The 144,179-nt window shown below is 38.9% G+C and overlaps 1 protein-coding gene across 1 annotated transcript; it reads right to left on the reverse strand.

The window, feature by feature from the left end:
* Window positions 1-137,001: 137,001 nt before the first annotated feature.
* Window positions 137,002-137,693, reverse strand: LOC136015937 (uncharacterized). Its single transcript, XM_065682586.1, is given in 2 exon segments — window positions 137,002-137,564; window positions 137,567-137,693. Coding segments are annotated over 2 exon segments (690 nt in total).
* Between the last annotated feature and the right edge of the window lie 6,486 nt (window positions 137,694-144,179).

The raw sequence follows: 144,179 nt of genomic DNA on the forward strand, positions 1-144,179 counted from the left end.
CTGCAAGCATTCCTCCCTCCTGGGGGCCTCTGGAATCTCAGCATCACCTGGGGGCAGCCTCCTGAAAGGCCAGGGCTTGAAGCCAAAGAAGGTCAGATCATCTCAGTAACAAGTGGAGGAACATGAAAAAGGTCATCGCATCCAAACCACGAACAATTGTTTGGATGAAATTTGCTGGCCCTGTGATACCCTATTTTCTTGCAAGCCAGGTTGTGAAAAATTGAAACACTATTCTGTCCATCATATTTGAAAAATCATGGCATTCAGGTGAAGTTCCCAACGGCTGGAAAAAGGGAAATATAACCCCCATTTTCAAGAAGGGGAAAATGGATGACCCAGGGTATTACCGACCAGTCAGTCTCACCTCTGTGCCTGGCAAAATCGTGGAGCACATTCTCCTGGAAAGCATGCTAAGGCAAATGAAAAACAACAAGGTGCTTGGTGACAGCCAGCATGGCTTCACTAAGGGGAAATCCTGCCAGACCAATATGGTGGCCTTCTATGATGGGGTTACAGAACTGATGGACAGGGGTAGAACAGTTGATGTCATCTACCTGTACTTGTGCAAAACATTTGACACTGTCACACATGACATCCTTGTCTCTAAATTGGAGAGACATCAATTTGATAGGTGGACCATTTGGTGGATAAAGAACTGGCTGGATGGCAGCACACAAAAAGTTGTGGTCAATGGCTCAATATCTGGCTGGAGACCAGTAATGAGTGGTGTCCCTCAGGGATCGGTGTTGGGACCGGTCTTGTTCAACATCTTTGTTGGTGACATGGGCAGTGGGATTGAGTGCGCCCTCAGCAATTTTGCTGATGACACCAAGCTGTGTGGTTCGGTTGATACACTGGAGGGAAGGAATGCCATGCAGAGGGACCCTGACAAGCATGTAAGGTTGGCTGATACCAACCTTATGAAGTTCAACCATGACAAGTGCAAGGTCCTACACCTGGGTCGGAGCAATCCCAGGCACAGCTACAGGTTGGGCAGAGAAGATATTCAGAGAAGCCCTGTGGAGAAGGACTTGTGCGTGCTGGGCGATGAGAAAAAGAACATGAGCTGGCATTGTGGCTTGCAGCCCAGAAAGCCAACCATATCCTGGGCTGCATCAAAAGGAGTGTGACCAGCAGGTTGAAGGAGGTGATCCTGCCCCTCTACTCTGCTCTTGTGAGACCTCACCTGGAGTATTGTGTGCAGTTCTGGTGTCCTCAACATAAAAAGGACATGGAACTGTTGGAACAAGTCCAGAGGAGGGCCACAAGGATGATCAGGGGCCTGGAGCACCTCCTGTATGAAGACAGGCTGAGAAAGTTGGGGCTGTTCAGCCTGGAGAAGAGAAGGCTGCGTGGAGACCTCATTGCAGCCTTCCAGTATCTGAAGAGGGCCTATAGGGTTGCTGGGGAAGGACTCTTTATTAGGGGCTGTAGTGATAGGACAAGGGGTAACGGGTTCAAACTTAAACAGGGGAAGTTTAGATTGGATATAAGGAAGAAGTTCTTTACTTCAAGGGTGGTGAGGCACTGGAATCGGTTGCCCAGGGAGGTTGTGAGTGCTCTATCCCTGGCAGTGTTCAAGGCCAGGTTGTACAGAGCCTTGGGTGGGATAGTTTAGTGTGAGGTGTCCCTGCCCATGGCTGGGGTGTTGAAACTAAATGATCTTAAGATCCTTTCCAACCCTAACTATTCTATAATCCTATTATTGATGACTACTGTATCCTCAGGCTTCGTTTCCAGTTTTCTGTTTGTTTTGTGGACCATTTATCATTAGAAAATTCCTTGCAACCTTTTTATTTGCCCTTAAAAATAAAATACAGGGAGCTGTCCAGCTGAGTAAGTACAATAGCTTAGTATGAGCTTTGTACACGAATTGGTCACCCCACAAAACTTTGGAAATTTGTCTTTTCCTGTTGGATATCCTGTTCCAGTGGAAAGACTGTTCCAGTGATTGACCATGCTCCCAGTGAAGAAATTCCTCCTAATGTCCAGTCTAAATGCTAGTTCCTAATGTCCAGTTCTGGTGTCAAGAAGTATCCAAGGAAAAGACCCGTATTTCTCATTACATGTTTATTTCCCTTTTTAATTATATCACATATATCAGCTTAGTTTATGGTTTACCACATTCATTTAGCAAACTTTTACAGTCTGTTCTAATATGTATGTAAAGGAAAAGCTAAAAAAGTGCAACCTAAAACTTGTAGGTATTTTCCACAACTTTTGGTTCCAATTAATTAAAAATGCTACTTTTTTTAACCAAGAACACTGAGGCTAATTCATGATTTTGTTTGGTACCACTCTGAACTCCACTGTAAATTAAAATTTCCTTCCTAAAATGTTTTAGTCAGGGACTAAACAGGGACAATTTTCCATGTGAAATACTAGAAAATTTATGACATGCAAGAGCTATGAGATACTATAACTATAATAATGTATTAATCAGCATATTTTGGTATGTCTGTTAAGAACCCTGACTAAAGACTTAATAGGATCATGAGGAGAAAAAAAAAAAAAAAACAAACCAAAAAAGAAACAAACAGGAAAAGCTTAATAGAAATTTTCATATCCAAAAAAGGGGTTTACTTTAATTTTGAAGAAGCTCAGCTTACTAATTGTTTAAATTATTGTAATTTTCCAGCCTTTACCAAAGGAATAGAATGGTAAAATCAGAAGTGTTCTTTCTTCAGACTAAGGTTTTATTAGTGTGTTTTGTGTTTGCATTGATGATGTGTAAATGTCGTCTCTAACAGGTAAAACTACAGGAGATATTTAAAAGTACTCCACATTGGCCTAACTAGTGAATATGATAGAAGAACTTTCCAGTAATTTCAGTGCCTCTGGACCTTCATCAATGCCAAGTGCTTTAAAAATTCTTACTTTCATGATTTTCTCTTCTAATAATGCATATTATATGCAGTGCATATACCTCACCACGAAAACCAGCACTTCTGCTGCATATTTAAAACAATGGCTTATTTTAATACATTTGAAGTAATTTGAATACATGTTCAAGTTGCTACATCTCTGTAGCTTATTGAATTTATTTTTCACATAAACCATTTAATACCATGACATCCATAGATTTGAAAACAGGCTTCAGTCTCTTAAACCTGATGAAATGCTACCACCACTAGGCACGAATTTCTTTCCATGCTATCCAGAGCAGCTGACCATCTAAGTCAGTCAGCTCCTGAAGACTCTCCACATGCAAATTCTTTTTTGCAGCCACACCTGAGATTTAATGTTCTTGTTCATGCAACTTTCAGAGAAAAAAATCTTCTTGCAACTTCAAAGTTCATGCAAATGCTCAGAGTTTTTACTCTTCACCAAAAAAAATGCAAAACAAAATTTTCCAAATATAGTGGGAAGTGGGAAATTCCCATTCTGCACAGCAAGACCCCAGTGTTCCCAACTGAGATTTGGTTCCTCCACTCAGCTAGATAACACTTTTTCATCAATATTGCTATTTTTAAGAAAATGTAGTATTCAACAAAATGTTTTATATTTCATTTAAAAATTAACCAAAAATCAAAATGTCTGTGTTTTGCTGCTGCAAAAAATATATTTTTCAATTGAAAAGTGTTTTCAATGTTAACATTTTTTTCTCAGTCTTTCCCAGAAATGAAGTTTGCTTACTGGCCAGCTTTCTACTAAATTCCTCCCAGAGGCCTACACTTCAGAATCTGAAACAAGAGATGGGGTAGTAGACAGGAAGTGGGGTTCAGAGACATGAGGTTATCACCTGCAATCACAATGCATCTACACCCTTCTATGTCATATCTAGCCTTTGTCTTGGTCCTGGTCATTTGATCACCGGTGATCTCATTTCCCAGAACAACATGAAGCATGAGCAATTCCAAAAATGTAAGGCTAAATAAGGCTGGTTCTTCAAGACAAGCCATGGAAGTTCCCAAACATTTTTCACACACCTGTTTTTCACATCCTTTGATTTGCTGTGTTTCCAGCATGAAATACAAGCATTTCTAGATCACGTTGAACAACTAAAGCAAACACCAAAATGTCCTCTCTTCTTCAGGGGTTCCTACTATGTAGGTGTTTTACAGAAATGTTTTATTTTTGCACAGTCAGGCAGTAAGGAAAAAAACTTTGAGATTTCATGAAGATGAATGAAAATATCATGTAAAAACTCTCAATAAATTATTGTCTTCAGTTACCGTGTTGTTTCACAAAATTGCACCGAAGTGCTACCGACTCTGCTGAGCTACTTAAAAAACAGAATTACTATTTTTCATAAAGTGGTCATTTGTTTTTCAAATTAATATCAAGGACCTGAAGTCTATCTTTCTCTTTTTTTTCTTTTTTTTTTTTTTTTTTAATGATATAAAAATGATACTTGAGAAATTAGAAAACTTGAAAGGACTTCACGAATATAAGAGATGTTAAAAGAGGAGCATATTTTTTCCAGGCAAAGCCCAGATTTTCAAAAAACCCAACAATCCAAGGTAATGTGGTTGCTGTGTCTCCATTTCAAAACACAAGGGTTGTCAGACAGCATCAACTGTCACAGAGAGCACAATCCACCATGCTGTGCTTAGTGTTTCTTTTAGCAACCCTAGGTGAAAAGATTTCCTGCCTACCTGACACTTTGAGGGGGGCTGTGCTTTGGAACGCTGGTCTTCTCAGGAAGAAGTACATTTCATTTGAAGCACCTTTTTGCCTGTTCTTCAGTAAAGGAGAGAGCTGAAAGTATCTGAGTGTGCAAAGTTACAAACCAATGCAACTGTAACATCTGCAAAGTAAATTTACAGTGATTAAAATGTACTAAATGTCAGTCCCTTGAAGCTCCTTGTCTTTCCAATTATACTCTAGGGCAAGCATAGGACTGAAGTAGAGGAAATTATACACAAGATAAAAGGATGAGTGACAGTCCTTTGGCACCACTTATTTTATTCAGATGCTAAAATATTACAGTTACAGCAGGATGCTGGAAAACAAAATATTGTGGCTGTGGTTTGTAATATTGAAGGGAAATATGTTCTATGCTTCTTAAGTCTAAACATGCTCATCCTTCTGATCTTTTTTCTCTTTACATTTTGTGAGACAAATGAAGTCTGTAAAGGATCTGATCACATTGACCAGTCCTCAGATATAATCTGCCCAAGGCTGCTGAATATAAGCAGGGTAGCAGAGAAAAAGAAGCCAAATTGTTATTACAGGGCACAGCAGGTTTTCTTCAGTTAGTAGGAAGATACATCTTCAGCTAGTACTATGATCCAGACACAGCAGCAGCGGACAGAAATGAACATGGATTCAACATCACATTTTAAAATCATTCATACCTTCCATTAATTTTCTGTGGTCTCTCCAGACCTGGGCATCACCTTCCTTGCCTGAATTTTCATATATCACCACATGTGCTCTATTAAGACATGACAGTTGTCTATTTCCAGAGGACAGAAAAACATCCCACCCACCTATCCCATTCTCTTTTCCTCCCTCTCTATCACCAGGATCCAAAAAGTAGCTTTTTGTTTTCCATTTAAACCTTTCCACAACACATTGGAAGCTGCTCACTAATAAACCCAGCTTTGTATAAGACACAGGGTGGTGCTTGGCCAACATGTTGGCTGGGTTATGTGCTCAACTTAAACTGATTAGTTTAATGTCTGGGACCAGAAAGAAAATGTTCTTCCTTCTCAGACAGGTAGGAAATGTTAAGGAATTTTTGCAGTAATTAGAATAGAACAGCCTGATTTCTGAAGAGAACCCATGAGTTTTGAGAGCTGCTCTCCTTGTCATTGTGCCTTGTGGTTTACTGCTTTAAGGGACAATAACTGAATGTTTCGTTGCTGGCCTAGAAAGATAAAGCAAAAGGAATTCATGTAGATTTAAGATAGATAGAAAATTGACTCAAAGCAATACTCCTTAGCCTCCTTTTCCATGCTATGGAAGAGCAACTTCTCAGTGCTTCCTAAAAGTTTCTTCCTTACTTTTCCCCAGTAAGTCATACCAATATATGTTCTTTATGAATGAATTATCTTATTCTGTTGCTGGTGATCTTCCATTATTTTCTTTCTTTCTTCTAAAAGGTAGGAAAAATTCATGGCAGACAAACTTCACAAACCCTTGGAGTGCTATGTATGTACGTCTATGTTAATTTTAATCCTATAGGGACTGAGAGTACCTTCTTGAAGTTCTCTGTGGAACACCTCCCTTTTTTCTCCTGCTTAATTTCTGTTGTTGTTGATAACCCTGGACCTTTTTACCAGAGCAACTCAATAAGTAAAACTTTCTTATTGCAACTATATAGGGCACCTCTAGCATAGCATACACCTCATGTTTAGTAGATCAAATATCTTCTGTGTTAATGACAACAAACAGAAATAATTGTCTGCAAAAATCTCATGTATTGCTCAAGTAAGAACTACTACATTTAACACACTACAATAAATGAAATGCTGGGAAGAGTTTATGATCCAAGAAAAGGATTTTTTAAAGCCTCTAATCTGATACATCTATTTCCTTACGCAATTTTTTCTTGACTCCTATTAAAATGACATGCAAACTGAAAAAGGAGGTCACACCCTTAAAGGACTATTTTTTGTTATATGTACTCCAAAGTTTCATAAGCTTCATGACTTTTCTGATTAGAATTGTGAAAAGATAAGGCTTGTAAATTCCTCCCCTTTCTTTGGGGCTACTGTTCTTTGAGAAAATTCTTGCTTTCACTGGAAAAGAACACGTGACAATAGAATTCTGCTTAGAATTAGGGTAAGAAAGCTCCTGTGAATTTGTGAAATGCCATTTTTCTTAGAGGTAGAGAAGGATCTTGGACACAGAAACGTGGGGTGATTAGTTTAAAGTAAAAGAAGAAAATGAGAAAAGTATATATAGTATACGGAAGAATTAAAAGGATAGATGCAAAAGATTCCTAATAAGTGAAGAACACTGAAATGATTATTCATTTTTCCTTAGAAAAGTTAGAAAAACATGCAAATGGAAAAATTAATCAATGTCCCTTCCAACATTACAATTTATGATGCTTATACCACATAATAAATTTAGTTTATCTTTCAAGCTTCACTATGTCTTTCATTCTGTCTACAATATTTGTCACTTTTTGTCTTCTTCAACAAACATCTCAAACTTCTCAGCTATTCCAGTGACCTGTTACCTGTTTAGAGGTTTATAACTCACAAAATCTCCTCTTCCTTGTTCATCTGCAATATTTATGTATTTATGTTTCATTTATGTATTAACCAAACCCCTTATCTTTTAGGACCTACCACATGTATTTGTCTTGCCTGTGCCTGCATTCCATGCAAATAAGTCTTCCCTTCACTCATGTTGTTGAAAATTACTTGCATCAAAACTAAAATCCAGTGTAACTGAAACTGAGGTCACACAAATTCAGTTTTACACTAGAGAGGTTTTTTCAACCATCCTTCTGTGGGCCCTTGGGCAAGTATTTAAACTACTCCTAAGGGGTCTGTGAAAGATAATAAAAGTAAGCAAACCTGCCTATTATTGAGAGTAGGCTGAAACTCCCTATACAGGAATGTACAAGAAATGTTTCAGGGGACTTGCAAACAAAGTGTATACTGTAGAGTAATACACCTGCAACTTTAAGCTGCCTTTGTGAAAACTTTGGTGCAACTTCCATTAGATCTTTAACCATGACAGAAACTCATTATTCAGAAGGATGGGTACAGCCATGAGACAAAAGTAGGTTGGGGGGAACTGGATGAAACCAATCTGGTTTTGCAACATGGGTCATGACCAGAAGGCCTCTGTACTTAATACAAGAAATTCTGATTTATGTCAGATGACAGTAGAGAAAAATCCTTTTCAAATGGACCATTGGGCCATCTTTCAGTCTGAATCAAAACATAAATACAGCACTTAAACCAACATCTTAATGATGAATCAATTACTAATATTTTTGTTTTAAAGACAACGCTTGTGTAGCTGTTTATAGCAGATACATGTGAAGCAATACATCCGGATTAATGGGGTTAAATATATGTCATTTAACTTTCAGTGCTGATAGCAAGGCATCCTATCCCACCAAGATTTTCCAGCTCACTCTGGGTCAATGTGGGGACAGTGGTAGAAAGAAGGCAAGGATGGCTCACCACGGTGAAGTGCTCTGACACCCACCTGAGGGTGAAACAGATAGCTGGTCTTGGCTCTTTTAGACAAGATGCCTGACCTTCATACAGCTGAAGGTATCTGAGATGGAGGTCTCCCATGGCAATAAGAAAATCTGACTTCACAGATAAACAAATGCCTGAAATAGCACCATGAAACTCTCTGTGCATCACCACCATTTTGACAATAAGTATATGAGTGTGTATGGAGATACTAGGAGAGTCAGAAGACAGGTTTTTCAGTCTTATTCTCGAAACTAATATTCCTGGAGAAAAAGAACCTGAATCTTTTCCCAAAACCTGCCTATGAACTGAAACATTCAAGAACACAAAAGAACATTTTTACACCTGCTGTGTTAAATATTAGTAATTTATATCTTCCAGCGCAACAGAATTATTTAATCTCCAAAACCTCAAGTTTTAAGTTGAACTGTTAAAGTTTTCACGGAGTTTTCAGGAAGCTAATTAACCATCATGACAGTTCTTGAAAAAAAAAAAAATTCTTTCTTTGAGACCATATTCTTAAAATCCACTGTCATCTCCAAGTCACAATTAAGAATTTTTAAGTATGCCAATTAGACAGTGCCTTGTTCTTAAGAGATTTTTATTGCACTTCTGAGAAAAATGATGTGGGAATCAAGTCAATTCTCAGAAGGGACTCCAAAAGCTTTTGAAATAATTTTTCTGATGCATAAAAGCATAATCTAAATGGAGCTGCGTTTTCACATGAGTTTTTATTCCTTAATGTGTGATGTATTAAGCAATACTGCTCAAAGATTTAGCCCAAAGAGTTTCAAGAGGCACTAAGCTTGTTTAAGAGGTGATTGCAAAAAAAAAACCCAAATATTTAATTCTTTCTACAGTACAGACATCACTGTAATACTTTTTTATTTATTTTTTTTTCACCTTTCAGATAGCAGCTTGTAACTGCTGGCACGTTTGCTTTACATTGCTTAAAAGCGTAACTACCTGTGAATGCACTGTAAGGGTAAATCTTTTCAAAAGCTATTTGTGTTTAAACTTTTTGTTTAAGGAATGAGAGAGGATCAAGAAGGAGAGAAGGACTAAGGGCAGCAGGAGCTCAGCCTGCAGGGTTCAGCATCTGTGAAGACCAATCTTTTCAGTGAGGGCTCCTCAAAAACGCAATTCAGGATGCAGCAGGTCACAGGACTACCCATCTCCCAGGACCTCAGGGAACACTCTGACTTTATTCTTCCCACTCAAAACACAAACTGTTTCCTAGGATCATGCATTATGGGAGAAAATTGCATGCAGCTTATGTGAAAGGTATAAAAAATATCACATGGATAATATATTTATAATCTGCCTGCCCATATAATATTTAAAATATCTGGGAGCACATTACTTTTTCTTCTTTGGTCCTGTGAATAAAATTCACCAAAGTGAATGAAACACCTAAAAGTAGGTACAGATTTATAGTACAATACAAATGTCCCATAAAGATATAAGAAATTTTATGGTGACATTGTAATAAAAGGATGTCATAAAGTCCTTACACAGCTACTCCATTGTCCCACACATTTGCCTTTGATGCACAAAAAGTCTCAGTCAAACACACATGCAAACCTGCCAACTTTACAGGCATAGTCTAAAAACCCCATTGGTTTTGACTCTTACTAACAGTGGATAATGTCCTCTTCTTCTAGCAGTCTCACTGACACCTTGAGCCTACAGGACCACCTGATCTCACCTGCTTCCCTTTTGATATCTCCTCTCACCCCTTTATCTCCTCAGCCCTATGGCCCATAGTGCTGTAAGAAAGTGTCCTGGTTTCAGCTGTAACGGTTCTTTTTTCTCCTTCCTAGTAGCTGCTGCAGCTGTGTTGTGTTATGGCTGAAATATAAATATGGGAATCTAATGAAGCTATTTGTAGAGCTTTCTGATTAAATATGATGTATACAGATAATGAACTTGTTCAGACACTTACCCCAAAATTTTGTTTCAACCCCAAATTTATTTAAAACAGTGTCAGACAGTCTATTCTCATGAGATTTCCACTACTATCACTGAAGAGTTCCAGTTGTTCTTGATCCTGTCCAGGAAATCCTGCTCAAATTCCTTCTCATGAGACTGAAGTGTCTCATATGTGTACAGTTCTTACTTTCTTTATACCTGGAAAAATTCTGAACTACAGTTTTGTCACAGAAGTCTTCTGACACTTTGAAAGAAAAGAGCAAATCCGAACAATATTGTACATGAAAATGTAGTCTCTGGGACCTGATAATTTATCCATGACATAGAATACTGTGCATTATGTTTCTGTGTAATTAATAGCTAGATACATTTATAAACTAATTTCATCTTATGAAAGGAGTATTTCTTATTCATGAGTATGTCCTGAATAATTCAGATTAATAAAGTCACACCATAGAGTTAGAAGACAATATTTGACATCAGTTTTGGTCATATAAGTTGCATATTTCTGTTGGAGTTTGCTACACTTTGAAGCATTTGAAAACAGAATTATTAAAACACAGAAGTACCCATATGTAAACAATTTCTATGTAAAGATCTATTTATCGTTTTAGATAAAAGAGCATTTTCACCTTTTTTTATTAGCAAAAATAGCTATGTTATGAAGTGACCTTCCAGTACCTTGAACCAGTAAACATGGGGGGAAAAAAAAACCACAATAATTTAATCAGCTACAGTTATCTCTATTTTCTTGAATCAGACATATGTTGTTATCATGAATGTGAATAAAGATTAGGTGAATGCTCGCTTGATGTGCATTGTTTTAGCCTTTCTTAATGAGCAGACTTATTTTCAGTGCAATTAATGTTTCTTTTTCTTTTTAAGATTTCAACTGTAAATAGGAAAATACAACAAACAGCATCTCTGCAAAAAAGCTAAGGCACATTTTAATTCAACAGCTGTGTAGCGCACATGTTCAGGCAACAGCAACGTTAATAAATCCCATCAGTTCCCTTCTCCCTAAGAGAGTTCTGCTTTTATTAGTTATGACAGATCAGGCTTTGGTTTTCACCTCCCTGGGGAAAAGTCACACTGTTATTTTAAGGTGCACTGCTCTATTCAAGTAACAAAACTGCCTGAAGTTCTCAAGACAGGTAATGCAGGGCAGCTTTTTTAGTCAAACTGTTTCACACTTTCTCTGACTGTAGGAGTACATTGATTATGAAGAAAGCAGAAGAGAGGGGGTGGGATTCTGTCCAAAAGGCCCGGAAAAGGAGTAGTAACATGCTTCTGAATTACTTTGGTTTTCCCCTTCTCTTTTATCTTGTTTAACTGGTATTATAACATCATTCTTCTGCAAATGCTTAGTCATCCAGCTACTATAGTGGAGATCGACACAGCTGGGAAGTCTCAAAGCTTGTGATGTTTCTGCCCTGGCATCTATTCCCTCTCCTGTTATACATGTGAACTTATAGACTCCCCCGAAGACCTGAGTTGGAGAATATTGAGTTAGAGAATAAAACCCCCAACCTTATTGAATTGTGTCTTTCTGAAAACCCATCTCTGCAAATAAAGAAGTACAGATTGTGTTTGAAATCCAAAAACCAGGGATTACAAAAAGCTGCTTTGGGACAGCTAAGAAAAATGGGATTGCTATTTCACATAACAATGGACCGATGTCAACAGTGAATCAAAGTTGGAAATTTTGCTTTTTTAAGACCTGATGAGTTTCCTCAGTAGCACCGATTAGTTGAAATAATTTGTGTCCTAAGAAATACAGTATTTTTCTCCTCAACCTCACTCCTCCTTTTCTTCACTCTTCTAATACATAAAGTAATAGATTTATTGTGTTTTCTTACTAATACAATTAATAATTAAACAATTGATCCTATAGAACACCTTGCCACACACCCATGTTAGCTTTCTACAATTAAAAAAATAAATGGACTGTGTACATGTCTTTTCACAGCTAAACCATTTTTAAGGAATTGAAAATACCTTTATTACCATGGGATCACTTCATAGAGCCTTTTAAGGACTTTATCTTTGGCTGTTAAAGTCTTCCCAATTTACATAAACCTTTTTCCCACTAACTTTTACTATTTTCATATGCTCAAATATTTGTAATAGGTTAAAGGTGGATTTTTCTTTTTTTTTTTTCCAGTGAATAAATGCTGGCACTGGAACAGGTTGCCCAAGGAAGTTGTGAATGCTCCATCCCTGGCAGTATTCAGGGCCAGGTTGAACAGAGCTTTGGGTGACATGGTTTAGTGTGTGATGTCCCTGCCCATGGCAGGGGGGTTGGAACTAGATGATCCTTTCCAACCGTAACTATTCTACAATTCTATGATTCTATGATATCTGAAGTACTAAAAATATTTGAAAGTTTAATAATTTTAAAGATCAATTTTACTGCTGAGATAAATCTCAGTTTTCTGCAGTTCTCAGAAACAACAGCTCTACCTTTTCAAAATTTATAGATAATGCTTTCTAACTTCTTAATCTTCAGCAAGAGAGTCTATTTTAATATTATATTCACCCTAAAAAGTAGTGTTATAGTTTATTTACAGAGCAACAGAAGTGAGAATGACAACCAGTCTAAGAACAACCATTTGAAATACACTGTAGGATCACAGCACTGCTCTGTTTCACTGGTGAATAGTGATAGATTTCCTTCTACTGAATGGTTCATATATGCCTGAATTATTTCAGAAGTTCACTAAAATGTTAATTATGTTTTAAAAAAGCTCTAGCTGTCTCACAAATGTTAAAGGTCTTTCAAAATGATAGTTAACAGTCACACCTTCTTGGAGAAATACAACCAAACCAGATATAACAAACATGGCGCTCAGGCCCTGAGAATCCTTAAAAATAGTTGCTCATCTTCAAAAATATTTCTAAACATGAAAATCCACAATTAGAAAGCTCTTGGCAAAATCACAAAAAAAAAAAAATTATGCTAGAGCTAAACAAAACTGGTATCTGTCTTGTGCTGACATGTTCCCATCAGTCATCTTCGCCATTTTTTAGTACTCTAGGACATGCTGTCAGCAGTGTCACAAAGCTTGCACAAAAGTGTCTGTATTTTTCTGGTCTATGAAAGAAAAAAGTTTCCTGAAGAAATAAAGCAATCTCCAGTGAAGTGGGACAGATGTAGGTAGTCAGGGAGAGTTTTTAGGGTGAGCCTCTCCAACTCTGCATTCATGACTAGCTTCCCTCACTAATCAGGGCTGTTAGAGGACTGAACTTTCACTCTCTAAACAAGGGCTAAAACAAACAGGAGCTACAATCTCTGTGTTGTTTTCCTCAAGCAGTCCTGAGGCACAGCCACAGCACCTATTACATCCTGCATCTTCTCAGTGGCATTCTTAGAAACTGAATCATCTGGTCTTCTGAGCCATTCCACTCTGATTAGCCCCACATGATGGAAAAAGATTAACTGTCATCCCTATGCTCAGTGCTGTTATGAGTACCTAATCTTTGTCTGGAGAAGAGAAGGCTCAGAGCAGACCTTACTGCTCTTTATAACTACCTGAAAGGAGAGAGGAGGTGGCTGGTTTCTTTTCCCAGTTAAGAAGTGACAGGACAAGAGGAAACATCCTCAAGCTGTGCCAGGGGAAGTTTAGGCTGGAGAGAAAAATTTCTTCACTGAGAGGGCGGCCAGGCATTGGAACAAGTTGCTTAGGGAAGTAGTAGAATCACCATCTCTGGAAGTGTTCAGAAACCATGCAGAAGCAGCCTTTAGTGCATGGCTTAGTGGTGGACTTGGCAGTCCTGGGGTAATGGTTGGACTTAATCATCTTAAAGGTCTTTTCCAAACTAGTTGATTTTGCGATTCTTTTAGACTAATATTTCATATCAGATTTCACATGGGTTTGCTCCATGTAAAAGAAGGGGACACCCCAAAAAAATAACAGGGGCAAAGACTTAGAAATTGGGAGTGGAAAGTTAATATGCCACGTCAGGGCTTGTTGTGGAGCTTGGATTGTGATATGAGCAGAAAAATTCTATCTTGCATGACCTAGGAAAATGTAATCAGCAGCAGTACTGGAAAAAGTCTTGCCTGATTACATATTTACACAATAGAGAGAAATGGCATTGGAGTTGTTCCAGGTTTTTGGTTACATAATACATGTTTCACAAAACTGTATAATTAAAACTGCACATATTTACTCAAGAGATAGAAAAGGCTTCAAAGAAGATTTTCCAGCCTCCAGCAAAGATTTTTCTGTTTTCAAAACACATTTAATCATTTACTATTTTATTACCCAAAAAATTGGTAGCCTTGAAGTTAATAAATATATGAACCAAATATTATTTAATGTTTAGTATTACATAATATTATTCTTCAAGACTTAAGTATCTGGTTTCAACAAATAATATCTTGGAACTGAAGGTTGAGGGTGACATTCCTTCTAGAACAGACAAAAATAGACCATAAAAACAAACACAAGTGCCTCAAAAGTTTCCTTTCTCACAGAGTAACTGCAGAACACAGCCTTACCTTCTGAAGCATCAAAATACCTCCTTGTGTTACCACACAGATATGTGAAGGTTTCTTGGCCAATAGAGGCTGTTGTAATGGGGAGGTGGAGGGAGTGTCTCCAGAATAAAACCAAAAAACAAACATGAGCTGTTAATACTAGAGCAATAATAATTAGGGAAATTCTATCCTGATGAAAAGAGAAACAACCTGTGACTTTAAAGCTTCCTTCCTGAGTACGGACAAAAAGGCAAATTCCTGAAATGTACTGACTTCCCAACAGATTTTGTTTTGGAAATATGTAAATAACCTTAGAGGACATGCTGCTGGAATGTTTTGATTTTCTTGAAGCTAAATATAATCTTTCTTTTCATCCATCCAGTGGGATTTCTGCCCTCACCCCTGGTGTCCCATTGTGAGGTGCAAAGGGCCACCAGCTTCTCGCTGCAGCCCAGACTTCTGTTTTCTTTCTGCCCCTGTCACAGCATGAGTGAGCCACTGTCCTCCTGCCCCTTCCTCCTAGACAGGCTGCTGTGCTTTGGGACCTCATCCCTTGTTGCCTCTTCTCCACCTGCCCCTGCCCCCCGGTGACATCTTCTCGGCTCAGCCAGGAGGACTCGGAAGCCAGTGTGTCCTCCTCAGTGCTGGCATGCTGGGAAAACTGCACCCCAGCTTTGAGGACAGGAAACCTCCAGTCCAGAAGGAAAGTGGGGTGTCAGTATTGGGTAAGACAGAGGTCATCTCACCAGCTGGGGGGCAGGAGGCACTAAGGACCCAAAGGAAACAAGGCATCCTAACCTCTGACCAGCCTTACCTGCCTGATTCCCACTGTAAAATTCAAACGGACCACAAATCCCCACAGATTGTTTCACTTCCATGGAATCAGTATTTTCTGATGTGAGAGTTGCTTTATCAATGATTCCTCATTTTTTCAAACATCTCTAAGTCTGAGGTGAATTTGATGAGGTTTTGTAGCAACATCACATCCTCAGCACATCACACATGGAGAGAAAGCTGCACCACTGACTCATCAGACGCAGTGCAAAATATCTCAGCATAGCAGGGCTTTAGAAGCAATTCAGGGAACAAGTGACTCTACTGCTTGTACTTTCTGTCATGACAAACCCCCAGCCAACCAGCAACATCATTTTGTTAGTACGAAAATACTCTGTATTCACCATGACTTCCACAAAAGTGACAGGGCTAGACATTAAATCAAAATTCTTCTCCTCCCTGAATGTGTATAGTAAAGTAGCATCTTCAAAGACAGTAATAATGGCAGCATTACATAGGCCTGAGATACTGTGTCCTGCATGTCCTCCTCATAGAGCAGAGACAAATGAGATCCAAGACAGAAAGAAAACTCCCTTTTGCAGAAGTCATCAGCAAGTCCAGTTCTTGCTTTAATAAATACACCTCCCTCCCACTTATCTTTTTGCACTTTTCTTAAATATGTTAAATATCCAAACACATTATCAGGCAGAGAAGGGTATTACATGAATGCCAATTTTTAATCTGTGACAAATACATTATGTATAATAGCTTCCTTTTAAAGTTTCATAATCATCTTCATTTAATAATTGATCTGAGCCTAATTTGTAATGCTCATTACTCATGATTTGAAAATGTTTTTCATCTAACACTGTAGTTCCAGCACAGGCAAAGACCAGAGCTACAACTGTGGCTGACGCTGTGTTAATCAGGAGCTGGAGCCAGGAGAGCACTGCAGGTGCAGGGTGGGAAGCACATCTCTTCCCTGGGAATGCTCAAGGACAGAGTATCACTCCAACATATGCTGAGTGCATGTCAGCTAAGTGAAGGGCATGTCTCATGCTATCTGTTCAATTGTGTTGTCACTGCCAGCTCAAGCATGTCTTTCACTGTGTTGACATGCATGACAAATTGCAGAAAGAGCCCCGACTGCTAATTTTTTTTCCTGCATCCCAGCTTTTAGTGGTTGCAAAATACAGCTAAGCCTGATGAAAGGGTTACACTCATGTATGCTTGTTCGATTTGCAATGTTTTGCTCAGATGATCTGTCATGGAATAACCCTGCTCATATTTTAGAGTCCTGTAAGTGATGCTTTGCATATTCAATCTACTGTAATATTTACCACTTAAGAAGTTAAATGATTTTTTTTTTTTACATTGTAATATTATGACATGACAATAAACTATTAGCATCTGTGAGGGTTTGTGGGCTGAACTGTAGTTGACTGTAGTCAATTTTTCTTGCTGCAACATGTTTCTGTAGCGCAAAATATGCCATGGTGTTTGGACCATCATAACAAAGTTTTTGGAAACAGCAGCTGAATTATCTGGGAGTTAACAGACAGGCAAACCCAAGAAAACCAGCAATTACTCATATAACAAGTAAATGCTGGTAGAATTATTTTAATTTGTACTATGAAACAAAAAGTGTGGGAAACATTTTAACAGCTGTGAGCTTTCCAACCCTCAGGATATACTGTCAGAAGTCTTGCAACCTGCCTTCTCAAGCAGCAACAGGTCATGATAAGCATGAAAGAAAACCCAAGGCTGGCGACACTGTAAAATTTAAGATTAACACTAAGATTAAAGTTGCTGCTATATCAAACAGGCAGGTGGAGAGATACTGCCAGACACAGTTTGGCTGTACTTGTGTTAGGTACTGGGTGGGGCTGCCTCCATTCCCTACAACTCTGAAATGCCTCAAATCTCACCTAGAGCTACTTGAAGTGCAGCCTTCCCTGAAAATAATGGCTTTTGCTTTAACAAACTGTATGTGAAACTATACAAACTTTTTTTTTTTTTTTAATTATACTCATGTTAGTTTCTGTTGTAAGGATTATTTTTTTTCTTTTTTTTTTTTTTTAGTTTTTTACATTTACTTTTTTTTCAACTTCAAGTTCTTTGGAGCAGGAATTTCTGGTTCACATGTGAAGTTAAAACAAAAGCATTGAGTCCCAGAGTTTTGAAGGTGGCTTATTTCATTATCAATTCAACCATTTTCAAGCACAGAAACCCATGTGACAGGTAACATTTAGAAACAAATACCTCAGTACTCTCTATCCTTCTTTCTGGGGAAATATTCTGCTGGGAAATGAAGAGGAAAGCATCACGGAAGCAGCAAGACTCTGGTTTATCTTCTTCCTCCTCTTGTTCTATGCCAGGACCAAAGCCGTTCTGAGCAAACCTGTGGTATTACCCCCACATATACGGTATATTCATGAAAACAAAAGAATTTTCAGAATGGGCAAATATGCATGGATTCTTTTCAGCACCAAAAACTAGCAATGAGGACTAACAGTGATTGCTTTAAGCAGTACTGGCAGTATTTGCATCTTTTAGAAACCTGAGCCATGTTGCCCACCCAGGAATTTCCTTTTTCTGTGTTGATCAGCTGCTTTCATTTCATCTTAGTAACTCAGCATGGCAACTGTGTTTGTTACATATAAAACACCCAGAAAACTTTTGCTGTACTCTAGATTGTCTGACAGTATAATTGGCACTGGTCTGAGCTAGGAGTGTGACTAGCTCATGGCTCCTCTGTCATCAGCCCTGACCTGGGCACCTCCATTAGTTCCCCCAAAACAGCTGAGATATATCTGAAAATGGGGTTAGATATTCACTGGGATTTAAATGACAAAGATGGGATTTCCAAAATGCCCTGGCTTTAAAAGCCCCATACTGGTTTGCCTCTTTTGTTTAAGCACATTTTTGACCTGGGTTGTGTGTTTGGGTTGCTAATACAAAACTTAGAAAGTGAACAGCCTCCAATGTTGAATATGCACAGAGGAATCCCACTGTTTCTGTGTTCACTACATAGTACTTTCAGATGGCTTAGATGCATACTTAATGTTTATTACGTTTTCTAAAATAATTTGAGTGAGTTTAGCTAATTATTACTGAGTGTCTAAGAAGAGAGAGGAAACACAACAAAATGTTTCAAAAAACTAAGTAATTGATTGCAATTACTATTCAAGGATATTTGTTTTCACCTATGGTAAAATATTTTCATTGTGTGCTCTCCAATAAGTATTCTGGAAAGCAGTACTCAGAACAAGGTGTTCCTACTCAATGTTTGGACTATTAAAAAGGGAATAGGCAGTAGGAAGTCCTTAAAAATAGAGAAGGCAAACAAGGTTCATGAGCCTGGCATAAGCACACACTCAAATCAGTTTGCTAAAGCTGATAATTTCCTGGTAAGACTGTATTTACCTGGTTTTGAGATCTGCCTGTTGATATATAAGATCTCCAAAGCACTTAAGTGCTCTGTTATCTTATATATATAGTATAAAATTATTATATGTTATGTATTATATCTTACATATCATATTGCAAATAATATATATTGTATATTAATAATCTATATTGTATATTATATATTGTAGTTGCCCAGGGAGGTTCTGAATGCTCTGTCCCTGGCAGTGTTCAAGGCCAGGCTGGATGAAGCCTTGGGTGAGATGGTTTAGTGTGAGGTGTCTCTGCCCATGGCAGGAGGGTTGGAACTAGATGATCTTGAGGTCCTTTCCACCCCTAACTATTCTATGAGTCTATGATTCTATGTTATACTACCAGTCCATGCCTAGCTGCTATGGCATCTTCTTAACTTCAGAGAGAAGCAGTAGTTATCAGCCCTGAGTAGAAGTTCTCAGTTTTTTTCATGATTCCTGCATACAGTATCATGCTTTCATACAGCAGTTGCTCCATCAAAGGTAAACTTGCAGGAGATGTTGTAAATGTTGGATTAAATTGCTTGGAGCTTGAACTTCATTGCAACTTACTAGGAATTAAGTTCTTGCTGTTTATCAGCCAAGTCATCTGGGCATCTGTCTAAGTCCTGCGAATTTCTGTAAAAATTAGGCATGGAAGTCTTTTTAGTGGGGATGTACAAACCTGTGTTTAAGTGTTTAAGTCACCCAAGAAGAAACTATATTTGAAGACTTTTAGCCCTCTACAGCTATGTATCTCCAAATGTTGTGACAGCCTGTGAAATTACTGAAAGTCTGCTGAAAAAGAGTGGATGAAACAATTTGCTTTGAAATGTAACTTAAAGTAAAATATAGCTTGTTTCAGACTCACCAAAACAATCTTCAAAAAACCATTAAGATTTAATTCAAATTTCTTTTGCACCTCTCAGACTGTACTTGATGTTTGAGATGATTTTCTGCTTTTCACTTAGAGAAGGAAAAGTTCTTAATGAGGTTGACATTTGCAGATTTTCCAATTAGACTTCCAAGATCTTAGTGAATGGTAACCTTCACAAGGATCAAACCAATACACCTCATTTTTGTGACTGTACAGTTGGAAAAGATGATCTGCCCAGTGCCTTCGGCTCATAGTCTCGAGTATTTGCAGAAATCCAGTGTCAGATTTTCCTCAATGAAAAAATAGCTATCACCAGATTCAAGGCCCTAGAATGAAATCATTTGAAAGGATCACGGTAAGTATAGGTGAATATAGGCAGGGTAAAATTGCTGAAGCAACAAATAAAGGATGTAGTCTGGAACTGGTCTGTATCAGAATGCCCGTTTGGGAAGCTCACAGTCAGTGCAGGTTAGAGAAACCTTCAGAAACTTATCAAACAGCATTTCACATAGCCAGGAGGAAAAGCAAGGTATAGGATGTGATTTAAAGCTAGTTACTCTGAGCTGTGATAGCGACTCAAGACCTGTCAATCTCAGCTTCTGTGTTTAGCTGAGGCCATTAATTATTTGTTCTTAATTTCATCTCCACACATGAATATTTTCATAAGTTCCAACACTGAGAAAAGATTTTTTTTTATATATTTCTCCCTGTGGCAAATATTTTGTTGCTGCTAATTCTGTGTATAGGTGGAAAATATTACATTACTTTGATTCCACATGCTGCATTTTCCTTCCTGCTAGATAGTCCTCAGAATGTGCAAACACAGTAGCAAAAACTGAAACATTTTTGCTACCCAGTATGAGACTGGCAGGCTACACAGCAGCTCCCCGTAACTTCAGCGCAGAAGTTTTGCCCACTCCTCAGTCACCCTGGAGATATCCACTGCATTTTAAAAAAATTAGAAGGTGAAAGAAATGAGGATGAAAAAGGAAGGTGAAAGGCAGACATTTTTTTAATACAGCCAGAAGCAAAATTCTCAATTTGTCAAGAATTTTCAAGAGCCAAATGCAAGTAGGAAGATCAGTAGCAGAGCAGCTTTCCCTTTTGTTCAGCTCTCACCCAGGAAGTTAGACCCCTGCAACCCCAAGAAGCATTGCAATACATTGTAAAGTGTACTGAAAAAGGACTTCATTTTGAGTTATTTACACCAAAGCAAAATAAAACAAACAAGGTAGCAAGCAAAACAAACAAGCAAAATAAAACAAACATTTCCCATGTGTCAATTATTCCATATACCTCCCATTGCATGAGGATTGCTTTTATGTTCTCTTTCTCTGCGTCTTAATAAGTTGCAATTTAGCAATGTCTTTCAGTATGAAAATTGTCCCAGACGCTTAACTTCTGTATTTCCCCAGTATTTTGGAGAATGAGCCAATGCCTGAAGAAAAGATTTATGCTTAAGCACATGTTGAAACTTAAGCCTCTATTCTAGCATTTTACCAAATCAAGTTCTGCATTTGACCCATGTCTCTGTACTAAAGCTATTGGGAAGAAGACACTAACATCACTTGAGCTTTCTCCAATGTGGTTGTATCAGAAGTTTAACTTACTGTTTCTCAAAGCATTTTGCTTGTCATTTTTATCTTTTCTCAGTTTCTCCAATCTTTCCTATGTAATGGAACCACAAGCTCATGATTTATTCCATGTACTGACTCATAGAATCATAGAATACTTAGGGTTGGAAAGGACCTTAAGATCATTTAGTTCTAACCCCCGACTCACCAGTACTATGGAAGCTATGCTATTTCCTCCCATGTTCTATACGCAATCCAGAACATCTGTCTTGTATTCAGGGTGTGTGGGTTGTTTTTTGGTTTGTTTTTTTTTTTTTTTTTTACCATCTCCAGGTGTTCCCTGCTGGTTTCAGGGTATCTATCTAATTTTTGATGGCATTTGTTTCCTCCTCAGTATTTTACACAAATGTATGTCATGTTCTTGTATTGTACTATTCTGACCTCCTTAAGTCTCTTTGCAGCTTAACTTTCTTCTGTCTATTTGCTGATACTCTTATTTGGACATAAGTGACAGATTCAATCACTGTCAAATGTAACCATGCTTTTAAAATAATCACAAGAGCTTAAATTCTAAGGGTCATAATACTGTTCCCTGCAGTCACCTCAGCTTTCTGTCTGTCAGTTTCTAATCTGTTATGTGATACTGGATTCTTTTATTCCATCATAAACTGGTAACAGCACTATAATACATTCATTATGGAATTTCACTTGTAAGGAAACACCCTTCTGGTTTTTAACTATATGTATCAGAATAGACTATAATTATTTGTTATGCAGCAAAAACATATTTTTTCTAATTCAGAATCATATTCCTATTATTCATACAGGACCCATCTCAAACCTTACCAAAATAGTAAGCACTAGCTGACTAAACAGGATTGATATTAGTATCATGTTGATGTTTTTTGTATGCTCGGATCCTTATGAAGTAAACCTCTGATGCGTCCATGTGGGATACTATATGGAAACTTGGACAAGTCTATTGAGTTCAGCTCAACAACCAGAAGTAGGTACATTAGTGCAGTTCTTCGGTTTTGATAACTCAGCCAAAAAAACAGTAAATGTAAGAGCACAGTCATAGAATTATAGACTTATAAAACAGTTTGGGTTGGAAGGGACCAAAAGAGACCATCCAGTTCCAACCCCTCTGCCATGGGCAGGGACATCTTGCACTAGGTCAGGTTGCTCAAAGCCCCAGCCTGACATTTAACAAATCCAGGGATGCAGCATCCACAACTCTGGAAAACCTGTTCCAGTGTCTCACCACCACCCTCTCGGTAAAAAAAAAAAAAAAAAAAAAAAAATTCTTATGTATATTCAATCTTAATTTAGTCTCTTTCAGCTTAAAACCATTGCCCTTTATCCTGTTACTACAGGACTTGATGAAAAAATTCTTTTCATGCCCTCTTTATGTATCAAAAGGCAGTAAGAAAGTATCGGCAGAGCCTTCTTTTTTCCAGGCTGGACAATCACAGTTCTCTTTAACCTTTCTTCCCAGGAAAGGTGTTCCTGCCCTTTCACTATTTTCCTGGCCTTCCTCTGGTCATGCTTTAACAGGTGTCTTTCCTGTGCTGAGGAAACCAGAGTTGGATGCAGTACTCCAGGTGGGGTCTTACGAGGGCAGAGCGAAGTAGAGAGCAGAATCACCACCCTCAACCTGCTGGCCACACTTCTTTTGCTGCATCCCAGGATACACTTGGCTTTCTGGGTTGCAAGCACACATTGCCACCTCATGTTCAGTTTTACATCCACCAGTATCCTCAAGTCCTTCGCTAAAGGACTAAATTTGTCTCAATCAAATTGTCACACAGTTTGTATTGATATTGGGGAATGCCCAGACCTAGGTTCAGGATGATGCACTTCGCTTTCTTGTATGCTGTCATGCATTCATTTTTGCAAAGGCTCTGTTCATTACTTTTGCAAGTAGCGACTATGTTTTACTTTGTATTGAGATGGACTTGAAGCACTCCCACAATCATGTGCTTCATTTCATCTGAGGAGTGGTAATGCCACATCTGGGTCTAAGGTACATGTGCATTTAGCTCAAGCTGAGCATTAAGAAAACAGTTTCTCGTACATAAGTAGTTTGGAAAGAGCTAGTTCAGCTATCTCTGCATGACAATGCACAACGCTAAATGCCGGCACTTATTGCAATCAGTACTCCCATGGACTCCCATCTTTTGTAATTAACCGTGTGTGTATTGCAAATAGTTACCATACAAAAAATCGATGACTTTTGAGAGTGAAGGAGGAAGGGAAGCAAGAAAAGGGCAGATTCAAGAAGCTGCACAGATTTCAATATTTTTCTTAAAGAAAATTCAGAAATTCCCGTTGGACTAGAGGTGCTTACTCAGCCGGTGATACTCTTAACAAACTCTTCAGTTTGCTAAAACCAGAATGATCATGCAATGAAGACAACAGAAGTGCACTTTGTTTAGAATATGTTATCTACACTTCAAAAGCACAAGCTCAGACAAGGACTTTCAGTTCAGGTCAAGTGACTCTGGGTGCAAGCAGAAGCCAGGGCTCTCTTCTCTTTACATATCTAGATCAGATTCTGTACTCATCCATGACTCTCTTGGTCTTTCAGGCAACTGACAAGTGTATTAATCCTTCACAATTAACTTTCCATACCATTTCCACAAAAACACAAACATGATTGCTACTTGTGTGTGCGTCCCATTGTTCCTGTTGTCTTCTTACCCCTGGGACTCTTTCTGCCTTCAGTTCTGCCGTGAACATAAATCAGGTTGTTGGGGTTTTTTTGTTTGGTTGGTTGGGTATTTTGGGTTTTGTTTGTTTGTTTGTTTGTTTGTTTTGTGGTTTGTTTTTTGTTTGCTTGTTTGTTTTTATTTAAGCTACAATAATTTCCCTCTAACATTTATAAGGCTCTGCCATCTCATTCTACTCTTCCATCCCTCTCAAATACTTGACAAAATACTGAGGTAAGTAATGAGCTAATGCAATGTTACTATTGCAAATTATTTACTATCTTCATTAGTTTTACAGAAAATGCTGTCAGATCACCATGTGCTGTTAAATGTTTTGCATTTCCATTTCTCTCTTTGAACCATACAAACAAATCAGCTAATTTCAGTGTAATGACACTGGGAGGAAGGTTGGACTATGATGTTAATTTTTCTTGTTTCTTTGATCAATATTCCACCTTACCGACCATTTGAATATAAAATTATTTAATATTTGTGTTTTCCTAATTCTTCATTGGCTGAACATTTTCCTTAAGGGCACTTTTATTTTTCATGTATGTGAGCAGTTCCTTATTCAACATTTCTTAAGCAACAAGGAGAAATTGTATTTGCTATTGCACAGCTCATGATCTGGAGTGCAGCCCTGCCACAGAAAGGGTGCCAGAGATCTCTGCTCCAAGAGAAAGGAGTAAAAGGATTTACCTCCTCTTGCTGTCAAGGATATCAGAGGGCCTGATGCATTATCTTTAATGTCTCTCATATATATCACAGCCCCTTGGGATAGACCTGAAATGGTGATTTGGAGGTTAGAAGAACACTAATGAATTGAGTCTCTTAGCTCTGCCAGTCTTTTGTAATTGACATCTCTGCAGCCTTGCTCCTTATCATCATAGCAGCCCTACCTTACACAGTGTCAGCCATTCTTCATGTGAACTGATACTGTAATTGCTTAGAGAATAATTCTGAGAACTCAGCATTTTGACAGTGGAAGGTAAGTCAGACATAGCAAGTTCTGAAGAGTTTTTACAGTATCTACCTTGTTATCAATCCATAGAGTAACAGGAGATGGGAGGCACAAGAGGTAGGGGCAGAGTGCAATGTGCTCTCTGCTCAGTCTGTAGGTGAAAGCAAAATTTCCAGTGGAGAAGGAGGTGAAAGAAAGCCACGACCACTTCCACTGACAACAAGGAAAATAGTGGCAGAGGGAAATGTGGAAAAGGATGAACAATTTTCCTTATCTTCTCTAAAATGCATGCTGTGGCAAAGTCTATTTCAAGCTCCCCAACAAAAGCCTTTCAAATAGAGAGTTCTCTAAGAAATACTGCAGTTATCATCTCTCTCTGCACCACTCATGAGTCTAGTGGGAGGTGGCAATATGTAACTAGATCCCACTTAACACTTTGATTTTGGAGTAAGAGGTTGTAAAACAGTATGCACCAGAAAAAATCCAGAAAACTTCTTAGTCTGCTTCACATTGTTGAGCTAGCTCCCGTGTGAAAGGTAATACAGATTAGAGGCTACTGTAGGTGCATGATCTTACAATGCAAATTTCATTTCTCAAATGAAAAAGGGTACTTGGACAAGTGCTACGATGTTGCCAACCCTCATCATTTTTCTTTATACTCAGGTCAAACAGGTAGGCTTTCACCCATGTAGTTCACATCTAATCCCATGTAAGATTTTTCTGAGACATAGTTCTGTTCTCCCACTAGAGTACTACTGGGATATTTGACAAGATCCTTTTTTTTTCTTTCCTGAAGATGTTACAGAAATATCTGTAATATTTGTTGTCATTCAAATGAAGCCCTCTATTTATTAGGTTTATTAACCTTACCTAACCTAGTAAAGGTTAACTGAGCATATGGGGCTGAACAGGAAGAGTATGTGCACTTGACTGTTTTCCACAAAAAGAAAAATCAAAACCAAAAAAACCTCCCCAAAAACCAAGGGGAAAAAATGTAGTTCCTCCCCTTCTATTTTAATTACAGTGATTATTTGGGTTAGGGTGTTGCAATACATCAACTTGGAGTGACAGTCTTGTTAACTAACATTCCTTTCTGCAAATCACTCAGGGCTATGAGGTCTCAGGGCATTTGTCCTATCATTTCTGTCTTTGAACATATGTATTTTGCAGCTAAAACCTGTACCAATTACTGGTTGGTAGCCTTCATGATCAAAGAAAAGCGAAAGAGGTTCTTCTGTTTCTCTGGGGCTGTGATTCCTGCCTGGTTTTGGATGACAAATGATATGCATCTTTGACATTCATAGTGTCTGTTGGGTGATAGGGGGACTCACTCAATTTTGGGCTTGAGAGGGCCTGCAAAGTTACATATTCAGTTCTTCAACCACTTACATCAATTACATCAACTGTAGTAACTAATTTTTAGAGTCATCAGTTTTCTCTACTTGCCTATCAAATTTTCAGGATTTTATTTCAGAGTGTATTAGATAGACAAGGACCATCTGCTATCTCTGTGGAAGATAACAGTAATCCATTGCTGAAGAAACTCTTTGGAATTTGATGAAGCAGTTGTCTCATAATTTGTCGCTGCAGGTAAGAGACCAATCTGCATTTCCATTGCCATTTTGGGGTATGTGACTCATCAAAATATCTTTCCATTGAAAATGGGTCTTAGATATTTGTAATGAGCAAGCTGCTCTAGCCGCACTGGTAGACCATGGTGCATGAGAAGTGCCATATTCTACAGGCAGATCACTCCTGCTGTGCAGTTTAGCTGTATGTCCAGCCTCAAGGGAAGAGTTAAAAATTACCTAGGAATCTTTCCTGGGATAGGATGAAAGACTTCCTTGTGGAAGGTGCTTGAGATTATGTAAGGTGGCATTATCTCACGCTGTCCTATTTATATTTTGTACTTTATAAACCAATACTAAAGAAGAGATATGAGGAAGGAATCTTCTTAAGAAGCTGGAGAAAGGGCTTGGTTGATTCAGGGTCTAGTTCAGCCTTTCCAGTATGTGAATTAAGTTCTAATAGGAAGGTGATTCTGACAGGAGGAAAAGCTGAACTGGACTTCTTATTACCCTGAGAACAGTTCCCAGGTGGGCTAGACTTACAAGGCTACAGATCAGTAAAATCATACCCCTTGTAATTTTTTTTCTTGTGTGCCAAGGCAATGAGTTTTGTCTTGTCAAGCAGCTGTCTCTCAGACACATATGTTCCATTTTCATGCAATTACACAGAGCTTTGGATATGACCTGCTGTTATATGTATTTATTGGATAACTAAATTGAAAGGCTGTTTTTTTTTTTTTTGATGGACTGTAAAATTAAGGGTAAGCAAAAAAGAAACAGCTGGAATAAATGAGATACATATCTTGGGTATTGGAAATGAAAGTTAGGGCTAAACTGAGTAACAAAGAATGGAACTGTGCTAAAAGACAAAAATAATTAATTACTGGTCAGACTACATGTAAGTAGCCTGTCTTCTGAAGAAGGTACTTAAGCCCAGTAGCAGATAATGGAAAACAAGGAGGTGTGCAACCTGACCGATCATAAAACAAAATTTATATTCTCTTAGACATTTGCTAGTATGTTCTGTGAAAAAAAGAGGAATATTAAGGGAGAGTTTTAGGGAACACAGACTTTATGTGAGGAGAAGGAAATATGACATTTTGGTTTCACTGGTGAACAATGATGAAGGAAGAAAGAGGTAGTCTGAGTGAGTGATACAGTAACTAGAGCCACTGAGAAATATTTCCTAGCCAAAATATTTCCTAGCCAAAGTATTTCATGGTTTTGGCTAACACAGTTCACTAAAATGCCACAGTCTACAACATTGTATGATTTTGTCTGTGGCTCACTCTAAAAACACTATTTGCTAATGTAGTATGATACACTTATTTCTTGACAAGAGCTGTAAAGTAAGGGTTACTGGCCCAAATGTAGAACATAGTCTCCTGAAACAGTCTCACAGCAAGTATGAACTACCTCTTCCTATTTTCTGCTTTTCTGGGCAACGTTTCATACAATTTGGAGTGAAAAAACTCTGTCTCCAGCATTTATCCTGACATTGACTGAAATGGATCAAATCTTTGTGATCACTTGATATTTGACTCAGATCCTGTACTGTAAGGAGGTTGGTGGTGTTTGGAAATAAGCATCAAAACTTAGGTCAATTTTGGAAGCTTAAGTCTAATTTCCTGACCTTGGTTGCTTTGAAGATAATTAATAGCCTCTTGTAGCTATTATAAATATTTTCACATATATCTACATTTCCTGATTCCACCCTGAATGAAATCAGGAAATGTCAACAGTTAAGAGAACTGGCATTTACTAGTGGAGCAAATGGCTTACTTTTGTGTACAGTACAGATGAGCTGGATAAGTGAAGTTTTGCAAGCTGACATAAAGCAAAAGTAAAACTCTGAATTTTCTGTAATCCTGTTTTTATTGAAATTCCTTCTAATGTGTTCAGCTGTGAATTTTCTTCTTACAAATACAAAACAACCTGTTGAAATGGTAACCCAATGGTGAAATTTAGACTTGTGTTATGTTTAGTATCTTATGATCGTGGCATGCTGATGTGAGAGGGTAAAACAGAAAGGATGTGTATTGGATGAGAGCCACAAGAAGGAAAAATTGTAGTCTGGAAGTGTGCTCGTCAGAAACAAGAATTTCGTAACATATACACATGGTATGCATATATATTTAAAGAAAATCCCAAGTTTACAATGGAACTTCCTTCACTTAAAGAAAAGCCCTCAGTGTTTAACAATATGTCAGAACTAATATTATATATGTGACCTTAAAAATTAATTGAGTTTGTAGAGATTTCATCTTCTTCTGCTTTTATCAAGAATTATTAATAATATGGCAGTTTCTTTCATAATTCAGACACTTTAGCCAAAAAATTGTAGGAAAAAATAAAGTCCAAAAGATAAAATGACAGCTACAGTGGTGGAATGGGGATAAATGATAATTTTAAAGAAACTCATTGTACATCTATAATTTCCCCTTTTAACACCTTATCTTTAAGCTATACTTCATTTAAGACATCAACACAGCTTGATGTGAAGCGCATAGTTCACCAAATGCTGACATTTTTGTACGATTTATTTTGTTGTGTTACAAGTCAACTACAATCTCAGAAACCTACGCCTTACTTGCAAAATAGTAATAAAAAAAAGCTTTCTGTTTACTGGAGCGGTATTCAAAACACAAACATTATATGCCACATCTAGTTTAAAACATAAATACGAATGCCAGATTTACCTAAAATCAAAATTGCTCATCCAGAAGGCACAGCATCAAAGAGTTTTGATTAGATTGGACAAGCTAGCTCAAGGTACTTGATAAGACATTTAACAAAGCAATGAAAACTTGCTTTGACTGTTGCATCACTGTGCTTCCTGATCAGTAGTTCTTCCTTATTTTGTGAAGTGTTAGGGATAAAGGAGACTACAAAGACCTATATGGAAACTTGTACTTTGAAAGTTGTCTGTTTAATTAATATATGTCATCTGTATTACACCAAGATGGAGAAAGATACATACTGATTTTCAGAATGCACTCTCTATAAGTCTCTTCAAAACCAGCGATTAGAAATGTTTTAATATAAATAAATTGAAGAAGAAAACATTGTAAAGGATGGACCTTGTGACTCTTACAATAAAATAAATTAAATTATGAAAGAGAATTAATAGGCAACATTGTAAACAATAAGAAATAGGTTCAGAAATTTTCTGTAATGTTGGGCATACGATGCAAACCAAAGATCTAGGCACATAAATTTACTTTTCTAGGCTTGTTATTAGCAATTACAGGCTTTATATTTATGGACTGTAGTCCTTTAAAATGAGAACACTTTTTTTTAACCGCAAGTGCATCAAGAGTAAAATAAGTCTTATTAATCCCATTTTATGCAGAGGTAATATGAAGAACAGGCAAAATCCTTCGTATAGAAAACTATTACTGTTAGAGGACATTTTCTGTATTTAGAAATATATCCAAATATTTCTCTGTGTCCATGACTCTCTCCTCCAGATGCCCACAGATACCCATCCATAAAGATACCTACATACCACATTCATGTCAATTGAAGAACCTGTGAAACTTCTCCCTTCTAAACAATATGAAATGTCTGCTCTTCTTGAAGCTCTTATAAGCTATTGGGTGCTTTGTGGTTGTCTTTTTTGTGACAGTATCATGAGAAGTTTCTCTTTCAGGAAAGAAATTAGTGTGAAGAAAATATTAAATTAAATACATGCACCACAGTTGATTGTCTTTGCCTTCTTTTTTTTTAAGAGCTTTTCACAATTAATAACTCTGATTGCCACTAGATGGTAGCTTAATGATTTATGGCATAGTAAACTCATGCCCAGCTGAAAAAGAACTAATCAAAGCATCAATAACATTCTTTATTCAATGCATAAGAAAGAAAACAGGTATGAAAGAAGAAAAGCTATCTTAAGTTATTGTCTCACTGTGTCGCTTGAATGTTTTAGTCACTTGTTGGATTAATTAATAGTTTTTCTACACAGAGGTTGTACAAAACACTAAACAGTAAAAAACTGTAAGGCAGCCTTTTTAACACAGCATTTTCAAGGGACAGAATCCAATAATTATCACTAGGATTTTAAAACAGAAGTTGGATGATAATCAACTAATGATACTGGCTATCTTAATCATCTGTATCTAATTTCAGATATCTCACAATTTCCTGAATTTCCAAATACCCCTAAGTATCTGTTCTCAGAAAACTTTTCATTGTTAAGATACATTGAGTCAGTTGGCCAAACCACTGTGATTAGCTTTGACATTTCTGATTAAACAATATGCATTTTGTAATCATAGGTACACCAAGGATTGCCAATATTTTAAGTTAATGTAAAATTAGAAAAAAAAAAAAAAAAAAAAAGAGGGCAAAGACAATCAACTGTGGTTCATATAGACACGAAAAATTTATCAGGATGCCTCAGTTATTAGCTTTACTATTTATGCAAATGACTTAAAATAGGGTTTCTAGCACAATGTATTTGTCACATAATAAAACACAAGTCATACACTCTTCTGTGAAGCAGTTCAGATCCAAAAGGTTAAGTGAGGAGAGAATGGGGAAGCAATAAGATGAAAAAAGCCAAGTCAGTCAGTGAAGGGGTACTTTCATTAAAAAGAATTTTTTTACAAGTGATAATCATGATGGTTTTAGCGTATGCCAAAATGGAGATAAGACTAATGAATCTCTTGTGTTTCTAGTATTAATTTGTAGTTTATACGAGAGAAAGATATTTAAACTAAAGGGAAAAGAAATCAAACATTCAAATCAGAAGTTATAATTTCTTAAAGGTCTTTGAGGACTTAATTTTTCTTTTGAAAAGTATGTTTCTTATGTAAGTCATCAGAGAATATGACTCAACATTATGACATGGCATACAGATTTACACAGTTGTATATACTACATTGACATGCTTACTTTCAGTTGGTATAAACACTTAGAAGGTCCTAAATCTAAATATATAACCATTTGCTTTCAATGCTTATATATTTCTGTAGCTCCAATCTTAAAGTTGTTTCACATGGTTTAGTGGGAAGTGTCCCTGCCCATGGCAGGGGGGTTGGAACTAGATGATCTTAAGGTCCTTTTCAACCCTAACTATTCTACGAGTCTATCAGCACCTGCAAAAATCAGACTCAGGCTGTGTATTCAACAGTGGGTTTCCAAGGTCAGGGACTACTCTTTAGAACTTGTGCCTTCAGGGCACAGGCTTGTACTAAATACACTTTCAGAAGTGTTGCAAGCAAGGTGTTACGTTAAAAGAAATAGACATTACAGTTGGCAGGGGAGAACTCGCCTGGTGTTTTTTAAAGGTCTGAACTCTACATTTTCCTCAAGTTACCACAAAAGATACACCAACTTCAATCTCCCTGCAGCTGTTGAGCTCTCCAAAACACGGGGACCTCCTGTGTCTGAACTATTACTGGCTATTGCTACCTAAAAAAAATTCTTTCTCCGCACTAAGAATCTCTTTTCTTTAAATCTTCAGAGGCTCTCAATTACTTGCTTTGCCAATTTTCTACCTCTTTAGTGAACTAAAATGATTTCCCTTCTACAGCGTCATGTTCCACAGAACAATTCTGGAGAAAGGAAGACATCTGAGCATCAGCAGGAGCAAGTGAAATTCTACGTTTGCTCTACTAAAACACAGAAGACGCTGGTAGCTTAACTGAGATACTCAAGGGAATCTGTGCATGACTTTTGCTAAAGTATATCAAATAAAGATTTTAGCTTGAAGTGGAAGTACGGTAACATTCTGCCACAATGCTGCTCTGGTGCAGAGTAGTTGGGAAGTATATGGGCAGGTTCTGGCAGCTTTAGCTCTGTCACTTAGCACCAGGCTGTTTCATTTCTCATTGAAACGAAAGGGATTATAAAAGTTCTACTCAGTGGCAAAAAAAAAAAAAAAAAAAAAAAAGTTTTTCAAAAATCAAAAGTCTTGAAAAAGTGAAGTTTTAGCAAATAATCTAACAATTTTTAAATTATCTCATAAAGCTTTTGTGTTTTGACAGGTGCTTTAAAATGTGAAATTTGATATTTCACATTTTTGTAATGTCATCAGTGTAATGTTGTACAAAGTATATGTGAATCGTCTGATGGGTCTAATGTACTAAGCAGAAGGAGTAAATCCCACCATCTCTGGGGACATTGGTTTGTTTTAGCATAAGCCAATTTACAATGAACTTGAAACTAATGTTATTCCCCACTGTGTTGCTGCATCACTTATGGGCCTTTATAATGCTTCCGCAAGTGAAGGAAGACATCATTAGAATAAAATCTGTGAGCATTTTAAAGGACAATTCTAAGATGATGAAGGAGAATTTCCCTGTGGCAAAACAAGTAGTGACAGAGTAAGTATCTTCATGGGCCTTAAGTGGCTGAACAAGGCAATGAAACGAAAGATTGATGCTTCTCGCATTTGGTGATATTGTTCAGAAACTTGTGGGATTTTGCTAAAGTTAAATATCAGGTAATGTCTCATATTTAAGCACTCTCAACCTGTCAAATTCTTAAAAGCATTAAAGTATGGTCATCTTAAAAGCTCCTGGTTTGGATTTCAGTGAGAGCTTAAAGTCCTTAGAGCTTCTGAAAACACAACCACTTTGATCTGGCCATCCAACGTCTTGTCCAACAGCTTACATTCAGTTTGAACTTTTTTCATGGTCCCATTTGGGAGCTCATGTTTTCAACACATTTCCTGTGTTGAAAATAGGCAAGTTCCAGCAGGGACACAGAAAGAGCAGATGCAGTAATGGATGGCACCCCTGTACAGGAAGGCAGAGATGGAATGTGATGCATGCTTTCCAGCACACAGAATAATAGGAGGAAATCAGACCTGCCAAAGAAAAGGCTCAAACACAGAAAAAGAGCTTGACTGTTTTGGCTATTTTAGAAAGGATAAATAACTTTGAGCAGCCAGAAAATTATCAAAGGACAGCCTGAATGTCCAGAGCTTGTTCTAAGCTAGTGCTCTCCTACACTGCCAGAAGCTGCCACCATTGTGGTCCTGAGAGATAGGAACGCTGTTGCCTGCAAAATATTATTTAACCAGTACAGAGAGTCCTGACCGTAATCCTACAATATGCTTTGAATACCTTTCTACCACATTGTTAGGTCAGTTCTTTCAAATAGCTTATGAGTAGCAGGAGATATTTTCTAACTTTGAGAAACAGCCAAATTAGATGAGAGAAGGTGATCTGACAGAACCTGCTTCCTCAGAAATGGCAGCCACCAGCGGATGTACTTGCACCCTATTCCTCTGACTGTCTGTGCTTGTGTTTAGGCTTATATTCTCCAAGATGGTGGTTTGAGTCTATTTCCTCCACAATGCTTGGAAGAAACAGAAGACAAACATCAATACATTCTCCTGCATGGCTGTTTTCCTCCCTGTGATGTCAGCTGATCCACTCCAGTTTTAAGCTAGAAAGAATCAAAAGGTAAGCTAAGTAGATTAAAGGAGTCAAGATCCAAAAAACAGCTCATGTCCCAAGCTTACATAACATGATAAATTCAGATTTTGTTTTTGACAGAGTTTGTAGGGACAGTTTAGGTGGATGTAAAAAGCTGCAGCAGCAATTTCAGGAAGAACTCATTGGAGCTGCATTTTGCTGGTAAATCCATAACTGAAGTACAGAAGAAATATGCTCAGACTGAAAAAGAGTATTTGGCAGGAAGTGTAAAGTGGTAAGCTCAGTACACAATTGCAGAGATCCAAAACACTCCATCTACTCCATAAACAGGCAGCAAATGTATGGTGTCATTGATCAAGAGCCAAGATACAAATCAGCACTCTGATGTATGTGCCTATCGTTTAAATTTATGAGATTCACTACTAAGGTGCAACCCATTCCAGGGATGAGGCTGTTTTTTAGCCAAGTATGCAATGTACTTAAAAAGCCTCCTGGATTGGAAATATCATTATTAGAAAATGTGCGTACACATAGAACTCATTATGTAAGAAGACATATAATATTTTGCCACACACCATATTTCAGAGAAAACTTTAGGCTCCTCACCTTCCACCTTACAGTTAAGAACTGTGTAGTAGATAAGACTTTTTCTATATTGAGATTACAGACTTTTTTTTGCTGAAATATATGGAATGTCTTTTGTGCTCTCATTAAACCTATATTTTTTCAACAACTTTTTTCACCTTCTAGCAAACATGCCACATTCATAAGGTCCTTCAGTTGTCCAAGTGACACTTGCCTGCCATCTGAAAAGTGGTATCATCTGGAAAAAGTTTACATCAATTCCAACATCAGCTGCATCAGCAGCAATTCCCGTACATAAGTCAGAGCTGTGACTGCCTTTTTTATCCATGCATACAAGGTAAGTCTCAGAGAAACTGTACAGTACTACTAAAAATGTCCCTGCCTTGCATCAGTTTAAGCAGCCAAGTCAATGTGGTTTGTGCATGTGCAAGATGATTATATCTTACATTTTCCATTTAAGTTATTGAAGTCGTGCTTACTAGAGGGAAAAAAATAGCACCGGTTATTCGGCTCCAGTATGTGAAAACCATGTGAAAACCGTGATTGATGACATGGCTCCAAGGAATAAGCCTCAATGACATCTGCAGCACAGCTATGAGGTTACTAATAACCACAACCTGTGAATTGAGAAAGAAGCCCTTAAAAATGACTGCTGACAAACACAATGAAAGAGATTTATGGATTGCCTACTCCAAGAGTGCCCATCCCCCATGAAATGAATAGCTTCTCTCATTCATTATGTTGCTGCAACATGAAAATGGTATTCTGCTTTGCTTTTTTTTTTTTTTTTTTTTTCATCTCCACTGAGTAGCTATGAGAAACTCCCTTCCAGGGAAAATAATAAACATGAATTATGCAGCCACTGAGCTTCCAGAGATTTTAGCCCTTCATTCCCTTAATGTTTCAGGAAAACAGGATGTCTTTAGCTTCCAACAAAAAAGATATCAGCTTATTAACAGTAGATGTTAGCAAATCTATTACATGGCTGTAAAGTAAATCCACTTTTAAATCTAGTTATCTGCATTCTTACAGTCTTTATTCATACCAAGTGTTTATACTAAATCAGTGAAGGTTGATATGTCCAATGTTAAATATACTCAATCTCTATTCAGTTCACAGTGACCAGGGTCCTCTCTCTAGTGTGTTGTTGTCAAATGTAGTCAGGAATAGAGTATAAGACCAACGATTACATACAGACAAGGACACAAAGGTTGTCATAAAATAAATATAGTAGAAATAAATATATTAATGGTAGAAAAGGCACAGTGTGTCAAATATTTAAAAAGGAAGAATCTCAGTTAACAGGCAAGAGTTAGTTTTAGAACTACACAGCCCATGTAACCAGGAGGCTTGTATTGGCAGAACATCTTGCAGTCAACCCTAGCACTGAAACTATGACCTCCTATTTAACCTGGTGGATAACCATACAGCTGTAAAAGCTAAGCTGGAAATAGGTATGTCTCTTACATAGAGCTTCTCTGGTAGGATCACGCTATCCAGCGAAGAAGATAGAAAGACAGTTGCTGCATCTGCATATCCTGCAATTCCTAAGAGACCTATAGTTGACACTAAATGAAGAGGATCTTGTCCACCTCTGAAGACTTCTTGTGTCTAGGATCTTGGGCAGAGACAGAAGCTGTATGGAGGGAATAACAGGAAATGCAAAACTGCTGTGTTGATAATTCATGTGGCCAGCAACCTTCAAAACTACAGAAATACTATGGATCTCAAGAGTAGTCAAGGGACTCTTGTTAGTTAATATGTGATTCTGTCAAGTCAGTCCAGATCTCTATTTGGGGATTTCACACTGCCATTCATCAGTGTAGCAGTGTGCACCTGCACTGCTCTGTAGCATACTGTGTGTTATACTGCTGAAGAGTTTGCTTGCTTCAGCAGAGCCCATACGGAGGGACAGAATATGAGGAGAAAACACGTTGATACACATACCTAATCTACTGAAATTTATGCGGATTAAATTTGCAACTGTTGGAATCTCTTTCATTTCTGATGTTTAAGCACCATCATTTTTCCGCTAAAGATTATTTTGATAGCATTTGGGAGTCTGACATGCCGTGTGCTTAATGGATTGTCATCATCAAAGAGGTATGAAAGGGTTACCGAAAAGTTGCAGATACTTATTTAACCTGGCCATAGGAAATCTGCAAATAAGTCATAACAGAATGAAATAATTGCATTTCCACACATCTCCCAACGAGAAAACTTGTGTATGGGAAGCATTACAAAGGGGTAAAAAATAAACTGGCAAGCAGATGGAAGATGATGGTCTGCCCTGTGGAAAGATGAGGAAATTAGTATATCTGGTGTATCACAGGCTTTGTTAACAGAGCCTTCTTGTGGATGTAGACTGATTTTGGTTTATGCTGGAGAGTTTTCTCTTAGCGCCAAAGCCAATTAAATATAACTATTTGTACTTAAAGTGATGAATGGGCAATCTTGATGTTATACATTACTCAGAAGTCCATGACTAGATTCATTGTGTGGGCAAGGATGGAGTTGATCCAGCTCCAAGTATTTTCATAGTGAATACATATTTTCTTTATCAGCACCTACACAGCAGCCAGTATACATCAGCACAAAAAAAAAACCAAAACCAATGATGTTGAATATTATAGAGAAAATATTGCCTAGTTCACTAACTAAATTTCCCTCTCCCAAAAATGGTTGCTCAGAATAAAACAGAATTAAATGTGTAACTGGCCAGCCTAAACAAGAGGTTCGCTGTGTTCTGCTTTGCATGTTATATCAACATAAGCATTCTGCAGAATTCAAAAGCTATTAGGCATTTGCCTTCCTGGATCAAAGCCTCACATACATTCTGTAGTGTGCTCTGAAAATATCACTGCTCCTGCACTGCTCACTGCCACCTGCTAGTGGGAGATTGCCAGGTCCATAGCTCTATGATCAGGAAGCTGAGCACATCTTAAAAGTCAGATGAGCTGCTGCAAACCCCCATCGCAGACTTTTGAAACTAATTCTGCAGATTTTTCTGGGAGCTGTGCAGGCTGTGATTGCTCCCTGTGCTCCCAGAGCAGTGCCCTCTAGCAGTTACAGAGGCAGCAAGCAGACAGAGACTGGAGAGGGGAGAAAAACGGATGCAAGAACTTCAGCAGATGCCCCACTTTGAATGGGGAACATTTGCCCACAGAGAGTGCCTATTCGAACACTGCCACTCATTGCTGCATCTCTGTATTTCTGTATTCTGCTAAAACATGGTTTATTGTTAAAACAATATAGGCTTGTTACTTACAAATGACAACTGATTGGCATACACAAGATTGGCATACACATAATTTTTCAAAGATAAAAGATAATGAGTCTATAATAAAGTTAGTATTTAGCTTACTAAGCACCTGATAGAGCTGTTATGATCTTCTAAATTTTTATTTACTTGTCGCAGCAAACTCCATTTTAAAAATCATCCTAATGTACTCATTACAGCCAGGGAACTAATAGTATTTGTAATCATAATAGCAATAGCAACAGCAGCAGCAATAACAGTAGTAGTAGAAATTGACATAGCTATCGTGATAGCTATAGTTAGTCATAGCTAAAAAAATAGTTACAAAGTATAAAGATATGTAAGACATATATAGTGTGTAAAGGCAGATATGGAACTGGGGGCTTTTTTTTTTTTGTCTGTTTCATTTCAGATTTTGCTTGTAAATATACTATTCTGATCTTGACAGAAAAAAAAATGCATCAGATGCTCGAAATACATTTTATTGTTGAATCACACAGATCTCTTAAAATAAAAGTTTTGAATTGCTTTTCTTATGCTGTTTTCCATATGAATTCCGAATAGTAAGGAAGTGACTTTCTGCTTTCCACTGGCCATCATTAGCCTATGTACAGAAAGAACCCACGGGCAGTTTTCACTTGAATAATTATATAAATCTCTTCATTTGTATACATTTTCAACAGGATAAAGAAGACCTCAATAAAAAATGTGTTATGAATTACTATTCAGTCTTCTGTATCATACTACTCCCCATCTAAAACCTAAGTTATTTTAGACAAGGCAATAAGGAAAGGGATAGAGAATGGTTTAAACTACCTAATTTTGATGGTTTTAATTTTTAATAATGTTAAAGAGAAGTTTGATGTTGTAGTTAGCTGGGTTTAGCTATAACTATCATTCACTAGCCACAGATTTACTCAAGGTGCTGACAAATCTGTAGACCTCTCTTCCTGTTAGTCAAGTCAAGTGCGGTCAATCCTTAGCTATCCTAGTCCATCATCTGTCTTAAAGCAAGTGCACCATCGGACTGTGCAGTCTGAAAAGAATGTCAGGAGGTCACTAGTAAAGCACCTTCCTCAAGGCAGGATCAGATCTGGGGTCAGAGCTGGGTTCTCAGTCAGGCCATGAAGCCCTCCAAGGATACAAATGGTACAATGCCCTTTGACAGCCTATTCCTGTTCTTGGCTGTCCACATGATATAAAAGCTTTTCCTTACGTCTTTCTGAACTTCTCCTGTTTCAATTTACAAGCAATATCCTTTGTCCTTCTGCCATGAACCGCCGTGAACAGCCTGGCACCATCTCCTTCATACCCTCCTGGTAGAGACTGAGAGGCTGCTGTTAGCCCCACACCGAAGACTTACCTTCTCCAGTGTAACTGAGCCCATATTCCCCAGCCTCTTGTCACAGCGCAAGCTCTTCTAATCCCACTATCTTGGTGGCCGTCTGCTGAGCCCCCTCCAGTTTGCCCATGTCTCCCTTGTACCAGGGAGACCAAGCCCAGATGTAACACCCCAGATGCGGTGTCACTTCCCTTGCTCTGCTGGGTGCAAGCCTGCTAACGCATCTCAGTGTATGGTTGGCCACCCCTGCTGCAGGGAGGTGCTCCTTTGGCACTCTATGTGGGCTCTGCTCACAGGCTTTTCTGCAGCACACACTGGAGGCAGATACCCACACTAACTTCAAACCAGTCTGCCCAGCTGAAGAGAAGAGCACCATGTGAGCTAATTTTCTTTGCCAAGAAAGTTGCTAAGAAGCAGGAGAAATCAACCAGAATGGATCCCCATACTGCTGGAGTCAGATGATTTCTGGTACCTGTAGTAGCTGGCTTAGAGTTAATTGGCCTATATAGCATGATATAACTGGCAGTGTGGTCATCTCTTTTCATGAGGAAAGAAAGAAAGTTGTGACTGTCATAGCTGTAGTTGTGGTAGTCTGAAGCCACTAAGCAGCAGGCTTCAGACTGCTATCTTTGCGTTAGAAATACAAAAGTCAAACTTGGCCATCTACCTGTCTTCTTGAATGTCTGATCTCAGCAACAGCCATCTTGAACTGATTCAGAGCATTATCTACCATAAGGCAAGGACACCCTTACACTCAATGTGTAGTACCCTGCACAACATGCGTCGTAGGCAGAGGCAGATGTAAGTGCTGGATTCTGCTTGAGCAGCTAGGCAGTAATATTTTAAGACTTCTAAAAGTATCACAATATTGAAAAATGGTTCTTCATAAAGTCAGCTTTACTGAGGGAAGGAAAGAGGACAAGGGAAAGAAAAGTGTATGCTCCAAAGCTATGAAACTCTTGGATAGAACAGAAAGATTATCTTGCCAATAAATTCTCAAAGCAGATTCTCAAATACCTTTCTGATATGCACTGAATTTTATTTGGAAGAATATGAGACCTGTCTGTCTCATTATCTAGCAACCATACAGGTTAGTATGGTACATTAATACTAAGTCATTTAGTGTATGTTTGCTTCAAAAAAAGGTAATTTTGAATTTAGCACTGTAAAGTCAATCAGGTCTTATGAAGCCCCTCTAAGCTGTTCACTCATCAGAACTGTCAGCCTGTGACAGACAGGTCAGTTTGGGCTGCTACCCTACTTCTTACCTTGTCTACTGGTAGATATTTAGGGGAAGGTTGTAAGATTCATTCCTGGAAACACCCTCTAACCTTCTAATTTACAAAGATTTAGAGCCATTCTGAGCTGGATACTGCCCCCAGACCATCATGTTTAATTATTATAGAGTTGTATACCAAAACCTAGGTAAGCCATTTAATCACAAGGCAGATTTTAGGGTTTCTTCTCTCTTTCTTGTGCTTCTCTGCCTTACCCAGTACTTTACAAGCATTCTAAACTGGTTTGGTGGTTTGGTTTTTTTACATAAATAATAAAAGAGTAAATAAAATTAAATTGGATTAATAAGATATGTTTAAATGTGCCTTTGTTTAGTAGGACATCTACAGAAGTAAAACGCTAAATCAGTGAATCACTTCCCAGTTTAGGAATTTTGGTGGAGGCCACACCCTGGCTAGAGTAGCCCCTGCCTATTCCTTTATATTCTGTCTTTGGCACCAGAATCTGATGCTAAATAATTAGTGTAGCAGATGTGAAGAATACTGTTTTTCTGAAAGATTCAAAGGAGCTTTTCTTTTCTTTGGAACCCTGTCAAAACTGGTTTGGCCAACTTCAGATGTTCTCCACCCAGCTCTGTTCAAAGTTGAGGCTGATAATTTTTGTCTCAGTAAATAAAGCAAAATAATCAATCAACCTATCAGGTCATGCAGGACAGCAGGGTCTGAAATGACAAGCAGCCTGTCACCCAGTCTGCTGCTATAGAGGTATATCTGTTAATGGGGAGCTGGATAAAGCCGCACCAGGCTTCTCACTCTTTCTGACTCTGCCTTCTACAATACACAAATAAGGATGCAGTATTGAAACGTGGAATGAAGTTATTAAACTGTCACCGCATATAGTTATAATTCATGCTATAAGCAGTATTACAGACAATTACCTGGGCAGCTAAATACAAGTAACCATTATGGTGCATATGGTGGCAGAATTAACCTCTTTTTGTTTATACTTCAAGTTCACAAATTCTGAATGATCACATAACCATAGCAAGGGACAGCAAACTGGGTGATATGGGGGATATTGTACCTGTTCAGGACCACAAAGGAAGTCTCATGGAAATCAGAACCATACTACAGTGATAAAAATGTCACTCCAGGTTTCATGCAAGAGCTATCCCAGTGATGCTTAGGTTCCAAATAGGTCTCAGCAACAGTACCTTGCTCGCTTTCTTAGGAAGGATCAGCCATCTCAGGTGCTTGGGTAAACAGGTTGTCTTCACTGGGTGTATTCTGAGACCTTACACATACCATGTCATGGGAAGCCTGTACAGTCATCATATCTAATACATCCTGGAAACAGGAGCTCAGGAGATGCTACCGAGGGTCTTCATGGAAAGAGAGTAAAGTGAAAATGACTAGTTCAACAAAGATCAGTACAAACCATCCTGTCTCAGCGAACAAAGACAAAGCTCAAATACCCTCATTTCAGCGCTCAACTGCTCTCCCACTAGAGAACATGCCCTTGAGAGCTGGCATAAAGCAGGGCTCTGACACCAAACAGGGCTCTGAGACCATGCTTGCTGCATGCCAGAACACAGACCAGAAAGGACAGAGAACTGGTGGGGACTACTGAATGGTCACTGTGTTTCTTACCCTGAGCCCAGCTGCCACAGCTCTTCCCCTCGTCTGCCCACACAGCAATGGTATCTACCCTGAGTGCCTTCCAAGAAGGTGATTAATTCCCAAAAGCTTGGTATCCAATCTCTCACCAGTCCTTGTCTGGGTTTCACCTTCTGCCTGACCCTCATTCATGAAGTGCTGAAATCGATTCCATCTTGTGTCCTAAGCTGGCCAGGCAATCTGGAACAGGTTAGTTTTTCTGTAAAGACAGTCTCCAACAATCACCATCCACTCTATATGCTCATCTCCTTCTTTTCTTGCTCACTTGCACACACACTGGGTGATGCACCTGGCAGTTTTCCCAATAGTTTCAAAGTTGTGAATTATTGATTTGTCTTTGGCTGAGACTTGTAAGCCACCTTTCCAACAACTTTTGTATTGTCTCCATGTCAGTGAGCACATTTTTTAGCAACCTCAAGCTTATTGTGGCAAATCTTGTCCCCAAATACAGTAGTCTTTTCTCATAAAAAAATCCTTCAAGAAATTCTCTGCTTCCCTGTGCCCAACAGCTCTCTAGCACAGTCTTATTCCTTGAGCTATAGCTTGCTGGAGTAAACATCATGGGTCACCCCAGCTCTGAAACTATAAACATACTATACGTGTAAATATGTATAGCATATTGTGTATAAATATCCCAGTGATCAAATTAAAGACGACTGACAATGAAGGCTGAATCCTAGCCAAGCCGTTCTTGACTGGACACTTTATATGTGCACTGATACTGACCTCCTTCAAATGCACAGCAGTAACTCCTCCTGGGTTGCTTTTCATAAAAGTACATGGTTCAAAGTGCAACAATTTATCATCATCATCCCTATAGGAAGTCAACGATTATATTGGTCATCCTGGTCACATCATTGTGACTGCGATGAAGGAGGGGTAAGACATTAGTCTTCTACAGCATTCTATCACATTTTTCTCAAAATGACATTTCATTATGAAGTTTGTGTAAACATTTCCTTTTGAGCTTACAGTGATTTAAATCTGGTCCAAGAGTAATTCTATTGTACTGCACCTCTCCAGCCCAAGCAGTCTGGCTAGCACACCAGAGCTCTGTCACATTGAAAAAAGTAACATATTAGTTATGTTGTCATGTAGCAGTGAACAAGAGATGGACCACTAGAAGCAGCATAATCCTTTAATACCTCAAGGTCCAGACGGTGTCCAGTCACCATGAACATTCAGGCACGTTGATCAGGTCTGTTTCATCAGAAATCATTTAATGCTATTGCTATCTGTCACCAGGAAATAGCCTCCACAGATGTCATATCCAGCAGGTAGCTAATAGAGAATGGGTGAATAACCCTCTGTACTATCATTCATGTTATCGTTGCTATACAGAAGGCACATTTTTCTCCATTTACACTGCTGTAACTTTCAAAGCATCCAGGTCTACATTTTGAATCCTTTCCTTTGCTTATAAAATGCAAACCATTTTTCTTTCCTGTGTATGCATACATGGCTATGTGTTACTGCTTCGTGTGCTCATCAGCAACAACATTCTTGTTGTTTCATCAGTACGAAAGCCTAAAACCATCTATAGATCATACCCTTTTCTATGAGAAATATGAATTATGCAGTCAATAGAGCCTTCAGCTACTTCCATCGGTAGCTTTTTCCCAACCTGTCTCTGGGTTGGTTATCTACACTTTCATTACCCCAAGACGACATTAATGCCATTCAGTTCTGACTGGTCTGCTGATAAAACTAAGCATAAACCCAGGCTGATGCAGAACATGACTGACAGTTTTCAGAAGAAAAGCAAAAGCCAGGAGCACACATCACCTCCCTAGAAAGAGCTGCATTTGGCTGCCAAATATACGAATTTTAGAATTGTTCTGTTTAATACGCTCATAAAATTTTACAAGATTTCATTATAGTCTATACCACTTTCATTCCATGTTAATGAGTGTCTGTGATAGTCATCTGCCACATCACAGGAGCCAATGTCCATGAGTAGAAAACAACACTTACAAAGAAAGCACTTTCATATGGAAGAAGGGCAGGACAGAGAATGATATTGCTTCAGACCTAGGACACAGGGTACCAGCCAACAGCTACTGCTCCACAATACCCCATGCCTCACAAGGCATGGAATTCTGAAGCAAAAAAAAAGTGTTTTCATGTAGCATATGTGGCAAACATGAATTTAAGCAGTCGGTTGGTATAAAACGAATAGGCAAGATTTCCTAAAAAGTAACAACATCAACAACACAAAAATCACAAGAAAATCCCACATAAGAGAAGGAAAACAAATAAAAAAATCCCACTAAAAGACAAAAACTGTGCATCAGTAAAAATTGCCAGAACTTTTTGGCATTTTCAAATCTAACAGTGAGATCTTTTGAAATAACATTTTTACTCTCTGTATTGGCATATGGTGTTTGAAAAGGAGGTTAGAAATATCGAAAATGATCCAAACCAAAAAGAAATACTTTCATTTCCAAATGAATTATTTGAATGTTCTCAGTTTTTTCATTTACTTAAATTTCTAATAGTCCTAACAACCTTGCCTTCTCCTTTTATCCTCTCCTTCAGAGTCAGCAAATTAATCATTAAATTCATTTCTTGTCCAGCTCAACTTGGCACCATAAAAACATTCAAGGTAATAGAATACTGGCCTAAACTTTTGGTGATAATAAAAGTGAAATGACTATGAAATATTGGCATTACCTTCAATTTGCCACAAGAGATGAAGGGCCATTCGCTCAGAACCACTGTTATAGGCTGTCTGGCAATTGAAGCTATTGTATTGCATAGTCTACACACCTCCCCCATACAATTTATTCACTTAATTTGAAATCCTGCGATCCTTTGCAATTCCATTTCTCCTTTCAATTATTTGAATTTTTCACTTTCCTGAGTAGCCACCGGATATTGCACATGGACTGCCCACATACATTTAACTGGCTTCAGGTTTTCTTTCTTTTTTTTTTTTTTGCTTTTCATGCAATCTGTGCTCTTGTTTGAAAGCAAGTAATTTTCATTTAAACCTCTTTTTTTTTCCTTCCAGTGTTTCCTTCATCTTAAACACTTCTTATCTGGTTGTCTATTTATTTACCACTGGTTGTGCTTCATATAAAAATTCCTTGAACTGTCTTTCTTTCAAATAACATAAAAAAGATACAGATTTGCTTTTTCCTGTTTCCCTTAATGGCAGATAATTCTCTTACCTGCTTTGCACCATCTGTTGCTGCGTATTTGCAACCAAAATTCAAGTAACACTCTGTCTGCAATATCATGGACTTTGAAGATCCTGAAGAAAGCTGGTCAGCGAGCAGCAGTGGTCAAGAAAGCAAATGAGATGTGAAGCTGTAGTAAAAGGGACTACAGAATACACTGCCTTGATTTCTGTATGTGCTGAGAAATTTTTGCTCACACTGGACTTTGACAAGAGGAGCAAGGCTTTGACACTTCTGCAAACCACCATCCTTTAAACCACATGCTTCAGCTGTGCCCAGTACTGGCTGGGCAGAGAGGGGATCTAGTCACCCATAGTGATAAGAAATGCCCCACCTTAAATGTCCTGTCTCTGTGTCTGCAGGATGTTCACAGCCTGCTTCAGGTGGCTGTTTTTGAGAATTGGCACCTTTATAAGCAAAACAGCAACAGAAAAATGTCCAGAGTAGGATGAAGAAAAAGGCTATTGTTCCCATAGAGACTGAGCGCCCAGGAGACACAAACTTGTTGCCAGCCTACTCTTCCTTCTGGATAAATCTCACCCCTGAACTGAAGTCTCCCAGTATCATAAAAGCTGTCACTTTTCCCATAGTGGGACTATAGAACTTCCAGCTTCCTAGAAATAGTTCTGCAGCTGCCCATAGCTCAGTCATCTTCCAGGTTCAGTTCTCACATACTCCACTTCATCTGTTCTCCTGCCCTGAGTCTGGAAGTTTTTTGCCTGCTGTCAGCACATTTCAAGATGCACTAACTTAAAATGAGACAAACTTGTCTTAGCATTTAATTCACCTGGCTGACATTGTCAAGGGAAGCATGGCATGTTTACGTATGGCTTTTTGTTATAAAGTATTAACTGTCATGTGATATAGTCATAAGTTACCCCCTAGACTAAAAAGAGACCAAAAAGAGGCAAAATAATTCTCAGTTTTCTAAAAGATCATAGTGACAATATTCCCACAAAGGAAAATGCAAGGATCTTGCTTTAAAAAATACTATTTTTATATTTTTCTGCTTACCAGAAACAAATATTCAATTGTTTAAAGTAACAAGAATGATAAACAAGATATATTAATACCATGCAGCATTGACCCTGAAAGCCTTGCCAATTATACCAAAGGCAGACTGGTTTGCTTAGCTTTGTAAGGCTTTTGGGGGGGTTGGGTTTTTTCTGTAAAAGAAATGCAGTAATTTCGATATTGCAAATATTGATTTTAAAATATAATTAATAATCTAGATCCAGTTATGCCAACTTCTAAAGTTTCTTATTTAAATGGTTGGGAGAAGGAGAACATAAGTCTTGAACAAGGAATTGCAGTGGTGTTGGGAAGGTATTGTTTTGGGTTGCAAACAAGTCTCAAACACCAGTGCATACCTTCCCAAGCTCCTGTGCAGACTATTAAAACGCTTCCTGTAGGAACACCAGAGTAAATTGGCGCTAACTACGCGGTTCCTTCCTAGTACTTCATAGGTAGGACCAAAGCAAGGGCAGTCCAAGAGTTATAAAGCTCAGACAAGAGTGAGAGAGCCAAGCGCTTTGTGATTGGAATTAGCAGTTAATTACTGCCCACTTGTGGCAAAATAGTTGGGACTCGGTTGACTACTAGGAAAAACCTGCAGACAGACAGCAGATACCCAGCTGTGACTGCACCAGGTCTCTTAAAATTTGATTGCAGCATGATGGTTTTCTTCCTGTTTTGTCAGGGACGATGTCATCAGCAAAGCACAGAGAAAGTTAGCTAGCTAGAAGATGATATGCTATATAAAACATTCTCCTGCTGCAAAGCTTGAAACAGTTCAATAGTTTGTTCAGCACCAGCATATAACCTGCAGAATAAAGTGGTTTACAGCAAAGAATACCCACAAAAAGTTACTTTGAAAATCCCAATACACAGCTATATTTTTATCTGTTATTTAGAATTTAAAATTGAATGCAGATTCTAAGTGAAATAAGTTAATTGGATACTAGTGAATAATCTGTCGACAAATACTGTTTCAGAAATGACACATCCATGTTTCTTCTGGTCAGCACGTAGGGATGAATGTGCATGAATATCTATCCCTTATATATGATGAAACCTAAAGCAATTTTATCAGCTTAATATTACACAGGTCCTTTGGGATAGTAGTAGTAGCTTCTCCCTGAAAATCAGGAACCTAAAAGCTCCAAAAGCCAGGCTTGTGAAATATCAAAAAATTCTACAGCCTGAAATGTTGAACAGTTCTATGAAATGAGCAGCAGCTGCAGACTGATATGTTGTTTTAAAGCCTGCTTCATGAGATTCTGCTATTTGCAGCAGAATATATCAAGGACCTTTCAGCTCAGAGGCTTGCAGAAGCTAGAGACTGGAAAAATTGAAGGGCAAGGGCAAGATCAGTGAGGGGAGGGGTATGGCATTATATCATTCTCTGAAATATTACCTCTGTTATGCATAGTCCAGCTCAGAAAGGGCGGCTTTGCCACAGTAGTTGCTGTGCCTTTCAGTCTGAAATGGACATTTCAGTGCAATTTACAAGCAGAGAGTTAGATCTTGTTATTTTTTTCCTCATTTTACAATAGAGAAACTAAGTCACAAAACTATTAGGAAGTTTAATTTCAAAGGTGTTGAGCACACCTACTCTGTCTAAAGTTAATGGAACATCTCCAAATCAGACTAAACGGTAAGTCCGAAGTCATAACTGCCTGCTGTATTGACAACAGGAAGAGAAGCCAGTGCTCCTGTCCCCTAATTTTTGCTTTAACCATCAGTTCTCACCAGCTTTTTTTTTTTTTTTTTTTTTTACTTTTTTTTTTTTGACAGCTTTTTTTATTTTGCTGGAAAAATTGGAACATTTGGCTTGTGACACCATGTTAATAAATTATTTGGGTCCCCTTTTATTGCATTCTTAGCTCTCCTTCGGCAGGAAAAGGGAAACATTCTTCACAGCAGTAGTTCCATGAGATGGGCTTGTAGAGCACACATTTATTAGGGACAGCCCCTAAAATCGTTAGCCAGATAACATTACATTTTGCCCTCATGTCTGCCTCATCTACTTTTCTGTGTGTCAGCAGTTAACAGCTAAGCCAAGTGTGTTTTCTCCAACTCAATTCACAGTAAAATATGTCTTTAAAAATCTGCAGAGGGAGCATGCAAGATGTTCATGTACTACATTAATAAATGCAGTACAAATTAATTTGAAGACTATTTTGCAGCTATGGGGCCAGCCCTAGCCCCTACCACTGATATGGACTCCTCCTTCTGAGAAGTTTCATGGGAAAAACCAGGGATTTGCAAAGTCTCTGTGGCATGAACTGCCCATGCAGAACTTCTATTCATTTTGATGTGTCTGAACAGCAAACTAGAGCTAGCTGCAGGAACGAAAGGTAAAATTCAGTCATAAAGGACTGATGTTTAGGAAACGTGTAAATTAGTTAAAGAACTCTAAGTCAAAATAATGATGAAAAATAATGGAATAGAATATCAGATAGTCAATAGTCTGTAGGAATGACTGCAGTGGGAACATTCACATGACCTAGCATTTTATAATAACACAAACTTGAATATCTGAAAATAATGAGCCATAATAATTGATCCCAGCTGTAATGAAAACATCACTTAGTATTTCAATTCCAGTCCTATTTGGCACTAGTCTCAATTCGAGAGTGATAAAAAGAAGTTTTAACATTAAATAGAAAATGCTGAATAACTGATTGTCTATAGGCAATGCAACATCCATGGCTTCTATATTAGAATTTGGTCTGATTGTGTTTTCAAAGATGACTTCTGTATATGGAATCAAGTTCAGTGAGTCCCTGAGACTGAAACTTGAGGACTGGAATATAGACTTGAGGATGAAATGTATCCCAATACAAGAGGGGAAGAATCCAATCCTTGCCAATTACAAAAACTATTGCCAGATTTCATCTGGAAGAGAACAAGAATGACAATGCCAGACTGAGGAAGATGCAGAGCCACAACTAATCTACAGTGGAATATTTCTGATCTGCTAAAAGAAAGTTAAGGAGTCTAGTACAGACTTCACAGGGTGGGACTGGTACGTGGATGAAAATCTCTGCAATAGTATTTAAGAAATAAAATATCAACAGTTTTGTTTGGTTTTTTTTTTTTTTTCTTTTCTGTAAGGATCTAACTTTCCAGGTATAGAGACAGAAATTATACTGATCTGGGGGGAAATGTGCCTGCAGATAACAGCACAAGGGGTATTTTTCTACCAACTACTAGGTAAAAAAAGGGAGAAGTTGGCTTTGGTAAGTAATGAGGACACTGGAGAAAAACTGGCTGTAGAAAATTAACACAAGCAGAGTTATTTGGAATTAACTTCATCTAAACAAAATTAAATAATAAAGGCAAATCTGGAGTTGAGATTCTTTAGTTCAGAAGAGGAAACTTTGATAAAAGAAATGTAAAGTTAACTCGGTGAGAAACTTGGGCACCTGTAATTTTATTAGAATAGATACTTATTTTAAAAGCTATCCAAAACTTGAATCTTGAACAAGAAAAAAATCTAAAGAACAGTTCCAGACTTGCACACGTTAAAAGGATGTCAATAGGAAAAGAAAGAATAAGCCTTAAACCACAACACAAGGAATGAAAAAAAAAAAAACCAAATCCAAAACAAAAACAACAACAACAAAAAAAAAATTAAAAAATTTATTAACAAAGAAAGTTAATATTGGAAAACAGGGAACAGGAATATAAAGTGAGAGTTTTCAGAAGGTCAAGTGAGTTATAGGCACATCAAAGGGTACTGAAAAAGCAAAGTAATACACCTCTGAAGAAAAAAACATGTGCAGTCCCCAAAAGAGTTTATTTAGACAAAGTATTTCTAGTAGGTATGTGGAAGTGATTAAGATACCTTACTAGATATGGGTAAACTTTAACCAGAATTTTGTACAAATGTCTGGTTCCTAGCACAAACCAGTTCCCCACAAGGTATGCAGAGACAAAGCTGTTGTGTTGATCTTTTAAGAAGAGGTTATGAAACCTGGACTTGATTAGTAAACCAAAGGCTGAGAGGATCCAAGACCATCCTGTAAGTTTATCCAAAGCACAAACTAGGACAAAAAACAAGCAAACAAAAAAACAAGGCTTTTCAAAGGTGTAAACACTGCCCATAAATAAATTCACATTGGAAATGTGGAGTTTCTAGTCATAAGCAGAAAAGTGAGAACAGCTTCACTATAGGAGTACAGAGGCAAATAAGCTGACATGATTACATCATTTCTAATAGCAAAATGAAGAAATCATAGGATAAAATGAAGAAATATCCTCTAGCCTCTCTGTTCCTGAATTTCTTGATGTTTCTGTTGTGGTATGGTCTTCTGTAATTTTACTTTGCACCTATATTTATCACCTACTTATTCAACATGGGACAAATTGAGAAAAAGACCTGCCACTTTAATGTACTGCATAACTAGCCTATAAGTATACTTTTTTGACATAGAAAGGCCAAAAACTTCTCAAGGGTCAGAACAATAGGCATTTATGAAGATAATGAGCACAGTCAGGACTATTGTAGATAAACAAGTGAGGGGGGAAAGCAATATGAAAAAGGATGTTGAAAAAAATAAGTAGACAGAACACCAACCTTCTTGCTTAGGTTCACAAGCCAGCCACTAATCGCTCATTACGTCAAGTTAGTTCATCATTATCTAGTGTTCCTTGCATCTTCTTCAGAAGCAGCTAGCCCTACTCACTTTCTAGCCCAAAGGTACCAGTTTTAGATGATTCAATGAAGTGACATGATGGAGCATAGTTTCTCTATCATCTTTTTTTTGGGGGGAGAAAAGCTGAGACTCTTTTGTGCATCAGTTGCATAATTACAGAATAGTAGGGGAGTTCTGGCAGTTGCTACTGAAGACAATGAAGAAACAGTGAAAAACAAATACAGCTGAAACTCGATTTTCCTGGGGTTTGGAGTTATTTTGGGGTTTGGATTCGTTTTTCTTTTTTCATCATTTGAACATGCAGGGATGCAAAAGGCTTAAGGTCCCATGGTGCACTGGTGTAACTTTTTGTAGCTATGCAAGACACAAATGTTCACCTAGCTACTCATGAATGAAAGTATTACAGCTTCAGGTGAAAAACACATCTCTCTGCAGAGAAAAAGTAGAAAAATAAAATCAGGCAACCAAATATGAACATTGTTCCCCCCCGCCCCGGCACACTTCCAGAATTGCATCAGTAGCCACAAAGTATGAGACAAACTTAATTACTCACTAAACTAAACAGAATAAAGGCAACTTTAACTCAACACTCATGACTAAGAAGTTCATAAATAATGCACAAAGTGATTCAGAATGGCAGGAGTGCAGAAAAAAAATGAAAGAATTTCAGTGTAAGTAGCTTCAGCAGTAGCCAAGACTCCTTTGTATTTTAACATCTTAGACTTCAAAATGGGTCTCTAACTTAGTTTTAACGCATTTTTCTCCATTTGAATTCAAGGCACAAGCTTTCCTTAACATCACAATGTATTCAAGGAAGATATCATAATGCTGAACTGAGATACTAAGAGCATGCATTTCTTCTTAGAAAAAGGCAAAAATGTCTGTATTTTAAGACCAATCTTTCATAAGTAATTCCTTTAAATCAGACTGAAAACAAGCCAAACTAAAAAAAAAAAACCAAAAAAAAACACAAAAACAAATAAAAAAACACTGACAAGGTGTTCTAAGATATTTTGTAGAGGAAATACTATATGTTGAATAACACTGAAAAGAAGTTAGAAGTAGAAAAGACTTCAGTAACTTATGGGTTTATTTTCTACGCAGTAAAAAATAAAGCACAGTCTGGAAATGACAGCTTAGTCTAAATTATGTCCTTTCTGTGTGTGTATTGAAACAATTTATTATTCATATAAAATGGCAGGAGAAAACCTGTCAGTCATGCTGTCTGTGTGAGAGCAAAATGCCTGCTCACAAATAACAGGAAGCATCATGATTAACAATTCACACAGAAACTTAGAGACACTCAAGTTAAAAATACATGAGCATGAATTCAAAGGCAAATATAATTGCTTTTTTTACACAAGCATTCACTGGAAAATACTGAGGTGAGTCCACCTATTTCTATTGGGATTACAAAAAGGTCAAGTGATTCCATAAGCCATGTTTTTTTGGTGAACTGTCATATGTCTCACCCACCCCACCGTTTATCATAGCTTAGACAAACCTGTGGTTCAAGAAAAAGTTTTAATGTGTTTTAGTTGTCTTTAATAAGACAATAATTCTTGGTTACTTTTTTTTCTCCTTCTATAAATATCTGCAGCACTTTTTTCCAAACCTACTGAGAGAGGAAAAAGTTAGAATACCAGTTTTACTGTTCTGCTATGCCGCTGATGGCTCATGCAACCTCGGTCTCACTGATGACCCTCATCTCTAAGAAGAGCTCCAGTTGCTTTCTTCTTCCCCAAGATGAGCATGCCACTTCTTTTTGAAATATAAAACAGGAGGGAATCATGTGGTGATTGTTGTGGATCACAAAAGTGTAATACAAAGGCTGCTTCTGAAAGTTGTTTGAGAGCTGTTGTCTTTAATTAGTACTTTTACACACCAATAGCAATAATGTACACATTCAAAGCTTTGGATTGTTCTGAATAGAAAATAAAGTAAAACATTCACATAAAGATACTATAATAAAATGGTTTTGACTCACTTGGAAATGGCATTAAGGATGTTTTCTTTCTGTACTTTGTAACAAAAAGAAAAGGTGCAAATTCTCAACAAGATTGATTTTTCCTTTTTTGGCAAAAAGAATTTCTGCTGAAGTTTCTTAAGCCAACCCTAATAGCTGTTGCAAGGAGAATTAAAGATGCAGGCAGTGGTTTTCAGATTGACGGAAGCAATTGACTGGAGCAAGAAGAAATATAAATGATACCTATTTGAGGAAAATTAAGAGAGTGCTGATGCAATTATTGTTTCAACAAATGAGATGGACCGTGATGATCATTTTATATTTTGAGAACATAAGGTAAGAGAGCAAGAAAATAAAGAAACAAAGTTTAACCAAGAGAATTTAATATAGAAGTTTGCTGCAGATGTAACAGCTTCCATGGGATTCCAGTGGGAGTTGAACACAGTAAAGCAAAGGTTACAATCATAACTCAAAAGGCAGCTTCTGCCAATTAAAGAGAAAAGGTTTAAGGCTGGTGTTTGATATCCTTGCCAAGGATATTTCCAAAGAGGCTGACCCAACTGAAGTTTCTGGTATATTTTTCTGTGAGGAAATTAAATGGTAGGCACTGCATCAGAAAATGAACCTGCATGAATGCAAGGCACTCTCAAGAGTGGATCATGTGGTGATGTCACCAAATCAAGCACACTCACTAAAAATTGAAGGCAAACTAATTCCATCCGCAGTGGTCAGATGAGCCATATACAAGGCTCCCAAGCCATTGTACAGCCAAAATATTTTCCCGCATCCTAGTGCTCTTTGCAGCCCGTACTTTGCTCCAGCAGATTCTTTCTATCCTTATTACAACTACAGCCTTCTGGTCCTTGTTGAGGATGGAAAATGTAAATTACCATTAGTGAAAGAGGTAACAAACCCCATGACTGAGGTTGTCTTGGCTTGAGCTGGAATTAGCTTATTTAAGTTGTTATCAGTTATCTAGCGGCTAGGTAACTGCTCCCTAAATTGTTTTTAGTTTTAATTTAATCTTGTGCAACAGTGTAGTTAACACTCATTGTTGATGGCAATAGTCAGTAATTATTTTCTGTGGCATAAATCCTAGAATAAAATGTGCTGTAAAAATCATCATCATAGGTAGATATCAGAGGTCCCCTACAGCAAACACGAATCACAGGAGTGCAGTCCTTCCAGTCAGGGACAACAAAAACAACTGAAAGAAATTAATAACTGGCAAACAATGTAAAGAGACAGCACACATACATGTTGTGTTAGGAAACAAGAGAAAAATAACCCCAAGGAGGCTTCAAGACCAAGGGATCACTGCGACCAGTATCAAACCCCTTCTGGCAAAATGTCCATGAAATCCTACTCTGGAATTAATCTTTTCTAATGGCAGTGTAGGTGTCTGCTGTGAGTCTGATCCCTTTAGAGTAATGGCATTCAGAACATGGTCCATCCACAAAACACAGGCATTGACTACAGGATAAGATGGATTGCATTAGAGACATTGTTGACTATATAAATTAGATCTCCATTGAGTATTAAGTGGTAAGACTGGCTGCTGGTCCCTGTACTGCAGAAGCTTACTTTTAGTCACAAGAATATGACCCATAAAGGCACCATTGGTACATGCACAAGGACAGGCAAAGACATACTTAAATGTGATGTTTCATCTTGCTGATGGAGGAGGAAAATTAGCAATAGTTGCTTGCAGGAGATAAAACAGACAGTAGATTAGTAAAATGCGTATGAGGACTACTGCTGCTGGAATATGTATTGGTTGCCTACGTAGGAATAAGCTGAGGAGCTGTTATACCATTGGATGAAGAAATGACAATTTGCACAGGCAGGGTTGCATGTCTCTATAGCAAATGAGAAGCTCAGTCACTACTTTCTTCTGAACAAAATAAAATTCGTAAGACTGAAGGCTGGAAATTATCTGTGGAAAGAAATTTTAAGAGAAAAAAATTATTTAGTCAGCCCTCCTGAAGACTAAGACAGCTTCTTTGGCACTGGTTTGTGAAAACAGAACATTTTGTTCATATGCATCAGTAGAAATGCATATGAAATTGCAAACCACTCAACTCTTTTTTCATTAAACTTCTGGACACTACTCAGAAGATGACAGTGAACACTGCTACGATTAAAGGCCTGACTTAACGCCAGTGTGTGGAGATCTGATACAATGTCTAATGAGTTGGTGCTCCCACCCCGGTAGGAGAAGCAGCCATGCTCCTAACAGACTCCTCACTCACAGAAAATGATTATGAAATTAAAGAAAGGGTAGAACATCTTTCTAAGAAGGATGAGAGGGGTGGGTTTTTTTCAAATCCACATACTCATTCTTACTGAATGTTATTGATTCCTGTTACACCAAAAGGAGTCAAACAACAGTCACATTGTGAGACTTGGGTATCTTTCTCAGAATTGTATCAATTTTCTCCTTTGGAGAAACAGTCCCTGTATGTGAATTTTATCAAATAGGAAACAGACTCTGGAACTGCACATAAGATACTCTGGAGTCTATCATTCTGGACTGCAGCCTTTTATTTCCTGTCCATGGGATCATGCCAAGCCAACCGTGACTCTGTTTCATAAAGTGCAATATCAAAGTTTATTGGCATTATCCTGCCATTCTGTCTTCTCTCACTGCTCTTCCATGGAGGAACTGGTAGCACTCATTTTCAAAACAAAAAAAAAAAAAAAAAAAGAAAAAGAGAGAAGAGCTTTAAAAAGTCATATCTAAGTTGTTCAGATTTTATTTACCTTCCTTTTAGGGAGGCATGGAGGAGGGAGTATGTGGAGAAGGACTGTTAGCCCTTCCTGCATTGTTTCATGTTTCATTCAGGGATGGCATTGACTGCAGTTGAGCCAGCACTTCTTTTCTTTTTCTTTTTTTTTTCTTTTTTTTTTCCCCAAGTTCATATTACTCTGAGTGATGGAAAAATAAACGTAGTGCTTTTCATAATTTTAATTATCCACATTAGCTTCTTTTGTCATTTTTGACACCTAGATTCCACTGTAGAACAGAGGATACCATGCCACCTATCTCTTTGAATACCTCTCACTCCTCTGCAGCACTGTTTCAACAGTCCTTGATTCTAATCAGTTTTCAGCAGCTTTCTCTCAACGATTCTGGTATTCAGCTCCCAGCTATTCCATGCTGCTGCTTTCTGAACCCATTTTCACAGGTATTTTGTTCATTGAGTACTGTAATGGACTAGCTTTTATTCATTTACCAAGGTGCATGAACATCGTTTGCTGCATTTGTGTGTAAGCAAAGAGAAACTGAAGTCAGACACAGTAACACAATGAAAGGAAACACAGGAAGGAATTCAGCACAAGAAAATACTGAACAGGGAATCATTAAAGAGATGTTTTTTTAACCAACAGTTTTCAACCATTTCCTAATTATCGAAACTGCAGTTATCCAAGAAGTTGACACTGAATGGGCACGAAAGGCCCAGAAAATGGGCCAGAAAAGTACAAACCACAAGAAATCAAAATTATTTCAGTCAACTTTTCCTTCGTAAACTGATTTTTTAACAAATTAAATACAAGAAAATTTTCACCCACACTCCTTGCCCCAAAATCATTAGCTGCAAATTTCCTACCATTGACCTACATAATTTCCATTTCAGGAGTGTTAGAATTGTTTCTGAAGAAGTTTCGTATCTTCAAAAGAAAATATATAAATGGAAAATAATTGGCTATTTTATGATGTTCTCCCTCCTTTTCCATGAGTATCAAGTCCAGCAAACTCTGATAACATTCTCCAAGCTGAAACTCTGGTTTCAAAGAAAAGCTTTTCATGCCTAATTAATGAAACAGTTTAATGAAGAGAAATTAATCTGAAAACAAACTAAAGCTTAAATATGTGTTACTCTGTATATGTACGCCGGTATCCAAGTAGACACAAGGCACTTATTGAAATACCAGTGTCTATATTTATCTTATTTGCTTATCCCATGCCTGTTGTTTTGTGGGAAAGTATTCCAAGGAAATGCCTAACTCCTTGAGTTAGAGGTGGGTCTTGTCATCTTGGTCAATAGTTTAATTATTCCAGTGAGACAGGGTTGTCTTGGATGGCTACACTCAAATATTTCTCTAGCCAGCTGACTAAAGGCTTTCGGTACTCCTTCAACAGAATACTAGCACTAATACAGGGGACCAGCCGCACCATGATGCAGTCCTCAAAGCTACACACTATTCCTCTGCCTTGAACTCAAGAAGATTGCTAGTGGCAAGACCATATCAGCAGTGAATCAGCAGGAGAGTGACAGTTTTGTAAATTACTGTTATAAAGTAAAGCCTAAGATTGTTGTTACCATCCTATATTTTTAAGGTAAATGATGGTTCTGTTCAGATTCTTTTGCTGAATGACTATCTTAAGGGAGAGCACATTCCTTTCAAACCACAAAGGCATAAGATATAAAGCATCTGTTAAAATATTCCCATTTTGATGTTATTTTTCTTTTCTTCTTTCCCTTTCTTTTGATTAAAAGTTTCATTGTTTTCAGAAACCAATAACTTTTCCATTTTTCACAGAAAATAGGTTTTTAAGAAACTTGACATGAGAGAAAAAAAGGATATTATTTCTAAGAAACCTGTTTCTATAGCAAAGTCCTAAAAGGGCCTGTTCTTTCTGTAAGAAAGTACACAGAATGCCTATACTTAACAGAATGGAGTCTCATTTTCTCTTGGAGACTTGTATTACATTGAATTTCCAGGCTGTACTCAGTGGTGGCCCATACAGCAGCCAGATGCCACTGCACTCAAAGGGAGAAAATGGAAGGTAATTTTCACTATTCTTTCCACCTTGGAGATTTTTAATGAGATGTAGCTAAGCCACTGCAAATAATCTTCTAAGAATTAAGAGTTTAATTAAAGCCCTTACAAGAACTGTGTTAACCTATTATACCTCTAAATATAGAGTCAAAGCATTGAAATTGTACTATTCAGTCCTTTTCAAGAGTCATTTTCATCACAGAAGGCAAAAAACCAGCAGTACATGAATGAGGTGCTAAGCATTTCCTTCAAAGTGGATCCTGAAAGTACTCAGCCTGTGCCAGGCATGAGTCTTTCCCAGTTACACACCCTTTACATACATAACCTGTATAGCGCAATGACTGGTTTGATAACGGTTGCTGCTAGGGAAACTTACAGATATTTTAACATGCAAACTCAGGGGTTAATGAAGACCCATTTAAGACACAGAGCCATGGGCCCTTGGTTTGAAAGTGATCCCATAACTGGTCCAACATTTGACATACTAGTTCAAACATCCACATGTCAGGCAGTGATTCTGCATATAGGTAACTAATCCGAGGAGCCAGGTATGCAGAGATGCTCGCAGTATCTTGGACCTTATCCTGTTATATCTGCATACAGATGTTGTGCCTGATCAAGAACTTGTGGAAGTTAATAGATAACTAGATATTATCTGCTTTTCCAGTTCACAACTTCTGCAGATACATGCAGAGACAGCCAAATAAGTCTTTCTCAGGCTGTGGCTTATTTACAACCAGATCTGCTTACATACTCACTGTCCATCCCTTGTAGGTTCATGTGGGTACAGGATCCACAGTCAAATGCAGCAGAAGACTTCTGGATTAAATCTAAGTCCAGCTATAGTGACCAGTTAGCAAAGAATGAGCTCTGAATTTCCATCAGGGCATTTCTGTGGCATTAGCCATGTTTATGCATAACATGTATAGAAATATCTTTACTCTCAGAGTAAACTCTCAAATGATGTTTTACATCATAAACAGCAGATATAATCTAAATTCTGAGTGCTGGATAAGCAGCATAAGAATTTTGATGATCAGGATATACAATACAAATTTTTTAACAAATAGTCGTTGCAATAGCATTTGGAATTCACAGACCTTCCCAGAGACTGTTAGCATATTTTTGTGCAATCATGAGCTTGATTCCACAAATAAGAGGAAACTGTTAACTCATTTTGATTTTATTTATTGCTATTATTGAAATTATTAATCAGAGCTGAAGAGAAGGTGTGAGGACACAGTAAAACACTCCTTATGGGCCAGTTTATTAAACTCAGTGATTAAAATGACAAAGATCAATGGAGCTGTGACACAGATCTTCAAAACAGTCATCATAATTCACTTCAGTGCCTCTACGAGGGCTGTAATTTTTAATCTTACAACTGTAACTTTTCACCCTAAAGCCTGAGACACCAGTCTAACACATCAAAAAGGATTTCTCATCTTTCTCAGCATCCTAAGTTCAGTGCATCCACCCATTTGTTATGGAATGAGCAACTGCAGTCCCTCAAGCATTCTTTCTTACACATTCAAGGTTCCATGCTCCACCACAGCCTTGTCACTCCTGCACATAATTAGTTTGGTGTTCCGTTAGATTCAAAACTGTTACATCCTTTCTTATTTGCTATTTGTCTCTCTTCTGATGATACTGCAGGCTGTTGTTTGGTATTCCAGAACAAAATGCTTGGAACAGAAACCCTGTATGTTTGCTACAATCAGAAATAACACCTTATTAAAATTAAAAAAAAAAAAAATCATCTTGTGGATTACTATTAAAGTACAAGACAACATCAGTACCAGATGATAACGGTATTTTGTCCCATGGGGCTAATTACTTGAAGGTAAAACTGAAAGAGATATTACGTGTACAGAGTAATTTTCTTCCTGCAGCTAGCACTGGTGCTTTCCCCAGCCCAGGTGCTGGAAACTGACAAAGAAATAAGTGGTGTTTTCACCCACTGCTACTTGATAACAGCAGATAGCAGTGTCCTGATATGTCAGATCAGGGGCATATCCATTCACTTCACACTGCAAATGCAAGCAGAGTCACTAGAGCAATCACAGCCTCCCTGTCTTCTAGTCTATTATTTCCATCTTGGAGCCATAAGGAGAGATAATTTTTCCCAGGGAAAGATTTGGAGAACAATCTGACTTGCTACAGGACAGAGAAACAGGAGATACGGCCATAGCAATGTCAGTCACAAAGATAGAAGAGAAGTACCTGAGAGGGCATTGCAGTTCCCAGACAGTTGCTCTTTCCCAGATTGGGCCAACCCCACCATCAGGTTAAAACTGAAGAGGAAGCATTAAAGCCTCCAGGGACTGGAACACTGAAACTTGCATCTCTATTGGATGAAGCTACCTCTAGGCTGTCCTTTCAAAAAAAAAAAAGGGGAGAAAAGCTGGTGATACTAACAGATACCTGGGCCTTACTGCACCCTTTTGCATACAGACAGAGCAGACCGTGGGCTCTGACTCAGGAGATGGGGTTGGTACTGCCTACCACTATCTTGCAGCACTGTCGCACAGGTTGTTCTAAGCTATTGCACACCTGTTTAGGACAGATTCACCATCTGACTTTTATTCTGAACAAAACTCTCCTGCATGCTAAGGAGGATGAAGATTGTGTGGCAAAGGATTGTGCTTCTTCTGGTTTGTTCCTTTGCAAGATACCTACCCAGTCTTTGATTGTGGAAAGCTCACCCTCCAAAGCCAACCCAGTGTTACCCTGTACAGAAAGGTCCTCATGGAAACCAAGGGCAAAATGGACACAGGCAATCCTGCTGTGAGCTTGTGGTGTTATGCCAGTTTGTGTATGCCCAGGCAAGCATGATGCTGGCTTTCTGTGCCTAAGCTTACTCATAGGTAATTTATCGCCTTAACAAAAGTTCAGCACTAAGGAGCCTGGGTCTCTTGCCACCTATCCTCCAGGAGCACAGGCAGAGAGTGTCTTACCAAAAACGCAAAACTGTAGATTTCACAGGTGCTCAAGGACAAGCAATGACACCATCAGAACTGGTTTCTGCTGCCTGGGCCAGGAAGAGAAGAAATTCCAGAGAATGCAAAGGCAAAAGAGGTGTGGGTTATCTGCATCACTCTCTGCTTCTTCTTAAGAAGTCTTGCTTTTCTTACTTGGTCTATATTACTTGTGAGTTATTTACACCTCCACATTCATCAGTCTTGTTAGCCACCTACAAAAGCTTCATTTATACTTAAGGATTATTTTTTCTGTATAGGTTGACGTTGGGACAAACAGAATCAGCTGAAGTTTACAGAGTATAAAATAAGCAATTTCCTGTTTTTAATCAAAAAACAATGACAGAAAATTGAGATGAGAAAAAGCATATTCTTCAACTTGATGATATCTGGGCAGAGACAGGAAAAACTTTTACTTGCATAAATTCCTTCTCATCTGTTTTCTTATCTCACTTCTTCCAAAATATATTGATTCTGCTCACAGAAACAATCCAAGGCTGTGCTGCAGACAGATATAGGTTCACCACAGTTACTAGTTGGTTATAGTCTTATATGCAGCCTAATGCTGAGGGCTGTTGCTGACTATCCTCATAGCTGACCTAAGCAAAGCAGTGCTCTGCAGCTCACACAGTCCTGGTCTTCCAAAGCACTGTAAGGACACAATCATGGGTGGAAGGCACAGCTTGAAAACTGATTTTTCTACCGTTCTTGCTCAAATTAAGGTCAAGTAGGAGTTGATACAGTTCTTCAGAGCAAAGTGCATTTTCCATGAAAAAAAGAACTCTCCCAAGGGACTGAAAGACTTATAAGTTCTGCTCAAATTTAATGAATAGCCCCATACCAAAGAAAGGGGAAAGAGAACATGGAAATATTAAAGTGTTTGTACTTCTGTTGCTGTTGCTTTGAAAATTCTAATATTCAGAAGTGTTAAATAACAAGAACACGGATAAAAACAGGACACCAAATGACACTTATTTTCATTTTCTTCCAGCCCTTGTGTTTGTCTACTGGAACTTCAGGGAAATAAAAAAAAAGGGTTCATTTCTAATGCTGCAGATAACTGTTTTTAAAGGATTCAGACAGGCAGCTCACTAATCATTTGATCAAGAGTTGCTTCAGGCATCTTACCTGTGTGAAATGCAACAGAAGTATGAAAACCTTTGTTAGCTATGAACCAAGTGAAATAATATGTTAAGTCTGAAGCAGTATTCTGGCAGTGTGCTTTTATGAAGGTGGCAAATAGGAAAAAGGGCAATGTAATTGAGTCAACTAGAAGAGGCACAACATTGTGTTCCTGAGTCTCACAGGAAAAATACAGTTCTCTGAGGCTTTGGTCATCTATTACAAAGGCTTACACATCTGTGTGTCTTCAGGTCCCATTTAGCACAAGGACTGTTTTCAAACAGCCAGCACATCATTGCAACAGATCATCAGTGTGTAGGCTCCTGCTCTGTATCTGTTTTGTCTTGGCCAAATGGCTGCTCTCCCTGCATCTTCTTGCAGTGCTGGCATTGCCAGGGGCTGTTTATCCTCCTGCTACTGAAGCTCTCATTCAAAGCATTTCACTGTCTCCGCATTCAAGTCCTCAGAGGTGAGGACATTTCCCATTAATGTTATCAGTCTAAGAACAAGAAATGTTTATAAGTATTCTTTCAATGAGTCATAAATATTCTCATTCTGTCCACCATTCTTCTAAAAAGCACATTTGCACAGCCTGTTGTAGAGTTTAGGATGCATACACCTGCTTAGGGATAAATATGTGCAATAAACAGGCCATTTCTACAGCATTTAAATACTAACACTAGTTTGTATTTAAACACTGAAGTCATGTGCCAATAAGGATGCAATTTTATAACTAGAGTGCTGAAAATAGCTGATAATTTGGAGATAATTTTAACAAGGACAGGAACTGGTGGCGCACTATTGAATGTGGTAGTATGCAAGGAGGAGATGAGTGGAAGAGCATAAGTGTTTACAGGAGAGGAGATATTAATGTTTCAGTAGGACTCAAACTAATGAGAATATACAGTGTTATATTTAAAACAAGCAAGCAAACAAACAAACAAAACCTGTATTGAAAAGGGGTATCTGGAGTACAGGAGAAGGTTTTATAATGAATGAAGGATGAGGAAAAATAATGAGGAAGAAACTGGTGGAATAAGTGTATGTCAAAATAGTAGAGCTATTCACATAAAAAAGACTAATAAAAATCCTTTTTTTTCCATTAAGAATAACTATGTTTATAGATACACATGGTTGCTTAGAAGCTATTAATAATACTTACATGCATTTTTATCTGCCCATAGAACACCTAAAGATTCTCTGTGCAAGATTTTTTATCACTATGATATACAGTATTTTTTAATCCCAACAATGTGCTGTACAGATGTCTTTACTATCGGAAATATTACAAATCTCAAATTGGTAGAATGAGCATTCACTCTTCCCAGGAGTCCCACTGAAGCTAGTAGGACTGTGCATGACTAAGTACACCACACATCCACGATTTGCGCTATGATACACTAAAAAAAATCCACAGTTAATCCTGGAATTTTTTTTGGCTTTTAAAAGATTTTCCAATGCAAAACTTGCTTACTTTGTTTTTGTTTAATCTCATGACTCATGATAGCACTTTGAGTGTAAATTCCCTTCTATACAGTCTGTCCTGGGTTCAGCAGTAGCAGTTATTTTTCTCCTTCTTAGTAGCTAGTACAGTGCTGTGTTTTGATTTTTTTTTGGCCTGGGAACAGTGCTGATAACACTGATGTTTTCAGTTGCTGCTCAAATGTTTGGTCTGGCCAAGGACTTTCTGAGCCTCATGCTCTGCCAGGGAGGAGGGAAAGCCAGGAGGAAGCAGAGACAGGACACCTGACCCAATCTAGCCAAAGAGGTATTCCATACCACAGCACGTCATGCCCAGGATGTAACGGAGAGTTACCAGGAAGGGCTGGGGGACTGCAGGGTTGGAGGAGGTATCGGTCGGTGCTCGGCTGGGGGGAGTGGGGCAAGTTATTGGTCAGCTGGTGTTGAGGTGTTGTATTCTTTCCTCTTGTTATTTCCTTTATCATTATTATTATTGGTGGTAACAGTAGTGATTTGTGTTATACCTCAGTTACTAAACTGTTTTTATCTCAACGCATGGGAATTGCATTCTTTTCGATTTTCCTCTCTGTCCCTCCGGGTGTAGGGGGAGGGCAAGAAGGGGGGGGAGTGAGTGGACGGGCTGCATGGTTTATGGCTGACTTTGTTTAAACCACGACAGTCATATAAAATAAGCACATAAGCACAAAAGTTTCTGTTTGGGAATTTTGTACCAAATTTCAATTGCAATGGAGCGAAAACTTGAACTTTGCAATTTTTTATCTCTGCCATGAAATTTGTACTAAATAATATTAAAATAAATACCCTTGTTTTAAAAATTAAAAAAAAAAAAAGTGTGTTACTTTTCTATCAGACTGCAACTAAAGGTATGCTTCAGACAGCTTTGGAAGACAGGTGCCATTCATTAGCTGGGAGATTGATTAATGAGAAAAAGACATATTTTCTATTTTTTTACACTGAGAATTGAGGAAATTTATCTCCTAACCCTTTAATCTGGGTTGAAAACTAGTACCATCTCTGATTATTGCTTATAGTAGAAAAGAGGGGCTGCTCTGACAAAATCTATCACTTGGATGACACCAGTACGTACATCACTAAACCAGTCAGTTCTGCTCCTGCTTCACTGAGGATGCACACTCTGGCTGGACAAGGGCTGCCTTGCCCCACACTCAGAGCATTCTCCTATGCTTTACACGACAGGCTTCCTTACCCTGGGAGGTGCAGGCAGGACAAAAGGGAGCCCTGCAGCTCACACCACGACCCAGGAGCATCAGAGGCGAGGTGAGGAGAATGAGAAAACCAAAACCAGATGAGGACAATGCAAAAAGACCCTGTAATAAAAACATGGTGAAAACATGTGTGATGAATAAGCCAATCATTTATATGTCACCTGCAGAATGTCACTTCCAGTTTTCAGAAGTCTGAATAGCATATTAAAAAAAGGTAGGGTTCATGAGTATTGCAGAATTGGGAAAAATATTCCTAGTGTTAACTATTGTGTGGTAACTGATACTAGATACAGTTCAGTATGTTTATCAGCAGGTTCAGCTGAAGACAGAGAGCAGAGGAATTAGTTTGTCCTGTTAACTGAGGCTAAGAAGTAATCTATGTTTTTAGGTTTAGATTTAGAATTTAGAGTCACTAAACTTTGTCCTATCACAAAAATTAAGGGGAATTTCTCATACAGATATATTTTTTTAAATATTTTTAAAACGCTCTCTTTCCCACAAAGTATATTAAAGTTCCATAACTCCAAACTTAGTTTCAGTATATTTGATAGCCTCACCATTGCTCTATATTTTAGTGGTAACATATTTCATGTATCCCTTCTTGTCATGAAGATGTAAATCTTAGTTGAGATTTATAGTTTTAAATGGCAGTACAGACTCTTTTTACCAAAAAGGTATTTTTTCCAATGGTGCCACATGCACAGCATTTGGAGGTTCTTTCTTTCCTTCCAACCTTCTGTTAAGGGTGTTAAAGTAGGTGTGTTTGTTCTACAACTGGCAGATCATTCTCCAAGAAAAGGTAAAAATAGTGGTAGATAAGGACAGCTACTTTTCTTTTATACCAAGCAATATGGAGAACTGTATATCCCAGTGTTAACATTCACAGAAAAGGGAGGTGTCACCTAAATTAAATAACTGACTTATTTCCTTAACTGCTTATGAAAGGAATTAGGTAAATTTCTGACACATCGTTCTGTTAGAAGGCTTCTTGCAAGAAATGTGTTCAACTCATAGATATTTTGCCCTGCAGGTAAGTAACTTGTAAGAGATTAGGTTTGAAAAGACAGATATTTATCATTGAGAGTGTCTTTTTCATATCAGGATAACCACATGCGTTTCTCCTATTCAGTAGTAACAGAACGTATCACAGGCTGCTAGTGTGCAGAACAAAACGTTGTTTATATGAAGAACACTGATCTAAAGGAGTCATTGTCAAACACACCAGACAGGAAGCTGTCTGCTCTTCCAAGATTGTCTGGTGGGCTTGTTTGGTTTTGTTTTGGTTTTATGTACAATTCCTTGCCAAATTGTAAGAATATATGTTATCTCAGGGTATTACATGTACTGAAGGAAGTACCCTTGATCTCTGCAAGTCTGAAACAAGTTGGGCCACAAGTGCTTGTGGGGATAATGACAACCAACCAGTGATGACCAGCTCATGAAAAGGGCCCGTACAGCTGCATATTTGCTAAAACCTTTAGGCTGGGACAGAATAAAAAAGAAAACCAGGCTCTCAACTGGAACATCAGATGAGCTCCTGACTGCATGGCAGACTGAGCCAAAGCCCACACAGCCATGGAAAAACAGTGAAACATTTTCTTGGTTGGCCTACTGGGAATGATGATCATGGCACACACCTGGCTGCCTGGGGACCAGTCCAGGACTATCACACTGCAGCATTATCACCACCTAAACATTTTTCACTAGCAGTACAATAGGCAGACTTCAGAGCTTAGACACATTCTGATGATCATTTCATTTCACTATTTTTCTATTAATGTCCAAAACTGCTTCAGCAGATTAAACCCCATCATTTGCTGGACTAATTGTTGGTTGTTAAAATAAGAACTGCATTTTGTTACTTACTATTGAATAATTGACAGTTTATGAAACCTAAGAACACAGAGAAGAAAATCATAGATGAAAGGTTGGGTGTTTAATTGCTTAATAGAATTGCTGCTGTGCAAAGACTGTGGAGCTGCTCTCCAAGAGTGATCCCTTGAGCCTCTTCCTTCTCCTTTTCATAAACAATAGCTACCATTATAAGAAAGCACTTTCCTTCCAGCTTTCCAGACTGGTTTTGGTGCATGTGGAAATTCATACTTAATGGGTAGAATTAAGAGTAAATCAAAGTGCTCTGTAAGAGTCTGACAGTTCTGCGTGTTAAAGGAATGGTGGGTTCCATTGACTTTAAAGTCAGCTGGAGCAGCTTTAAAAAGAACATAAAAATGCAAGACTTCAGTTCTTTAAGAGCAGAATTTGTCGCTGCTGGTAGCACCTATGAATCACATGAGCTTCAACTGCTGATAAATGTGACCTCAGTGATGCAGAGGATGTGAGATGGCAGCTTGTAAGGGAAAATATTACGTGTTTGTGAAAATATCCACTGAAGACTGAAAGCTAACTCTTCTGTTTTCACATGTTTCTGTTTCTAATTGGATATGATAAATAGCATAAATGCAACTGCCTTCATATTTCTGTAGATAATAAAATTTTCATTTGATATTGTCCTACTTCTAAAATTTTAATGAAACATTATGATAAGAACTAATTTTCTCTGTTTAATCTAATCTGGACATAACAGGCTCAGAGCAGCACAATTGCTGTGCTATTACATATATAGAAAATTACTTATTATTACTGAGCTACAAAGTAGAGAAATAGAAGACTGCCAGTGGCACGAAATGTCTAAGGTTATAATTCCTGTTTGCATGGATAAGAAACCCTCCTAGATCCATTAACAAATTAATTTTGTTGTTTACTCATGCTCACTTCCAGCTGCAGATCTTTATACCTAAGACTTTAAGATCTTGTCAAAGTGACTTTAGTCTGAGAAACAGAGATAGCAAAGCTTATGTATTCACACACATAAGTTATTGATGGATTTTTGTTTTTAGCAAAATTATTTACCAGTTTTTGATCTAATACAAGTCAACAAATATACTGTACAAATATTTATAGACTAAAAGATTCAAAATGAAATGTCAGATATCATGGCTTGCACTTTTGCTGCACATCTCAATGCATTAGCCTGCAGGTACAGTATCTTGCCCAAGTCTCAACCTGAAGCTAATGATCCTATTTTCTTTTCTACCCCATCATTTTTGATCCTCAGTGTCATCTATTTTTATTATAGGTACGATTGTGATAAGACAAGGCTTCTGGCATGTCGCTATTTATTCCAAAGAGTTCTTAAGGCAATGAACAAGGAGAAAAAAAAGCATCAACAGACCAGCATAGAAAACAAACAGCACCCTCACTGAAAAGAAGGGCCTGCAGAGCACATTGTTGGATTTGACAGCAAGAGAGATAGAATGACATGCAAGAGGGGGAGGCGAGACCCACTGCCAGCAGTTTATATGCTGTGCTAATAACTTCTTTGCTACCCAGCACTCTCAGCCTCATGACTCTGCTTATTGCCTCTATGAATTGTGTCAAGGGGTCAGTACCCCCTCTGGCAGGGAACAAAAACCTGCTATCCACATCTTCGAAGATGTGAAGCCTTGCAAGAAAAAGGGTCCCCCTTTTCACACTGCACATTGTTTCTCTAGGTTCTCTCTCCAGTGCTTTGTGTCTGAGTTACAAGAATTTAAAATACCAAGAAGAAGCACAGAATAAAACATAAATCCTCATAAATCCAAACCTTTAGTTGTAGACATTGAAATAAAGGCAAAAAGAACAGAGGTTGTACAGCAGGGGGGAGGGGAAGGGGGAGGGTGGAAGGGCTGTCTGAAAGGCTTACAGCCTCTAAAGGTCATGAGACAACAAAGAAAGATTCAGTCACTGTTTGTTGGGAGATATGAGATTACATTTGGGGTATATTCCCACAGGTAAGGGTTGGAGGAAATATGTGATTTGAAGTTATTATGCAGTCTACAACTAAACTATTTTCTGGGGCAAGAAGTAATGGAGAGATGTAGATTAACATTTTTCCTTCTGTTCCCAATGGAAATATGTTCCAGAATGTTTAAACATCTTTAAACACCCCGTTGCCTTCTTTCTTTGCTCCTGGTGTGGTCTCTGTTGTGGGTAACTGCAGCAGCATCCAATATAGACATGGCTACAGGATTTTAAGCCTTTGAGAGGATATTTGGTTCCAGGACAGGTAGCATCCTTTCTTACCCTTTCAAGCACATATTGCAACAGGGATAACAGCAAGGGAGGAGGCAATGAGAGCCACTAAAGGATGCAGCAACAAAGTGAATGTTAGGAAAAACAAAACTGAAGGAACAAGGGAGAAAAATCAGCAAATTATTCCTCAGTTTCAATACCTTTGCAATGGGGATAATTCTATACTGACCAAAGGAGACGTTAGAATTAATTCTTCCTTTCATGTTACCTTGACCTGACTGACATACAGCTGTAATCAAACTCTGATTCTGCAATTGCAGAGGCAGAAGTATCTACTGAAGGATCTAAGCAGCCAGGGCAGTGCTAGAAGCAGCGCAGCACAGCATATCACATATATGTCACCCTGCCCAAAACTCCAGGGCAGCAAGGAAAGAGACAGAACCATGGTACTGCAGGTTAATAAATGTAAATGTGTGAAAAAAAAAACACCTCTCTCCAACCCCAGCTACCTTCCCTGCCAAACCAGTATTTCACTGATTGCATCAAAATAAGCATGTAGCTGACATGGCGTCTGGTGGTATCATCATCACTTTCTCCTGGCAATGGACGCTGGGACCACTGCCTCACACTGTGATGGTGCACAGCCAGTTGGCTGCTCTCGGATACACAGAGGCCTCAGTGACACCACAACCTAAGTATAAGGAAAACCTTCCAAAACTGGAGTTTATATGTCTTACAGAAAATCTACTGCTCTATTCTTCCCATTCCTCAAAGAATTCTGTTTCTGCTACAACTTGGAATACCAGAAAAATAACATAGACGTGCACCATGTAGTCATGTTACTATATTTCAGCAGATGGCAAGCAGTATTGTTCTGAATCTCTGCAAAACAAAGGCCTATACCCTTGAAGGGTTTTGTTCCTGAAGAGCTGCGCGTTGCAGCAAGCAGTGCTTCAGGTAATTTTCTTCCATTGTTCCTAATTCCACAATACACATGTAAAAGTAAACAAACCAGATTCCAATTCTGAATGTGTTAATCACAGCCACATTTTTGAGAACAATGAGGAATTAGAATAACTTGTACTTACAGGTGTGCACATTAATCTACATAAAACGCACATATGCACCTTCCACAGATATGGGAAATTCAGGTGATTTCTTTCTCCTATAGTGTATTGTGGCTAACTCCAGTGGAAGCCAATGTAATGAAGGTCACATATCAGGATTGTCAGATACAACATAGCAATTACCCAAGCAAGCAGCAACTGTGATCACTATCTGTTCCAGGAAACAATTTAGAAGAAAAAAGGATTTTATTCACATGCTCATGAGCTGACAAGATTAAGAATGACCAAAGCTGATGATAAAAACTTTTGGCTAAGTATGCCACTAGCAGTGCTATAAAACTGCAAAGCTAAGATGGGTGGTGCCTGCAGATGAATACTGAGACTAAAACCCAGAGACCATTTCAGTGTTGCAGGCATCATAGCACCAGCCACCACTCTGAGTGAACGCTGGTTTGCAGAACACTTCTGTAATCAAAGACATTTACGGAAAGGAAATGTGTTGCAAAGCCCTACCCAAATACAGAAGTGTTTATGTGGGAAGTGGTCGGTAGGGTTTTTTTAAAGTGCTTGGATGGCTTATGATCCATCCAGTCAGGGAACAACAGCAGCATCAAAACCCTTACAATACAAAGCTTATAGTACCTACTGTATATCATGACAAAAATTCTGATTAACAAACCACAGGTTAGCAGGAATAATAAGTATCATATGAAAAGTTCTTAGTCTCAAATATGCCAGCAGCACTGAAAGACTTTGAATTAAGTATTTTAGGAACATAAATCAACTTAATGACAGCTCATAAACCTGGAAGGGAACAAGAATGATTTTAATAAACTCTTTGCCGTATAGAAATAATCCGATTCTTCTTCCAAGGAATAAGGAAAGCTCTGCAGGTCAAATTGTATCAGATGAGACATTATAAGACAAGGTAGTGAAAGCAATGTACCACATAGCCTTGAAAAATGCAATGGGTCAGACCAGCTGACCCAAGCAATCTGTTCTGGCCTTACAATCTGTGACACTATGCCATCTTGGTGCACCTTTTATCTCAGTGTGGCTTGAAAGAAGAAACACATTACTAAGATAATGGCAGAAGAATTTAGAAGAAGAAAAGAATAAAGGTTCTGTCTACCTTCATTTATTCATTTTTCCAAGGGTGGTCTGAGATTCGATTCAATTCCTACCTGGGCGTGTATCTTAGCTACTGTGCTAACAGGCATTTGTGATGGCAGTTGTCTCTGTTGAACCTGGTTTATCTGACTGAAAGAATTCTGTATGTTTTGAGTAAAAGACTGCCTATAAACAAATGATGGAAAAGACTGTAGGACTGGAAGAGGAATTTTGAGCAACTGAGTCCAGTTTCAGTCATTAAGAGCCGGCATTATCGTACAATCAATAATAGAAGCTTATCAAATATCAGCTTAAAACTACACAGTGTTTCCGGCTTTTCTATTCCTTCTAGAATATGGTTCCATACTCTCCATTTCAGATGAGAAGAAATCTTTCCAATTTGCAGCTGCAACTGATTTATGGCTGGTTCATCCCCAGATAGCTTTATCGCAAACACACCATTTAGTTCAACTGGTCCTTCTCAGATTCCATCAATACCCTCTAGGACACTCGTAGGAGACAGCCACACTCTCCACCCCCATCAAAGTAATCATTTTACTTTGCTAACTAATCCCATATCTTTTGATTTCTTGTAGTAAATATGCTCTCCCAAATGTCCTTTCCCACCACTGAGATCCTAGCACAGACTCATGTCATTAGCCCCAGATGTGTGTCCTGGGCCTGTCTCTTACCGCATCCATTTCTACCCTTCTTGTCCTCACGATCACCTCAAGTACAAGACTCTAATAATGCCATACACTACAGATGCTTCCTACATGTGTCAGCCAGTTTCATTATCACTCTCCTGTCTTTTATACCAAGGGCTTTATTGGAAATATTAGAGATCCCTCCAGAGACTAGTCCTTGAGGAAATTGTCTAGTAACCTATTTCAGCTTGATCATTTGCCTCACAGTGTAATTCATTGTCATCTCTCATCTAAGGAGCTCCTTACCACAACTCAGTTCCTGTAATAATCTCCATTTTCACCATTTTAGCTAATAATTTCCCATGTGACACTGCATCAGATGCTTTGCCCAAGGTCAGATAGAGTTGATCTACTGTTTTTGTCTGCAGAATCATCTATTTTTTTTTTTTCCGCTAGACACATGAATGAAGATTCTTATCAATCTTTGGTAAGACAGGAAGCAAGATAGCCTGATACAATGTACCTCTGACCAAGCCTTATTCCATTTTATCCCCCTTTCCATTTATCTGCAGAATTTTAATTAGCGACTCTTTCAAAGTTTCTTACATAATTCTTACACACAAGTGAGGTAAGCACAGTTCACAAGCCACAACAAGATATTTGAAATCCTCCAGAGGATAATGTGATAATTAAGACAAAGTGATAATGTGTGTTTGATGCTGCTGTGTATAGCAGGGGAAGACAGAACAACCAGATATGTTAAGCTCTAACCTTTAAAGCTATGCACATTCTCCCTTCCGCTACCCAAAGAAAATTATCCAGCATTATCCAGCACAAAGTGGAAAACAACAGCAAGTAGAATAAAATTACTGAGATATAGCTGTACCAGCTCAAATCAGAAGGCCCTCTCCTGCAGGGCTGTTTCCATCAGTGGCCCATAGCAGGTCCCTAGGGAAAAGCGCAGAAAAGGAAAGCCTACAGTGCTGCTTTCCCACTGGTCTCTCCTAGCTCCATGGGCTTGTGGCCAATGAATCACTGAGACAAAGATGGGATCTGTGTTACTCCCACCCTACAGAATGAAGGGTAGGCAGATATTCATGGCCTTGTGCTGCAGGCAGGGGTACTGCACTGCCCTGGGACTGCCCAGGAGAGCTGCCCATTGCCCAGAGCTTCAGCTCTGCCTGAGCACACACCTTCCCAAGGACTCCAACAGGCTCCCACATGGCCCCGACCAGGCAACAAACAGTGCTTTCTTATTTTATTTGCGGGAAAGAGAGAGATTTCATCACTTCAGCTCACTGAATATTTAAGCTAATAAACCCATTGTGGAACTGGCACAAGGGGAGAAGAGAGCACTTCTGATTTCAATACTTTTACTAAAGAAAACTTTTAAACTTTTATCCCAATGTCACATATGCTTATTAACTTATCAGGACCTTAATTTTTACTGAACCACTACATGAGCGATTATTTCGCAGTTTGGTTGAGGTAAGACTTGTGATTATTTTGTACAAACAAAAAAATGAATATAGGGGGGTTTATATCATGTTTACCTTGAGCACATAAATGCTTGAGATTTTAAGCTTTCCCTGACATAGAACACTACTCTACTCATAAGCTACCCTAAAGCTTAAAACTGATTAAAAAAAAAGAGTACTCTGTGTCACCAGAACCTGTACATCATGCAGAGCTTCAAAGCTGATAGTATAGCTTACAGACTACTAAAGCTTGGGGGTTTTCCAAAACTGATCTTTTCTCAAAAGAGCTTTTGCCTGTGTTGCGGATTTTTTAGGCTTGTGGTTCTGTCCCGCAACCAATATCACAAGAGAACATTGCCCTCTGGTGTCACAAGAGGCAGCTTTGAGCTTCAGAGGGCGTGCACACACATGTACACGTTCTGTCTCACCCCCTATTTTTCCTTCTCTTTATTTGCTGCCCTGACAGCCAGAGCTGCAGTTCACAGGCATGTCAGCAGAAGGTATAGAAGGGGGATGTTTCCATTTCAATGGAGAAATTTCTGCAGTCATGTAACAATTCCCATGGGTGTGAAAATAATCTTTTTACACAACCTTACTGAAAAGCAGAATTAGATTCCTTCAGGTTGGGTAATGCTGTTAAAAGCTGATTCTTCCTTTTGACTAATCAATCAAGTCATTTACTCATCCTCTTGAACAGGTAGGGTTTTAGGGTATTAAGACAAATATTAGACTTAAAGCTGACAAGACTGAAGCAAATATTTTACCAACTTCTTTATGTTACTAGCAAATATGTTACTAGACTTTTTTCCAATCATTATTGAGTTCTCAAGCCTGTACCTGGGGACAGTGATGAGCTTTGCATAATTGCACACAGGCTGTCCCTTGAGTGCACAAGGGCATATTAGGACAAAGAAGTAGTAGGAAGCAGCTGAATCAAATGCAAATAAGCCAAACAGTACCTGGGTGTTGGACAGCAGTATCAAAAGACAGAGGAAGCATTACTGTTTAAGTAGTTGGGGATGGGACAGGAGTGATGCAGGGCGAGTAACAGAGCTTAAATATGCCTGGCTAGCTTTGCAGGCTCTGCTCTTGGATCATTTTCACAGAGCATAATTGACAAGGAAAAGGGCTAGGTTATTTTTCCTCAACTTTTAAAGCTAAAGATAAATTTTCCACTCAAATATTCCAAGTGTTTATTAAAGATGCCATTTTCAAATTGATAGTTACCACAATGAATAGATCTCATTGCCAACTTATTATTCCATAAAAAATATATAGACAGGCATTTTCTAAGCAGTGAGTGATGATTCCAACAGATGATCCCACTATTTCCATCAGGGAATTGCAGCCATTCTGAAAACCACAAGGTGCAATGGATACGCACCCTTAAATCTGAGCTACAGCCTGACTTTGGGGGTGGCCAAGTGGTGCTGTTTGAAATGGGCTGCCTGTAACTCTCTGGATGTTGTCTGATCTGATTATTATTATTCACCTTTTGCTCTGTGGGATCCTACATCTAGTTTTAACCTACTAACAGACAATGGTCTAGGCTCAACTCTGTGTGTAGGAGCCCTTACATCAATGGAAACATCTTCAGAGATTGATTTTTCTCCTTTTACTGAAGATTTTGGGGAGAAGTACCCCTCTCCTTCCATAAACTTTAAACCTTCCATTAAAAGACACATTTATTTGTACAATCAGATTTCTATCTGTCCTGTGGACTTTTCCACAGACCCACAAAGCCAGTTGTTGAGCCACACTCTCCATTAGCGTACAGCCATGAATTAAAGCCTTGTGATAACCTGAACACAGCAATTTTCTTCCCAGCCTTTTGCAGGGCTCATAACTTTTGCATTATTAACAAAACAAAACAAATCACTTTTCTGCCCTCATGAGAGAATATAAATTGGTATCTTGAAGAATTGAAGGCTGGCATTATTTCTGTGCATCTCTTCATTTCTAAGTGGCTTTTACAGAGGTCTTTGCTATCAGGAGTATTGAAAGAGAGGAAGTAGAAGGCTGAGATTAGACATGAAGCTGTAAGAATCAGAGAAACTGAAATCACTATAAAACTTAAATTTGAGAGGAACTTCAAGCTAGACTTCATGGGAAAAGATTACAGAAAAAATAAAAAAACTTTACTTTTTCTAAAGAAAATAAAATGTAAATAGCAGAAAAACAATTTCTGAAAAATCTCTTGAGGCATCGAAGAAGGAAATAGGGAGATAACTGTGTAAGACGAATTGGTAGTGGAGCCAGAACTGTAGTCTGCAAGCACTCCTTTATGAATACTTTTTCTTTTTTTAAATACAGTAATAACCATGTAGCAAATGTGCATTTTGTTGTGCTTTTTATGTCATCGTCAATGCCTGTTTATGCTTCTCCTTATGTAGAGCTAGCATCAGCTTTTGGTGCATCTATGCCAGACCAAATCAAGGATCTGATCAGGCTGAATATCAGTTTTGCTTCCAACATTACTTGCCACCCTGATCAGTTTTTGGAGGGTTTGACAGTAACGAGGTTAAAAATGCGTGACAGGTTACAATGTTTCAATCTGGGTATGTAATTCAATGACAGTCTGAAATTTAAATTTTGTAGAGTTGTGATATAAACAAATACAGCATTGAAAGACTTTCTCCAGAGCAAGCTGTTGACCAGACAGTGATCAGACCAAAAAAGGTGGAGAGACCTCATTAAAATCAGTGACTACCCTCTCACATTGGGGACCAGACATTCATTTTGTCCTGAAGATTCATTTGCAGTAATACACGCCATACATCCTATGGATGATAGGTCACATTTCTTTAAAGATTTTTGCAAAGCAAATATTTCAATTAAAAATGCACACAAGAATTATTAGAAGGCTGTCCCACCTGTGCTAGCCAACGAACTAGAAGGTGCTGATTTGTCCTATATGTCAGAGAGCAAATGTTTTCCTACTTTTCAGTTTTTCTTGTCACCTACTTCATCACTTTTACTTTTGTTTTAGTATTTCCAATAAATCTCGTGAGATTGTTACTTGTCACTCCTGAAAATCTGCTGAGCTGTCTTTTTGACTTCACTGCCATGCGTTCATGCCTATCACTACATCACTGTTGGTGGAGTAGTGGTCTTCAGCAAGTGATTTAAATGCTTGCCCCATTTCTCTCCAAGCATACTGTTAAACATCTGATTCTTCATAATGATACCATCGAACAGGAAGGCTCCTCCCTAGCTCCTGCATAGCTATCTCCAAAGACTGGTTCACCAGACTTTGCAAATTACCTCTGAGAGCTACAGTCTTGTTGGACGAAGATGGGTCTGGAGCCACTGTATGTATGAGGCAAGTTGCAGCCAAACTGACTTCCCCTTTCCTCTCTTTGCTTATTTACCAGATTACAAATTTGTATACAGGCAGATCATACATTCCTGAGAACAGACACATGTGGGAAGAAGGTCTGCAGAAGAGAGTAGTCTGCTTCAGATACAGTAACACCGAGATTGATCCAGACCCTGGCTCTGGAAGTGACATAGAGGATCAGTTCCCCAGGCATCAGTCTGAGCTGCCTCTCTTTGTACCCAGTGTGGGCACCCATCAGCTTCATGCATAGCTGATGCAAAGATCTTATAGATGGAGACTGTATCTTCCACGTTAATGTAACACCTAGCACAGTGCAGAGCTATTAGTGTTAAGCCTTTAAGCAGTACTACCATGGTTACAATGATTGGTAGAGACAATCAGATAATTAATTACTTTCCAGAAAACCTTCTTCTCTAGTATGGCTTGTCAATACAAGTATTGACTAGATTAATTTAATGCCAGAGTTGCAGGAGCAGCCTTATGGTTATTTTGTATTTTAGTGTTGGTTTAGTGTTCATCAAGGCTTTGTTTATGTTAGACAATGGGTATTGCAGGGATCAAGTGTCTCTGGGACACTCAGAACTGAACTTGAACATTTATTTGCATCCAGGCCCAGTACTGCCACCCTAACCCAATAGAGCCATGACAACTGGGCTGTGGGAGGCTCTGGCTGTTTCACCTTGGGTGTCAGGATAATGCTGTCACTGCACCTTTTGGAGCCTCTTCCTCATGCTGTTGCACAAGTGGATAAACCCTGTAACTCCCCAGAGTCTTCAGACCTTTCCCACCTTTGTCAGCTGCTAAAAGGAGATGAGATGGTGTCCAAGTTCTCACTGGTCTCTTGAAAGCAGTACACATAAATCTCAACATAAACTGATATAACTCCACTATTCTCAGTAGACCCATGTATGTAAGATACAGATCCAGTTGCCTTCCAAAATACTGAGACCATATTACCCTTGGTGGTGTCTGTTTAATGATTACTGTTGTTAGTTACTGTTACCAGCACACAGTCTATTCTTCAGCCTAAATCTCTTTAGTGAACTGGGGCAGTCTACCGTGCCTTTACCCAGAGTAGTGATTTCAAGTGTAGATATATAAATAGAAAGGAGGGAACTGATAGTGTCCTGCCTTTTGGGAAAACCTGGTTTTCATCTCCTGCCTTTAGAGCAATTGCTCATTTTTAGTGAGCTTGGTTTTTTAAAAATGTTGCAATATTATTTAATTTTATTAATTTATGGGGGAAAAGCAACATGTTATCAATCTATAGACACATTAATCTTAATATTCAATGTGTATTCCAATGATATTTTAGTCTCCTGGTAATATTGTTAATGATTTGCCACCATGAAACAGAGAAAGATTGAAGTTATTTCACCGCATTCTGAAACAGTATGAAATCAAGTGAGGGTTACACTGATTTCGTGAAAAATGTACTGCTGGTTGCAATTCTCCCTGTATTCAGCAAACCATGAAATAACACTATCACACTTCTGGCACTTGAAAACAGAAGAGCAATCCAAAGACTTCTGGCAATATCTAGCAGAAAAGTGAAAGTGCTGAAACACAGGACTTCCTTTCTTCCCTCCTCCCAATCTGGATGTTCATAAAGAATCAGTTTAACAATTTTCCAGAGCTTAGACCAGTGGAAACATGAAAATTAATTATTGTAGTCACCTCATTACTCGACTGTCAGTGTTAATAGATGTTTAGCACAGCAATTAGAGCAGCAGCAGTGTATGATTTTATCATTGAACGAAGTGGGTGCCCTGGAGACAGAGGATATAAAGAAGGCAGAGGTGCTGAATGCCTTCTTTGCCTCTGTCTTTACTCCTGCAGACTCTCCCCGAGGGCCCCGGATTTCTATAGCCCCAGAAGGAGTCAGGACAAAGGAGGAGTTTGCTTTGGTAGATGAGGATTGGGTTAGGGATCAGCTATGCAAACTGGACATCTGTAAATCGATGGGTCCGGATGGAATGCACCCACGGGTGCTGAGGGAGCTGGCGGAGGTCATTGCTAGGCCACTTTCCATCATCTTTGGTAAGTCGTGGGAAATGGGCGAGGTGCCTGAGGATTGGCGGATGGCAAAGGTCACACCAATCTATAAGAAGGGCAAGAAGGAGGACCCGGGTAATTATAGACCGGTCAGCCTTACCTCCATCCCTGGAAAGATGATGGAACAACTTATTCTTGACTCCATCACTAGGCATATCAAGGATGAGGGGGTCATTAAGAACAGCCAACATGGTTTTATGAGGGGGAAGTCATGTATGACCAACCTTATAGCCTTCTATGAGGAAGTGACTAGGTGGAGGGATGATGGTAGAGCGGTAGATGTAGTTTTTCTTGATTTCAGTAAGGCATTTGATACTGTCTCCCACAGCATCCTCATAGATAAGCTAAGGAAGTGTGGGCTTGATGATCAAGTAGTGAGGTGGATCGAGAACTGGTTGAAAGGAAGAAGGCAGAGAGTTGTGGTCAATGGCGCAGAATCTAGCTGGAGGTCTGTGACTAGTGGAGTCCCTCAGGGGTCGGTGCTGGGACCGGTGCTGTTTAATATTTTCATCAATGACCTGGATGAGGGAACTGAGTGCACCCTCAGCAAGTTTGCTGATGACACAAAACTGGGAGGAGTGGCTGACACACCAGAGGACTGTGCTGCCATTCAGCGAGACCTGGACAGGCTGGAGAGTTGGGCGGGGAGAAACTTGATGAAATTTAACAAGGGCAAGTGTAGAGTCTTGCATCTGGGGAAGAACAACCCCATGTACCAGTACACGTTGGGGGTTGACCTGCTGGAAAGTAGCGAAGGGGAAAGGGACCTGGGGGTCCTGGTGGATAGGAGGATGACCATGAGCCAGCAATGTGCTCTTGTGGCCAAGAAGGCAAATGGCATCTTAGGGTGCATTAGAAAGGGAGTGGTTAGTAGGTCAAGAGAGGTTCTCCTCCCCCTCTACTCAGCCTTGGTGAGGCCGCATCTGGAATATTGCGTCCAGTTCTGGGCCCCTCTGTTCAAGAAGGACAGGGAATTGCTTGAAGGAGTCCAGCGCAGAGCCACAAAGATGATTAAGGGAGTGGAACATCTCCCTTATGAGGAGAGGCTGAGGGAGCTGGGTCTCTTTAGCTTGGAGAAGAGGAGACTGAGGGGTGACCTCATCAATGTTTACAAATATGTGAAGGGTAGGTGTCAGGATGATGGAGCTAGGCTTTTTTCAGTGATATCCAGTGATAGGACAAGGGACAATGGGTGTAAACTGGAACATAGGAAGTTCCACGTTAACATCAGGAAGAACTTCTTTACTGTAAGAGTGACAGAGCACTGGAACAGGTTGCCCAGGGGGGTTGTGGAGTCTCCTACACTGGAGATATTCAAGGCCCGCCTGGACAAGTTCCTGTGTGATGTACTGTAGGTTACCCTGCTCTTGCAGGGGGGTTGGACTAGATGATCTTTTTAGGTCCCTTCCAACCCTTGGGATTCTGTGGGATTCTGTGGGATTGCAGATAGGTGCTTTTAAAGTGACAGCTCACCATGAGCAGCTGAGCCAGGTGCTGTGCACCAGCAGAGCTCAGAAAGCCCTTACCCTACTTCTGGGGAGAGAGAGGGATCAGAATACTATAGCTCCCTGACACTGGCTCATCTGAGCAGCTTACTCATGGCAAACCTGTCTCACATGAACAGTACAGAGCAATCGCAGAGAGAGATAAATCAAAGTCTGTATGCAACAGAGTAAAAGCTATAAAACATTTAGAAGGATGTACTCTTTGCCATTTCTTCTAAATTTCCAGAGGACGGGAATGGTTTGTCTTTTACATACCTTTGTGAAGTGAGCAATTTCCTTCCATGGCCTTGTACCTTCATCCTCACACTTCCTATTCTGGAAATAGGCTAAGCTATTAAAAAAAAAAAGGTCTGTGTGAATCCAGACCTGCACAGAATGTCTGTGTTGGTGAGGCTGAGTATATGGTTGTGGCTGGTCAGATGTCCTGGAACCACACCTCAAAGCTCTTGTTAAAGATGCGAGAGGATTTCCAGAGTCCTTTCTTCATGTGGAAATCCATTCCCAGAGAATACAGACTTCTCAGAAAAGTGTATCTAACTGTAATTGAAACCTGACAAGACAAAGGAGTGGGTTGTTGTCGCTGTTACTGTTGTTGTTATTATTATTTTTATGGGAGAAGGTGCATAGTGAAAATTATCTGACAATACAGAACTTGCTGCTCATCCTTTTTTGCCAAAGGCTGAGTAATGCTTCAGAAGAAGAGGCCAGGTTTAGCCAACAAACAGTAACTGTTATAAACTCATAACTGTCAGAGCTTGCCTATACAAGATGAAACATTTTACTGACCTTTGCTAAAATTTCAAGGCTGTTATATAGTCACCCAGACAAGATAAGTCTTTGATTTGGGGCTTCCAATGCTGAAACTCTGTTTGCTCAAGCTAGTTTCATTGGTTTGTTTCTATAGACTTTGTTCTGCAGACCTCACTTTCTCCCTCTCCTTCGGCACTTACAAGTCTCAAAGCATCAGTTGAAAAGGAATTTGAGTGTCTGTAATTCACTGCAGAAACTTTCCAGGCTCCTGAGGAGATAGATGAGACACTAACACTGACAGTATCAACAGAATAAATCCTTCAGCACCAATAAACTGTATCAGTGTTTGCTTATTCAGTTTGGGTCTTTTTTCACCTGTCCAAACTGATGGCAACTTATCAAGGCAGTGCTACATAGGTTTGATAGCATACTTACTAGCTGACAAATTCTCAAAGCCACATGAAACTTTAGCTTGTATAAGAAGGTAACATGTTGTCTCTTTCTTCCCCATGTAAGCTGCAAACCACAAAACGTATGTACAGGGGACAACCTTTGCTCTCGAGTTGCATACATCAGTTCTAATGCCCTTAGAGAAGTACCTATGCACCTATACATTTCTTCATCCTAGTTCCCACCCCAGCAGGTAAAGAGGATCTTTAAAAGCCCAGCATGATCATTCCAATATAGTGGCAACTGGGCTATGTAGAGCGCCCTGAGGCTGGAACCAGATCTAAAACTTTTGGTGCAGGTTGTAAGGCTGAAGCACCAATTCACTACTTTAATGCTGAGACTTGCATCTTCTTGAAAGTGAATTCAGAAAACTGTCGGAGTTTCATTTCTCTGTGGGAAACAGAGATGGCACAATGCCTGTAGTCTGTGATAAATGTTAGCAATGTAAACTACTTTAGTATCTCATGTCTTCGGAGGCTCCATTTGCAGATTTTCCTGCTTTGGCTGAATGCAAGCAGGATTCTGCTACAGCAAAACTTCCACATGACTCGGCTGTGCTTTCTGTGGTAAAACATCCTCCTGATTGTCAGCAGTTAAACTGTTGGACAACAGACTAAAAAAGAAATATGTTTGATTCTCCTGGTGCTGGGGGACAAGAATGCATAAACATTCAAAAATCTTGCTTCTCTGCTGCAGTCTTGGGTACTGAAATTTGCCACTGAGCATTGTCAAATATGCTGTGGTATTCAGCATGACAAATATTACATCAGAATTCCTTGGTTAAATAGCGGTAAAACTGAAATATAACCATATGCTACCAAGTGAACAGTCGGCAGAAAGTGCTGACTCTTGGCATGTCAAAGCCCACAAGACAGCTTGTGTCTTTCAGGGGAGGGGTAGTGTAGGACAACCAGGACAAGGAATTCTTGTACACAGCTGGAACAGAACTAGCTATTTCCCCCACCTCAGCTCATAGAAAGGAATAATTTATTCTATGATAAGAAAATATGACTTTTGTAGGTGTACTGTGAGGAGCAGAGCTTAAGTTAAAGTATTACCTCAGAAACTGACTCCCCACAGTGCATTGCTTGCTTTAATATGAAGTCCCTAGAGTTAAGTCCCCAGTGAATAGGTCCCCTGCTGGCAAACACAGAAGTGAAACTCTGGACCCCAGGTTTCAGAAATGGAGTAAAGAAATTAAGCCACAGCAGCAGTGAATTTTGGATGATAGAAAGGGATTTGACTTATCAACTTACCTTTCTGGCTGCTATTTGTTTATTCCACATGACAACATGTCAGTCATGTTGTGTCAAGGGTTACTGCAGCAAACAGAAAGTTTCTTCTTTGGAATGTATTTACATGCAAATAAAAAGCTAATACTGTAACAGTGATTATTCGGGAAGATGTACTTTCCAGAAACTGTTTTAAATTTCAGATTTACTCTTCAATTCCCCTGCCTTGGTTCTTTAGTCTTATTATTGCATCTTTAAAGCTGAAGGAACTTTTCCTGATTTATTAGATCATAGGATCACAAAATGGTTTGGGTTGGAAGGAACCTAAAAGATCATCTAGTTCCAAAACCCCTGACATGGGCAGGGACACCTTCTGTCCTTGAAAAGAAATTCTCTGAGTATTTCTAAATACTGTGTATTGCACTTTTCATCACATATAAATTGGTGGTTATTAGCATTCCAGAGGCAATATGTCTACCAAGCTGACTGAAACAAAGATAAATTATCTGGTTTATGCTTCACAAATTCTCTTCTTTATATAAACACACACATCTATGTGACCATTTAAGCTCATTACAATAATTTATTATAAATAGTGGATAATGTTCATCAACCTAGCATCAGATATCTACATAATCTACTCATTTAAATTAAAAAATAAATTGAGAAAAAAAATATCTTTTATTTGTTTTAACTGTGTCCTGGCTGAATAAAAATAAACTAATTACTAAAACACCCTGAATACAAATTTTCTGAGGCAGTATTTTCCAGTGAAATATACAGCAACATTACCATTAATTTTAAAGGTGAACAATTTTGATGAATACTGTGGGGTTTATAAATACAAACCAGACACAAATAACAAGGGCCTAATAGGCAAACAAATGAACCTCTAAGGGTAGGTACCTTCAGGCAAAATTATGAAATTATGTTATCAATGAATTTATGGTAAACACCTGCTAACACACTTTGGTATTTATATTTCAGCAAAACCATTACATTTAACAACAATTCTCACCCTGCTCTGTACAACTCCATGAGACTGAAAACGAGGAAAGTGACTGTCAGCTTTGTGCTCCATCAGTCCCAGGGCTGCCAGCAAATACACCAGCTTCCCTTGTGATGGGGGAAGCCTCAGGGACTGTGTTGTCCTCAGGGGATCACTACAGGAGGGCCATGCTGGGCATACTGCCTAGCCCAGGCGCACTCTCTTCATAGGAAAGAAAAATAAGCAGATACTTAGTGTGTAGAAGAATCAGTTTTCTGAATGGGACAACACATAGCCTTTTAGTCCTCCATACCTGAACAAAGTTTCTTACTAAGCTGATACGCTGTGTAGTTATAAATTTGTCTGTATTTCCACTGTTTCCACAGCCTTAGTCTTGAGCTACCTAAGGTTTTGACCTGGCTGGGTCTGGGTATACTAGGTGCATTTCCGAGCGGAGACCAAGAAATCAGAACTCATTTAAAGCGTAATTCCTGTCTGTGTCCTGGAGGAGGCAGGGGAGAAAGGAAACAGCTTAAGCCATCATTTGATGCGTCCTCGTGGCTAAAGCATAGTTTCAAAACTAGTCAAAAGTTTCTAATCACTGGAAAATAAATATCTGGACTCGATCCCAATAAAAATATGGAGAACAACCAACATAACCTCCCACACAAATGGAAGATAAAATGAAGTTTGCAACATTTCTGGCAGAATTATTCAACGTGGTAAACCATGACAGAATAGAGCTGGACTTCATGATATAGGTCTCTTCTAGTCCCAGGACTGAGGTTCCTATAAACCAACAATAACTCAGAGACACAAAGCTGTGTCTGGAAGGGCAGACAGAGACAGTTATCTGCATACACCAAAGGAAACCCCACTTCTATGCATCCACTCCTACTGCAAAAGTATTATGTTGATATGCATGAAATTGTTTTGCCTCATGAGGCCTATTTTGTCTTTTCTTGATTGCACTATTACACTTGTTTAAATATTATTTAAATTCACATCTTGCCATCCAAACATAACAAAGCCTAGAAAGGAATTTAGGATGATATAGAGCAAGCTAAAGTGATCTTCAACTTTTAATCCCTGTCTTCCCATTCTAAACAAAAAGGATGAATGTGTCTTCAGCAAGTGAATCATTGCTGTGGCATTATAAATTTCCAGATGGTTCTAGCAATAACTGAATGAGTTCATGTCTCTGATGTAACACCCATCAAATTACTGGTATTACGTCAGGAATTAATTTGCCTTAGTTTTGTACAAGTCAAACAGAAAACTGTAATAGCATCACTTTTCTACATTCTATTAATTAAAAATGTAAAACACAGGAATTAATAAATTTACACTTTTTTTTTTTTTTTTTTTTGTAAATCACTCCATTAGCATGTAATACATTTCAGTTACACATGGATGTTTAAGATTAGTTACTCTCTGAAGTTATTTCTCCTAAAATTTTCAGAGCCCAAGTGACTTTTTTAGGCTAGATTCCTTTTACACAATCTGAGCTGGGCAAAAGGAGTTGCACCCTTAGTATCTAGTAAGACAGGGTGGAGGGACTTCAGCGAAGGAAGATATTTAAACATAGCTGTTTTCTAATCATTCCATCTGTAGTTTTTATTAGGATGTTACTCAGGCAACATAGCTTTGAAACTTTTCCAGTTTCAGATGTAATGTGTTTTGTTAAGCCCATTTTCTTCTGAGATTCCACAGGTGTTGCTGCTTGTCCTCTTGGAGTACCTAGAGGAAAGGTCCACAGTGTAAGTCTCAGTTCACAGGTATTGAAGAATTCTCTACTCCGACTTTGCAACAAAATACACAGTAACAAGCAACAAACGAAGATAAACACCAAACAGAAAAGGCAAGGAATACAAAATACCTAGGAAATAATTCTATTATAATAAACACCTTAGTGATGAGGATTGGGTTAGGGATCAGCTATGCAAACTGGACATCTGTAAATCGATGGGTCCGGATGGAATGCACCCACGGGTGCTGAGGGAGCTGGCGGAGGTCATTGCTAGGCCACTTTCCATCATCTTTGGTAAGTCGTGGGAAACGGGCGAGGTGCCTGAGGATTGGCGGATGGCAAAGGTCACACCAGTCTATAAGAAGGGCAAGAAGGAGGACCCGGGTAATTATAGACCGGTCAGCCTTACCTCCATCCCTGGAAAGATGATGGAACAACTTATTCTTGACTCCATCACTAGGCATATCAAGGATGAGGGGGTCATTAAGAACAGCCAACATGGTTTTATGAGGGGGAAGTCATGTATGACCAACCTTATAGCCTTCTATGAGGAAGTGACTAGGTGGAGGGATGATGGTAGAGCGGTAGATGTAGTTTTTCTTGATTTCAGTAAGGCATTTGATACTGTCTCCCACAGCATCCTCATAGATAAGCTAAGGAAGTGTGGGCTTGACGATCAAGTAGTGAGGTGGATCGAGAACTGGTTGAAAGGAAGAAGGCAGAGAGTTGTGGTCAATGGCGCAGAATCTAGCTGGAGGTCTGTGACTAGTGGAGTCCCTCAGGGGTCGGTGCTGGGACCGGTGCTGTTTAATATTTTCATCAATGACCTGGATGAGGGAACTGAGTGCACCCTCAGCAAGTTTGCTGATGACACAAAACTGGGAGGAGTGGCTGACACACCAGAGGACTGTGCTGCCATTCAGCGTGACCTGGACAGGCTGGAGAGTTGGGCGGGGAGAAACTTGATGAAATTTAACAAGGGCAAGTGTAGAGTCTTGCATCTGGGGAAGAACAACCCCATGTACCAGTACAGGTTGGGGGTTGACCTGCTGGAAAGTAGTGAAGGGGAAAGGGACCTGGGGGTCCTGGTGGATAGGAGGATGACCATGAGCCAGCAATGTGCTCTTGTGGCCAAGAAGGCAAATGGCATCTTAGGGTGCATTAGAAAGGGAGTGGTTAGTAGGTCAAGAGAGGTTCTCCTCCCCCTCTACTGAGCCTTGGTGAGGCCACATCTGGAATATTGCGTCCAGTTCTGGGCCCCTCTGTTCAAGAAGGACAGGGAATTGCTTGAAGGAGTCCAGCGCAGAGCCACAAAGATGATTAAGGGAGTGGAACATCTCCCTTATGAGGAGAGGCTGAGGGAGCTGGGTCTCTTTAGCTTGGAGAAGAGGAGACTGAGGGGTGATCTCATCAATGTTTACAAATATGTAAAGGGTAGGTGTCAGGATGATGGAGCTAGGCTTTTTTCAGTGATATCCAGTGATAGGACAAGGGGCAATGGGTGTAAACTGGAACATAGGAAGTTCCACGTTAACATCAGGAAGAACTTCTTTACTGTAAGAGTGACAGAGCACTGGAACAGGTTGCCCAGGGGGGTTGTGGAGTCTCCTACACTGGAGATATTCAAGGCCCGCCTGGACAAGTTCCTGTGTGATGTACTGTAGGTTACCCTGCTCTTGCAGGGGGGTTGGACTAGATGATCTTTTTAGGTCCCTTCCAACCCTTGGGATTCTGTGATTCTGTGATTCTGTGATTCCTGGATCTGGAAAAGCACCATGCAATGGTTTTGTCCAGCAGGTTCCCCATATGTAAACACTTAGATGGCAGAAAATGCCAGGAAACTTGAAAGAAAACTGCTATTGTAGTTGATGAATTCATCTTCATAGGAAAAATGTGGGGGTTATATTCATTCTGACTATAGCTTAATGCAGTTCAGGGAACAAAACAACCAGATCTATTTTCCATCCTGATGAATAATTAAGTTCTTATAGGGCTGAAAAAAAAAAATCAAAACCCAAAACCCACACATAGATTTTTGTCAAGCTTTCAGTTTTCATTAATTTTTTTTTTACTTTTTTTGGGCTTAACCTAAGTCCTGAAGGTATAATATTAAAATGCTATGAGGTAGACTGACATGGATGCGTGGATGGAAGGATGGATGGACGGACAGACATATATGCACACAATCCGTTTGGAAATGAAGAAATCTGTGACATGTTGTCAATATCTTTATTAAAACTGCATAAAAATGCCTGCAATCTCTTATCTCAAACTTGACTTCTGAATCTCTCTAGGTATGCTCAGAACCAGGTTTAGAAAGCTGGCAGCCAAACACTGTTATAGTACATTTTTCAGTCATGGCTGAAGGCACATTGTACTATGTCTAAATATACCTTTCTCAGGATTGCAGAATGAGAGGATTATTAAAATTAATAGAATTGATATTTGTACACTGGAAAAAATAATTGCTTACTCCATGAAGTGCTGCAAAATGATGATTGACTTGAATATTATGTTAGTGAACATTTGTAACACAGTGGATAATTTTTCAATTACAGTTTTTATGACATTATTAAAGCTAGGTCACTTATTGCACTAATCTCTGTTATGCCTCCTTCTATAATTACATTAGTTACTAAGCACAGTGCTTTTTAAAGAAATTATGCTTGCTATTAAATATTTCAAACTTACCTATAATGAGATCAGCATTAACAAGCTGCTATCAGTATTGTAGTATTTCATCAACAATGAATTAAAACATGGAAAAGATAAGTTACAACTTTAATTTATTTTAACCATTCTTTATTTTTATCTTGTGAAAATTAAAAAAATGCTTGTCTGAAAAAAAAAAATCTGTCTTAAAGGTATATGCAAATACACACATGCAAAAATAGGTATCAGGGGAAGAGCAATGCATCTTCTCATTCTTCCTATATGTACGGTAAATTGCACCAGTCTCAGCATATTTCTTTGCAAGCAGGAATACTATTGTGAGTAAAAGAAAGTCAGTGAACATAATGTACTATATTTGGAAGTTCAACTAGAAGGTATAAAATAAGCCCTTGGCAAGACATTTTCTGTAAAAATAAATATTCAAGGAGAAAGGTCCAATCAGACATCAAAATTAGATAAATCAATAGAAAAATAGAGTTCTAATAATCATATAGCTTTTGCAACAGAATGAAGTGGATGCTGTTTTTCTTCAGGGACATACGAATTGTAGTGGGTAAAGTAGCAATCCTAGGCAGGAACAGACACCAAAAATCCAAAACCCACAAAGAAATAAGAGGAAAATATTGTTACTAAGGTTAATAAAAACTCACATAGGATAATGATTCACTCCAGATGTATTGAATGAAATCAAGATACTGTGCTGTATCAGTGCAAAATGACTGCTAATGTCAATAAGGACATAATTTGAAGCAGTCTGTTTTTCTCATAAATTTTATGAACTCTAAGCTACCAAGATCCCTTAGAGGGAAAGATTAGTGAGTTTGTCTATTGAAGTTATATCAGGAATCAAAGAAAATCGCATGTATTCATTCAGGTGGGAAGAAGAATACTAAATTATTCTAATGGTTACAAGCACTGGTATTTCTAACACTCAGGAGATATAGTAGATACAGAAGAGAAACTTCACAAGGAAAAACCCTGGACCAGATACCTACTCTAGTGAGCCCAACTACAGTTCTGCCACTAGCTTCTGATGGGATGAGGACATCCCACGACCACTGTCAACTGCAATCATAAACATTTACATTAAGAAGCACAGACTAGAATCATTGCCCAAGAAAGTTAATGAAGTTTAAACAAGAACATAAAAAGGAAAGAAGTGCTTTTTTTCCCCCACCCTTTTCATATATTTAAGGTGCTCAGTGAATCTAAAAATCAATACATATATGAGATAGAGAAGGTGTCTCTAAGACCAGAGGAGCAAGTGAAAATTTGAGAAATTTCAATGAATTGGAATCAAGTGTTGATGGTAGAAATTTCAAGAACTGTTTTACAGTAAGCTTTTGTAATGCAAGAGCAAACCGTGTAAATACTCCCAGATATAAATTAAAGGTTTTTCAGGGACTTCCTCATGGATTTTCAAAGATTTCCAAATTCTTAAAGTTAATCTTAAGGCTTTTCAGGATAGGCTATGCAAATAGAAATTGACGTAGCCTAGACAACCCTTGCTGGCCCAACAGAAAGCTCAAGATTGTCATTTGAGTATTTATGATGCATATTTCTTTCAGAATCCTAAAGCAGCTTTCTCTTGTTAAACAAATTTGAAACAACTTCCTACAGCTTCATTTCTACTATAAAAGGAAGTGTTGAACTCTTTATTGTGTTATATCTACCTTCTCCTTGTACAGCTTGACAGATTTCTATGAAGTCTTACTTAATTTCAAATGCATATGAAAAAACATGCTCTTATGGGGGGAAGTCATCAAAGTCACATAGGATAAAAGTGATATTGTAGACTATAAAATAGAGCCTGACAGTCTGTCCAGAATGTGGATATAATGATTTCCTTCAAAATTAGAAAAATATACTAGCATAAAACTGCTGTTATTCCAAAAAAAATTAGCTCCTCTAAGTTGAGAAAACAAGAGCATATGTTTAATAAGAAGTTTATTGCCCTGATGAGACCAGAAATGGAAATTAAAACAACATTTTGTGCAGCATTTAACAAGAAAATATAAAACAAAAGTGAAAACAGGCCTTGTCTTTCTTTTTTTAATTAAAAAAAAAAAACAAAACAAACCACTGAACAAGTAAAAAACACCCCTAAAATTCTAAATTCAGTCATGCAGAAAACCAGAGGTACTGCTCCAAAAGCCTCTGAAATTTGCCTTCAGTCACTAACATGATGTACTATGCAAAAATACTATTTCCCGGTATTTTCTGCTGTGTTTTGTTAGAGCAATGAGACATTTGAATTGATTCTCTTTTCAACCTCAGGAGGTTGAAAAGCTTTTAAAGGAGGCTTTTTGCACACTTTTTAATATTTGTTTTCCTGTGTCCCTATGCACCAGCTACTGTGTATCGACATTATCTTTTTAGCACGTTTTTTAACTGACAGCAACCCCAAGACTACTCAGATAATAAGGTGAAAAAAGATTGGTTCTGACATTCACACTTCACACTTGATCTCCCATCACTCTTTACAGATGTCCATTTCCTTTTCATGTTCATCTGATATTGAGGCAAGTACAAATTCTGTGCGTACCTTAAGACCTTCTCTAATTCTTCTATATGGATGGCAAGTCCTTCAAAGAAATAAGGACTAACAAACTGTAGAGTTGTTTATTTTAATCTTTGGCATCCCATTCGAGGAAACTTTAATACCAGCAGATTTACTGCAGCCCACATGATCCATGATTCTTCAATGTAGAGACTACTGTTTTTTTGGTTTGGGTTGGGTTTCTTTTTTGTCTTGTACTTTTATTACAAATAGCTTTGGCAGCCATATTTGACTGCCAATATTATTTGTTCTAGCACACCAAATGCAAGAGATCAAGATCGTCTGCACTGCTTTGTGTTTATTCACTACATATATTCAAGCATCTAGCCAAAGTCACATGTATTGTTGGAACTGAAGACTTGCACAAAATTGCTTCTGAACTATCCATTCATCAAAATCCATGCTGGTTTCCTAGCACTGACTTTCTAATGATGCAGAAAATTTTTCCTGCTTAAAGCACTGTTTTCCAAGGAAGGAAATTCCATAATTTATTAGGAAGAAAATTTGGAGATACATTTCCATATCTTCAGTGAATTTGAAACAGCCTACTAAGAAAACACAATAATACACATCCACAGTACTGTCTACTTTTTCCTGATCTTGATAGGAAAGAGATTTTTCAGTTTTTATGACCTATAATACAATATTCCTGCAATTTAAAGCCAGAATTCTATGACAAAGCAATCTTTTCATTTTTAAAGTATATTCTTACGTGATTATAAGGGTCTTTTTCACTTTTCTGAAGGCCTGAAGAACTTCTGGTCTCAGCTGACAGCAGTCAGCTGTCTAGAGACTAAACTAGCTGTTTAGAGACTGAAGTGAGAATAGTTTTCTATATTTAAATGTCTTCAGTGTTATGAAAAGACTAAAGTGTGACAGAAGATTAAATCTGCATGCCATACTACTGTGCTCTCATCATCAAAGTGTTCATAGCTGATGATTTCAGCCTACAGGTCCCACACTGGTACATGAAGAGCCTGGCCTGCCTGATGGCATTTCATATCAAATCCAAGCAGTTCTGGAGGCACTGTGAGCGACTTAATTCTTGCAGGATGAGGTATGCTTCAATTCTTGCTAGTGGGGACACGGTGTCAACAGAGAGATTTGTGATCTCTCTTATTCCATTATTTGTCAGATACTTACTTACTTTTTCCTACGTGGCTTAGATTCAAACAGTTTGGATGTGAAGGGAGTTTGATCCACGTCATGGGCTGAAGCATGTTCTCGGGAGGCAGAACACATGTATTCTGCATCTACTGAGACTATGGAAACCTTCTTTAGTGAGAGGAAATTGGTAATATTAGTAAGTCAATGTTTAGACACTCACTTAAGCAATGACTTTTGATGCATCTACAAACTGGTTTCTAAGTCTGAATTTTGAGTGATTTTTTTATATAAGTTAATGTGAAAAACTTGCAGAAGGATTTATCATAGAATCATAGAATGGTTTGGGTTGAAAAGGAATTTAAAGACCATTAAATTCCAAACCCTTGCCATGGGCAGGAGCAACCTGGCACTAGATCAGGTTGCTTAATGCCCCATCCAACCTGGCCTTGAATGCTTCCAGGGATGGGGCAGCCACAGCTTCTCCAGTTGCTGGGACATTCCGTTATGACTGTTCTCATCACCCTAACAGTGAAGAATTTTTTCCTAATATCTAATCTAAATCTATGTAATTCTAAATCTACCTAATATCTAAATCCATAAATCTATACCTAATATAAATCTACTTAATATCTAAATCTACCTAACCTATCTAATCTAATTCATGACACTTATCTTCTAGTTCCAGAAAAACCTTGTTCAAAATTATTATGACACTAATGGACATTAATGATGTTACCTGGTGAATTCTTCCAAGCAATGGATAAGAATTACTTATTGACTTTGGAGGAACCACGATTTATCTCATCACACAATAACATATTTCATTATTTTGCATTAATATAATTTTTAGAAACGTAATACACTTATTTCTGCTGATGCTGCTCAACCTAATGTATTAAACCAGATCTTAAACTGCCAATGTAATACTATGTTACTGAAAATATTAGTCACTGTCATCACTGTTTTGCAACTGATGTTTGAACAGAGCCACAAGATCTAGCAAGAAAATTCTACTATTTTCCAACTCAATCCAGATAAGTATGCAAAGCTAAATATAAGTCAGGTAATACTCTTTTTATAGGAATATGGGTTTATATGAACAAACTGTTACCTTTCAGTTCCTAATTTGGGGTTCAGTCTGTACAGTCAGCTCAGTTTCACAAGTCACATCTTGAAAGAATGCTTTCGAAAGCAAATATAGCTTAGCTTTGAGTAAAGCAAGGATATCAGCTTCTACTAGGCTTCAATATAAAGGAAAACAAAGTATTTGAAGTAGTTGGGAGCTGTAGCTCTAAAAGTGCTCAAGAGATCAGATCCTGGTAGGCATAAAACTATACAACTGCAGAAAGGAGAAGCAAAACAAATTATAACTATTCTCCTGTAAGTGCTGAAAATGCCACTCTCCCATCCTGAAGTGCATTTCCTCGCTGTGCATGGCCACTGGCCTAAAGTATTTCATTCTGTGTTTTAAAATAAGAGTGTTTCTCTCACTGATATTTGTTTTCATTTCAGTCAGCGAATAGCAAGAGGCAAAGACCAGATAATCCTTCAGATAAGCCATCAAACATTTAATTTTCTGGCACAATTTGTTTATTCAGTCTGGGCCAGTTAAGGACTTGTCCTCTGCCAATTGATATGAAGGCATAACCTTCAGGTATGTCTGACACAGAGGTATGCCTTCTGGCAGACTAGAGCAAAACATTTTACGATTCTTTATATATTCTATAACTAATTCGACAAAAATACTTATGAAATTAAAAGCTCTGAAAGTCACTTACCATATCAGCCTTTGGGTACTGTATAATGGTTTTCCATTATGGACTGAAATTAAATTGTTATAAAGAAGCAGTAATTTCATAGTTAGCCACCCAGAAACTTCGCCATGTTAAAACAGCATTTTAGAAAATTACAGGCAATATTATTCCTGAATGCAAATTAATGTCAATATTGTCAGCCTCATGGGATAAGAAAGCTCAAAGAATGTTGCAGGAGTCAGTAGTCACAGAAAGCCATCATGATCAGCCCAGACCTCAGAAATGAAGCTGTGCACATGTAATTCAATACAGGAACATGCACATTGATAAATAAGAAATGAATGGGTTTTTTTGACATTGCATTATGACTGTTCAGCCTATGGTTTCCTGAGGAATTAGAAGAGGAAACACATAGTTTTGTACAGTACGTGAAACCTACCCCAGGAGCACTGCAGCCTCAAGTGTCTTCCGAAAGTCATGCCCCAGAAATGAAGCCGCATTAAATAATGAAATGCTCCCATACTCCTTTTATTTTAGCCATTCATCCATGAAGGCTTAACTTTAATATACTCAACAATTTTAATGGAGTTTGATTGGATCCATTTTTGCACCTGAACTGACCAAGACATAACAAAGAGCCAGTGACTTGGAAAAGGTTTCACGATTAGGCAACGAGGGTGCACGTTTCAAGTCTCTCCTTGAAACAATGATACACATAGCAGTAACAACTTTCCCATAGAAAAGCTCTAACCAACTAGCCAATGAAGATAAATCAGCATCAACAACAATAAAACCAAATTACTAACATTTTAAGAGTAAACCTCTAATCTGTGATGTGAAGAGCTTCACTCCAGAAAGGACAATATTAAACATGACTCCGAGCCTTCAGACCTGCCATCAGCTCGGTATAGAAGGTAAACAGGTATGGTAATGATGAACACTGGCACAAAATCATAAGATCTTCTTTTTGACAATTACTTCATTGCATCAACCTTCTATCAGCTATTCATCAGCAAAGGATTTTGCATGAAGTGATTTTCAAGTACAGATTTACAACACAGTGAAGTCAAGCTGACGATGTATGTGAAATCCTTCCCTGAACTGAGGTCACAGCACTGCTGCAATTAAAAAAAAAAAAAAACCAAAAAAAAAATTTTAAATGTCTTTTTTTTATTTTAGATCCAAGTATAAAAGCATTTAGTGAATTTCTCTGCTTTCCTAAATATTTGTAAGGGCCTTAATTATGTAGCAATTAAGCATCACACTTAAAACAAGTGTTGGCAAAACTCCTGAAATAGTGTTACTATCATCTATGAACACAAACATGATCTCAGTTTAATATGTAACAGTAATTTCATTTTATCTATAAGATGCTATATTTTGAAAAAAATCACTTTGAAATACTGCTGGTTTTAACCCTTGTAAGAGACTTTTTATTTTGTATTTAGAAGCTTACAAAGACATAAAGTTTATACATAAAGCCTATACATAAAGCCATATTAACTGCCTGAGAAAAACACTTCCTTTTGGCTTTTTTTTTTTTTTTTTTTTATTTCTATTCAACAGTCTTACACCATTGATATTTTCAAATCATTTTATGTCTTAATGGTTCATCCCACAAGCCACAGATTCTCTTCTTGCAAGTGCATTTCAATTAGCATTTTTAACTAACTATTGAGTATTGGCATGTCCATTCCTGCACTGATTTTCTGAAGCAGCTATTCCATTTTCTGGCTTACCATCCAGGTCACAAACCGTGGCTGTATTATGATACAGATAATTTCTGATAAAGCAGTATAAACCTTGAAATACTGACAAATACCTTGAGCCTTGCTGGCTGCCAGCCATTCATGATAAGCATTAAGGAATCATGTGTCCACTTACAGTCATAGTGCTCAGAGAGAAAGGAAAATTAAGGTGGATTTTAATTGAGATTTTCTGACTGCAGGGGAGAAGATGAAAAATTAATTCAGAATACTTCTCTTTCTTTTGAACAAATTTGATGTCTTTTAAAATTGTTTTGAAAAAGAAAATATTCACTTTTCTACTGAACTGAAGAGATTTATCTTCATAGGTAAAATTGCTGAAGGTGAGAAACTACAAAAGATTTTTCTCTTTTGCAATGATATGTAGAAATGCCACGCTTCAGCTTTGTCAGTGCACCTTTTAGAGACAGTCTGGGAAATCTACAGTACACAGTGCAGTAGCAAAATAGTATTTTATTACAAATGCCTCTTCATCAGACAGTACTATTTTTTTTCAGTTTTCATTGCAGCAATTAATGAGAACATTATAAAATGATTAAAACAGATGAGGAAAATGGATACTAAGCATAAATGAGAGGATGACAACTAAGTAAAAAAAGGCTGATCAGCAAATAAAGCACTGTTACAGATGGGAGGCAATATAAGAGGATAAGCAAAATTTAGACAGACATATGCATTATGAATTAGATGAAGAAATGCAAATAAAAGACAGTCATACAGAGAAAAAGGAGGAGAAGAAGAAGAAAAAAGCTTGGCAGCTGTGGAGGACAGCTATAGAAAAGACTAAAAACAATATAATAAAGACAAAATGCCAGTTAGGAACAACAAAATAAAAAGAGATTTCTGCATCTAAGATGGAACTAAAACAGAAGCTAAAGCATTCAGATGAAGGGGATTCATCCCTATGAATGTTCTGAAAAGTCTGACAAATGAATCCATAGCTCACCTAATTTGGATTTGTGTATCAAAAAAGCTGGCATCAATAATGGAAAGCTACCACGTAAAAGTCCCTACACCTACAGGGGAAAGTAAGTTTCAGAATTAGAGGCTTGTTACACTCACCTCAGAAGTGCAGAAAGGTAATAATACAGGTTTCTGAGGATAATGCAACTTAAAAAAAAAGGGGGGGAGGCAGAAAACCAAAATGTGGTAAAATATTATGCAGATTTAACAAAAAAATCAGGTAAGATTAACTTGACACTTTCACTTGATTAAATAACTGCTTTTCTAGACAATGGGAAGGAAGCTTGTTGGTCTTATTTAACATTTTCACTAGTCATCTCGGTCAATAAGCAGAGCGTGCTAATATAGTTTGCTAGTGATACAAATCTGTGAGACACTATAAAAGCATACGAATATCATTCAGTAAGCTAAGCACATTAAAAAAAGTAATTGAGAGTAATGCCAATAAGTTAATAAGGGAGATCAGACACAGTCAGCTGATACTAAACACAGGGATATTCTTTTAGGAGCAAATAAATAAACATCTAAACTAGTCAGCAATGGCCATCTAAAACCCTTGTCTACCTCACATCCCCAAATCCAAGCCACTGGCCATCATATTTGAAAAATCATGGCAGTCAGGTGAAGTTCCCAACGACTGGAAAAAGGGAAATATAACCCCCATTTTCAAGAAGGGGAAAATGGAAGACCCGGGGAATTACAGACCAGTCAGTCTCACCTCTGTGCCTGACAAAATCTTGGAGCACATTCTCCTGGACAACATGCTAAGGCACATGAAAAACAACAAGGTGCTTGGAGACAGCCAGCATGGCTTCACTAAGGGGAAATCCTGCCTGACCAATTTGGTGGCCTTCTATGATGGGGCTACAGAAATGATGGACAAGGGTAAAGCAGTTGATGTCATCTACCTGGACTTGTGCAAAGCGTTTGACACTGTCCCACACAACATCCTTCTCTCTAAATTGGAGAGATATCAATTTGATGGATGGACCACTCGGTGGATAAAGAACTGGCTGGATGGCTGCACACAAAGAGTTGTGGTCAATGGCTCAATGTCCGGCTGGAGACCAATGACGAGTGGTGTCCCTCAGGGATCGGTGTTGGGACCGGTCTTGTTCAACATCTTTGTTGGTGACATGGACAGCGGGATTGACTGTGCCCTCAGCAAGTTTGCCAATGACACCAAGCTGTGTGGTCCAGTTGATACCCTGGAAGGGGGGAAGGGATGCCACCCAGAGGGACCTTGACACGCTTGTGAGATGGGCTGATGCCAACCGCAAGAAGTTCAACCATGCCAAGTGCATGGTCCTACACCTGGGTCAGAGCAATCCCAGGCACAGCTACAGATTGGGCAAAGAAGAGATTCAGGGCGGCCCTGCGGAGAAGGACTTGGGGGTGCTGGTCGATGAGAAAATGAACATGAGCCGGCAGTGTGCACTCGCTGCCCAGAAAGCCAACCGTATCCTGGGCTGCATCAAAAGCAGCGTGACCAGCAGGTCGAAGGATGTGATTCTGCCCCTCTACTCTGCTCTTGTGAGACCTCACTTGGAGTATTGTGTGCAGTTCTGGCGTCCTCAACATAAAAAGGACATGGAACTGCTGGAGCAAGTCCAGAGGAGGGCCACGAGGATGATCAGGGGACTGGAGCACCTCTCGTATGAAGATAGGCTGAGAAAGTTGGGGCTGTTCAGCCTGGAGAAGAGAAGGCTGCGTGAAGACCTCATAGCAGCCTTCCAGTACCTGAAGGGGGCCTATAGGGATGCTGAGGAGGGACTCTTCGTCAGGGACTGTAGTGACAGAACAAGGGGTAACGGGTTAAAACTTAAAACAGGGGAAGTTTAGATTGGATATGAGGAGGAAATTCTTTCCTGTTAGGGTGGTGAGACACTGGGATGGGTTGCCCAGGGAGGTTGTGAGTGCTCCATCCCTGGCAGTGTTCAAGGCCAGGCTGGAGGAAGCCTTGTGTGGGATGGTTTAGTGTGAGGTGTCCCTGCCCATGGCAGGGGGGTTGGAACTAGATGATCTTGAGGTCCTTTCCAACCCTAACTATTCTATGATTCTATGATTCTAATCTATTCAGATTTGCCCTAAATTATTCCTAACAGAGACATATTTTTTATTTTTTTTCTAATCAACTCCTATATTCAAGGTCTCAAATTCTCCTTGGATAATACATTATACAGCATACTTTTTTCTTACTGCCAAATTTCCATTTAATGTGTGTACTCCTTGTTTCATTATTCAAATCCTAAGGAAAATGTTGAGTAGTATCTGACACAGGCAGGCTCTCTGAAGCCATACTCAATTATATCTATGTACAAGAAAGATGGAATCAGGCTGGTAATAATGCAGAGAGGGGCTATTCCGTTAAAAAGTACATGGAGAGTCTATCACATGGCAAACAAAGTGCAAAAAGAGATTTATTCTCAATTATATTTTATATATAACAACAAAAGGGATTAAACTAGCTACTAATGTAAGCGAGGTTGGAAAAAAGATTTCTAACCATGAGAGCTACTTTCTGCAAATAGGAGCATCAGAGACCAAAAAAACACCCTGTTTCTAAGATGTAGCTCAATGGGTTGTTAATGAAGTTACATGAAGGGTTATCTGAGATAACTGGAACAAGAATTAGTCACAATAAAGGCAGACCTCCGCTCCTCTGACAACTCAGAAAAGACAGCTCCAGGTCCTGGTCCCAGTCTGGCCAACTGAAGTAGGGAAAGCACGTGACAAAAGTATACCCAAAAGGATGTTCAAAGTACAAAGAGGCTTGACTGTGAGGTTCTAGAACTCTGAACATCACGAGTGAACTGCAGATTTGAAAGACTGCCAAAATGGCTCAGTTTAAGTCCATTTTCTCTTACACAGCAAAGCCCATTGCATCACTAGTTTTTGAGTTCTCCAAAGGTTAGAAGAGCTAGAGCATTTCAAAGAAAAAGGCACCAGATTTTTTGTAACATGAGCAAAACAGTACACTGCTCCTAGCTTGGCCCTTGCACATGTCTGAAAAATTTCCCCTGAAGTTTTTCAACTAAATCTCAGCTTGAGGTAGACACAGGACATTGACAGTTATAACGTAAGCAGTGTGAGCTTAACAAATGCATATACAACTGCAAAGAGGCCTTTATATTATTTATGTTGTCAGCTGGATGGGTGTGCTAGGCAACAACAAGTGTCACTGCCACCTTGCCTGTGATGACAAAAATGTGGTCTCTAGACAAAAAACCTTGCAGTATTAACAGATGGTGAAAAAAATGAAATGGCTACAACTGTGTTTGGGAGGAGGCATGGGAGATACCAGATAAAGCTGAACATGTTGTATTTAAATTAAATAAACAGGAGTCTGATTGGGCATTTAGTTCCTCCATAACTAGCAAGCTACCAGGTATCAAACCTGGCACACTGTAGATGAGACCTTCCTGGTCATATTTGACTCTGAAGGAATTTCTAAGCTCTAGATGTAAACCACAGCATACAGCAGTGGTTAAAGCTTTTGCTGCTGTTGCTTTGGGGAGAAAAGATTGCAATGAATAGGCCTACTACTGATGTGAAGCAATGCAGGCTGGGAATCTGACCCATCAGCATTTTGTGGATGCTGCCAATTCATCCCAGGGCAAGTTTTAGGTTAAGCACTCTTTTGTTGTGGTAGTGGAGTAAAAAGAGTTCTTCAGTTATTCACAGTGGTAACACAATGCTCTTGTCAACTGCTCTCATCAATTTGGCTGTAGCTTTCTAGACTCACTCAGTGATATTAACTCGGTCTCCATCTTACGAGGGTCAGAATGTATCAATTTCAGATGCTTCACGCTCAGTAGGTCACATAAGAGCAGAGGGGAGCCCAAAAATAAAATAAGAGCTTTACCTATGACTTTCAAAGGGGAAAACTGTCAGCTAATGACATTTTCTCAGTAGTGTTCAGAGGCTAAGAGAGCTCCATATCTTTTTGAGACAAATGCGTAATTTGTCGGCTAGCCATTCTATTAGAGTCATGCTTTAGATTATTCAAAGCTTCAAAGTGATTAAGGTACATTTTTTTATATAAATTCATCAGTAATCATAGACTGAATCAGGTCAAACTGTAAATTTAGACTTCGAATTTTTATTTCTTCTCATTGAGTTTCCATACAGAATCTTTTGTAGTCTAATCTGCATGTGTTAAAAAGTGTAATTATAAAGCAATCCTTTATCCAGTGAGTTCAAATGCAAATATTGGCTCATTCCTGAGTGCAGGGATTGTTTTGTGCAAGTGAATTGCAATTTAACTGAAACTACTATGCTCCTTCTGTTTTACTTAAATTAATGTAATTATTATCTGGCTGATTACCTTGCAGAATGACTTGTTCTGTGATTCATTAACTGGGAAATTTCTTTCTGGATATAGAAGAATAAGTGAACGTGAACCCATTTGCAGCACAAATACTGATTAGGAGCAGATCATGTGATCCAAGGAAATCATAATGATTTCTTTTAAAATGTCTTTTAAAAGAAAACTCTTGAGTCAGTAGAAATGAGTCTATTGTAAGGACTTTGAATTACCTGTCACCCTTAGAAAAAGCCACTGGTTTTATAGAAGGAAGAGAAGACAGATACAAGCAGCCTTCACAGTTCATATCTGGTGCTGTCCCCCTTCCATAAACCTGTCTTTCTATTTCCAGCACTGCCTTCTGTTTTACAGTCTCTAATGGCATTACATATTAATTCAAGGAACGTAAGTAGGAAGAATATTTTCTGTTACCAAACACATTCCCAGCCACTCATATAGAGTCAATCCCCAGCATGAAATTATAAAAATAAGTCAATAAATTTTAAATCATCTTGTGCGGAAGAGATAACAAGAAGAAAGTCCAGTGCATCCTCACTGTAGCAAAGAAGCACATTTGCAGTACTTGCTTTATAAGGGCTGCAGCTAATTGAGGAGATACACACAGAGTTACTTTTACATTCCAAAACTTCTTTGCTATTCCTATTATGCTTTGTTATAAATTAAATATTTGCCGTTGCAAAATCTCAGTATATAGGGATGCTGGGGAGGGACTCTTTATCAGGGACTGTAGTGACAGAACAAGGGGTAACGGGTTAAAACTTAAACAGGGGAAGTTTAGATTGGATATAAGGAGGAAATTCTTTCCTGTTAGGGTGGTGAGACACTGGAATCATTTAGATTGGATATAAGGAGGAAATTCTTTCCTGTTAGGGTGGTGAGACACTGGAATGGGTTGCCCAGGGAGGTTGTGAGTGCTCCATCCCTGGCGGTGTTCAAGGCCAGGTTGGATGAAGCCTTGTGTGGGATGGTTTAGTGTGAGGTGTCCCTGCCCACGGCAGGGGGGTTGGAACTAGATGATCTTGAGGTCCTTTCCAACCCTAACTATTCTATGATTCTAAATGGGCATGGAAGCAAACCTGATTTATTCTCAACAAGAATCTCTGTGGAGCTAAAAAGATCTTACATTTTTTCATTGTCTGTACACAAAATAATTTTCATGTTAGAGCACTTTTTATTTCTTCGTAATCAAGAGTGCTGACTTCATAATCTTAAAGATTTGCGTGCACAGAAGAACTCTCTTTAATTCTGAGTTCAATACTAATCCTGGCATGAGTATCCAGGAAATAGATTGGATTTCAAACAGAAATTCTAAGGTCCCAATACACCACTAAAAGACGCAAAGATTTCTGAACTCCAAGTCCTTTTCCCCATTTGTATTTAGGTCATCTAGACCTTGCTAAGGCTTCCCAAGAAGCTGGATTTAGAGTCCAAAGGCATTATCTACAAACAATTGTCCAAAGAAGTGTTGGATGTGGATATGACAACATTTCAGATGAAAAAGACATTCACAAAGTGACACATTGGCAAAGTATGAATAAAAAGAAAATTCTGAGAAGCTAATCCTATGTATCCCTCTATCATTGAAATCACCATTTAAGAAACTGGCAGAACAGGTTGTTCCTATTCTATAGGCAACACTATCAAATGCTGCAGCTGGGAACTATAATGAATGGACTGAAGCCTAGCCTATGTTTAATGTCTGAGGTCTGTCACCCTCTCAACATGAGGCAAACCAGCTTTTTTTTTTTCTCTTTCTCCGGGCAAAACTAGCTTGAAAAGATGTTGTTGGCAGGTCAACAGTGTATTGGTAATGCAAACAATATTTTTTTAAGATTGTCTTTGAGCAATTTCCAATGATTATTTATTATTTTTGCAACATCTGGAATTTTACAGACATTTGTAAATCAAGCAGAAGTCCACAATATTAGTAGAAATGGTCAAAAGCCTTCTTTTGCCACATCTTGACTCAAAGGGTTCCTGATTATTCAATTCATGATTATTTACTCTTTTGCCATTAACAGGTTTGTCTTCTTCAAGGCAAATGTCCCTATGTAGCTGAGATATACCTAATGTAAGCAGAGCAACAACTACGAATGGGGTCTCCAAGAGCTGCAAAGAGAATACTGAGCAACAAGCTATGTTTGAACACACACTGACCAAATTTAATGTAATTGTCTGAGAAGAGATAGATACTTGCAACTATAATTAAGCTGGAAGTTACAGCCTTGCTTTGAAAGCATTTTGTTACATTGATAAAGTTTTCAGTATCTTCATATGCCCTATTTAGCAGATCACAGGGCAGTGATTCTGACTCATTAGGTGCCCTGGGGCCATACATTTTAAGGACAGTTTTGTGGTCAAGGCATGAGACTACAATTCAAAAACCCTGACATTTCTCCAGACTCCTGCTACAGACTCACCTTGAGACTGTCGTAAGTGATCTGGTCTCAAAGCCTGAGATATTACCCAGTGAAATGATATTTCTCTGTTTAACAGATGTATTGTGCATCTTGCCTTTACTAACACTGTCAATTCAAAATATCCAAAAATCATGGCCTATTTTTACCTCTCCCACTCACCAAGCAATGAGTTTAGAAAAAATGCTACTGGGGGAGGGTCTTTTTTTTTTTGCTATTATGTTTTCAAGGTAGAATGTTCATATTTTCCAAGTCTTCTCTGGAATCTGGAGAATTAGGTTATATTTCTCAATGGCAGCTCTCTCCTGCATTCCTGTGGATCTGAAAAAAAAACAGTGAACCTTCTCACAACCCCATATATCCTCCCAAAATATTTACAACAATTAATAACGTTCCTATCCCAAATAGTTCAATTCTTGGCAAGCTGTGTTGATACTACCAATGGTCATGGCTTTGACGAACATGCAAATAAGTTTGGATGAGAATGCACTGATTGTAATTCACACCCTGATAATCTCCCAGTTCCTTCAGTGGGCTTTTACTCAGGTGCTTAAAGTGTCTTGGGCAGTATTTGTCCATTCAAGAATACCTAATGTGGGAGAAGTACAGAGCCTGCTAGGAAAGCACTTGTTTCCCAGGCCACTCTCTTTATCTAAGTTCCTTCTTAACCACTGATCTCCTAAAAGCAGAAGGGGTCTCCCTTGAAAGTACAGTCGGACTATGGCTCTGAAGCTTCTACTTTTCTATCCAGAGCACATCTATAAAATCTGATATCCCTCATGAAAACTCAATGTATTACTGGATGGAAAAATTGATCCTTTCACTAGAAAGCACTTCAGAAGTGCGCGGACCACAGACTCAAGATAAATCTCCAATTTAGCATTCTTATTTGATGATAGACTGAACCTCATTAAAAGGAATGTTGCATTAATGCTCATTTGAGTATATTACCCATAGCACTAAGCACTGTGATCTGTTACCAAGCACCAACAATATTTATCTTAAAGTCACTGACAGATCAACCCTCCACATATGGAAACCTCCCACAGCTTCAAAATCAATATGCTGGCTTACGGCTTAAATCAGCTTCATACTGAAAGAAAAAAATTTGCAAGGAAACAGTAGCTGGATTCTCACCAAGGCATTGAGGCTGATACCATGAACAAGTAGACTGCACTAGACAGCACTGTCCTCTGCCAAAAACATCTATCTTTCCAAACACTTCCCAGCTATTTCAGAAGCTCATTCCTTGACATGCATTTTAGCCGATTCTTGCCTCTGGAGTCTTTCTGGAAATTAGGCATATTGAACATATTCCCAAGTCTTATATTACGTGGGTTTTGTTCCAAATATGTTCAAGATCCTTTGAGTTAAAAAATACATCTCCATTCCTGGGCTTCTTTTCTGTTTTTAACTTTTCATGGTGTTTGAATTCAAAAGGTTTCATTCACAGACCACAATAAAAACGCAGGCCATTTTAAGCCAGCTAATTTATCCAGTTTGCAATTTTTTTTTTTTTTTTGCTTTAACTTTGTCCTGCAGGTGCTCAGTTCATTATCCCATGATCATTTGCATTTGTATGAACAGAATATTTTAGAGTCTTTTCTTTTGCATCTTGTGATCTTTCTTGCAGACTTCTGTTCTTCTTTCATATTCTGTCACTCTCTTATCCAAAGTGCTAATCTCAGCTGTAACTGTCTCAAACCTTTCCTCCAGAAATATCATTGAAGTCTGTAATTTATCACTTCCCTATTGTAACTGCAAGGGCAGTTCTAAGCAGAACAATTCTTATCTCATTGATAGCTACTTTATCACCTTGTGGATACAGCAATGGCATTTAGTACATTAGGTGCAGATGGCAACGGAGGGATTCTGAAGAAATAATTTTTCTGTTTTCTTTACCATTATTACTTGATATTAAAATGCCCAAACAGCTTTGTAGTGGTTGCACTATATTTTTTAAATAAGGAGACAGCTTTATATCGGGCTTCATATTTTCCTGGGCATTTTTGGAGTTTGGAGCTGATCCAAAATCTAGCTTCTCTGATGAACAGCAAGACTTGCCCCATTAAACTTCAGTATTAACACCACCCCCCTTCACAACCATTGTTTCTCCTATATATGGCTGTGGGAAAGTTAGACTACTTGCTAATACCATGAGAGTTTGTGGCTTCTTGGTAGCTATTTTACTGCAACCCATGTCTAATCACAGTATATCCAAGAAGCTTAGCAGTGTGTTGCAGCAGACTGCAAATTAGCCTGCTTTTCCATTAAAATACTCTTAGTTTATTCTTTCCTGTGTGTTTATAAAATTGACTGGCTGAACACTTGGGCACTTGTGTGTTTTGTCTGTCTAAATGATTGATATTTAAATGGCTTAATTGCATTCATTATACCTTTGTATGGTTGAGCACATGTTTACTGCATATTTTTTTAAGATGCAAAGGAAGTAAACTCACTTGGAACTTGGGAAAGAATTTTATTAATACATGCCAAAGTGGTTTGAATTTCAGAACAGGTCTTATTTCTTAAATATGTATTGTGGCAGCATAAGGTCATAAGATCTTCACAGCCCTGTGAAAGCACCAGTCTAGCTGATTTTGCTTGAGAAGTCTGTTGCTAGCATTGAGGTTTTGAGGGTAAACTGTGTGCAGATGACAAAGTAATGTAGAGGCACTCGCAGGAAAGAAGGATTGCATTCTTTTATGTAATAACCAAAAAAAGAAGGGGAGGGGGAGAGATAGAAGGACTTAATGGCGCCCTTCAGAAAGTCATTAACAGCCTTCCCTACAGGCAATGGTAAAACCAAATCAATTTTCATCACTGACTCAACAGGATGCAGGCATTTAAATATCCTCTTTCTCTAAGACTGGGCAAAGGAATTTGAGGGACTTTGATTTACTTGATAACTGTAAGCAGAAAAGGATTGATCAAGCTATTCCATATGAATACTACTCCTGATTAGTTTGACCTTTGTATTGGTTAGTGAACTACTGTGAAGTGATCCTAACCTTCTGCCAATATCTATGATTTGTAAGAAATGGCTGAAAAACTTGACAAGTAGTATTTCTGTTCTGGATGCCAAATAGGTCTTGGCAGTCCCTATTTGATATATATGATATATAATTACTCATGTCATGGAGAGTTTTTCTAATATTTTTATTGTTTTTCCTTTCTAAGTGAATAGTTAGAGTACTGCTAACAGGAAAACCATGACTAACAATTTAATTTTCACTTCAGCCTCATAAGTCCTCACAATGAAAATCCTAAAAACTGTTGTTTATATTCAATTCCATATATCTCTTACAAAACTTCCAAAAAAGTTTGTTCTCATATAGAAAAAAAAAAAAAAAGCTTTAGATTAGATTTAGATTTAGACTTGAAACTTCAGGATGTAAAAACTCAGTGAAAACACATTTTCAGACTAAAAACTGTGTCTGGATTATCTATCTATGGAATACTCTCCTCCTATTATCATGGATGTTAAGTAGGTTTTGATGAAGAAAAAATAAATAATTTGAAAAATAGCTTTGCTTTGTCTTTTCTGTGGCAGAAAACAGACAATAAAAAGAAATAAAGCAGGGAACGGTTTACAGCTGCTAAATATTTACTTTATTTAAAATAACCGTCTTGTGGGAAGAATAGGACAAAAGTTCTTGTATTGCAATTAGTATTTCGCAAAGGTCTGTTCTTCCTCTAAGCCATAGGATCCATAGGTTGATGTGGTGACTGAATAAGCACCTGGTTACTGGTGCTTATGTCAGTGAACTCATATTACATTTTCATTCTTTCTTCTTCAGCGTAGCATCTTTCAGTTTCTTTATAACATGAACTTATTAGTTATTGTCAACCATACACATAAAACTGAAGGAACGTAGTATTGACTATCTGGTGCTTAAAAACATCTCAAAATCAGTAGACATTGACTGCCTGCTTAAGTTGCATGTCAGAGCAAATCATACAAAGAAGGGAAAAAATTAAGTTGAAAGGCAAAACTACAACAGCAGTAATGATGGAGGTAAATGGTGCATGAAGCTGGGCATACTGATTTCAGGAAAGCTGAACAAGAGTTTACGGGTAAAGCAATTTCTCTGCACTTTACAAACAATTTACAAACAATTAGAGGCATGCTTTGCAAACTAAAGCAGTGCCATCCTTGACAGCCCAGACCAAAAATAGGAAGAAACAACAAATTCTTGTACTACCTTGCCTGTACACAGCTAGGATAACTGATGCACAACCTGCAGGGGTACCCACATCATCTTAGTGTGTGCATGGTTTCACCAGATGCACTGAAATTGGGCTTGTACACTTTGTTTTCCTTCCAAGACAAATATATAAACTTAATGTTACGTGCTCCAGCATAATTCATAAAGAATTTATCATGCATGTACCAAAACCACAAAGTTGCTATGATAAATGTCCTTGCTCTTCATTTCACAGATAATTTCAATTTAATGTTGCCAGAATTTCTAATCTACTGTGTGGGTTTTAGATCTTGAAAAATACTAGTGTAGTTCATTCACCTTAAGGAAATTGCATAGATTGTCTACTAAATGGAGAACCTATTTTTATCAAAGCCATTTATGATGTCTCTGCCACCACCTCTAGTTCTAAGGTGCTCTGTTCATTTAATAGATCTCCCTCTATCTCCCTATTTTGCTTGGTTTATACATATTTGCAATTCATCTTCTTGTTTCTAGTAGCCATTCCAGATGTATTTATCTTTATTTCAGATGAACATTCTGCTTTTCTATTATCTTTTCAAATTTTTAACCTTGTTTTTTGTTTGTGTCCTTTTCTACGTCCCTTATGTGAATAAGATGGGGCAATTTTATTTCAGCTGTTAGATTAGCACCAAACTACCTGAAATACCTATTTCCCAACTATTATTCTTATCTTAAAATCTAGTATACAATACAATATTTAGGTATAGCAACAATACAGGGACTAAAAAAGGTTTTGATGCTAAACAGTCAGAACTAATATGTAGGTCTACTAAAACTGAGACAAGTTTTTGCAGCTGCTGGGTCTGTAGTCGGATCTGTAGTCCAAGCCAGTATTTGACTGCTTCCAAGTACCTGGGCTCAGAGTGTTTTCTCCAAGACTGAAGGCTCCTGGATTATCACTTTGCCAAATGAAGTTGTGCCACAGGAGAGGTGAAGCAGACTGGATCTTGCTCTCCTTACAAGTAGCCAACTTTTATCTGTGTAGGTAAACCTTAGCAATGCTAACACAAGTGTCCCAAAGGATTTGCACTATGATGTGATCAGAGTTCCATGCTAGGCACCTAATTCTGGAAAGTCTGCATAAATATGAACTCAAAAGATAGAGGTGAAATTCTTTGAATTAGAAATTGATCTGCACTAACATGAATTAGATGATATTTGCTCTGACAGTGAATTGAAGGGGTGAAATAATTATATTCTGAAAGGGAAAAATTTTGACCAACAATAGTATTTTACCAGACTATAACAAGAAAGAGTATGCTGCCATCAGTGAGTCAAGCAGAGTGACTGAGGCAGAAATATTCATGACAGTACCTTCTAGCTCAGGTGCAATATGTTGTACTGTCACTATTTGCTTCTGGTCCTCCACCAGCTGGTCAAGTCCCTGTGCAGCATGGCAGCTCCCCATCAGAGTCCATGGGACAGATGGATTTCATGAGAAAAAAAATCACAGACTCCCAGAGGGTCTGTTTCTAAGAAGCGAGGGTCAGGCACACACAGCTACATTAGCACCTAACAAGACAGAGAAGTCAGGATAGTCAGCTCCTGCTGAAGTCAACTGAGATCCAACTTTCAGCATCCCAAATGCGTTTGTAAATCTAATATGAATCAACATTGCCCCATTCTCAGTTTGCACCAGAAAACAGCTAACACTCTCTAGTTCACTTTGTAAGCAAGATTTTACATGAATTTAACTAGGAATTTATTTATGGATTTCAGAAAGGAAGCCTGCAAAAAGTTCTGCAGCAGTTTATACCTATATTTAACATACTATTTAATTAAAAATCCCATGAATGATTTTTCATTCTTTTTTCTTTTTCTTTACCTGAAACAGGATAACTTCAACACTGAATGTGTAGAAGCTAATGGGCTGAGTTCGTTGTTTCTTCTTTTCTTTTTTAAAATTGAATACAGATTTCAGCTAAGTGACAGATTGACTAAATGAATCATTGTTTTGCAGTCAGGTCTGGTTTGCCTGGCATACTTACCTCTCAGCTGCTTTCAGTAGCTTGAACAAAATGTAAATATTTAGCAGCCCTGATGCACAAACAGAAACCCTTCACTTACTTTGTCATGCATCATGTACCCAGCTATTTCCACATGGTTTCAAAAAGAATTAATGCACAAGCAAATGGACTGATACAAGCACTGCAGTAGCTTTAGCTGATTTTGCAGCTGTCTTCATTTTGGACATCAGATTAGGAGTTAAATCCAAGCACTGACATATGAACAGAGAATTCTGGCTCATATTCCAAATCCCTTCCTTTATATCAGCTGCACATTGTTCAAGAGTAATCAGGGAAATCTATACAGTGCACTAACTCACTATACATACAGAACAATTACCTGGGCTGGTTTCAAACTGGAAGTACTGTAGACCCATCAGCACATGTCTCATGAGGTAATTAGCCAAGCACATTATGAGGGAAGGCTCATTAGCCAAAGTGAAATTACCTTACAGAGCTGCCATTATTCCTCTGAGACATAAACTAATATTTCCAAAGCTAAAGTGAAACAGAAGGGGTGATAATCCAAAGACCTGTTCACTTATCAAAACGTAACACTACTGGCAAGCAGCCTCTGTATTGTCCTCCGAAGTACTATTAGCATAAGGATTGTAAAGCCGAGGTTACAGATTTTGTATAGAATCATAGCATAGTTAGGATTGGAAAAGACTTTAAAATCATCTAGTTCCAACCCCTCTGCCATGGGTGGGGACACCACAAACTAAACTATGCCACCCAAAGCTCTGTCCAACCTGGTCTTGAACATTGCCAGGGATGGAGCATTTATCACTTCATCAGACAACCCATTCCAGTGCCTCACCACCCTCACAGTAAAGAATTTCTTCCTTATATCTAATCTAAACTTCCCTTGTTTAAGTCTGAACCCTTTACCTTGCCCTGTCTACAGTTCCTGATGAAGAGCCCCTCTCCAGTGTCTTTGTAGGCCTCCTTCAGATACTGGAAGGCTGCTCTGAGGTCTCCACGCAGCCTTCTCTTTTGCAGGCTGAACAGCCACAACTTTCTCAGCCTGTATACTTAATTTTTTAAAACCCAATTGGACAAAACTAGGAGCAACATGCTGCATCTTTGGTGGCAGCGCAGCCTTGAGCCAGAGACTGGTTCTTCAGAGATCCCTTGCAACCCAGGAGTTTTTTTATGATACCATAATTCCTGCCACTTATCACAGAATCCCAAGGGTTGGAAGGGACCTCAAAAGATCATCTAGTCCAACCCCCCTGCAAGAGCAGGGTAACCTACAGTACATCACACAGGAACTTGTCCAGGTGGGCCTTGAATATCTCCAGTGTAGGAGACTCCACAACCCCCCTGGGCAACCTGTTCCAGTGCTCTGTCACTCTTACAGTAAATAAGTTCTTCCTGATGTTATCCCCACTGCTTTACCACTGCAATTCCCAAAGTCTTCCCATAAGCAAAATGCAGTTGGAGCCTGTGCTCTAAATCAGATCAGATATGTGATCTAACTTAAAAAGTCCTCCAATTATGTAGACCATACCTATAAAACAACTGTGTTAATATATACTGTACGATGAGCCAGGAGGCAGAGGAGGAGTGGAGAGCAGGACACAGGAGCATAGCAAGTCTGGAAAATCTTAAATCTTAAAATCTGATATTGCTGTCAAACACAATCGATTATCAAACCACAGCAGGCAGGTGTTCTCCAGGGAGCTATCCTCATAGCTTTAACTCATCCTGTAGGTGAAACTTCAGTAAAGAATATGACATGAGAAAGCCCCACCTTACTTTTTGTTTGAAAAATGCTCATCAGAAATGAGTACCAATGGTGCTCAAGGCTTTTGTTCAAAGTTTAAAACAAAGGTTTTAATAATGAGCAAAGCAAGCAGCAGAATACCAACTTAGATTGCTAATTACAGGGGAACAGACCACCCTTTTCTTACACAGTGGAGTCCTCATTTATGTCTAAAACTATGAAGTGTCATAGCAGCAAGAACAGACAACAATAAAACTGTGATAACAACAATAATTCTTAAAATCTCTGGTGCTCATTTGCAAGGATTCCCAGAACCAAATTCAGCAAAGCCAGATTAATTCCCTTAAGAACTGCTCTTTTTTCCGTTTCCTGGTGGCATTTAGTGCTCTTATTCCATCACCCTGAATAAGAATGGGGGGCTATGCTCTATCAAAGCCTCTGTAGAATGAAGGGGTATAAGCACAGCATGACTCCACTTCTGCTCCTGAGTATGGAAAAATGGCATGTTTCCAGATATTCATCACTACTGTGAGGGGAGGAGGTGTGAAGGGGAACATATCCTCAAAGCAGCAGTAGCAGAAGGTTTCTAATGGCACAAATGGAAATTAGGCACTTCATCCAATTTGTTTTAAATGAAAGGCAAGAACATAGTTGCCTCTTGTAATATCCTTACATGGAAAGCACCATTTTGGAAGAGATGCTGCTAAACACAACCATGTGCATGCGGCTTCTCTCGGCAGGGAGAGTAGAGGGTGGAGAAGTGGAGACAAAGGCCAAGAAATATGATTTTTAATAATGTGCACAGTTATACAGACACACTGTAGCACAAAAATTCTAAACCAGTCAGGGTACTTCAGATCAGAGCCCTTTTTTCTTGTTTCCAAAGGAGTACTTATTCATTTAAGCTGTTTGCTTTTTCCTTCAGTGCAGCTACAATAGCATTGTTTTAAGATTGTGGACACAAAATTTTGTTCGAAGGTTCTAAATTCTCAGCTTTGGAGCTAAGCAGTCTGAAATGCATTTGGAGAAATATATACACAATCTGAGTATGCTTGTAAAGGAACAGCAATTGCCGAAAATGCCTTCTGTCCTCCACATATGCTGCAATGCTGCACCAAATCCTGCCTACTCAGACAGGCTTTTGATTTCTCTGTCTTCTGCTTTAGATTAGAACAAGGAGGGGCTGGACTGAAGTGTGCAGGATGACAGAGCTGGGCTCACCCCCAGTGGCATTCTGTCAGCTCAAGGAAGTTATCCCTTGTCGCTTACCTGCATTTTATAGATGTTGACTGGACTGCTGATGCTTACAAGATTAATGATACTGTATTGCTTAGTACATGGAATTGTGGCTACCATTCCCGTACAATACTCTAGCTTTCAATATCCTGAGTGGCTTTTTAATAAATACAGCCTGCACAAAGGCTTTTGAAAACTGCAGGAGGCAGGACTGGACCCTGACCCATTACGAAGGTAAAAAGAGAGAGGTGGAAGGTAGTTTCTGTCATTTTCATTGACCAGGTGGGAAAAGGTAGTACCTTGGACAACAGTAATATCTGATAGAGAAAAAAAAAAAAATTGCTTTGGTAGTTAACATTTTAATTATTCTGGTAATAAATATGTTAGGTAACTGATGATCAGTGAAATACGTATCATCTATTATTTAAATCTATCACACTTTAAAAATATTGCTTCCCCTGCAGTATCTAAAATGTTGTTTCCTTGTGAACCATTTTAGTTTTGAAGATTCAGCATTTCAGATAGAAAACTTTGCACTGAAAATAGACAATATGCTTTAACTTAATCAGGCTTCCTCCATTAGTAAGGGCAATCCACACAGCAGTCAAGGCAAAAGGATTGTCTTCTTTGGGCATCTTTCACAGTAGGAGTATAGACATCCAAAAGCAAGAGGAGCAGCTTGCCACTATTCAAGGTCTGTTCCCTATATTCTTTTTAATTGGGAATTAACATGAAAAGAGTAGAAATTTTTGTTGGGTTTTCTTTTTTTTTTTTTTTTTTTTTTAACAGACTTTGAAATAAAAGTTAAGATGATATATTCCAGTTTTTACACAGAGTCTTTTGCAGTATCTTTCACTGTATGTCCAGGTTAAAGTTCTGTATCATAGAATCATAGAATGATTTGGGTTGGAAGACACCTTAAAAATCATCTAATTCCAACCTCCCTGCCATGGGCCAGGACACCGTCCATTAGACCAAGTTACTCAAAGCCCCATCCAACCCGGCCTTGAACTTCTTGGATTAGCTCCTTGGCTACTGTAAGCTTATTGGATTTCAGATTTCTAGCAGAAGTTTAGCAATGGTACAAGTATGTTTGTTGTAACCACCTATTATAAAATTTTTTCAACATATATTTTCCCCAGAGCAATATCTTTTTGATTTTTTATATCTTTGAAGAATATCTTTTGTAAAGAGAGCTCTGACTTAAATCTCCTTGTTTCACCATTTACTCTGCAATAACATCAAACTGTACGTTATCGTAATAAAGACAATATTTTTTCTCTTAAATTTTAAGTCAGAATTTCTATAAATAGAGATAACTTTTTTTCCTTTACATTTAGGGAGATATGAACACTTAATTGTCACAGCTGAGCTATTTTCAGTGCTATGGGAAAACAATGAATACAGTGATCTTGAAACATAGTCTGTTTATTTAAACAAAACCGAAAGATAAGGAGATGTTGAAGAAATAACAAGAGTAACTGCCTTTATTTTACCAAAGGGATTTGTTTCATTGGGTCAAATCCAAGCTAAAGTTTTTTTTTGTGTGTGTCAAATCAGACATATTCATTTAAATGCTCACTTCTTACGCAGATCCTAAGCCTTACAGAGACTTCTTTTGTGATTCTGAAGCTAAGTTTGATTCTCTAATGAAGTGTTCCAAAGATTTTTTGGCTAATCATGTGAAACCCTACAGGAAAAATACAAATTAACAAGAGTCCTAACTTCGAAGGTGAAATGTACATACTTTTTCTAGTCTCTGCACACAAATGGGAGCATGAAAGTCTTTCAATGAGGAACTAATGCCTTTCAAACTCCCCCTATACTGGGCATGATGTGTTGCGGTATGGAATACCCTTTTGGCTAGTTTGGGTCAGGTGTCCTGTCTCTCATTCCTCCCAGCGTCTTGTGCCCCTGCTCACTGGCACAGCATGAGACTGAAAAGTCCTTGATCAGAGTAAACATTACTGAGCAATAACTAAAACATTGGTGTGGTATCAGCATTGTTCTCAGACTAAAGCTGAAAACACCAGCTACTAAGAAAGAGAAAAATGATTGCTGCAGCTCAACCCAGGACAGCAAAAGACAAAGGCTGTAATACCCACCCTTCAGGAGGAGCATAACAGTTGTGATCATTCAAAGTACCTGATGTGATAAAATTGTCTCCAGAAATAGAGTCCCTATAAAAGACTCAGATTTTGCAGAACATGATCAGCAGTTCTGAGGGGAAATAAATAAGCTTTTGCTATATTTTTATACTAATTACTATTGTTATTTTAACATTTTGGGTTTAGAACTACAGGGTAATGACAAAATTATATCAAATTAAAAAAAAATAGTGACATTTCAGAGATTTACAGTGGGACCCATGAAACACTGGAAATGTACCAAATGCAGCAGATAAATTTACTGCTACATTTGCACTTCTTCTCTTTCTAAGTATATCTAATTCCACAAATACTGGAGGAAAGGCGTCGGTTGAGTTTAATGTCTTGACTCAAGCGATCCTCTGACCTAATCTTGCACTCTGCAATCTCCAATGACAAGGCAAAGGTGAACATTGCCATTTATGCAGATTTATAGAACCATGATTTAAGAGAAATGCTTAAAAGGACTTGATGAAATGCCAACTCAGAAGAATTAATTGTATGGCAAGGACTTACTTGAGCCCACTACCAGTGGGATTCTTGCCAATCACCATAAAGACAGTGCTTGGGATTTTATGAGTCCTTTATTATTTTTTAATGAAGAAACATGGTGGGTTTGTCTGTTTTCTACATTTCTTCATCATTACATTTAGTTTTATGTAATATATGGAAGTTGGCAGTTAAAACAATTAACTAGTGACCCCAGAGATCAACTGCACAATTAAAGAATATGCAGCAATACTCTACACACTCAACAAGTTCAAGTTCTGGCAGGAATTTTCCATGAGGGACGGAATTAACAGTCAGTAACAAAACTCCTTTCTTTGCTTAATGTATTATAAAGGCTACATCTTCTTCCCTCCTATGGGTAAATACAAAACAATTAACATGGATCGCCTTGTGCATCTATTATCTATTCAGTGCAGCCTGTGGAATTTTTATATTGACTTTCATCCCTGAAAATCTTTGTTGTGACTAATTACTGTCTTCCCAGTCCTTCTCTGAATACTCTGTTAAGAAATAATAACATGGGAAAACCTATGCAGCTTGTATTGCCAGAGGCCAAAGACCAATCAAAAAGAAGAATGGAAAATAACTGTAGCTAATAATACATAATGGCACAATAATTATCAGAATAGGTGGAGAAGAAAAAAAAAATAGAAAAATGTCCTTATGTACCAAGATCCAATAGCAGCAAGCAATCAGCCTCCTACCAAATGTAAACTAAAATAGAGACAAATGTTGTTAGCTTCACCTAACTAGATTTAAGAGACATATTCCCTGTCATGTGCAGAAATATACAGAGCTGGAACAGTCCCACTGGAGAAGTGCCTGGAGGAATGATATTGCACCTGCTTGCTACAGATTCCATTTGACCTGTTCTTTCAAGAGCTTCAAATTTCCTGCCCTGCATCTTTATAATTATCCATTCATTGAAAAAGAGAGAAAAAAAATCATTATGTTATCTTGTAATTTATATTACGAATAGTAATTTGCATAATAGGCCCCTAAAACACTGAATGGCTATGAAATTGAAATTGTATGGAACAAAATAAATCTCTAAAAACTATGCAGGGTTATGCTGATTTTTGCACAATAATAGATTTAGCATATGTATGCACTGCAATCTCAGAGGTGACTGCAACATAACATAGCAATGGGCTTCTTTGGTATTACAGCCAGCACTGGTTACCTTACCTCAGATCTATGACTCACTGTAGGTTTCCTGAAGTAGCAGCTTTCTAGACTTTTCCCTCAAGGAAGTTTTATTCCAATTAAAGTCAGCAGTAATCAACAGAAAATTGGGGTTTAGATAACTGAAATGCTCCATGAAAAATATCTACTTCTAAAATACTTCCCCCCCTCCCTCCCCCCACCTTAAAATATATCAGATTAGACCCATTGCCATGCTGAGTGATGGGAGTTGCAACTAGATATGCCTTACATTCATTCTGTACTGTCACTTAGATTGCATATTTCTGCCAGAGGCATTGCACCCTCCGTTTTAAAGAAGAGAGACAGTAAGTCTTAGCACTCCTTTGGCTCCTCAGCAGAGAGGAGATGAAATGCAGTTCTGGACCACGCCTACTGAAGAGAATAAGAGCAAGAAACTCATCAATAAAAGTACACAGTTCAGTGGCATTAGACAATCAAAACATTTCCACTGGCTAACAATATCTGCGTGTTCTACTTTTGACACTCATATTCCTTAGTTTTCTCTACATGTCATTGAAAAAAAGTGCTTCCTCAAAAGCCCATCTTGTACTCTCAAGCTAATTTCAAGTGAATGGTTCTGCTAACTCCTTGCAATGACTTACATGACTAAAAGACCATCTATGCCTGCAAACACCTGACAGCCTTTCACATTCTGAATTCCACAATGTCCTTTTAAAACTCAGTAATCCTAAATTCTAGGGTTACACTGAGAATTCATTGGGGTTCCTTGGGAAACCATCCCTATTATAATTTCATTGTCTACAAACTTACAAGTGACAAATCTTAAAGGCCACAGACAGTACTGCAAAAAATGCTATCTTTGTACATACTCTTCTTCGCCAGTTATATGTGGGAACCTTTGCATCTTGATCTGCATCAGAGTATTTTAGGTATCTTTATGTTGTGCTCAGTCATTAAACACTGAGTTTTCTTTGACAGCCTAGAGGATGAGGACTCTGCATTATACACCATCAACACTGTTTTCTTAATATGGACTCCATATTTATATCCAGTACTTGCCAGAATACAAACATTTTGATAACATCATTGTGAGCAATTTAAGTTAATGCTGGGTCTGATGGGCTGATAAATAAACATGACCTCTGCTTTTCCAGTTTATGCTATGGAACATGTTAAAAAGGTTTAGTTTACTCAGGTCAGCTTAAGCAATTTGCTAATTAGCTTATTTTTCTGTTATATTAATCCATTTACTTTTATCTTGTTTTGCATATTTAATTTATGTTTGCTCATTTGATTCTTGCTAGCAAAATACACAAACTAGGAAATCTGCATATTAAGACTTTTCTACCTTGATAATGGTGTAGATCTAAAGAGTCAGTTTGTGAATTACTTGGTGTTGTCCCTATAATTTAATCATTAAGTAACTCAGTTTGTGAGCTAACTAGTATTGCCCCTATGATAAAATCCCTGTGCCCCATAACACCTTTTTGGTTCCAGATATGACTAGAAAGCTATCTGACCCTTCCTCCCAGTTATTGAAACGTGACTACAACAACATTGCCACAAAACCTTGCCTTTCCTATGGTTTGCTGTCCTCTCAAAGCAGATTGGACACAGCTGCCTCAGGTGCTCCTCTCCATGTCTCTGATCTCCCCACAAGCAACTCACTGGTAACTTCACACCATGTCTTCATCCCAGAGCTACCTACACCAAGTCAGAAGCTTTGCACTTGCAGGCTTACAAGCCTTATTCAGGAAGCCACTCAGCTCTTGAGTAGCCTCCTTATTTTTAGCAACTCCAGTATCATTCCACCCCTCCAACATTGTTATTGGGAAGTGAGTCACCTGAAACTAACCGCCTTACTGTTCTGCTTGTCTTTTCACCAGTAGCTCATACTAAACACAATCAATGCATTTAAGCAAGAAAGATAACAAGAATATACAGTGACTATGCATGGCAGGGTTTCTAAACAAAAATATTGCATAAAGGAACCCTGAATCTGTGTGAGCCTCAGAAGATCTACCACCAGAGCTAGAGACTTACTAATAAAAGCAGCTAACCTGTGATCCATCTTTGCTTTGATTAGTTCCTTTTTATACTAGTCTGCTAGTTCCAAAGTGATGGAGCAAAGCAGAAAGGATAGGTGCAGCAGTTTGCCACTGCTGCAATTCCTCCAACAGAGACTTCCAGTTCATATCAGAAAATTCAAAGTTACAATTTGAGGGTAAGATACTGTGTGTGCCTTGTTTTTTAAAACTCCTATAACTAGTTATGTCTTTTGCCTAAAAATGTATCCAGGTTACAATTTAAGTGTAGAGCTGGGATTCACATAACCATCTCTGATCACATTCAGACTGCCTGCTACATAGTTTAAGTATAGGCCAATTTCAGACTCCTGATAATAAGACTGTTTCCACCAAGAGTCTCTAAGTCAGTAGAGAAAAGGAGACAAAACACCTACAAAAATGAGGCAGGTGTTCCTTCTTATTCTTCACCGACTTCAATGTCAGCTTTCAGTAAGACAGAACTGGAAGAGACCCCTCATGTCATTCAATTTTCTGGTCTTCATTAATCCCTGAGTAGTTTGTATGAAAAATACTAATGTTTAGATTTTTAGTTACATTTTTCAAAAGTGATTATATTAATTACCTCTAGAAGTTAATTTTCCTACATAATTAATGTGCCATTGAAATACAAAATATAACTATTTAAGAAATATTGGACTATATCTGCCAAAGTCTTGCAAATGCCTGTTCAGTTTCTTGCTTTCTAATCAGAGTTTTGATTAGGTCTCAGCAAATCTATGCAAGAGAAATAAGGAAAACTGGTGCAAATTCAGTCTTTTTTATTTTTTACTATTGTAAATTATAAATGGGTGCAAATTCAGCAGCTCAGTCAGCTTGCAAGCAATTACAAATAATTCTCAGTGTAGCATGATAGCATAGAACTGCACCAAATAAATTATTTAAAAATCTTTTTAAAGTTTGTTTTTTTCAGTGGGAGTCAAGCAGAGTATCTTCTGCCATCAGCACCTCAGAAACAGAATTTGTTCACTTAGAATTTCTCACTGGATGCTTCCCTTTTTCTGAAACACAGGAAAACTGTTTTATATTAAGATTTGGCCCTTTAAAAGACAAGATGCCCATTAATGGTATTTTGGTAAATGTATCATATACGTGAATTAAGCAAGAAGGCTGGCAAAGTAAAACCAATGTATGTCCTCTGACAGGATCTTTCACTACTTGGATTTGGAGCTTAAATCAGAAATGCATGTCCCTGATGGCTTTAATGGCCTTACATATAATTAATGATGAAAACTGTGTGGCTCCTTTCCCCTCTCCATGAGTGTGTATGACACTAACAAAATTACAGCCTCAGTCATTCCCAATGTGCAGAGGAACCCATGTTCGGAGTGGTTTTTCATCTCTCATTCATTACAGACATAACCTGCAGATGACTCAGTGCTATTACCAACACTAAACCAGGTCAGGCTTGAGCTAGCTGACTTTTGAAATTCACCACCACGCATGGGTCATCTTTGCCATTCAGAGAGGGGCAGGCTACTAACAGGTAACATCTTAGCTCCTTTTCATGCTAAGCTAGCCCAGATTCCTGCTGTTCTTTTGAATTGGAAGCCCAGAACTGGACAGTCTTCAAGTCCAGTTTCAACAGTGCTGGAGGAAGGCAAACAATAACCTTCTTCTGTTCTGCTGGCCACGCTTCTCCTTGCACAGCCCAGCATATTTTGCTTTATTTGCTTTGAGAAAGCACTACTGACTTGAAAAAGTGTGATATTTCTGGGTCAGCGGTGACCGTGGAAGATTATGGTGAAAATCTAGTTTGGTGCAAATCAGAAAAATTCATTCATTGGGCTTCTGAATATGATGAATTCAGGTTAGTTCCTTTTCTTACTAGAGGAAAATGAAATGACACAGGAGCTATGGTAAGTCTGATACCAGCACCCATTTCCCCCAGTCCGCTAGTCCTATAGTGATGGAGCAAAGCAGAAGGCGCAGATCCATTAGTAATTTGTACACCTGTTTCATCAAATATTTAACAGTATTATTTTATCTACTGCCCAGAATTATTTCCTTTTGTCTCAGTTTAGGCTTTATTCGTTCGTTAGTATATCGCTAAGTATCTGCAGAAATCTAGAAGAGAAATATGCTAGCTATTGATACGGTGATTTAGGTTTTTTCTTTTTGGTGTTCTAATCCTTTAAATTTAAAAAGACAGCTTCTACTTCATTGTATCAGGCAGAACAATTACCTTATGTCACAGGGAAAACAGATACATTACTTTCACACAGTTTTTACATTGGCAGTTTGTTCATTTGCTTCCCCATCTCCCTCTTTTACTATTTTCTAGACTGAGCATCATTTTATCCAAACATGCTTGATCACTGTGTAGGCACTGAAATAGCACAAGTGATTCTCAGTTCAGTCCTGCAACTCTTTCTAAAGATCAGTCATTAGTCAAACTTGGTGGATGGATGCATTTAAAGACAAAAACATTCAAATATTACCAACCACACATTTTTTCTACATCTCTTGAAACACATTTTCCTCTCTTTGTTATGGAAAATTTGTGTCCCTTCTTACTTTTTAAAGGAGTATCTTCTGTTCTTTCCCATAACTTGTTATAACAAAAACATTTCTGCATTTTTCTGCTCAGTGTTGACTGACTGCTTTGTAAGCATCACGGCCTGATCAATGACACTTCCTCTTCTTGAAGGAAATATGTACAGCACAGGCTCAGAGAGCTGTATTACAGACATTAAATTTCCATCTGTTTATAATGTGGCTACTCAGACACATTTTTGTTTCTGAGAGGTTTTTTTTTTCTGTTTGTTTGTTTGTTTGTCTGGGATTTTATTTCCATGAAAAAACATCTAGGTTTTTGAGGCCCCCATAACTGAAATTTTGGTAGAGTTAAAATACCCAAGCTTTCAAAATAAACTCTGCAGCATGACTTTTAACGCTTCATGGGAAGGTCTGCTACAGAGGCTGAAGACCTGCACAGTTAAAGGCCATAATGCCAGAGCTGGATTCTTCCCCTCCCAGTACAGATTATATATGTGTGCTCATACATGAGCAAGCAAACAACTTGCACTTGGAGCACAGCACATGAGCATCCACATGTTACTGATACTGTTGCTTCCGTGACAGAAAATTATACACCTAGAGCAGATCTCGTTTTCCACTTCCAAAAGCAGTACAATAGATCACATTATTATTCTGCCACAAATTGAGTATAGTTTTCACTGTGATTCCTCAAAATGCAGACAGGTTCTTTCCTCACAAATGAAACAGCAGACAATGCCTGTCAGTGCCAATACTCCCACATACGAGTGTAATGCTTCACTAAGCTGAAGAAAGAAGCTTGACAGCCTTTCCTGGTTGTCATTAAGCTAAATGAGAAGTGCAGAGATACTTGTATAGCAGGCTATTGGTCTTTGAATACCAAATGTTTTACTTTTCTAAAAGCTTCCTTTTTTTCATTCTTCACTAGAAGCATAGGCGGATGTTTGGCAGCTTCTCCCTTGGATGTGGTGCATTCCAGGTTTCTGCTCACTCTGCCTCAGCTCTGCCATGGTGCAGAAGGCCAGAAGGTTGAACAGCAACCACCTCAGCTACACTGAGCTGCTTGAGTAGAGCATCCCTACTGGGAAGCCCAATAAAACAGACAAGCAGGCTAAAACAAGACTACCTAGCTGTTATGCAGCACATGTCTTCAGAGCTCGGGTAAGGCATTTGCTGGGGGAATAGCGGCAGCAGTACTCTGGTAACACCCAGCTGGCTGGTGCACATACAGTATGTGCACCATATACTGTACTTTCTAGGTCCCAGCATATTTTAAATTATGACAGATGCTGAACTGGCATTCAGCTGATTTCCAGTGCAGGGAGGTGAAAATGGCTCCTCTGCTCTACGTATTTGCATACAGCACAGCAGAGAACACAGCTTTGATTTTGGGTTGTTTTTTAATTCCATCCTTCCTGATCCAGCAACCTCCATTTCCTACCCCCAGCTCAAGGTATACCATTAACCCTAACTGCTCTCTGCTTTCAGTCTTTCAAAGAGATGATCACACATCATCTGCAAATCCCTCTTTGTGGGAGGATTTAAAGTCTCTCCTGTGCACGAAGAGCACACAAATATGAGCCAGTCGGCTCAGCAACAGTCAGTAGCTGCAGGAAACCAGCCAGCAGTCTTCTGAAAAGAGGCACAAAAAAAGGACAGTATCCAGGCCATATCTTATTGCTGTGTATTCTGTTTAACAAGGAAGCGGAGAGTAGACAATATATCCCTGTCCATGAGCTCAGGTGAGCTGGGCAGGCAGCTAGCAGGGAAAGAGGAACACGGCAATGCTGCTGGGGAGTTGTGAAGGGCAGCCCCAAGAGTGATGCTATTGTGCGTCTTTGTCCTGAACAGCTTTCTAAAACCAGCTCCCCAAGAGCATCACTGTGCTTCTCTATCCCTTTTCACTGCCTGCCCAGATCACCACCACCAGCCCCACCCCAACACCTCAGTCCTGTGGTCGCTTGCTGACTGCATCTTTACAATCAAATAGAATCATTGTAAGTCCCTAGCATGCACTGGCTGCTTCCCTAAGAATTTGTATTTCCAAATTTTCTTGCAGCCTTTAATTGCAAACAATCCATATGCAATTGCTGGTGTTAAGAAGCAAAGAGCAATTGTTCTTACTGCCAGCTTTGTGACTGCAATATCTGCAGCTTTACTTTCAAATGCAGAAAATAATATATCCAACCTTTCAAAGGTCAAGTCACACTCCAGGTGATCTTGTTTTGAAGTAGAATTATTTCTGTGGGTTAGGTGACCTGAACTCAGGTCCTGAAGGTTAATGTTTTAGAAGAGGCTACCCATGACAAATTGCCAGTATCCTGAACAAAACCACACATCATAAAATACCAAGTCTAACATCTAGGGATGATCTTACTTCTACCTACTGTTTTTATTTCTTGTTTATCTGCCACTCAGACATGCTCTTCCAAGACCTTTTCACCTAATTTTCTAAATATTCCCTTTGCAAACAAGCAGGCATGTTTTTATTCTAATTTAAAGAGAAATATATGGTACATCAAAGCCTGACTTTTGTTACAACGGTATTTTCACATGTAGAGCAACAGATGTGTCTGTGGCTTTATATACAGGTACAGACAGAAAGATGTCTCTCTCTCCCCACCCTCCCTCGCTGTACTCAATTCTCATTCATATATGTTCAATAGAACAAAGCACATTTCAAGGCATTGTAATGTAGCTCTTCAATCTTTTTATAGCAGCATATTCTTTTTATTTGGTATTAATACTCCCACAGATTTTAAATAAAATCCATCATGGATAAGTCAGTGAAAGGAAGACAAAATGAAAATATGTGAATAAAACAGGACAATATATTGCCAAAGCACACCAGCTGTTTAAAATAACCTGTTGCCCCTTCAAGCTAGCTGACTTGATAGTAATCTAGAAAAAAGAAACCGACTGACAAGCCAAGAATGTAAGTGTATGTTTATGACAAGATAAGCATACTATTACCTATGCAAGTGATAAATGCCTTTGGCATGTCGCAGTGAAAAGCACCCAGATCAGCAAAGAAGGTCTTTAAATTAGAACTATGGACTCTATTAGGGTATTTAAATGGATTTTTAAATGGGCCACAATTAAGGCATTCCAGCCAGGAAGGTCCATTTTAAGTGTGTTTTTTATTAATCCTGACGAAAGGAGTAGTTTCAGCTATGCAATCTGGACATCTGTAAATCGATGGGTCCGGATGGAATGCACCCACGGGTGCTGAGGGAGCTGGCGGAGGTCATTGCTACGCCACTTTCCATCATCTTTGGTAAGTCGTGGGAAACGGGCAAGGTGCCTGAGGATTGGCGGATGGCAAAGGTCACACCAATCTATAAGAAGGGCAAGAAGGAGGACCCGGGTAATTATAGACCGGTCAGCCTTACCTCCATCCCTGGAAAGGTGATGGAACAACTTATTCTTGACTCCATCACTAGGCATATCAAGGATGAGGGGGTCATTAAGAACAGCCAACATGGTTTTATGAGGGGGAAGTCATGTATGACCAACCTTATAGCCTTCTAAGAGGAAGTGACTAGGTGGAGGGATGATGGTAGAGCGGTAGATGTAGTTTTTCTTGATTTCAGTAAGGCATTTGATACTGTCTCCCACAGCATCCTCATAGATAAGCTAAAGAAGTGTGGGCTTGACGATCAAGTAGTGAGGTGGATCGAGAACTGGTTGAAAGGAAGAAGGCAGAGAGTTGTGGTCAATGGCGCAGAATCTAGCTGGAGGTCTGTGACTAGTGGAGTCCCTCAGGGGTCGGTGCTGGGACCGGTGCTGTTTAATATTTTCATCAATGACCTGGATGAGGGAACTGAGTGCACCCTCAGCAAGTTTGCTGATGACACAAAACTGGGAGGAGTGGCTGACACACCAGAGGACTGTGCTGCCATTCAGCGAGACCTGGACAGGCTGGAGAGTTGGGCGGGGAGAAACTTGATGAAATTTAACAAGGGCAAGTGTAGAGTCTTGCATCTGGGGAAGAACAACCCCATGTACCAGTACACGTTGGGGGTTGACCTGCTGGAAAGTAGCGAAGGGGAAAGGGACCTGGGGGTCCTGGTGGATAGGAGGATGACCATGAGCCAGCAATGTGCTCTTGTGGCCAAGAAGGCAAATGGCATCTTAGGGTGCATTAGAAAGGGAGTGGTTAGTAGGTCAAGAGAGGTTCTCCTCCCCCTCTACTCAGCCTTGGTGAGGCCGCATCTGGAATATTGCGTCCAGTTCTGGGCCCCTCTGTTCAAGAAGGACAGGGAATTGCTTGAAGGAGTCCAGCGCAGAGCCACAAAGATGATTAAGGGAGTGGAACATCTCCCTTATGAGGAGAAGCTGAGGGAGCTGGGTCTCTTTAGCTTGGAGAAGAGGAGACTGAGGGGTGACCTCATCAATGTTTACAAATATGTAAAGGGTAGGTGTCAGGATGATGGAGCTAGGCTTTTTTCAGTGATATCCAGTGATAGGACAAGGGGCAATGGGTGTAAACTGGAGCATAGGAAGTTCCACGTTAACATCAGGAAGAAGTTCTTTACTGTAAGAGTGACAGAGCACTGGAACAGGTTGCCCAGGGGGGTTGTGGAGTCTCCTACACTGGAGATATTCAAGGCCCGCCTGGACAAGTTCCTGTGTGAGGTACTGTAGGTTACCCTGCTCTTGCAGGGGGGTTGGACTAGATGATCTTTTGAGGTCCCTTCCAGCCCTTGGGATTCTGTGATTCTGTGATTCTGTGATTGCACTGTGAGTTTCACAACAGTGTTATATAAAGGAACTATTTACTACAACTTCTAAAAGTCACCAAAAAATTATCTTACTACTGCCATTCACAATACCTTAGACCTCAGCTAAAGATTCCCCGTTAACAATGGATAATGTATAGTATTATTTCTTTCCTCTACTTTTTCTCCATATGGAATTCTTCAAGATTCTTTTACATCCATGTTGTCTTCTGCTTCTAAGTCCAGCCTGTTATAGCTGTCTTTTGAGTCTTTTGAGCCTTAAAGTCTCATGGGTTTTGATCCTTGAGGTATTGCAGTGCATCTCCACCATAGATTTACCTGAATAATAATCTGGCTGTTCTGAAGCGTACCAGAGGTGTCTGGTACATTTTCTGAGACGACTGAGGTGGCCACAGTGGCTATGTATTAGCCATGGCCAATTAAAAATTGAGTCTAGATCAACTAGCAGCCCAGAGCTTCAATATACAGCCTGTGGAGGAAAGAATTGAAATCACAGCCTTCAAAAAGCTCTTTGCTCACACAAGACCCCTTCCCTTACAGTCTTAGGCTTCCCCTGTGGAGGATTTTGACACATTTGGATATGACAGTCTTTGATAAACATGTAAATTTCTTCAGTCCATTCTAATTTAACTGTCTGTGAGTCTTGGTTTTCCTTGCTGCTGCCACAAGACTCCATAGCAGGACATACTGAACAGCAGGGCTTTCTTAAGTCAAGAGTTTGGTTGAGCTATCAAATTATTAGGATGCTGATGACCATACAATCACTTAAATTCCTTACTTCAATGTCACACTGTTGGCTGCCCCACTTTTCTTGATTTACATGGCTGCCATTGAAGAGAGTTAGCAAAGTAATCAAGGGGTCTGATTGTAAGAATCATTGGTTGCTCACGCTCATTCTTCCTCTTATACTCTTTCTAGCTCTGGCACATTTCACACAACATAGGCATGCACGGCATATATCTGCTGAGCTCTTCTAAGAACTAGTCATTTACCTTGCCTAACTTTCCATTTCAGAAAGTTGTGAACTTGCAGATACAACTTCATATCTAGGGCAAGACTGAATGAAGATGGCCCAGCAGGCTACAAGCTACACTTCCCATCTTTAGCACAGCTCCTTTGTACTGCAGGAAAATTAATTTCCTAGGAGAATAGGAGGTATTCCTGCATAACCTTCACTTATGGTGGTGCACAGGAAACAAACACTGACAGCTGCTGCTCTGAGCTTCCGTTCTTTCCATGGGCAATAGCTGCTGTGGGGAAATACAGGCTTCTAAGATGCAGACTAATAGGAACTAGCACCATCTGGAAAAAAAAAAAAAAAAAAAAACCAAAAAAAAAACCCACCAAAAAAAAAAACCCAACCTGTAATTATAATAATTTAAAAAAGAACTTCCTTCTAGGCTGCCGTGACCTATAAACATTGGTCCCAATTCCCAGCTGCAGTCATACCGAGCTGAGAAAAAAAACAAGGTCCAAGAATAGGGCACAATAAGCAATTTTAGCCCTCAGAAACTGGTGAATTAGGAGAAAAGCTAGTATGATCTTAAACAGAAAGAACATAAGGACCACTTTGGTACCAGAGTGGTACCAAAGGTACCAGAGGTTTGGCCCCTCAGCAAGTTCTTAAGGGTCATCTAGCTGGTTTTGTGGCTAATTTATAGGATTTAGAGAAATTTCCTTATTGTCCATGCTCTCTCCTTAACTTGACCTAGCATTTGCATAATCTCTTGTCTTCACTTGGTTAGTTTAATTTGAAGTAAAGCCACAGTTTTTTCTTGTACCTTTGCATTGCTTCCCTGTCTCCTCTGCAGTTTGAATTCTTTGCAAATACAATGTGACAGCTGCATGACTAAGGTTAAAGAAAAGCAGAAAGTCTGATTCATTGGTGGAAATGTAGAACAACCTCCTGAAACTAATGGTCAGAGTAGGGAGAAATGGTGCAACTGAAGTGAGAGTGCTGGTGCTTTCTGTTCCCCTCTTAAAAGGAAGGTGAGTGTGAGGTCAGGCAGAAGAATGAATTTTAGGATTCCTGGATACATAATAAGATTATTTGATAGATAGTTTGCTACTTTGCTGTGACTGCAATAGTTCTGCTGCCTTTAGCATTCTGAAAATCATGACACTGAAACATAAGCAGAAAAGAAACAATGCTCAAGGGGGAAAATTAGAAGGAATAGGTTAAAGAAGATGAAAAATATAAATCAGTTTTGTGGTTTATATTACGTATTTTTCATTACAAAGTTTATTCCTGTGTTACAAGTGCTGGCACCTTTGCAGTGAACACTGGTTTTTAACTTGCACAATGTTATTCCCTTACAATGATATTCAAGCTTAGCTTATGAACACGGTATTAACTCACAATTGTTCAAATTGTGCATTAAGAAACTGGTCCTAAAGTCTTCCATTTATACAAAAATGAGTCTATTTCTGAAGGTAAAAAAAAGGCAAAAAAGGGTATTCAAATTGGTTTTTGATGGCACATTCTGTTTGACAGAGCCCCCTGTGTGGAGACTTAACTAGACAATTACGCTGGCTGCTAAGCATTCTGCTGTTGAATCTGTAATTCTATAATTTTCCAGTTGCTAAATGATGGTGGATTTTCTGCCTGCTCTTATCTGAATTTTCTTCCTGGCTGATAAAAAATCTAAACATACTATGGAGATGCCTGTTGACTTTTGTGAGATGCTGACTCTTAATAAATGCCAGGAAACAACAACTTTTCAAGTCCAAGTAAATCTTATGAGCAGCACAGGTAAATAGCAAACAAATTAGATCCACTGTGAACCAAACCTAGCACAACATCCCAATGATCCTTGCCTTTGAAAAACCCTTCTCCTTGGCCAGTCATAGTCCTGAGGTCTCTAGGGAATTCTCTCACCTTTTCTGTATATATTACTTTCTGAACAGTACAAAAGGCAAATTCCTTTAGGTGCTGTGTTAATATTGTCTCTCCGCTACTGAAAAGTGGCAGTTGTCACAGAAAGTGCACTGAGCTCCTATTTGGCCACAGTAAGATGCAGATTGTACATCATTCTGAGCATTGCCTATGGCACCCTCATGACTTGAGCAAAGAATAAACTGTCCTCTAGGGATATCACCTACCTCTTGTCATTTGTGGCATTCCCTGTAAAGCTGGTGGATGCTTGACTATAATATCTGTGGCTGCAGACCAGCGTGGCCCTGAAAGACGGGTAATGACATTTTTCTTATTTACCAGGTACAGCTGACATTCATTTTCTTTCAGTCACTCAGCATGTCACTCAGTGAGAGCTGATGTGGCTAATAGTGTTTAAATGCAAGCTGAAAAGATGATTTTTGTGGAAATCACACTTACCCATATCTAACAGTAAGCAGATCACTGTTGTGACAAAAACAGCAGCATGCCTTCAAGAAGACTTTTTCTTTTGAACAAATATAGAAACAGATTTCCTTTCTCACTAGACTTCATATAGCACCAAACATACAGCTGAGAACATTTTTCTAAAACAGTGTGATAATTCCACTTATTTGCTTACCAGTTGCACCCTATATTGCATAATTTTAAAAGAAAAAAAAGGTTTCTTACTCTTGTGGGGTGCTGGATTTTTCCTGCATCCTGGGAGACATAGATGTCACGTGTCTAGAAAGAGCTGACGGCAGTGGCAGTAGATAGGTGGATTGTAGCAGGAACACCAGGAGCTGGCAATGCTTGCAATGGCCAGTTAGTCTGTGCTGCCTCCTGAATGATCCCATTCTAATATGCCACTACTGCAGAGCTCGCTGAGACAGGCAAATTCACAGCTTGTAATCTTGTAAGGCAGGCTTAGTTTTACTAAGCAGAAACACCAAAAGAAAGGAATGTGAAATCTGCTTTAGGAGATACTTGCTAGGTCTCTGGTTTTCATTCTAAGGCTGGCACAACACATGCAAAATGCTGACATTTTGTTCTTGTCTTTGGAAAATGACACAGTTCCAAAGACAGGTTAACAGCAGCACTCTGTAACAAACCTGTTAATGCAAGTAATGACTCTTTGATGATAAAATATTCTTTCACTATACCTTGAGAAATTGTTGTCTTCCCATAAGCATTACCAAATATTGCCCTATTTAGACCTTTATATTTTTACAGCTGTCTTTTGTCCAGCCTATCAGTCTCTGAGATAAAAACTGTTACAAATAGTGCTGGCACATAAGTTCAGGCCAATATTCAGCACTTCTGCCAGCAAAGTTGTCCAAAAGCATTTCTATACCAGAAATGTAGATGCATTAATACTGGAAAATAAACCTTTCATTAATATAACTTTCATTTTTAGAATGATTATGATTTATACTAGAAAAATCAATATCCCTCTTTGACATGTTTTCTATCTCTTACAGGAAAATTTCCAGATGTAGAATCCCAGACAGTTGTACCAAGCTTAAACAAGGCATGAATTTGCTGCTTAGTACTCGGTGATGTATATTTACCTCTTTTAGCACAGGCACACCAGGAGCAATTCTGATTATGTTAACAGCATAAGAAGAACATTGGTGAGGTTATTATTTTTCCCTTAATTTGTGGGGTTTTTGAAAAATAAACAACTTTCTGCATTTCAGATCTTGAGCTCATGCAAAAACAGATATAACAAAATTTCAGGACTGCTTTTTTCCTAGTATCTTGTCCACAGACAGTAGGAAAGCATTTGTGTATCTACAGAACACACAGATACTTTCTGTATATCCATACAAGTACGGGGAATGGTACTAACAGATGCATTTTAATGTGATTACCAAACAAATTTTTGAGATCATGCTTCAGACAGTATGCTTGGCTGACTGAATCAGGCTGCTGGCATAGACTGACTCTGCTGGCATAGCTAGTCTGTGGACTGGTTTTGGTTGAAAACCCCAGGAGAAATCCCTCTGTGTACCAGCCCAACGTCCACTGACCACAGCAGCCTCGTTTCAGCCATCAGCTGGATTAGTAGTCACGGAGACGACATGTTGTTGCTGCTGCTGTGTCCTTGGGATGCATGCTCTTGAAGAAGCCACAGTCAGATCAAGCAGTTGTCACTTCTTCCACAGAGCTGTGTTTTGTTTATTGTAAACCACCAATGAACCTTGAAAAAGATTAAAGAAACAGGCACAGTGATACTTAAACAGCCGTAAAGCTGTTCCACAATATAAAGCTGCAAGAACAGGCTTTAATATGACTGTAACTCTCTGCTTTTGTAATTTACCAGGAGGGATTTTCACAACTGATTTGCTTGACAAGCCACTTAAGAAGTACAAACCTAAGACATAAGCGTATGGACTCCATTTCTTTTGAGCTGTCAGTAAAATGATCAGCACCCTATGGGCATGTAGTGGCTAAGGAAGCTCTGTGGAAATAGCCCCTTTGAAAAAAAAAAAAAAACAAACCACCACCAAAGTCTTCTGGAAATTCTTAATTACATCTGCAGATGGCACAGCATCATTAGCAGCAACTTATATCCCAAGTACGGGGTGGGAAAAAAAAGCTTCTTCACTGGCAAAAAGTATTGTTCAAGACACTATATTATGGATGCATTTATTATAATATACTCATATAGAATTTATACCATTGATACCCCTCCTCACTGTCCTTTTTTCATTCAGGACTTCAGCATTTTAATAAGACGTGTAAAACCTTAAAATCCTTTTAAATTATTTCATCCAAATTAAATCTACTGCCAAGAACTTTTTTAAAAGGTAGCATGAAAAATACTGTAGGTTTTCATTCAAAAGGCAATTTAAACAAACCCTTCAAAACTCTTTCTAAGCATTGTAATGATGTTCAGCTAAAGCAATTACAGCTTCAATTAACTGCAATTTCATTTGAGAAGTGTTCATGCTGGAAAAAAGTGAAAATTTCCTTTTCGTTCAAAAAGAAAATCTGAGCACATTGTAAACAAAACTAAATGTTTGAGATTACCCACTTGAATGCTGACAATGGAATAATTAAACTTCTACCCTTCCGCTACTACACATCAATGTTAATACAATGCAAGTCAGATCTGTCCATTTTTTTCTTATAAGAGTCTAAATAAATAGGTTCTTCAAGATAAGTTTCCCATTCTACATTAAAGTGACAGTATGCATTTTGACAATAAATTAATGTAATTAAGATGCTGTTATGCAGGCAACAATGCATCTGGTATGCCCAAAGCAAAATAATTATAATTACAGGAGACCTCTACAGCCTGAACTCAAAGGCCATTAGGTTGTCAAGAATGAAAGCAACTTGTAATGGTGTGAATGGCATCTACTACTTTTTCTGCAGGTTACCCAGCTGCCTGGCAAATGAATGAATTACCCTCAGGTATGAGCATCTTCACAATGAAGTGAAGATGATTATACATTCACCACTGTTTCTGTAGAGCATCTTTGATATAAGTGTCCAACACGGTAATATTTATTTAATGTCTCACCTCTCCTTCTCCTCATATTTGATCCATTAATAGGGACAAAAGCAGTTACTCGGCTCATTTAGACTTTCACAACTAATATTCCTCTTTTACCACAAACCTTGCTTCAGACATGAAGTCACTGCCTCTGCAGTGAATAAGGAGAACGTTTTAGACTCCAGGATCACATATGTTTCAATCATTATTGCAAAGGTCATTGCTACATGCACTGCACAAATGAAGAAAATACCATGCTGTGGTAGCCATGTATCTTGTCTTTGTCAGTGACATGTACTTGTAGTGCAAAGGAACAGGGAAACAATTTTGCCATTAAGAAAAGGTGAAAGAACAGCACATCAAGAAATAGATTTTTCTCTTGTTCCCATTCAAGCTCTTACAAAAACACTGGATCAAACAAATAGGTTTTCTATTAGACATCTACTCGCAAATTAATGAAAAAGAGTTCCTAATGAAAGCCCACTGGCTAATACTTCAACATTAACACGAACATGGCATGTGACAAAACGCTTGTATGGGTACATATCTTTCTCTTTTTTCATGTATTCACTCAGCTGTGGATATTATAGCAAATATCTGTTCTGTAGGACTGATTCATATCTAGTGTAAATCAATGTGGCTTGCATTAGGTCAACGTAGCTGTGCTAATTTACATCGGTCTCAGATGTGGAGCATTGATTCTTCTATTAGATCATAGGATATCCCATTCTGGGAAGATTCATGAGGCATTGACTAGTAATTTTCCATGTCTACTTTTTAAAGAGAAGCAGCAAATTAATTTTCTCTAATTTATGTTAGGGAATTAGTATATTCCTGAGTTTTTCAAATCTGTATTTCTTATTCACCCTCCAACTTCGGTTCAAATTTGCAGGTCAATGTATATTCAGGGTGACAAACATTCTTATTTACGTAAGCTCTTTAGTTGTCCTTTGGTCTAGGCTTCTCTAGCTGTTGTCCATAATAATCTTTCTGATTTCTGCATAACGTTTGATGATAATCTCTTCTTTTATGTATCAAAAAATTGAGGAGAAAGGACTACTCTGAATTTCTCCCACTTTAGAGTTCTCACATACTTATTCACCTTATTCAGCCTCTCATGGGGCTCCTATAATTTCTTCTAATGGTTATATAGCTGGTTTTGAAGAAATTTTTCCTAACTTGTACTTGAATATTTTTATTTTAATTCAGGTTTTTTGTGTTTTTTTTATTTTGAGCCTATACATGTAAACTTACCCTACTTCTATCAATCTCCTTCTGGGCTTGATTTTCATTTGGATTTTTTTCATCAAGCTCTCTTTCAGCTTCAAAAGATATTCAACTATTTCTTCTATATTTTTAATGATAAAAAATTGGATTTGTTACTGTAATGTGTGCTCAATAAGAAGGTAGGGTGAGGTGGAGGGAGATTAAACTTTACTATTCTTATTATAGCAGCTTTCAAGTCAATGTCATCAGGCAGTATAAATGTTTAAAGAACAATTTTAAAAGATACTGATCCTAGAAACACATTTTTTCAATTTGGCACTGTGATTATTTTAGATAATGGTTACTCTTTTCATTTCTTCAACAAACAAAATTAAAATCTGATTCATATTTTTTAATGATTTTCATATCAAGTCTCTGTATGCATTTATGTTGGAATTCGTGCAGATCTTCAAAAGAAATTCTCTTTTCCCACTTTGTAGCTGGTAGCATGGTAAAGGCACCCAAGACAGATGACTGGAATCATCTCTAGAGAAGTCTGACACTAGGTGTACTTCCAAATAGTTTTGCTCAAATTAAAACAAAACACAAACAAACAAACAAACTGTGATATCCCACAGAAGAAAACTATTGGTTTTCTTTTTCCTGGCCTCTAGCCTCCCACCCACCCCAATCTTGTAGTCTCATAAACTCTTTTGGGCTCAGACAGCTCTTCTGCCTTCTAATGAATTAGGATACAAGTAGACTATTTGCAAGCTACAGCAGCAGATGGACAGCCCAAAGTTCTACCAACTGGCAAACTTATGAGCCTGGCAAGCCCCAGCATAGTCACTTTGACAACAGAGGAACCAGCCTGACCACAGAGGCAGGGCCAGGCTTACAAGAATTAGGAACCAGGGCAATCAGGCAGCCTATCTAATGAGCCATTTGGGCAAAGGACATCCCAAGGAGCAGAGGAGTCCAAATTTATGGACATGGTAAGCCAGGAAGATTGGGTACAGTCATTCTATATCCCTGGCAGTCAGAGAGCCAGGTTGGCTAGAGAAAGAGGAGGCAAATGGAAAATTAACAAAAAACCCTAGGAAGCAGCATCACTGGCATTATCTCCCTTGAGTGTTGAAGGAAAAAACAGGCCCTTGCAAAATGTTTCCATCCATCAAAACACCTTTTTTTGACATCCTGTGAGAAAATTTTGTCTTTGAACTCAAAAGTTAGTGTTGCAAATAACAGAAAATTATACTCTGTTCTTAATGCAGTGGTGAGGAACCTTCTAGAGCAATATAATTGTATGTATCAGCATGTGTTTAAAAATTAATAAAGGCAAAAAGAAACACTAACGTTCTTCATAATTTGATTAAGGAGTCATGAAAGATCAGGTAGTTCAAAAAGGAACTCAGGAGTTCCACACACCATCAGAAAAATCGGTCAAAAATCCTCCCACCCACTTCAGTGTGCATCTCCCTGCAGTGAGCATATACCACACAGCTGATAATTTACACACTCATGAAAAACTGTGAAACTGCAGAGACTAGATAGCAGAGACAGTGAATCATAATCAATTCATGCCTTAAGAAGCAGAAAGAAAAACTCCAAAATCAATATGGAATTTCACAGCAAAGAAGTGCTGGGAATAAGCAGGAATGATATGTATGAAGAGTTAAATTTGTACTATCAGCTCTTGCTTAGTGAAGGAAGAATCATAGGTGAGCTGCATTTTGGATCTAATGTAATAAGGGAAGCTGTAAATAAAGCACAAGATCCGAGCCAGTTAGCAGAGCAGCAGCAATGCTTGAGAGGTTTCCGTTGTACAATGGAGCTGTATCTCAGAGAGTTTCAGTGCTGAGACAAAGCATCTTATTCAAAGCACTTTCTGTCTGAAAAAGAAGTAGAGTCCGAGTAGAACAAAATGAGCCAGGTTAAAGTCTCAGTGGGTCTACAATCACATTGTAGTCCACATATTTCCTTCATCTTTGATGTTTCAAATTATTTGAGAAGTTAAATAACTAGTGGCTAAAATTTTCAGGAATAACCAACTCAGTTTTGTATTTGCAATTGAAATATTTCAACAGTGGCTGCTGTGGGACTTACTACAAATGAAGTTTCTTTGGAGTTCTTCAAGTACGAAAACTCAAAAAAAAAGTAAAAATGGAGATACACAATTCAATAATTAATTATGGAAAAACAAACCTTAACACTGCAAAGGCAAGAATTACCCTCTGTGTACCACCCTTGTTAACTAAGGACCAAATCTTCAACATAGCTTCTGTTCATTTAGTGTCTTTAACTGTGGAAAGCATCTCAGCTTTTGCTAGCCCTCTCTATAACAAAGACAGCCGTTGATGGAGGCTGTGCAATCCATACAGATAAGAATAGTAAAATAGGAATTGTATTTTCAGGACTGGAGATTCTAATGCCTCAGAACTCGAGCCCAAGCACTTCAGTCTCCAAATTAATCTCTGCATATGAAAGCTGATTTCCAAAATGTTTTTTAATTAAAAACTTACTTAACAAACAGATGTCCTTTCAGTGCACCAACCTCAAGCTCTAACCCTCATTTTAAACTGTATTGTTGATGAGGTACAGCCTTCATAACAATAAGAATAGATATGATCAACAATTTAATATTTGGCTTGCAGCTTTGGTGTTTAGGGATCATACTTGCCCTAATAATGTTTTCAAAGATATGATGTTTTCAAAGTGAGTAATTTTAGTCACATTTCTTCTCAAGTCTTCCTGATGACCTACATTATATAAATACAGTCATCATATACGTGTTATATATTATTGTGTTAAGGTAAGGTAAGTCATATAAAAACCTCGCAGAATGAGAAGCCTCTTACTTTTTCTCAGGAATAACCCTTAGATGGTACCATTGGGTATATTAATGAACTTAGAAGTGAAGCTCAACAGGGACCATACTGCAAGGATGACCCGGGTTTAAGCCACAGAAGTTTAAACTGTGACTTGTACTTACAGAAATCAATGTGGGCATAGTGATAGAGATCCATAAATAATTCGCATAAACAAAAAGCAACCTTAAGGTAACTCACAGTATGTCCACAGGTGGGACCAGACAAATGTGCGACTGAACTTCAAAAGGCATGAGCCCAGAGACTTCAAAAAGGCAGTTACCATGTTTTCAGTGAATGATCTGAGTAAAGCCACACCACCTAATTTCATTTTTTTATTTTAATAGGGCCACCTCACACACAGATTTCACATGACCTTTCTGTCTCTCAATTTACTGTTACTACTGTATTTACATTCCTGATAGAGTTAAACAGATGTCACTGTAGCTACATTTTGAAGACAGTGGATTTACATATATAAAACTGAAGGACAACGAAAGCACTGAAGAAAAATGGCAGCCAGTGAGAATTTTAATTGCAGACTGTGACTGGCAAAAAAGAAAGAATATATCTGGAATACAACAGGAGAAAAGGTCTGGACATGGCAGTCAGGTGAGGTTCCTGATGACTGGAAAAAGGGAAATACAACCCACATTTTCAAGAAGTAGAAAATGGATGACCCGGGCAATTACAGACCAACCAGTCTCACCCCTGTGCCTGGCCGTCATGGTTTAAACACAGTCAGCCACACAGTCTCTCTCTCACCCTCCCTATTATTGCCTTCCCCCTGCTCCTGGAGGGATGGGGAGGAGAATCAAAAGAATGCAACTCTCACGGGTTGAGGTAAGAACAGTTTCGTAACTAAAGTATAACACAAATCACTACTGTTACCACCAATAATAATAATGATAAGAGAAATAACAAGGGAGAGAATATAACAGCTCACCACCCACCGACCGATAACTCGCCCCACCCAGCCTGACCGAACACCGACTGATACCTAGTCCAACCCTGCAGTGAACTAGCCCTTCTGGGTTACTCTCAGTTACATCCTGGGCATAACTTGCTGTGGTATGGAATACTTCTTTGGTCAGTTTGGGTCAGGTGTCCTGGCTCTGCTTCCTCCCGGCTTCCCCTCCTCCCTGGCAGAGCATGAGGCTCAGAAAGTCCTTGGTCAGTCTAAACACTTGAACAGTAACTAAAAACATCGGTGTTATCAGCACTGTTCCCAGGCCAAAAGTCAAAAACACAGCGCTGCAGCAGCTACTACGAAGGAGGGAAAATGGCTGCTACCGCTGAACCCAGGACAGTATCCACCCCTTATTCCATCCCATTCATGTCATGCTCAGATACCACATTTTCTATATACCATCACTCTTATCTCAGTGCACTCTTCTCTTAGTGCATGGACCAGTTCCTATAAAGCTGCTGAGTCCATCTGGTCCTTGATGTCAAGCTCCATCTCTTGTAACAGTCTCCCAGAGCAGGAGCGGCTGTGTGCAGTGTTCATACACGTAAATAACCTAGTCAATTGTGTCCATTGCTAAGTCCACCCCTCGGTCATTAGTCCATCTATACGTTGCATCTCTGCCCTGGTGGCCTGAAGTGCCATGGACCCACCAGACCCAAAATTATTCACCCTCCACTTCAGCAGTTTCTGCATCTTGTCACTGGGGACTGCATACAGCTGCCTTTCATATCTGATGCTTCCAGAGCACTGGAGGGGCCCAGTGGACTAGATACTCACCCATACTGTCCCACACACACTGCCGCTCACGACTGTCCAGCCTCAGGGAAAATCTCCTGGTCCTCCTATATCGTCATCTAACCCCAGACAAGACCCAAACCCAACTCTGCTTAACTTTTGAGATCAGACAAAATGGTCATGGGTAGAACACACTCTGTGTGTGTGCCAAAGTGCTGATCCCCGTCACAATCAGCAGCCAGGTCCCAAGGGTACCCAAAGGCCATTCAAAACCTTCAGAACTCTCAAATGATGCTGCTGTACTTGTCAATGGGGCTGGTGTAGCTGGTGTACTTGTCACTGGGGTTGGTGTAGCTGCTGCGCTTGTCGGCTCTCTCACCACCAGCTTCTCTTTTTCTGAGTGCAGATCTTCCTCCTCTGCCTTGCTGGGAAATGCTGCGTGCACTCCTGCATCTTGCACTTGTTCTGGGTGCCTGAGGCTGGACCCAGCTGAGGCTTCCAAAGGTGGTATCTTGCTCTCCACATCCTCCTGGGGCTCGGGCTCACAGGGCTCGTCGGGTGGCAGCCGGGAAATGCTCTTGGGCGCCGCGGGGCTGGACTCAGCCGCGGGGCTCGGCTCCTCCGCGGGACTCAGCTCCTCCACTGCCTCACCCCACTGCTTGGCAGCCACTTCCTTCCACTCTTCGACCGCCCCAACCTCATCCACTGGCAGCTGCTCCTCCCGACCTCCAGCCCTGATCAGGCTGCTGCTGGCTCCCGGGGCTGCCCCAACTTGGCTCCCTGCAGCCTCATGAAGACGGAGGTGAGTATGAGGGCCAGGACGGCGAAGAGCAGTGGGACGGCCAGGTACAAGTCCATGGCCACATCCATCCCGCCCTGCTGCCGGAGCCCATCCGTATTACAAGTCATTGCCATAAAATACAGTGAAACAACAACCTTCACCTGAGCCCCACACTTGATAAACACTAACACAGCAAATACCAGTTCTAAGTAAGGTACAACATTCTGAAACTCTGAGATCTAGAAAAATAACTTTGAGAGCCAATAAATCAGCATTGTGACAAGTGACTATTAATCCAAAACAATGAACGCTTATCACAAGTAAACCCAGGGCACTGGCAAAACCTTGGAGCAGATTCTCCTGGAAGGCATGCTAAGGCACATGAAAAACAACAAGGTGCTTGGTGACAGCCAGCATGGCTTCACTGAGGGGAAATCCTGCCTAAACAATTTGGCAGCCTTCTATGATGGGGCTACGGAACTGATGGACAGGGGTAGAACAGTTCATGTCATCTACCTGGACTTGTGCAATGCATTCAAGAGTGCCCCACACAACATCCTTGTCTCTAAATTGGAGAGATATCAATTTGATAGATGGACCACTTGGCGGATAAAGAACTGGCTGGATGGCCGCACACAAAGAGTTGTGGTCAATGGCTCGATGTCCTGCTGGAGACCAGTAACGAGTGGTGTCCCTCAAGGATCGGTGTTGGGACCGGCCTTGTTCAACATCTTTGTTGGTGACATGGACAGCAGGATTACGTGTGTCTTCAGCAAGTTTGTTGATGACACCAAGCTGTGTGGTTTGTTGGATATGCTGGAGGGAAGGAATGCCATCCAGAGGGACCTTGACACACTTGTGAGGTGGGCTGATGCCAGCCTTATGAAGTTTAACCATGCCAAGTGCAAGGTCCTACACCTGGGCTGGAGCAATCCCAGGCACAGCTACAGGCTGGGCAGAGAAGAGATTCAGAGCAGCCCTGTGGAGAAGGACTTGGGGGTGCTGGTCAATGAGAAAATGAACATGAGCTAGCTTCAGTGTGAGATCACAGCCCAGAAATCCAACTGTATCCTGGGCTGCATCAAAAGGAGCGTGACCAGCAGGTCGAAGGAGGTGATCCTGCCCCTCTACTCTTGGGAAACCTCACTTGGAGTATTGTTTACAGTTCTGGTGTCTTCAACATAAAAAGGACATGGAACTGTTGGAACAAGTCCAGAGGAGGACCACAAGGATGGTCAGGGGACTAGTGCACCTCCCGTATGAATATTGGCTGAGAAAGTTGGGGCTGTTCAGCCTGGAGGAGAAGGCTGCGTGGAGACCTCATAGCAGCCTTCCAGTATCTGAAGGGGGCCTATAGGGATGCTGGGGAGGGACTATTCATTAGGGACTGTAATGATAGGACAACGGGTAATGGGTTAAAACTTAAAACAGGGGAAGTTTAGATTGGATATAAGGAAGAAATTTTTTACTGTAAGGTTGGTGAAGCACTGGAATGGGTTGCCCAGGGAAGCTGTGAATGCTCCATCCCTGGCGGTGTTCAAGGCCAGGTTGGAGAGAGCCTTGGGTGACATGGTTTAGTGTGAGGTGTCCCTGCCCATGGCAGGGGAGCTGGAAGTAGGTTATCTTAAGGTCCTTTCAAACCCTAATTATTCTATGATTCTAAGAAAATATAAGGGGAAACAAAATAAGAATGACACAACTGTTGTACATAAACCTTAGTCACGGTAAACAGAATGCCTATGTTAGAAGTCCTTCAAGAAATGCTTCATGGTATTGTAACACAGCCGCAGGCATAGACAGTCAATAGAGAACTACAAAGTAGCACACATCACTTTGTTCTGCACAGCATAGGCTTTGCCCTGACCTTAGGAAGTCACCTCTATGCTGGACCTCCAAAATACATCTTAATTCCAGGATTATTAAAAGCATTTAGGAAGTGATGGAGAGCTTAGAGAAAGGCAAGATGTGATTTAACCTGGAATTTTCGCCCTAATAGCTACAATAAAGGGCTGCAGTTACACAGTATAATACTTTAGCAGCAAACTCATCAAGAATTAACATTTTATACTAGCCTAATGTCAAACCACTGTTGAGGTTAATATGCTATGCAATTGTTTGGTTTTTAACTGTGTGCTTTTAACGGCAATTGTTAACTAAATATTTCTCTTTGGACTATGGTATACCTAACATTTATTATTATTACTACTCATATTTCTGATAATTTGCAGACAATGTTTCTGATGTCTTGCTCTTTCTCTTTTTGCTTAAATATGATTTTTTTTTTTAAAGGAAAGTTTTTTCCTAATGTCTTTCTTCTGTTGACCATGAGACAAGAGGTCCACTTTGCCATTCAGAGGTGAGAAATACACCATCACAACCCAAGTAGTAATAATCAAGATGTTTCATAAGATGTTTCACTACTTTGCTGCAGCAATTGCCAGAGTTTGGACTCCTAATTAAAGTCATCTGGACTCAAATTTCTATGTACTGTATAAATGTGTTGTAAAAAGTAGTCTCTTCAAACAGATTTATGGATGAAGTTTGCAGAGTGTCTGTGATCTACATCCATTAGTTGGGGAAAGCCTCATAATTTTCAAAAGATGAAAGGATTTTCTCTATCTTTTTTTTCTCCTGAAGTTTTCACACTTGGTATAAAACAATTAAAGACAAGGAAATGAGAAGTGAGGGAAAGGTTGCATAAGTAAGGTTCAGGCCTCTGCCATCCAGATGATTCACAAAGCTGAAGAATTACCTGCTCTCTTGTACCCAGTGAATATTTAATAGTTACGTGAAGTGAAAGGACTTCACCATATAACTTGACTTCATAACACTCTCCTGAGAAGTGATCCCCCTCAAACACAGGGAAGACCTAAAGCTGACACTTCAAAACAGTGAATAAGTGCCTTAACCATGGTGCTAAGGCAAAAAAGGAGAAAGTGATCATCACTCAAGTTTTTTGGAAAATCATTGTAGGCACCTGCCACCTTTAGCTCTGAGGAAGAAATCTGAGTGGATGGAGAATGGGATTTAGGACACATTCTGGAGCTCAGTATTTCACTGTCAGATGGAGTAGGCATCTTCCTGCTCAAAGATCTAATTTGGGTGAGCTCTCACTGAACATGTTGGTGGTATTCCAAGGCATTTTATCTTCCTTATGCTCACTGCAGACCTCCCTGCCACAAATCCCAGCTTCTGCAGCTCAAGAATTTTGTTCTCTGACACTCAGTACTGATACATTTAAGCCCTAATTCAGATGTCAGCCTTAGAGTTTAAAATCATAGTTTTCAAACCAAATTTGGCATTATAAGGTCAATCTTCCTTGAAAGTAGCTTTGGAGAAAACAGCCTGAGGGTCTTGGCGGGCAACAGGCTATCTGTGTGCCAGTTATGTGTACCCTTGCAGCAAAGGAGGCCAGAAGTATACTTGGACTGCATTAAGATGAACATTGCCAGCAGGCTGAAGGAGGTCATCTTTCCTCTCTACTCAACCCTGTTGAGACATATCTGAAGCGCTGGGTTTAGCTTCATACTCCCCACCCTGAAAGAGCTTCACAGGGCCTGTAGAGCAGCAGTTATCTGTTTTAAAGCATGATTCTCTTTGCCAACAGGTAATAAAGCCTACATCTTTTCAATTCTACTTTGCAAATGTTAAAGAAGGATCACAACTGGATTATGTTTTTCTGCAAACAGAAGGGTGTTTTTTCTCCCAAAACAGAGGTAATAATACTATGAAAAAAATCAACATAATGATTTCATAAGAAGTCTGAAAATACCTGTTGTGTCACTGAAAAGAGCAAAGATTTCCATTACAAAGTTCTCAGCTCCAACTGACATATCCTACATAAAGTCTATAAAATAAAGTGAATTCCTATCCACAGTTCGAATTCCTTTTAAATAAAGTTAAATAAATTCAAAAACGTTGAGATAAAAATGGGAAGTCAAATCTGAACAACCCTGAAGGGAAATTACTATTATGTATTTATTTTGACTGTAGTTACAATTTTCCTGCATTCTGAGTCTAATATTGACCGTTAGCTATGGTTAGATGTTACAGGTATTTATTTAAAAGTAAATGATTACAAGGCATACTGTAACAGTCTAGAACAACTGCATTGTTGATGACATAAGTAGAGTTACTCAGGTACAAATGTTTGTAAGTTTAAAAAATATTTTACATTTTCTCTCTATTTCTTTTTCACTTCCCTTGCTGACTGCACCAAGACTCTGCAGGAAAGAGCGATAACCACAAAATCTAATTGTGATTCCATAGGTCAAGGTATCTGTCTCCTGAAACATCAGGTTTGTTATTCCCTGAGTCAGCTGATAGAGGACAAGCAGAGACATGGCTTTCTTACAGTTTTCAGGAATATCTAAGAGACAGGGTTTGTCTTCTGAAATTTTGAAAGAGATTTTTAAAATAGTAGTTCAAAATACTTCAACAGTACATCCAGTAACACCTGATAAAAGCAAATCCAACCAGTGAGCATGCTCTATGCTTGCTTCTAAGTGGGTAATATGATTATCACTAAAAGTATCAACAAAGGCAGAGAAAAGATCTTTCTATGTCATTTGCCTTTAGAACACACAGATGCTGGAGTCTGGGATATCTAACAGCTTATATAATAAGACTACAATCTATTTTCTTACATATTTTTTACAAATGGCAAAAAGCAGTATCTGGTCCACAGAAGACTACAAATTAATTTACATTCATGTGACAGTCTTAAATAAATAACAGAAAATCACTACCCACAAATAATCTTGTTGATGCTGACTCTCTGAATGTTGCTCGCTAACTAGTAAGCAGTGTCCAAAGTCAATTATACAGAGCAAGCTGTTTAAAATCTCATGAAAGTAGACTTTGCAGTGAAGAGCCCGCATGGCATGTTGATAGTACTGTAATAATACTGAACAGAAACTACTGAATTAATGGATCATAAAAGTACAAGAGTTATGACATACTCTTGTACATAATAATACTCTTGTACAATAGTTACAATATATAAAATTCTGTGATTGCCCTACTCTTTGCAATAAAGGTGATATCTGGAGAGCTAACAAGTTGGAGAAGGCATAAAGCAGTTTCAACTCCACAGGTATATCAGAAAGTATATATATATTCTTATATATAAACACTGAATCATAGAATCATAGAATAGTTAGGGTCAGAAAGGACCTCAAGATCATCTACTTCCAACTCCCCTGCAGGGACACCTCACACTAAACCATGTCACCCAAGGCTCTCTCCAACCTGGCCTTGAACACCACCAGGGATGGAGCATTCACAGCTTCCCTGGGCAACCCATTCCAGTGCTTCACCAACCTTACAGTAAAAAATTTCTTCCTTATATCCAATCTAAACTTCCCCTGTTTTAAGTTTTAACCCATTACCCGTTGTCCTATCATTACAGTCCCTAATGAATAGTCCCTCCCCAGCATCCCTATAGGCCCCCTTCAGATACTGGAAGGCTGCTATGAGGTCTCCACGCAGCCTTCTCCTCCAGGCTGAACAGCCCCAACTTTCTCAGCCAATATTCATACGGGAGGTGCTCTAGTCCCCTGACTATCCTCGTGGTCCTCCTCTGGACTTGTTCCAACAGTTCCATGTCCTTTTTATGTTGAAGACACCAGAACTGTAAACAATACTCCAAGTGAGGTTTCCCAAGAGTAGAGGGGCAGGATCACCTCCTTCGACCTGCTGGTCACGCTCCTTTTGATGCAGCCCAGGATACAGTTGGATTTCCGGGCTGTGATCTCACACTGAAGCTGGCTCATGTTCATTTTCTCATTGACCAGCACCCCCAAGTCCTTCTCCACAGGGCTGCTCTGAATCTCTTCTCTGCCCAGCCTGTAGCTGTGCCTGGGATTGCTCCAGCCCAGTGAAGGACCTTAGTTAAACTTCATAAGGTTGTGTCGTGGTTTAAACCGATCCACACAGCTCATCCACTCACCCCCACCCCGACCCTCCCCTCTCCCGGGGGGATGGGGTGGAGGATCAAGAGAATGTAACTCCCACAGGTTGAGATAAGAACAGCCCAGTAACTAAGGTATAACACAAACCACTACTGATGATAATATTGCTAAGAGAAAATAACAAGAGAATACAATACCACTGCCGAATGAGTTCGACCCCCCCAAAGAGAGAGTGTGCCCTTCCGGGTAACTCCCAGTTACCTCCCTGGGCATGACGTGCTGTGGTGTGGAATACCTCTTTGGCTAGTTTGGGTCAGGTGTCCTTGTCTCTGCTTCCTCCCGGCCTCCCCTCATCCCCAGCAGAGCATGAGACTCACAAAGTCCTTGGCCAGAATAAACATTACTTAACAACAATTAAAAACAATCGGTGTTATCAGCTCTCTGCCCAGGCTGGAAGTCAAAACACAGAGCTTGCACCAGCTACTAAGAAGGAGCAAAACGGCTCCTGCTAAACCCAGGACAGGTTAGCATCACCAGTTACATTAAGTTTACTCACTGAAGATACTTCAAGCAATGCCAATGACAATATGTTGGAATATCTGCTAGTTATAGAGCTGTTTTGAACTGAGTGGGTCCCACTGTGCTCACACCAGAGCCATTGTA

This window comes from Lathamus discolor, chromosome 5 (assembly GCF_037157495.1).
Source record: "Lathamus discolor isolate bLatDis1 chromosome 5, bLatDis1.hap1, whole genome shotgun sequence".
Taxonomy (NCBI): Eukaryota; Metazoa; Chordata; class Aves; order Psittaciformes; family Psittacidae; genus Lathamus; species Lathamus discolor.